This window comes from Bemisia tabaci, chromosome 9 (assembly GCF_918797505.1).
Source record: "Bemisia tabaci chromosome 9, PGI_BMITA_v3".
Taxonomy (NCBI): Eukaryota; Metazoa; Arthropoda; class Insecta; order Hemiptera; family Aleyrodidae; genus Bemisia; species Bemisia tabaci.
In genome coordinates this window covers 22,589,955-22,732,497 of record NC_092801.1, presented here as the reverse complement: position 1 = coordinate 22,732,497, position 142,543 = coordinate 22,589,955, and the positions used below count along the sequence as shown (strand labels likewise).

General features: G+C 37.9%; 8 protein-coding genes across 14 annotated transcripts; 3 read left to right on the top strand and 5 right to left on the bottom strand.

The window, feature by feature from the left end:
* Positions 1 to 2,097: 2,097 nt before the first annotated feature.
* On the bottom strand, positions 2,098 to 28,231 carry grp (serine/threonine-protein kinase grp). 3 transcript variants are annotated; one of them, XM_019047935.2, is made up of 9 exons: positions 28,213 to 28,231; positions 23,122 to 23,433; positions 22,331 to 22,395; positions 20,013 to 20,138; positions 19,132 to 19,261; positions 13,969 to 14,178; positions 7,841 to 8,097; positions 6,471 to 6,602; positions 2,098 to 5,492 (listed from the first exon to the last, which is right to left on the bottom strand). In XM_019047935.2, exons 2-9 carry the CDS (start codon positions 23,405 to 23,407, stop codon positions 5,274 to 5,276), a joined length of 1,425 nt encoding a protein of 474 aa, XP_018903480.1. In that variant the 5' UTR covers positions 23,408 to 23,433; positions 28,213 to 28,231; the 3' UTR covers positions 2,098 to 5,273. The 3 variants fall into 3 exon arrangements, with proteins under 3 accessions (XP_018903480.1, XP_018903481.1, XP_018903479.1); XM_019047936.2 differs by lacking the exon at positions 28,213 to 28,231 and adding an exon at positions 27,795 to 28,197; XM_019047934.2 differs by lacking the exon at positions 28,213 to 28,231 and adding an exon at positions 24,773 to 24,887.
* Positions 28,232 to 34,665: 6,434 nt separating this feature from the next.
* Positions 34,666 to 73,970, bottom strand: gkt (tyrosyl-DNA phosphodiesterase glaikit). The gene is made up of 12 exons (XM_072304771.1): positions 73,714 to 73,970; positions 72,309 to 72,413; positions 71,345 to 71,692; positions 69,945 to 70,047; positions 69,021 to 69,137; positions 68,332 to 68,427; positions 67,240 to 67,410; positions 66,257 to 66,573; positions 65,492 to 65,760; positions 64,800 to 64,953; positions 62,166 to 62,327; positions 34,666 to 34,819 (listed from the first exon to the last, which is right to left on the bottom strand). Exons 1-10 carry the CDS (start codon positions 73,769 to 73,771, stop codon positions 64,813 to 64,815), a joined length of 1,725 nt encoding a protein of 574 aa, XP_072160872.1. The 5' UTR covers positions 73,772 to 73,970; the 3' UTR covers positions 34,666 to 34,819; positions 62,166 to 62,327; positions 64,800 to 64,812.
* On the top strand, positions 53,892 to 64,224 carry Faa (fumarylacetoacetate hydrolase). The gene is made up of 10 exons (XM_019047922.2): positions 53,892 to 54,094; positions 57,323 to 57,428; positions 58,791 to 58,901; positions 59,420 to 59,520; positions 60,078 to 60,218; positions 60,787 to 61,040; positions 61,517 to 61,723; positions 62,205 to 62,347; positions 63,483 to 63,600; positions 64,052 to 64,224. Exons 2-10 carry the CDS (start codon positions 57,345 to 57,347, stop codon positions 64,141 to 64,143), a joined length of 1,251 nt encoding a protein of 416 aa, XP_018903467.2. The 5' UTR covers positions 53,892 to 54,094; positions 57,323 to 57,344; the 3' UTR covers positions 64,144 to 64,224.
* On the top strand, positions 72,727 to 81,332 carry LOC109034667 (cilia- and flagella-associated protein 157). 2 transcript variants are annotated; one of them, XM_072304772.1, is made up of 9 exons: positions 72,727 to 73,055; positions 75,213 to 75,381; positions 75,933 to 76,035; positions 76,647 to 76,800; positions 77,002 to 77,125; positions 77,631 to 77,774; positions 78,567 to 78,848; positions 80,254 to 80,381; positions 81,192 to 81,332. In XM_072304772.1, the coding sequence occupies exons 2-9, from the start codon at positions 75,268 to 75,270 to the stop codon at positions 81,280 to 81,282; spliced, it is 1,140 nt and encodes a 379-aa protein (XP_072160873.1). In that variant the 5' UTR covers positions 72,727 to 73,055; positions 75,213 to 75,267; the 3' UTR covers positions 81,283 to 81,332. The 2 variants fall into 2 exon arrangements, with proteins under 2 accessions (XP_072160873.1, XP_018903464.2); XM_019047919.2 differs by lacking the exon at positions 72,727 to 73,055 and adding an exon at positions 74,128 to 74,908.
* LOC109034673 (optic atrophy 3 protein homolog) lies at positions 79,479 to 85,141 on the bottom strand. Its single transcript, XM_019047930.2, has 2 exons — positions 84,992 to 85,141; positions 79,479 to 83,988 (listed from the first exon to the last, which is right to left on the bottom strand). The coding sequence occupies exons 1-2, from the start codon at positions 85,131 to 85,133 to the stop codon at positions 83,408 to 83,410; spliced, it is 723 nt and encodes a 240-aa protein (XP_018903475.1). The 5' UTR covers positions 85,134 to 85,141; the 3' UTR covers positions 79,479 to 83,407.
* A 46-nt stretch (positions 85,142 to 85,187) lies between these two features.
* Positions 85,188 to 86,239, top strand: LOC109034671 (ATP synthase mitochondrial F1 complex assembly factor 1). Its single transcript, XM_019047926.2, has one exon. The coding sequence runs from the start codon at positions 85,304 to 85,306 to the stop codon at positions 86,147 to 86,149; it is 846 nt and encodes a 281-aa protein (XP_018903471.1). The 5' UTR covers positions 85,188 to 85,303; the 3' UTR covers positions 86,150 to 86,239.
* A 1,242-nt stretch (positions 86,240 to 87,481) lies between these two features.
* Positions 87,482 to 100,819, bottom strand: lic (dual specificity mitogen-activated protein kinase kinase lic). Of its 2 annotated transcripts, none has more exons than XM_019047923.2 (8): positions 100,539 to 100,819; positions 99,101 to 99,262; positions 98,196 to 98,256; positions 97,076 to 97,241; positions 95,791 to 96,027; positions 94,530 to 94,709; positions 93,403 to 93,620; positions 87,482 to 92,443 (listed from the first exon to the last, which is right to left on the bottom strand). In XM_019047923.2, the coding sequence occupies exons 2-8, from the start codon at positions 99,105 to 99,107 to the stop codon at positions 92,311 to 92,313; spliced, it is 1,002 nt and encodes a 333-aa protein (XP_018903468.1). In that variant the 5' UTR covers positions 99,108 to 99,262; positions 100,539 to 100,819; the 3' UTR covers positions 87,482 to 92,310. The 2 variants fall into 2 exon arrangements, with proteins under 2 accessions (XP_018903468.1, XP_072160874.1); XM_072304773.1 differs by having other exon boundaries at positions 100,645 to 100,819.
* Positions 100,820 to 102,330: 1,511 nt separating this feature from the next.
* On the bottom strand, positions 102,331 to 141,964 carry LOC109034663 (over compensating males). Of its 3 annotated transcripts, none has more exons than XM_019047917.2 (8): positions 141,312 to 141,957; positions 139,802 to 139,887; positions 118,439 to 127,549; positions 117,373 to 117,674; positions 115,267 to 115,381; positions 110,737 to 110,842; positions 109,248 to 109,377; positions 102,331 to 105,174 (listed from the first exon to the last, which is right to left on the bottom strand). In XM_019047917.2, exons 3-8 carry the CDS (start codon positions 127,515 to 127,517, stop codon positions 105,097 to 105,099), a joined length of 9,810 nt encoding a protein of 3,269 aa, XP_018903462.2. In that variant the 5' UTR covers positions 127,518 to 127,549; positions 139,802 to 139,887; positions 141,312 to 141,957; the 3' UTR covers positions 102,331 to 105,096. The 3 variants fall into 3 exon arrangements, 2 of the variants coding, with proteins under 2 accessions (XP_018903462.2, XP_072160871.1); XM_072304770.1 differs by lacking the exon at positions 141,312 to 141,957 and adding an exon at positions 141,175 to 141,286; XR_002009164.2 differs by lacking the exons at positions 102,331 to 105,174; positions 109,248 to 109,377 and adding an exon at positions 112,287 to 112,601 and having other exon boundaries at positions 141,312 to 141,964.
* Positions 141,965 to 142,543: the final 579 nt, after the last annotated feature.

Here is a 142,543-nt window from a genome sequence, read left to right as displayed (position 1 = left end):
TAGAAGATGCAAATATTTGTGTACAAAAAAGTCTGAGTCTGAAAATTTCAACCTAATGAGGGGCTTGGAGGACAGGGTGCATGGGTGCAATTTTGGCTACTTCGAGAAATACGTGCTTGAAGTTTCGAAATTACTTGGATCCTTACGACGGGAAAAAAATTTGAACTGCCTATTGATGCTTATAAAAATTGGAATTTGGGAGCGAATTTATCACAGAACTTGCATCAGGACTAGTGCATTTTGCAAAAAGGAACCAGCGTGATTAGTGTTTTCAAAATCGTGCAACTTCTTCTTTCCTGTTGAAACTAAGTACTTAATATATATGTACGGTATTAAAATTGAAACTATTACTTTTCCTTCAAAAATGACAATTATTTTGGTGGGAAGAAAAATTGTTCGCTATTCTGGGAGATTTTCTTATGAAACTATGAAGTAGCAACATTTTAATGACACTGTAATCACCTTGGTTCCTTTTTGCTTAATGCGATCCAGTTTTACTTAAAATCATTAATATCTCAATTATTTCAAAAACTTCATTTTTGCGCCTTGTCCTTCAATCCCTTCATATAATCAAGGCATTACTACTTGTTCCGCAAGTTGACGGTTCGAAAACTAATTTCCAAAAAAAGCTTTTAAATAAAGATTTAATTAGGTACTCATGTTGTGGGCTAACAGTTGTCAAGTTATAGTGAAATTCTGTGCTTTCTTTTGTTGGTTTTACCAAAAATGGAATCTGCTTACTCCCGCCGAGATTACAAGGGGGTGCAGAGTTCCTCCAAATCTAGCGCGCACCAGGAAAGATTTCTATACTCTGTTCTTATAAAATTGGAAAAAATAAATCAGACCATTATAGTGAAATTATAGTGCTCTATTTTTTCGTGCTCAAAATTCTGATTTGTCAATTCGATTTGAGAAAAATTGCTGAGTATTCGCTTGTTAGTGCTAGGGTCCCTTTTTAGGGGTACGGTTATTTTCATACCATACATAAGAATTCTGACTAGAATGTGAAAGTATCCACATGATCATGGATGAAGGAGTTGAAAAAAATTGAGATTTTTGACATTTTGAGTACCTTAAACTGAAACTCATTTAAACGCCTCAGTATTTTGTGTTTTCAGTTCTCTTATATCTTGTATCATTACTTAAATCGACTTCTAAGAAAATCACAACAATCTCAGCTTTGTCATCCGCACTACTCCTCACATAAACTTTCTGCCACTTATGTAAAATAGGGTCTCGAAACTTGTTCAGAGGAATAACTAGCCTATGTGGATTGGTATTGGCAGAAAACTGCTTACGGCATATGAGCTCTGATGGAGTTTTGACTTGTGCCGAAAAGTCTGTGATGTACATAAGTACCTACTCTTGGTACAATTTCGCAAGAAATGCGATGGCATCACTACTCAGTAGGCTGCCACTTAACAAGATGACTTCAGGGGTGGAAGTGCAAATGCTACCGGTATCATCTTAGCAAGAGGAGTTTGATGGAATATTAAGGTCGACTCTTAAAGATTATTTTAACACTCTTAACCCATCAAGCCCAAGAGAACTGATGCGATTTCTTTCTTTTTATTATTGACTTTCACTTTTATTCCTTTTCAGAGAAGTGTCACAAAAGGGAAAGATGAACTTTGCTATTTTTATCCCCTTTGAAATTTAGTTAAAAAATTACTTAGAAGAGCAAGATATCACTGCCGCCAATATTGAGGATTCAATAGTTGAGTTGATCTCAGCATAAGTGTTTTATACAACTGAGACGATGTTTTTTTAAACTTAGAGGTGCAAATTTTCGAGAAAAACAGGGATTTCTATGCCATTCAACGGGCACTCAATCTTGAGAGCTTAGGAAATGTAAGTGTCTGAAAAATACCTTTCGAATCTAAGCTCAGAAGATTGAAATGCAGGCTGGCACACTTTTTTCCATTTTTCTTGAAACTCAGATTTTGGCGCTGAGGACTTACAGAAAAGCATTGGTTCAAATTCCATACTTGTAGGCTACAAAGCATAACAACATGTTTCAAGTTTCCAAGTCTTTGAGAGAAATTTCATCAAAAAATTGAGGGAGGTTGTGAAGTTAAAAAATTCAGTAGTCCAAAATTTAAAAATGCTCAACAGAAATGATTCTTTACTGAAAAAAGAAGAACCAGTAGTGCTGGCTATCCCCAGTTAATTTCATTAAAATCTTAAATTTACAGAGTATTTACAAAAATCGATCAGGTACAAGAATAAATCTTTTCTCTGTATGGAATTAATTCTCACAGAATTAAAAACCAAGAATCAAAAAAAAACATAAAAGATAAAGCTTACATACATTTCTACAAACAGAAAATTAATCAAAATGTCATTGACTGACACTTTTTGACATTCTTCTACGGAATTGTAATCCTACTAGATAAATTTAGAGTGGGAGGAGTACTACAGAAAATTGTGTAACTCTAATAAGGTCCTTAATAAAAAGAACTATGCTAATCATGGTTGGAATCGAAAAGTTGTAAAAATGTTAAAAAATGTTTTAGGAAATTCATTAAAAAAGTTATAAACATGAAAATTAGCGATTAAAAACAAATAGTATACCTATTAACGGCTCTGAGAGGCCTTAAACACTTTTACAAGAGCAAATAAAAACATGAAAACATTAAAGTTAGTGGGAAAAGATCGTAAAATTACAAGAATGAATTAAAATATTAAAAACATAAATTTTTTTAGTAACAAAATCGAGCCATAATTGATGACTTGAATACGAAGAGGGAACTTCTCAGTCTTAGCTTTTCAGATTTTTCCCTTTAGTTTCACTCTTAACTAGAAAAAAAGTTGCTTACATGAACTGAATATTCTTCACAGTTTATCAGTACATATCTTCAGGATATATCTTGAGTTTCATGATTTAGTAGTTTACTTATGATAAAAAAAAGGAGGGGGAAAAATAGGATTTTTGGTGGAGATTCTGAGATGTAACAGAAAAGTGCTCTCATTAGATGCAAGTTCAAATTTACCAAAATTAAGTTGAACTTTAAATTTACCGATTTACTGTATTTGGTTCAAAACATTTAATTTTACTCTTAAATAGCAAAACTTCTATTTCATGTGTTAAAGTTTGATTTGGAGGTTTTTCATTTGTATTGAACAGTTGTCAGTTTAGATTTAGTGTCATTGAATTTAGAGGAAAAGTGATTTTTCTAAGATTTCATCAACGGTCAGTCCAATGAGTCATACCTTTTGAAAACTACAACACAAGAAACTAACTCCGGAAGTCTTCGGACCTTGAAAATGCTTACTTATTAAATGAAAGAGCAAAACTCTACATACCAATTGGAAACCTTAGGGGTTACAGCGTAAAGGTATGGATTCATATTTTGGAACCTCAATGGCAATTAAATAAGAAAAAAATGCAGGATAATGAGCGCAGCTAAACAACATGGATGAAAGAAGAGAGGAAATGAGATTATTCACTTGGTCGATCACAGGAACATAACAAGAGAATAAGACAATGTTTTTGTAACAAAGTGGAAAACTTAAAATTAGATGAATAGAAAACAGATGGACTCAAATTTCATGAGGGTAATTTAGATGTAGAAGTTTAAAAATGGCAACTTTTTGACAGTTTATCTACCAACATCTGAGAATTCCCACTTTGTTACCAGTGACGTTGCTACATCCCCTTAGAAAAAATCCTCAAATCAAATAATTTAAACTTTTCAGCCTATCTATCATTCAATCACATATAAAAGAAATAATCGTACGTATAGATGACATTTAGTTCTTGATTAATGGTCTATTTCCTGAAAAAGCTTTTTGTATGCTGAAACTTAGGATAGAAAATAAAGAGGCTCTTCGTTCCCTATCAAAAAATACTCAAAAGAAAATGGGCAAAAGGAAAAATGGAAAAAACAGGGTTGCCAAAAAATGCAGAAAATGAAATGCCAGTCAGATTTTAGGTAATACTCCCAGACATTAGATGACGTGCATTATGATTAAAAATCACAACTTTCAAACCTGAACACACGAAATTTGTTGTTCGACACATCAAACACATTCAAGAGAGCAAATAAAGGCGATTTAACAAATTTTCCCTGACAGCTCGCAGTTTTTTACTGACTAAGTAAAATTCCCTGAAATTTCAAAGTTTTCCGGGAAGAGGTAATAATAATTCTGAGAAAAGCAAGATATTGAGCGAAAAACAAGAAACAATATTCAAACAAGTCAGTTACTAAACTTGGAAAACACTTATGCTGATTACGGAACATCAAAATATTCAACCGGGGAAAAAAATAATTTAATTTCTGGGGACTCACAGAGTATCCTTTTCGCGATAGAAGACAATTAATGTTGCTCAGATTTATACATTAAAAATAGTACGCTGGAAAAGTTGCCACATTGAAAATCGACATTAAGTTCCCTGCATTCAGCCAACAGGGTGAAATGCATCCTAACAGCAATTTGCCGAAAATTGTTGATTCTTTGAAAAGAACTAGGAACACACTTTTACCTCAATGCTGCCGGTATGCAACAAAAAAAGAGATAGTGGAGGAAAAAGCCTACCTCCTCCACATTAAGGGGGAAAAAAAGTTGAGGACCATAAATGGTTTCCCTCCCTTGACTAATTGAAGCTGAGACTTTGAAATACCTTCACCTCTTTACTATAAAACAGAAGACATAGAACTCTCTGAAAATCCCTAATGCCAGACTTCCTGGGTAGCAAACTAAATTAAAAGTATCAAAAGAAAAATTCAGCTTAATATAAATTAATGAAAACTATCACAGCACTAGGAAAAAACCTTTCACTTAGAAGAGCACTTGCCATAATCATTGAAAAAAGCAATAAACCACTGGACAGGGTAGAGCAGACCGTAAGAACCACAGCGTTTCTTACATCAGTCTTCCGCTAGAACACAATGGGCACATTGAACAATTCCAAAATCAACACATCGGTGAGAAGGTGGCATTTTGTGTGTTTATTGATTCAATTGACTTGCTCTAAACAAACCCAGAAACTATATAAGTCAAATTGGGTGCCAAACTAATGTCAATATGGACCACGATGAATAATTTTTCCTGCAAGCTAGATCACAGATTATTCTCACAAGCAGAAAAACTAAACAAGCGATACTAATTTTAACCACAGACACTGAGTTTGCTCATTGTAGCTGATTTTAGAAGTTTACAATATGGTCAATGTACTCTATGAGGCATTTGGAAAAGAAATCATATCTTTCGGTACTTCCATTTGTACCCTGTTCAGGGGTTCATTCCCACAATTTGATATCTTTGCAAGACTAAGGCACTGAGTTAGTCGCAACAGCCAAGGGCCAAGTAACAGGGCCTTTGGACACAATATCGCTGAGACTAGACCTGATGAGAATGAACCTTCTCTTGAACTCAATACCGCAGCCTTTGGACAAACGGAAGTCTAAGAGCGTCTGACCGTTCATGGATAAAACGTTTGCCTTGAATACCAGTTGCGTTTTCCTACGATCCACCGTGCTGACTGTCACCTGCAAACAATAAGGGTTACCGTCAGAGACAAAAACAACAAACATGAAAAAAGTTCAAAATTCATTGGTATTTGAGGCTTACTTCCAGAATTGAAATTCAAATTATATAAATTGTATTTGAAAGTGGTTTGATGTATCGTTTGGTTAAAAACGATAGAACAAAACCTCAAACTAAAATTGTAGGATATTTGTCAGAGAGGCTAAAAATGAGAAATTTTGTGGCAATTCCACTACTCTTGGCCAATTAGTACTCATACGAATCAATAATCAATCGTAAAAAACACATTCCGTCAGATTACTCAATTGACTTTTGAGGCTATGTTTATGTTTTAAACCAATCAATATAGATACTATCTCACCCATTCAATGTTTCGAATACTATCTATAAGAAGTATGTGAGCCAGAAAAACAGATTTTCTTTCTGATCAACTTAAAAGATAATGTAATTGTTCCTATTATATTTGCTGAGTAAAAAAAGAGTTTGTATTTTCTCAAAATATTAGATTTGAAATCATCGAAAAAAACAGAGATGGTTTAGATTAGCGTTCGGAACTTCTGATTCACTAAATCGATGGCTCAAGTGCGGAACAAGGTATCTCTATTTACAATGTTGCAGACTTCCTGACATACTTAATTTTTTCTGCAGAAGACTAGTTACCTTAATTGCTTCATTTTTCCTCTATGTAGCAGAATATTTTCTGAAAATTTTAAGCTATAAAGTAGGGTTGTTTTTCCCTGGGGAAAAAAAATGCGAGCAGACATTTTGAAACACCCCAATGAAGATACGTAGTTTCGTACTTTGGCTATCAAAAGACGTTTGTTACAGTTGTCTTCGCGATTTCAGCAACCATCACGAAAAGGTAAATGATGTCTCAGAAAAAAATAAGGTGTTTTTTGATGACTGCTTTTTTTTACTCGACTAGATGTCTTACTGGACAGCTTGATAGCCGATCAAATGGAGAAAAAAGGACCACTTACCACTCCAACAGCGTGAGACCGCCAACCATATCCTAATTTGTCCAGTACGGCTGTTAAACGAACTATGGCTTCATCTGACGTTGCCTCCACAAAGAACCGTGTCATTCTTCGCATCAATTTCTGCACATTGTTCTGGTGAAAACAAAAAATCCAATTAGCGGAAGAACAATCAATAATCATGAGTTTAGAGGGGTGGGAATGATAGGCAGGCTTTTGTTTTAATAAAAAAAGAAGAAGAAGAGGATATATGAGTGGGTGACCTGTGTCAGTGAGAAAACAATAATAACTTGATAACTCGAAAAATAGAAGGGTGCACATGATTCTTCAATCACAGAGAAACTTCATTAGAGTTCATTTACTGAAGTTCCCTAATCCTGTTACACCCATTTTAACAACAAAGCTCTCTTTGAGAACTTGCAAGTCAATACTGAAATAAGTCTGTTGCTTGTAAGAGATACAGTCGTGTAAATAGACTTGAAAGAGATAAAATGGCACAAAAATCACAAGGGTCACATTAAAAAGTCTGAAATCCACTCCTAAGTGTGCGATTACACGGAAAAAATTAAATTGCTGATTTAACAATTTTGTGGTAAAAAAAAAAAAAAAAATGGCTGCAATGTTTCAATGTAGATTTTACGATAAAAAAAAGCTACTTTAACCACCCCTTTGATTAAATTAGCTTTTCTCTATTGGAAAATGTGCATTTGAAACATTGCAGTCACTTTTTTAACAATTGAGTTGTTCAATCAGCAATCCATTTTTTTCCATGGAGAGTAGTTCGATGCATGTCTCGTCATTGGAAACGAGCTAACACCCATTTCAGGCTCCCTCCATAGTTGCCAGTTATTGCCGATTTGTTGAGGATGTTTACTTGTTCTATTTACAAGTAAAAAGTGAACTTTAATAGTAGGCTATGCTAGCGCACAGCATATTTCTATTTCATCGATCTGCAGGTAATATTGATAAACGTTATACTCAGAATTGTCAGTTTTTGTTGAACGCAAATTGCCATGAGTTGCCATTGCTTGGTTCCAGATACAGTAATACGAAACTGCCTCCAGACGCAGAAAATCTGAGAAAGCATGTTTCAAACCATGCAATTAGGGCACTCAGGACTCAGGAGTGGATTTCAGACTTTTATAATGTGACCATTGTGATTTTTGTGACATCTAATCTCTTGAAAGTCTATTAACACGGCTGTATCTCTTGCGTGCAACTGACCAATCTTCAAAATTATTACTCCGAAGCAAATTTTAAATCATGAAGGACCCTTCTTCACTAGAGTAGAAAGGTTTCTGGTGAGATCCTTCTCAAAGCCCAGGATCTTTGGGCCCCTGCAAATAAGCACACCTCACTTCAAACTCCTTTACCTGAGGCGATTGGGTGGACTGGGTAAGTTGTGACGAAACGAGAAGATCCTCGAAGGAAGTAGGTTGCGAGAAAGAGAAAAGTTGCGCATAGCAATCACTAGGGAGATCAGCATCTGAGATAGGATCAGGATTGTACAAGAACATCTCTGGTTGCGATTGACACAGGCGATCATCCTCTATACTATTGCATTGCGAGAACTGTCCTGAGCACAGCCTTTTTGATGGATAAGCCTCTTTCAGCGGTGAGCTTATTTGACCTGGAATGAAAGGAATGGATTAAATTTGATTAAAAAATTGGGACATCCATTGCTCATCACATAGTTTTCATTGGAAATCTTCTAAGTTTTATGCTAACTCATCACACTAGATGAATTCATATACAGTAAAAAAACAAAAAAAAATTGGGAATGCGTGTCTCATGCAGACAAGTAAAATATTTTAAATTATATTAAAGCATTTACGATAATTTATAGTCCTTCCCTCTTAGAATTTTAATATCAGTTTAAAAATTTATTCAAGTCAGCTTATTTGAGATCTATCTACAGAGGAAACAGTTCTTTCCTTAATATGAGTGGCAACTTAAAAAACTAGACAGAATTGAAATGTCATTATTATTCAAGATTCATGAAGCAATCTTCCAATTTCTTAAGCTTCCAGAAAATTGAAAGGATTTCTTGAATTTTTCCTCATTTCTCGTTTTTCAAGCTTCTGATAACCCTGTAAGTTCAACTGACAAACAGAACATTCCTTCTCTTTTCCAGATATCTCATTGCCATTTTGAACATTTGGGCTAATGAAAGCCGCATCTTAAACTGTCAGTGTCAGGAAGACAAAACAACTGAAGTCAGCCACAAACGAACACAATTGAAATTAAATGGAAGAACCTAAAATTTTTGGAGGTTGATAGCACTGAACTTTCGAGAAAGAGGTTATTTGATGATCAAGAATTGGTAAACCTAGAAGAAGAAAAGGAGAAGTTTTAAACCAACTACATACTGACAATTACCCAACAGTTTGAGCTTCTTGGTGAACTTAGACGAGATCGAAACTGTTCCACGCTTTGGTAATCCAGCTTTATGGAACTAACCGCCACACATACACAGCTGGGTCACCAAACCATGCTTAACAGATAATAAGAAACCCATATCTAATTGGTTCAGACCACTGCATAGGAATATTTGCATTTCAGAACTTGCATAATTAAAATTGACGTTTTCAGAAGTCCTTTAACAAATGAGGTAAGTTTCAATCATCGTGGAGTTTTTAGAAGTAATATAAATCACAAAAAATACTCTTCATGAGTACTCATTTAGAAGTAATAGATATCACAAAAAATACTCTTCATGAGAACTCACTGCCTTCAGGCACAGTTAATTATATAAATTATGTAGACTAAATTAAAACAAGCTGCACAAAATTTTCAGGAGATGCTTTCTACAAAATAAACACCTAAGATGATGACATTAAAATTAGAACCGTGAAAGAAAAAACATTTGATGATTTTAGAGGAGGAAAATGTTGGAAAGTCCGAAATTCATATCAAGTTCTTTTATCAAGGGGAGAAATATAGTAATAGAGAACAGTGATTAAAAAATATGTATACCATGTCACAATAAAAAAAAATTATTCCGGGCCCCTAAAAAATATTCAAAACTTTCATTGGACAGAATGTTCCAGAAAAATATACTTTTAAAAAAGTTGGTCATGAAATACATAATAGATTAAGTTAAAAATAATACATGACTGTCTACAGGTTAAGATACCTCTTTACACCGAGGTTAATTCTTCAAGAAAGTTATTTTTGTCAAATTATGTAAAAAAAATGAGAATTTCAGCTTGACAGAAAACTCTATTGTAACCCAATGAATAAATTACAGAAAACTCTATTGTAACCCAATGAATAAATTACAATCACTTTGATTAATTTTAATACGAACAGCCAGCTTGGAGTTGCGTAATTATCTGAAAACATGAGAGGTGCAAAACAGTTTTTTGCGACCAATGTCTTGATTTCGAGTTTACTATCGCTGACATCCTTTTTCCAGATGAATCACTTATTTTTTGAGGAAGTAGAGGAGAAAAAAATCTATCGAACATCTCTTTCATCTTGGATAAAAATAAATGAAAAGGACTGTTTGCGGTAATATACAAATATTACTTGGTGAGACAGCATGGCTTATGCAAGCTTACTGAACAATGATTCAAGTGCATTCAAGTGGTGAGAGTTGCTGATTTCCACACATTATTGTAGAGCACAGTTCAAACGCGCAGTAATAAGATTTTTCACTTAAAAAAGAATCAAATATGTACGTCTAGGTGCACTTTTGTAGAGAATTCAACACTTTAAGCGAATTCTTTGAAAAATATAATTCTGATGTCATGGTCATAAGTTCGAAATTGTCAGGGCAGAATGCAAAAATTCTTATCATTTAAGCAGATTTGGCTTTGCTCTGCATCCTAGTGGATTGTGAAACACTTTGCTATCTCAGAAGCAAGTTTATTGATTCGTTCTCACACTTCCTGTTGGGAAATTTCTTTTAAATACACAGATTTCTTGGGATTGGAGACTTGTAGAACGGAGAACAGTCTAAAAAATTTGAGTATTTTCAAGCATCTGCATGAGCCACAGTCTGGGAGAGGAGTATAAAACGATCACTATGATAGGAGAAAAAACTTAAAATGTGAACACTAAAATAGAAAACGATATAAAAGATTTGCTAAAATAAAAAATAAATTACACATTTCTTCGCTCTGACCCCTAATAAAGAGAGCACTGGGACCAGAGACACAGCAAACACACAGCAGAACTTAAAAAAGAAATGGCTTTAGCGAACAACTGATAAGCTGAAATCGATCAGCTTTGCAGGTAACTCTCATTCTGAAGAGGCAAAGCTGTACCACAGAAACTAAATAGCTTTTATCCTGACGGATTTGTAATTAAAAATTTATCTCTGCTAGCCGTGCATGAAAATTTCATCACTTGGTGCACGGGCAAACATGTTGCCAGACTGGAAAATTAACTCGAAGAATCAAATTCATCCCGTAGTTGAGAAACAGAGAAGAAGAGCTCTTTATGTTAAATCAGGGTGACATATTTTTGCTTCGTAGGACAGAATGCCGATTAAAGATCTTGCCTCAGAAGGGTATTTTATGACTACTAAAAGAGGAAGAATGATTGAGAAGCATTCAAATATTGTTAAATTTCCTTGAGTAAAATATTTATTTAGGAGAAGCTTTATGAAAAATATTCCTTGAAATTTTCAAATGAACCACAAAAAATTACTGACACAATTTCCTTGAAGGGGTTGCTCAAGAGAGAGAGAGTGGAAAAAAAGCAAAATTACAAAGCTTTACCAGAATATTTGCTTTTTATCGAAAGACATTTGGCAACATCTAAGAGTTCATGTATACATATGGCCTCTTCCTTGGGTAGAGCAGAGTGGTCCTTATTTTTGGAGGATTACACAGAGAATAAAAATCTGGCAATTTGACAACATGGGCTGCAGGTGTTTGTCACATAAAAGCAGTTTTATGGGTGTGCCAGTAAATTTGCCATTAGCATAAAACCATTCTTACTACGAATCAGCCGAGCGCGAGTACGAAAGTGATAACATCGATCCTGCAATTGGCTGATCAAGACTGTTTCTGCTTTTCTTAACGGAAGGGTCACACAGAGTACATGACATGCTTCAAAACTTGGTGAAGGGGAAAACGGGTCGCTGTTTGAAATGAGGATACCCTGCTTCTTTAAAATATGATTGAACTACCTAACCTGACCTAACTTAAGGACAAAAAACGCCCAAAAATGTCTTACCAAATCAAAATTACAATGGTTTGTATGTAGTTTATATCTCAAGGAACATTACTTTGATTGAAAAAAAAGAAAAACCATGTAACATGATGTACTTTCATGTTAGAGCTTAAAGTTATCGAAGAAAAATACAAATTTTAACCCTTAATTCACAAAAATATCAACTTTATCCAACTTACTAATGGAGATATTGAGGGGTAATTTCCAAAAAAAAATGTTAGAGCCTATCTGGCCTCCAACATATCTATTCAGAAATCGTTGCTTTTTCCAGAAGCCCCCTTTATAACTGAGGTCTACCAGGTAACAACAAGTGGCTCCTAAAACTTAGAAGTAAAGTTAGAACACTACCCTTGACTTCATCTTTCTTCCTTTCTTCCTCTTTTCCTCTCCCTCTTGTGTGTTTATGAGTTTGTTTTTCCACTCGTATAAAGTCATAACTTTCATCAAGCCAAGCAATATTCAGGAGAAAATAAAATGGAAGTCACAACTTAGATTAAATTAGGCAATACACGGGAGAAAATAAAAGATGAGGCTTTGCCAAACATAATCTGTCTCCAAAAATAGTTTCAAGCAAAATTGCAAGAGCGGATCTGAGTTGAAGATGAAATTCCGGGATGGCTCGAGACACAGCAACACGTGTTGTCAGGATATTTTGCATGCTGCCGAAGACTAAAACGAAGGTACTATGCCAGGTACTAATTGACTACTGAGCATCGAACTCCCTCAGAGTCACTCAGTACCTGACATTACTCCTCGTTATTTCAGTGACTAAGTAGATGATATGCCGCATCACACCATTTTAAGCGAATCTTCTTCTGATGTTCTGTAGGTGAGATTCTCGTTTCACACAGGAGGCCCAGAAATCAGCTGCTGGAGGTATGTAGTTTCAACAGGTTGAGACATACCCTGAATTCTCTTCCGCAGATGGAGACTGACTCACAATGCAGATATTTTGTTAATTAACTCATCGCCATGTTTCAATCATGCAGCAAAAAAATGCAAAGCCAAATTGCCTGGCTCACTCAGATGCTAACTTTGTTTCAACTCATTCTTGATGACAGTAGAAATGCGCTATTAAAAAGAATCTTTGACCACCAACTCTCTAAATTGAAGCACTTATTCGAATGGCTGCCAACTCGGAAAAAACATTTATCTAGATACAAGAAAAACTACACAAGAGGCAGAGAAGGATTTCTCCTCTATTAAAAACTCGATTTCGAAAAAATTCGACTTGGCACTGTTTCGAAATAAACGCTTTAATTGTGCTTTAACCTTACAGAGCAATCAGCGCAAAATGCTTCTAATATTGAAGGCTACTGGTCAAGTCGAGCACCTGAAAACTACTGTGGTATTAGATAACTTGATGGCTCCGAAAAATTTGGAATAATCTGAGGGCACTGCCCTAATTTTACAGGTGGATTTTGGTTTAAATAAATGGCATGGCAATGAGTTAATGGCATTACAGAGAAATAAATATTATAAAATAGTATCTATAGGGTGATAATACAAGAAAACAAAAAACTTCAGTTCTAACACATAGAACCGGACTTATTCTTTAAATAGCTAATTGTACTCTGAGCAGGGGTGCAGAAATTCTTCAACCACTCAGCAGTTAAATGAAGAACATGGAAAAGCCCTGGCAAAAGGCTGCTTGTGACAGGAAGGCCAACTCACGGCAGCATTAAAATTGCAAGTTTGCAGAATTGTAGCAATTTATGAATAAAGAGAGGGAGAAAAAAATATAAAGATAGTCATCACTCCGAAAATTAAGGGAGAAAAGGAGATTTTCTAATGAGCAGACCAAATTAAAAGATAGGAGGGCCAGGAACTTTCTGCATCCTAGTTCTGAGAACAGATATTGGAGTAAAAGATATCTAATGCAAGTCTGAAATTATAGGTATGGGTTTCTTTTGATAGATTTAAAATGAATTGAACATTATTCCCTTTCCAACACACTAGAATTCATATCTCGGCGGCAAAAACGTCAAATTTGCTGAATGGCAATCTGAATGCTAAGTATCTTTCTTCTCAGCAGCCAGAGGTATTCTTCTTTTCAGAGGTATTTGAAGTCAAAAATTTAAGACTTTCTCAACACCAAAAGAAATATTCGTTCACTTTTGCATCCGATTCTGTGGTGGTTTCAGGAGGGTTATTTGAGAAAAAGATCGTGATAACAGATGTGGTCTGTAATCCACCGTTCTTTGCTTAGATACAAAATTTTCTTCGACGTGAAACTGATCAGTTTTATTTAATATCCAAGGGACTTTTTTATGACACACCCTCCACCATTTGAGTGAAATTAAGAGTGAGAACTCACCGCTTGTCTTGATAAACCGCTTACAGTACCACCTGTGTGTTTTGATTTTTTCCACTGTGTGTCGCTGCGCTGGTAGAGGAACCAAGATTTTCCTTATTAATGAAAGAGCTAGAGTATCTACTTTTGTCCATGGTGTGAGTTGAGTGTACTGGTTGTCCTTCCACGCAAGGTACTCTTTGCACTCGACAGTCGGCTTATCCCATGGCAACTCTGAAAGATTAAAAAGGTTGTGAATGGAACCTTATCAGTTTCATAAATCAGTGATAGAGTACTAGACAAGGTCAACATTTAAGCGTCACAAAACACATTCCCATATTAGAAGTTCATGCAAAGCACAATAAGAATGTTGAAATTACTTGATTTCAACTGAGCGATAAATCCATAACTATGGTTGACCTGAAAATTGACTAGTCTGGTCAAATTTCTAGGTCATTGAAAATAAAAATGTAAGTTCAAAGATTTTATTGTTAGGCAGAAATCAGAAAATCAGTTACATAAAAATTTACTTCCTCCTATGGTATTCAGCATTTGTGAACTTACTGAGAAAAAGACAGAAAATTGAGAGAACCATATACATGAAATGGTTAATTTCAATGGGTTTCCATAATGTCTTACCTAATTTCCTGGCTGTCCTTCACCTCGGAACAAAACTTTTGTTTAGGTTTATTATCTTTAGTTATTCTAACTCATCCAAATTTTGAATAAAATTTCTGCTTCCACGGATTTAAATTATGCAAAAAGACATTCAGAGGTTGTTTGCATTCTTTCTAGTGGCACTAGCGGAAGTTACTAAGCCAACACTCCATTTGCAAAAGTTTCTAACTTTCAAGGTTTTATAGACTGCTGGAAACCCTCCTTGTAAAGCAAGACTGTTAAAAGTTAGGAACGTACTTAATTTCATTCAAGAAGCCTTCAATTTTCTTTTTTTTTCTAACAGAGAGTTTGAACTTACAAAATAGCAGGAGCACCAATTTAACTTCATGAATTAATTTGGGTAACATTTTTGAACCCATTGCACTTTTAGTACCATTTAAATGTGAAAACAAGTATTTTGATGCTCACTTCACAAACCATTCTAGGGGCCTATTCTTATAGGTAAACACGTGATTTCCAATGGCTGCCTCATTGACTTTGAACTACGATTTTTGTTACAAAACAGGTAAAAGAAAGGATGTGAGCTCCAATGTTTTTATGGACAGTGCTATAAAAATAATCCCTTCAAAATCCTCATTATTTTTCTCAGATCAAAAATCACTTCACATTTACAAACATAAATTAAAATAGCTTACTAAGAACAACAAAAAAGCTAAAAATAAGCCGAAATTGGTAGCTGACGAGTTAAACAGAACAGACACTTTTTTCAAATTTTTTTGTGTGGATTTTCCTTGCAGTAGAGTAAAACTAAAATTATTTTTGCATTCCTTGGAACAATATTGGAGGAATTTGTTTGTTTACGTTATGCTAAAAACTAACTTGAGAGGTGGAAAATTAATCTACATTAAATAGTAAACACGTGTGTACTCGATCTGTTATTAAGAATTCACTTCAAATGTATAATGAAGAAAAAACTGAGCACTAATAAGAAAACACATGGCATCTCAGAGCTACTATGACAACCATGAAAACTATTCTTGTAAAAAGAAACCAACCCACTATTTAAAGGAATAATTAACATTTACTTAGGAGTAATTTGAAAACAAACCAGTGTTAGAAACAGGCTTTGTGCGCATACAAACTGCAGAGTTCTGTTGGAAGAGTAATTGCTCTTTTCCTTAAAAATAATATATATAAAGTAATTAAAGCAGAGTAAAATAATCGAACAAAAAAATAGTTGCCTCCTTTTATCTGACAGCATGATACACCATATGAATTAATCCTTCAATTTAACGAGGTGAAAAGGTCATTGCAGGTCTTTTGAATTGACATAAGAGCACAGTTAAAATAAAACAAGACAAAAATTTCTAGCATGAGACCTCATAAGTTCTTAAAATTAGTGAGCTTCGTTTCTGGTAATAATTTGTGGTGGGTTAGCTTTTGTATTTTATTTTTTTTTTTTTTTTTTTTTTGGCGTAAAATAAGTTGGATTCTACGGGATCAATCGGCTAAAATAATGCAATACAAAATAAAAGGAAAACTTAAAAAGTGAGGTTAAGGTAGCAGCGATGTTGTCAACAAAGACAGTGGTTTCCAAAGGCTCCACCAGAGGACTTGCTAGCAGTCGAATATATATAAGAATTCAAACTTTATATATCCGACATCGGACCTAAACGCGTTATTTTTCACGGCGAATATATCCGACATTGGACAAAGGGTTAAGCAAGAATACTTCAGGTGTTCAATGACAATCAACATAAGATCCTAAGACACATTTAAGGTACTACTTTAAAAGCATAGTAAAACAGGGTATCTACAGACTCTACAGAGCACAATTACGGGACTTTAGCAGGTTTTCGCTGACCAAATTTATCAAAATCCCTTACTTTTCACATGGAGAAATTGCATGAGTAGAACTGAAAATGAACAATTCTTGTTGTTAATTTCACTTCAAATGACCGAAACAAGTGAAGCTTTAATCTTCAGATACTAGTCACTCAATTAACTAAAATCGCAATCCTCCATTGCAACTTATTCCCCAGTTATTTTTTCAGGGTATAAGGGCATTAAACCCTGAACCAGACTGAGTCTCAGTTTTATTATGTGGATAGCGCTGATGTTCTTATAGATTTCAAGTTGCAAAAGTTTTCAAATTTCCGGTCTTTTTCATAAATTTTTGTGACTTTTCCTTGATCCATATTTCCCAGTTTTCCACACCTATAAACACCCTGTAAAATACGTTCCTACTGCCATCCTTTCACAACCCGTAGATGATGCCCCCAAGAAACAATAACAGAAGAGAAAACTTTCAGACTTTCTTGACAAATCCAAAAATTCTCTAGTCATTTGGATCTTATCTGAAAATAAACTCCTTAAACAGTTTTCAGCTTGCTTCCCGCTTAAGATAATATTGAATTTTTTTAGCCAATGTGCGTTGAAAATTCAGCATAAAGCTGAAAATCTCAATACAGATTGAAAAAGCTCACTCACAAGCACAAGTTTCCCTTAAAGGGATACGCTGTTTGGCACAACATTAATAACGACCATTCAGGAAGGCAACTGTAGACGTGTTTTGGCCTTATAGGGCCAATCCTCAGTGTAGCGCAGCTTCCTGATGGCCCGGGTCTCTTAAAACCCGTGTGTCCACCGCAGTCAGTTGGTGTAAGATAATATTCTTGCTCTTCACGAGTGATTATTTCTTTCAGGGGCTAACAATCAAAAGCTGAAGGAGATGTTTGTGATAAAATAAACTTGCTCAGATTCCCAGAACTTATGACTGAAGTGCATACAAAACGACATTGAGGCCAGAAGTACAGGAAGAAGAACCAACTAGAGCTCCTCTTCTTCGGCAGAGAGAATGAAGTGCGTTTCAAGTATCAATAACTTTGGTACTGAAGCGTCAGGATATGTAAAAACACCTACAGCTAGAATACCAAAGATACCGATTAACTTGATTGGGTGCAGGCAGAGCGGTGGTGCGAGATAAACGAATGCTGTGCTCGGTGAAGCAGAAGAGGGGAGAACATTTAACAAAGAGGTCCTATACACTTTTTACACATGCTAAAATGGATCAGGGTAACTCCTGATACCTTATCTTCTAAAATCCTGGTTTTTTCATTGCCTATTCCTTTCTTTATTTTCAGCTATCCAAAATTAATCTCTCAACTTTCAAAGCAGTGAAAATCCCCTTAGGGAAAAACACACAATAAAAAGCATAAGGAAGAGAAAATGACTGGAGGTAAGCAAGTTCAAGCGATTAATATTCTTTTCTTCTGGTAATTCAATGTCTATTCTAATGGTACAGATTAATTGACTAGAAAAGTAGATTATTTGCTTTTTTATCCTACGTATCTCAACAATTGAAGTGTAGATAGGCAATGTAAGTGTCATGGTAATGTTACAATCACTGACCAGTGAACAGAAAGGAAAAAAGGAGACTTCAAATAGAATTTGCAGTATCTTTCCATTAATAAAGGGGTGTAGACTTGTTTTGAAATGCTTGTGCGACCAGTGAGTTCTGGGAGTATTCAGTCTCCTCACAACAGCGATGGACATCCCCGTTGTAAAGTCAACATGTCGACTTCACCACACATAGAAATACAAGGCACACTCTCTGTAAGCGTGAAAAGGTTTCATCGTCCTAAATGAGGATCTCATTACGGGGCGGAAGCAGCCAATGTGGCATTACGACTTAACGATCAAAAGCGCTTTCCATTGGTAAAATTCTAGATGAATTATTATTTGTTAGGCACAAAGTTCATGTTCATATTGGTATCCCCAAAGGAATTTTGCTCTCTTAAATGCGCTCCTGGTGAAACACTTTAAACAACGCTCACTGAGAAACTGCCTTGTCTTTAAACGTGACAGTAGAGAAACAAAGCATTGACAACAACACAATAATAGCAATATAAAAATAAAATAAACAAGACTTAAAAATTTTTTTTCTAGAAATGAAAATGATCTAAAATTGCCAACTAAATGAAATGCTAACAGATAAATTACCGAGTGCACAGACGCTTAAAGCTACTGAATATAAAGGGGTAGAGAAAAACTTGCAAAAAAAAAAAAAAAAAAAATATGAAAACTACACAAAGAATAACAATATTTTGGTGTGAAACAGCTAGTTTTAAACAAACGATATGCAATGAAGAAAATAACCCCAGAAAAATAAGCGAAACTGATCAGGCCGGATCCTGCATTTTAATTAGCTGACATTTAAGTTCTTAACCGCCGATCTGAGGCAACCAAAGGGAAAGACACAGCTGTACCTAACTGAGTTGGAATGCATAGGGACCAAAGGTTCATTCCAACTTTGAGGGGTTTCCAAGTTAAGCAGACTTAATATGATTCTGTTTTGCGATAGACCACTAGTATGGCGCAGATTTAAGAATTATGATAAACGTTTAAATGAAAAAACGTTATTCTACAATGCCTCGGTTTCATCTTTACTTCCATTGTACCCGCAAGCCCTCCCACAGACTGAGATGCTGGCCATGACAACTCTTCAAGACTTCTTGTGAAATATAAGCGTAACACCATTCTTAAGAACAAGAAAGCAAATGTTCTTACCTCCTGCCAACATAGCTACTAGAATTATTCCACAAGACCAAAGATCGGCAGGCTCAGCATGGTACGGCCGGACTAGAACTTCTGGCGCAACATAGGGCAAGGTGCCACACCTTTTGTCGAGTGTCCTTTCCTGAAACATCGTTGAAAATAAAATGAAAATCTTTCTTTGATGGATAAGAAGTGTTGAAAGATTAATGATACAAAATGATAGGAGAATTTGATCTGGAAAACTTGATGACAGCCAAACCGGCCATAGTCATCAAACTAAGAAATAGTGTGAGGCGCTGTAGGGGCAGTAATCGGACTCAAAGAAATAATTGGCATTAAGAACAGGGCAAAATTAGTATTCACTCAAAATTTAGTTAGGATTTGATTTTAGTTTGTCTATTGTATCGTTGATAGTACTAACTGGTGACGACCCAGAATGGGCAACTACCATTCAGGCATTTTCAGTAAAGTGACACATTTACTGCAAACGTTTTATAGCCAAAAAGTTTCCCACTGACTGGAGTGAAATGCAAAAAATGGCAAGAATTAAATTTCAAACTAAGTTTTCTGTCCATCATCGCAAGACCAATATCACCTATCAGTTGCGTGCATAATTAGTAAACTACAATTAGTTCTTTGGAGGACTCGCTCTCATAAAGCACTGTAGTCATATTGTCCTGGAAAAATGTCTGTCACCATAACCGCTCTAGCCAGGGGCCAGCAAAAAGAACACGGTCAATATCACCATGTAGCAATGAACGTTTTAAAAGACTTCCTTCACAGTTAAAAGTTGATGACATTCAATTAACCAGCTGTAACTGAATTCCAACTCTTCACAGAGAAGAAATCTAAATATGACAGCAATGAGATAAATAAGATCAACAGTCACTTACTTTTCCTTTCATTCTGAAGACAGTCGCAAGTCCGAAATCAGATATCTTTAAGTTGTCCTGAATATCTAGAAGGAGGTTTTCCGGTTTTAAGTCTCTATGAGCGATGCCTTTGCTGTGAAGATATTCCTGAAATGCAAAAAGTATTTTGTGTTCAATGAATGTAGGTAAAGTAAGATTTTTAATTTTGCACCTATTGTAGTTAGTAGTGAGATAGCATCTTGAGATGTAACATTAGATCAGTGCCTCAAGGCAAGAAATTATCACACTTTAATTGATGAAATCTTCTTGCCTAAAATAATTCTAAATACAATTAATTACAAACTTCATGGCTGATTGCATGCAGCCAGATGATGGGTTATAAATTCGAGAAGAAAACTATTCTTCAATTTTGGGAACTCTTAAAGCATTTGGTTGCCAGGCTCCAAAAATAAAAAATAGTTCACTCTTCAAATACAAAACCGATTTTCAATCTGAGAAGTCAGGTGTTCATCAAGACACTGCCGAGGAATAAACAATTTTCAACTCTCATTTTAAGAGGCTGATCCAAAAGAAGGAGAAATTAAAAGAAGTTTCGATTTCATTATCATATTTTACATGAGGAAAATATATTGAAACAACAGTTATTAGTTACTTATAGCTGCAAGGAGACATTAAGTAGTGGCAGGAAATGCCACTTACAAGGCATTAGGGCCACAGATTTGAAATGACAAAGCTGCGGCAATTGTTTATTAGTTCTCAAAAAAAATTTCAGCTTGAAGTCTCTTGAAAGTAAAAAAAAAACAAAATTCAAGAATTTACAGGCAGAGGTTACAATTTTTGTCGATAGTTCATGTGAGAACAGTAGAGAACAATTAAATGTTTCAGCTAGAACAAGAAGCTTCAAGTTTTCACAGCATTCCCTGACTTGTCAGATTGGGCAAAATTCTCTGACTTTTCCAGGTTATTAAGGACTTTTCAAGGACTCCTCTCTCTGTTTTTGCATCAGTTCTGCCGTCCTAATCTTTTGGTCAGACCAATTTTTCTTCTGAAAATAATCAAGAGACTCTCCTTTATCTGGGGAATAATAAACTGAATTCTTAAATTTATAGAACAACATTCCCTTTTTCTGTGGATGATCAAAATTTCATTTGGTGGGGTGAGGAGCCATGTCTCACTTTGGTTTCGCTTATGCAACTGAAGATAATAATACAGTAATTCAAAGTCGCAGAATTTTCCAGTCTTTAATATTTTAACATTTTTCCAACTTTTTTTATTTTATTCTTACACAATCTGCAGGGAAAGCTGTGGACAATTATCTGGTTCACATAAACCAATTCACAACTACAGTACAGTGAAACCTCGGTAAGTCGGTTCCCGGATAAGCCGGTAACCCGCTTTAGTCGGTAGAATCGCCTGGTCCCGTTTATCACCCATATAACACAATGCTAAATAAGTCTCGGTATCTCGGTTTGGTCAGATTCTGAACCCGCTTAACTCGGTGAAATTTTTCCATCTGGACCTGTTTTCTCTTCGATCGTCACCCGTGATCAAGCGTAGGTAGTGTTTCCGTGCGCGGTGCGGGTCGGGTCAAGTTACGCCACGAAGGGTGAGCGAATCTCCGAGAAAGCGCAGCGCAGTGCGAGAAACGACATCGGAAATAGAGAGATAAGGAATCAAAAACACTCGATAACGACACGAAAGATGAGAACAGTAGAGAATAGGATATCTGATACCGCGTGTTATCTTATCGCGCGTGTGAAAACACGCATGCATAATTAAGCAATTTCACGCATCGATGAGTTGACAGGTCCAGTCGGCACCGGCCCCTCTCCCCCTACCATCTTGCATTGCCCTTCCCCGCTCCCCCAGGAATCTTCCGCAGAGTTTTTCGGGGATTTTAGCGAGTATTGATACGTTGCATTTTCAGTTCAACGACCCGCCATAGCGGGTGGCCGCGGCGCATCACCGCGCGGCATGCCGCGTGGGGTGCGCGGGGGTTGATACGCAATGGGGTGCCGCGGCACCCCAACATACGATTAACCCGATGACTTTATGATGCCCTGACACTTTCAACACGCAATTTCAAGTGCATTTCATGAAATTTTACCATTTAGTACCATTTTCTTCGATCAAATGGCTCTCCAAAACACTCCTATGAGTCACTCTACACGCACGTTTGCGTTTGTCCAATTTAAGGCACGAAATTTGAAAAAGCGCGGCAGGAAAAGTGGCAGTCCGCTTAAGTCGGTAACCCGCTTAACTCGGTAAATTTCCTCGGTCCCGATGGAAACCGAGTTACCGAGGTTTCACTGTACAAGTTAGGAGGCATGATAACTTACCACTCCAGCAAGTAGCTGTTTGAAATATTTGTGAGCTTCTTTATGTGGCATCCCAATGTCCGGTTCTACAGGGACAGTCAAACAACAAAAAGATCATTTACAGTGAAGGTAACATATAGTTCTGAATGACAATTGAATTAGCATTAGAAAAGTCATTCTAAGCACACAGCAATGGCACGGCAATACTTATTTTTTCTTGAAACTTGTAAATACTACTTGATTGAGAAACAAGAATGCTTTTTTTAACACAAGAGTTATTTCCAATTTTTCAGGACAGCATTGCTACATACTAAAATTTGAACTATGTTTGTTTTATCAAGTCCATTAACATGAGAGCACCTTTTTTTCACAAAATCCCAGACATTTAAGGGGAAAAAGAGAAAATAAACGGTCGTAGAAAATTTAGAGGCAAAAAGTGGCTTCAAAAATGTGAGGGTGAAACTGAAAAATGGGGAGGTTTATGGCTCCCAGCATCCCTGCCATGAGAGCCCTCAGAGGAACACCTTCGCAGATAAAGAACGGCATCGAAAAGCGGTGTTACATACTTAATATATTGCGAGACAAAGCACCAGAGTATGACAGCTCATCACAGCGACACTTAATATTTAGAGGCTTTTTTTACTCAATCCCCGTTCTATATTCACAATAAACTTCAAATGAAAGGAATCAAGAATATTCATCTAATAATTCCAGCACAGAGAGATGGCACATAATTGGCTAGAATACTCCTTTTCAAATGCTCCATACGATTCTTGAAGACTTTTGAACAAAAAAACAGGATAACATCTTACCGATTTTATCAAAAAGTTCCCCTCCTGCAGCATATTCTAAAAAAATATATATTGTATCTTTGTCCCTTCTTTGGCCGAAGAATTTGATTATGTGGGGATGGTTCACCATAGCATGAACCACAGCTTCTTTGTGTGCTAGTTCCTGCGCCTCCTTATGCTTCTTGCAGTCGATTACTTTCATCGCCACAGCATGTCCTGTGACGCGATTTACCAACAGCTTTACCTCGCCATATGCACCTTCTCCTAAAGTTTGAGAGATGCTCCATCCTTCTACAAATGCACTCATTCTCGATTAGAGAATCCATTCACTGCCTGAAATGAAAAATTTACAAGCATTAAAATTCCCGGCTGAAAAAATTAAAACTTCTGGAATGATCAAAAGCTCCAACTTAAATGAAATATATGAGAGTGGTAATTGAGGAAGTGTTTGTAAAACAAGAAAAAATATTAACCAATGGATGAGTAATTTTTGAAAACTCACTCCTTAAAGCATCAACTACAGAAAGAAGGGAGTTAACAAAAATTTATTACAAAAAGCATATCTCTTTGAGGGAAAACTGTGCTAGAGCGAGCTTTTTCCCTCTAAATTGAGATTTTCAGCTTTATGCTGAATTTGTAACGCACGTTGGCAAAAAAAAAAAAAAAAAAAATCCAACATACAAAATTTATTAATTCATTGATGAGGTATGGCGGAAACAATGCACACACATACTAATTCTCAACCTTGGATGTTCTATTAAAGCTAGAAGCCAATCCAAGCAAGTGCAGGCATTCATCACATTACATTAAAATATGGTGATGGCTAAACCTATGCATTCTGGTTTGATAAGTTGAGGACTTCCTGACGCCCTATATATTTTGAATCTGGCTTTTTGGGATCTTGAATTGATTTTATAGATAAATATTAACGGTTACTTCTAAAAACTCAACTGAGGGCTATTTGGCAGGCAATTTGGAGTTCAATAGGGTTTAGAAGAACAAGAGCTCATACAAGGCATTGTTCCTGAGATTGTTCAACTTCTTATTGGACACTAAACAAATGGAAGCAAGCGGCAAAATGAACTTTAACAGTGCATTCTTTAATGATTGATATTTTTGGGAATAAAAGCCAAATTAACTTCTGATTTTCTCAAAAGATGGAAGAAATTTCATTATATCAGAAGATGGTAATATATTTCATTATTTTCTGCTAACCTCAATTAAACTGTCAGGGGTTTGATAGTCGATTTTAGTTAGTCAGAATTCACATTCCATCTACTAGTGACTGCTAGCAAAGCAGGTTGATTTTAATGAAATGAGTTCATCAAATTCCTTATAGCAATTCAATCTCGTGACAGTTTTAAAGAAGAGCTGACACATCAAATGCTGGCAGTGAAGTTAAACTTTGATCTAGGTACCTCGCACTTCTCGACAAATTAATAACAGCACTAGGTTCGGATTCCTGAAGACCACTGCTCAACACAGCATCTATTTTCTCTCACAAAATAAGTACCTAAAGAAAGCCTGCGCTGGCCGTTTCTTTTCTTAAGAAATTTATCAGCAGATGGATCTGATTTTGGGCTGCATTGCTGTATTGATGGGGGTGGATTATGAGAAAATCAATGAAAAATCATTCAGAAATTTAGACTTAACTGGCATGAAATTGACTTACTGATGAAGAACTTATCATCTCGGATGACGTATCAAAAGTCAAGTTTGGAGGAGACAGTTCAAACAAAAATAACGTTTCTAGATGTCAGTAAGCAGGTTCAACTGAAGCAGAACAATCTTCTCCTTGCCCAATCTCACTTCAATCATGTTATCAAGATGACTAAAAGGTGCCACCTTATCAGATCCACCTTAACTCAGCCCATTAAAATATTCTATATCTGTGCAGAATGTTGCCAAAATTCCTATTCGTGGGCTTTAACAAGGCTGAGCAGTGTTATCAGTTATTTACACAGTACAAGATTCATCTAAGAGCTTAATTCCATCTTCATGACATACCTAGGGTTTTTTTTTTCCTTTATTCAAAAAACTTTTAACAGCACTACATTCAGTGTGTCTACTAAAACAGGCAAGCCAAAAATCAGTGCTTTTACAGTACTTTTTCAGTACTTTCCTACGAAATTCAGTACTTTATCAGTACCTTTATTGGACGAAATTCGAAAAATTTCAAAAAATTCCGAATTGCGTCAAAAATGACAACAATTCCGAGCCTTCCTGCGGAATTTTCGCACTTTTGCAGTACTGCCGGTCCACTCTTAAAAAATCAGTACTATTTCCGGACTTGTGGACACCCTGACACTTCTAGGAATTCCATGCCTAGTTCTCCGCCAGGCAAGCCTTAACAGGAAAATACTTGACAGCTGAGATTTTCATAAGACTGACAGCCCCGCAATAGACTGAGTTTGTGGCTACATCATTCTTACGAATGGTTCATACCAAAACAATGGAGCAAAACCTCATATTAAAATTCTGCGTGACTTGAGCACGTTAATTAATTAAAATTGTGTCATTAGCAAATCATAAATCAATAACTAACTTATTAAACACAAGAGATTTGGTAGCAAGAAATAATTAGACGCACTTCATCACTGTGGTGCAAATACAAGATTATGAGTCTAATTGAACCATCAGAGCTGCGATGGCATAGCCACTAAATCAGTCGATAGGTACTTTGCTAAAGTCTCCGGTCTACTCTCCGAGGGATCATCCAGCAGAGAGCTCGAAGGATTACCCAATGACTGACGCCATCTATCTGCGCTATCGTCTGCCGGATTCTTCTTTGTTTATTTACGTTTTATTTCAAAGACAAACATTTGACAAAATCTTCCATATTTCTTAACTTTCAAAACAATGAGTGAACAGCAAGCCTAGAACCTGCTCATGTGGCCTGAGAAATAGGACGCAAAAAGTAGAGAAAATAAGGCTAACCTAACTTTCACATCACTCTACATTGGTCCCCAACCTCAATAGATCAGGGAGTTGGAGAGCGGTTCACAGACTGACAAAGCAGGTCTCCGGATGATTCCTCCTGAGTCTATCAACAGTTTGTTGTCTCTAGGAAATGCCAAAGAGCTTTCCAAAGACATTAGCATCGCACCTTATTTACTTCATCACCTTGAAGACTAAATAGACACAACGGGTCACTTGCGCAAGTCATAAAACCGTGTTTAAATACATGATTCTTGAAGAGTAGCCAAAAATAATACAGTCCGTCCAAACCACGACTTTCTACATTCATTATTAACCGAGATATCGCCAAATTGAAGAGTCAGGTTTTTGACATTATCCATCGGGTTTTCAACGTCATCCTCCGCGGTAGTGACACCCTTGGTTTCATCAGTCGGTGTGATGCAAATTTGTACTAGTTGTTTAAGGTTAAACTCGGATGAAAGCAAGATGGAAGAAACCAAGGGTATCACTACTGCAGTGGATGATGTCAAAAATCTGACTTGCCTTGGGGCAATATCTCGGTTATTACTTAACGTTGGACGTTGCAGTTCGGACATATCTTATTATTTTGAGCTTATATAAAAGAATAAAGCATCAAAACTTGATTCTGTGACCAGCGCAACTAACTCATTAAGAACCTCTTTAAGGTCAAATTACTATAATGGCTTTCGAACACTTAGCCGCTTCAAGACAAGAACAAAGGCCCTACCATGAATTTTAGAAAATCATGCATATTTAAGATATGGCTGGTGCTGGTCAAAGATAAAATGGCAAACAAAATAAAAATACATCAGTCTATCACTCGGACAGACAGTGTAGACTCCATAAACCAGAATAGTAATATGAAGTGCTGAACACTATTGGGCCAAAAAATCTTTCCCATAATGTTCACTATCTGATAATCTTAAAAGATAACTGGCAGTTGACCATGGCAAAGTGAAATCATGATCAAACTGCAAACAAAACTGAAATGGTAAAGGATGAATGGAATTCTACTAGATAGCTAATTTGAGGTGACAAGTACCTGGGACAAAGGCCTGAGGACAAGTTTCTTACAAGGCTTCCGTTTCTCAGAAACTTCTGACAAAGGAGAAACAATAAATGTGAAGAAAAAGGTGCATTGCGTATGCTCGGATGCACAGAACTGAGGACTGGAAAATAAGATCCAAGGCTTGACTACTGGGAAGGGAAAATTGCACGACGCAGCTGACAAACTGATTTACTGCTTGAAGGCAGATAATGCTCCATCAGGATCTACTGTCAAGATGCACATTGCGGTTCTAGGATGCTCAAATTCGTCAGAGTCACTCAACAGAGTCAGATGGAGATCTCCTCAAGGAGATTGAGGGACACAAAATTTGAAAAGGAGCAGCCCAGATCGTCTCATACTGGATGCAAATGGAGCTAATCTCGCAGAGAGGCCAGTCGCACTGAGGTAGTCGGCTGATTCGTCCGTCGGGAAGGAACAAGAGAGGAAACTTCAAAAGAGCATGCTGCAAGTTGACTGAGGATTCCATGCTAAAGGATACATACGTTCTCAGTCAACAAAGAGGGAAAGCAAAGATAAGTAAGAGAGTCAAAATGGAATTAGTAGCGGCTTCCTGACCAGTGCAAAGGGACAGGTTAGGATCGAGAGATGAAACTAAGGGTTAAGATAAACCTAAGAGGGTGAGGCCAGGCATATTTGCAAGCATTAATCGAACTAAAGCAATGAATAAAGTAGATAACGACTATACCTAAATCGAATGGCGATCAAAAGTAAAGAGAGGCGACATCACACACAAGGCCATTGAGACCCAAACAGTAAAGGCAGGTTGCTGACTCGGCTAGTGCGGCTAGTTCGAAAATAATTTGAAATGATCGAGATCCAGGAAGATATCCATCTTGGGAAGATATTGCGGGAACGTCCAAAATCAGGCCCTAGACCATCGAAATTGGAGAAGCCGGGTGGAGTGTCGAAAACCGAGGTCCTGTGTGGGTGACAGCGACTGGGAGCACGCCTTTCAAACAAATATTGGTCGATTGCGAAGGATTGAAAACTCGCGGTAATGAGCTACGGTGAATATCACTTACACTGAAAAAAGCCCGTTACAAAATTCGTCAAGTAACTGCTGAAATCACCGGAGAACTAGGAAGAATTGTCAAGAAAATTACCTAACAAAGGCGGCAATGATTGCAGATCGCCATTTTTTGGAGAAGGAGGGAATATTTCGGCGAATTTAGAGGCAAAAGAAACGAAGTGGGGGCAAGTCGTTGTGTTGATGACGTCGAGATAAAGGATTTCCTGTCGCGCCAAAAAGTAGGAACTCCCATTGGCTGAAAATTATTTGGCGCCAAAATATTTCCAACAATATTTCACAAAGCGACGTCATCTTCGTGATGACTACGCCTACCTGTTTCTATCCACCACGTGATGAATTTGCAAAGTTCCGCAGAGCATCTCGGAAAGAAATTGCTCAGCGGGCTACTCGTTATTTTTGGCGGCAATTTCGAATTAACGGGCTTTTTAGATCGTCCGTTAATTTTTAGGTATCACTTGCCTCGTCTGGAGAAAAACTTTTGACGCAAGTATAAATATATATATGATAAGGGAATAAAATAAAAAATACCTCATTCTGTATTTTGACGTAAACTCAAAAATTGAAACGACTATTAGTCGTACAGACAGTACTTAAGTTTTGATAGTTTGTGAATACTAGTCGTGATTCAGTGTTAGAGTCAACTACATGTCCATGGCCGAAGTGTGAAACCATGGATCTCCATTGCGGTGTCTCAAAAATGTCCACTACCATTTCATTTTTTTGAGAGAAAACAAGCCAATAAGTTTCTGCCTTGAAATTTAAACAAAATATTCTGCTAACAGAGAGAAAAAATCAAAATAGTTTTCAAGAAATATTGCTGACTAGTTTTCCAAAGAAAAATAAAGAATGACAGGAAGGCTGCGATGTCGCGAAATGAGATATGTGGTATTGCACTTTGACCATCAGTATATACGCTAATCAAAATCAGTTATATAGAAGAGATGAACGTTCAGCATTTTATTGTCCACATCATTTATTGTTAATTTGTCATTGAGGATAGTCTGACTCCAGATTAGTTGAAGAATGTCTCATTGAGAGTTTTCAAATTGGTACAAAAAGTTGACCATAATAAAAATCTTCAACTTTGTAGGTACCAGGTTGAAAGAAGTTCAAGGTAATTCTCATGATTCGAAAGCAATTGAGAACACATAACAGAAAAATTTGTTCTACCACTTGATCATAAGCACAGCTAAAAACTTTATCAGGGGAACGCCCCCCCCCCCCCTGCAAAATTTAAAGGACATGTTAATTTAACAGCTGATGAGTTAACATCATACTTACATCATTAAGGTCATACTTGAAAAAATATATTATGTTAACTTCTCAGCTGATGAGTTAACAGGAAATTTTGAGTATTTGGACTCCTCCAATACTACGAGACTTGTTTCTGAAAGTCAAAAGACAATAACCGAAATTTACTACCTTGGAAAATTCTTTCCAAATTATACACTTTTGTATCGTCCACAAAAATAATGTCTGGGTTCTAGATGAATGGAATGGAGGGTGCCTAACGAAGGAGATTGGAGGACCAAACAAAACCTACGTCACACTTCTAGTAACAATTACAGCTGCTCAAATCCTGAAGTTTTAAAATTTTAAAAAGTTAGGAAGAAAGAGTGAAATTTCACTATTTTCTATTTATGAAATCGATTAAAACTACACTTCTTTGCCCTCTACACTTTAGAGGTTTTCATGCAACTATTAAATCGTGACCTTTGTTGTTCTTCCCTTTTAGAAGTTGATTACACTTTGGCTTTTCAATAGAGAAGATTGTTCATGTAGGTATTTAATAATGTGGATTTATGCCACTGCTTTATCTCCTTTTTCTTCATTTTTTTCCAAAATTGGGGTAGCTCACCCAGACATAATTTTTAACAGAGATCTGGAGTAGCCTTACAGTTGCCTGCGAGAAGGGGTAGGGGGTCAAAATTCAGAAAAGAAACCTGATATAATTCATAGATGGCCTCTTGCAAGGGAGGATATTGATGCTTTTTTTACTCATGATCATTACATTTATTCCTGACTTAAGATCTTTCTGAAAGTTTCACAGAATTTAAAAGAAATTAAAAGAATTCATTGAAGAAATAAAGAAAGCTGTATTTTTCACAAAACTATAAACGAAACTTAATTAATATTTACAAGAAAAAATAGAGTTCCTCTAGGTATGTAATTAAAAATATATTTTGTAAAAAAAAATCAAGAATTTTAATTTTCAATATGGCTGTGGAATGAAAGGAATTTAAACTAAAAAATAAATAACAAAAGTGTTTTCTACATAATAATATCAAAACCATCATTAGAGCAACGAGCACTTTTAGAGTGGTGCGAGAGAAAGAGAAAATAAAACAAGAACTCTTGGCTGGAATTGGATTTTAGAGTAAAATTTTGGTTTCGGACGAGACCCAAATATTGTAATAATGTACGGTTTATACAGGTGGAGAAAAACATTAAGAAAACAAATGTAAGGCTTCAAAAACAATGAAAAACATAGAGGGGCCCTGAGTGTTAAATTACTTCACAGCTGACATCCAAGTAAAAACTTCGGACAAAACATTCATAACCACCAGCTCATGAAACTGTACATATTTCAAACTGGGGTGATAAGACAGTAATGATGCAGGTTTAGAGCAGGTTTTAAAATTATATTCAATCAGGCAAAGAATATACAAGAACGTTTTCAAATGAGATGATATTTGAAGGATGGATAGTGATTGAGCATTCTGGAAACATTAAACTGACCAAATTAAACTCAAACTCTACAAACGAAAATAAATTGTGAATAACTTGTTTGAAGGCCTTCCAAAAAGTATTACAACTATAGGTGTATCAAATACATAAATGGCATCTTTCACGCAAGTTTTAATGGCTATGGGAAGTTAAAACTGTGCTGAGTCTTCATTATCAAAAACAAATACATATGTTTTCACTTCATGAAAAATTTAATTAGAATGGGCCTCTGGACAAGATGTGGATTAAAGAATTTTGTAGCAATTATTCTTTACAAAATCTTACGCAGAAAACAAATTATACAACGGAAAGTCTAAGTATCAACTTTTAAACAAGATATGAAAGTTTGCAATTACCACTGATTTAATGGCATGAATACAAATGACGTCATTTGTATAATCTAACTTCCATTTGATCTCCATAAAAAATTCTTGTTAATATCTCGTGCAGGAGTTGACTTCAAAACTTTCTATTGTAAGAATCACTTACGATGTAAATTTTGAGGAGAAAACATGTGCCAGTTATTTCTACATGAAATTCAAACTTTGTCTAATGGCCTGTTAAGAATTGAAACCAGAATTACATTTTCCTTCAGAGCTTCAGTTCGATAAACTTCACAACAATGTTGGTAGAAGACACTAATTTTTACGACCAATATTTAACTCTAAGGGTAACATAAGTAAGAAGGGTTACTTAGGTTCACTTCACACTCCGCCAAAAACAACAAAAATTGTCATGATTAATAGAGCAAGCAAAATTCTTGCCTTATTTCCTAATATTGGGGCATGTGCGATCCAATTTTACAAACTTTTTAGGGATACTTATCATTGAATAAACAGAGCTCTTTAATTTTGCAACCAGGAATTTGGATCCATCCAAGTATATAGTCGGAGAAAGAGAATGGCAAATAGTAAAGTTTTTCCTAGGGCAGAACGAGACTTGACTTGTTGCAGTGTCATTAATTCACTTATTTAAAATAAACAAAAAGATTAGAGGGATGAAATGTGAAAAAGAAAAAAGGTAACTTACACCTCCAGAAAATAAAGCAAACTTGATTGTCTGTTTCATTCTTCTCCTAGGCCTTTGATGTTAGAAATTTTGTACTCAATTGAGAATTATGGGTTTGTAGGGTGCATTTCCAAACACCTCCATGGTGCAGATTCAACATGAAGTATTGGAAATCATCACAGAGGATAGTATGTCAGGGTGGCATTACTAACAATCATATGAAAACCAGCTCTTTCCTTTACTTTACCAAAAAAATAAGTACGGCACAGCGTGTATCCCACAAACCCACATGAGAGGTCTTCTTATTCGACTGTTTCAGAAAAAATATATGTATCGAAATATTATCGAATTCATTCACTTAGAATGGAGATTGAGAGAGGGAGGGGCTTACAATTTTCTTTTCTTCCCTGGATGGTTTAATTCCAAATGCAGTTTCCACAGAGATATGTCTCAAACGCGCATCTCTTGAAAAAATAATCCCAAATAAGCAGGTGGGTACCTGGTACCCACTGATGCAAATAGGCATTAGCACATTAAGTGAAAAAAGGTCAGATCTAATGGTGATCTAAAAATTATTTTTTACTTTTGATGAAAAGAAGCTAAATGGTTCTGCTCTAGCTACTAAAATCTTCCATGAGAAGCAAACAAATAAAAGCATATTATCGGTTGAATTTTACACAAGGAGGTTCTCAAAAATAACTTTACTGGATTAGCAGATAAAGTTGTATCACAAGGGTCATTGAATAACAGAAAAAAGTGGGTTGACAACTTGCACATTTGCATGCTCTGCACTAATGTTTGACACGTGTTCATTTTAATCAGGCTTTTTATGGGTGACTTAACAGAGATTGTTTGAGCTAGAAAATGTTCATGGATTTGAGATCAATATGTTCCAATTTATTTTGAAGCAAGCCTAACTTACGTACCGTCTTGAACTGCTTCCGAGAGGGGAAGTTTTTGTCGAGGCACATTTTCAACGATGCAGCAAAACTTTCAATGAAACTAATGCAAAAGAGATGAGGTGATTAACTTTGATTCTGACTGAAAAAAAATTCTGGTAATTGTAAAAACTTATCATCCACTTTTTTCTTAAATTCAATTGTGAGATCTTTCTCAATTTTCATGAATCATTGACGATCCTTCATCATAAAGCATGTTCTTCATTTCTAGTGTCGAAACTATCTTGAAGATCTGGTTTTTGGCTTCTATTTGAAGCCTGGGATTGAACGATTTAACAGTAGACGCAACAGTCCGGAAAAAACTATCAATAATATGCTCCGGAGGCTCGTGTGACTGTTTGTAATAAGACTGGTCTTCTTCTCCACGGTGCGTTGACAGATTAACGAGCAAGTCAGTATTGTTCTTGTTGTCGATTTTGCATCTCAGTTGGGGTGAAGTGGTAGACATATTGTGCGCGTCAATTGGAAAGTGGCCATGTGCAGCAAGGATCTGATTGTTGGAGATGCGGTGTAGGCCTTGCTGGAGGTAATTTCCAAGCACAGTGCAGTCAGTTGGAGGCTGACCATCTGCAGTGTTATCTTCATCCGAGGCAATGCGCGACCTGCCGGAAGGAGTGCCAACAGATGGTTTAGGTCTGAAAGTAGAAAGTTTACATTCCATGAGCCCGACCAATACTTGTTTCTAGGCCCTTTATAATAATGTTATGATGGTACTAACACCTGAATTTCTTTCGTGCTGCATGGACTTCAGAAAAAAAATCGTTGATTTCATGCGCAGAATTTTATAAATTCTTCAGAGAAATAGATTTAGGAGTACACTATTTGCAATAATCCACTATGGTGTTTTATTGTGTTTCGGACTAATTTTTTCAAGTTTTTGTGAAGCCCATGCTCTAAATAAATACGGACTGATAAAAAGTTGAAAAAATGTCAGAAAAAGCTGTGAAACTCATGGAGCAGGAGAAAGTCTTCGAAAATGATAATAAAAAATCCAAGAAAACTGCTGCAAGTGTTATGAAAAAGTGTTAGCTGACGATACTATTGCGTTAGTGTCTTTAGCATCAGTTAGTAGAGAAAAAATATACTCCCAATTCCCTACTAAAAATAATGCAGTTTCCTTCTATCCAGCTGTTGAAAAAAGGGCATCTTTTTATTTTAATTGAATGCTTTTCAACGTTTTTCATGTATTTCAGAGTTTGCAAACATTTTCCCTCTTTAATGCTGCATATAATCTTGGTTACACTCATAGAAAAAAAATGCGCACCTCTTGGAAATGTTTTATCAGTCAATTACTGTAATCTCTTCTACTTTAAAAGAGCTTGTGGGAAGAAGAATGAAAATTTTTACTAATAAACCTTGCTGACCGTTTTGCTAATAGGTACTTCTGCAGGGTTGCACAAAGGGAAATGAAAAATAAATATTTGAATTTTTAGTGAGATATTTCAGAAAAATTTCAAGAGGCTATGAAATATTTCATTCTTTTCACAGGCTAGATTTATGCAACCTACCCCTTTGTACTTGTGGAATATGGTAAACAAACTAACACACAATGGCCATATCTATGCTTCTGAATGATAGGTTTTGACGGATTTCTAGCTTCCTTCATTGTTCGAGTCAAAAATCTATAAACGCAACGAAATATATTTTTCAATTTCTGAAATTTCCGGACATATCTCACATGAAATTTCAAAATTTTCTTTTTCATGAAAAATTGCAACCCTGTGACTTGCATACTAGAGTTTCCTGTTTACTTCTCAAGGGTTTATTTTTTTTGGGGGGGGGGGGGGTGTATTTTTTTTTTCAAACAAATAAGGTAAGAAAATATGACTCACTTCCGTTTATAGTCGATTGTCTCCAAAAACGACACGGCATCTTGCAACGCCCATTTGGGCACTTTGACATTTCTGGCCGCTCCAGTTGCGACCCGTTTTTTGTGCCGCATGTATGTGTCCCTTATGGTTTTCCATCGTTTTTTACATTCCTCGGCTGTGAACATAAAGAAAATCTGATGAGCCTCTAACGTACATAGTTATAATGCACCAATACATGTATGACAAAAAAATTTATTTCCCGCGGAATTTTCCGTGGTAGGTTTAGAAAAGAACCGCGCAAGACGACACCGGTTTGGGTGAGAAATAGAGCGCACCCGCTGATGGATGGAGCGTCGATGACGCGACGCGACGTCTTGCCATCCTCGCGTCGGACGCTGCGTGGTCGCGTCGGCGTCGCGACGCTTCAAGCCGCATGTCGCGATGGTAGCGTCGCGTCGTGCGTCGCCGCGCTACCTCCACTCCTGATGAGGGGGCTCGCTGTGGTATCAAAACGCCACGATGAGGTCCAGGATTTCCCAATAACAAAAAGCCTATATTCACCTAAAATTCTTCGAAAAAGAGGGTGGATAGCCTGTCTAGTAGAATGGTCTTAATCTCGTTATGGCCGTGTTGTGGTTGTGGTATGCAACAGAAATGAAGGAGTTTCGACTTGCTGAAGGAGAGTGAGAAAAGAGCTGTGTTTGGCACTACAACGAGTGTCGCCCAACCCTCGTCTGACATCTGCGTTTTTACCACCTGAATCGAGAGACGATGACGATAAAAGGAAGAAGAGGAGGAGAAAGAGAAACAACAAAAAGAAAAACAGGGGAAGGAAAAGACTAAAACATAATACTTCTTTCTCTTCTTCATCCTCTTCTCCTTCCTCAAGTTATGCTTTTTGTTTCTTACTCTGTGATTTTCCTTCATCTACGCTCTCTTTATCTTCTACTTCTTCTCCTTCTTCTTCATCATATTCTCCGTCTTCTCCTTCTTCTCCAGTTTCTCCTTCATCATCTTCTCCTTCATCTTTTTGTATTTTCTTCTAAATCATTTTCATTTCCCTCAACTTATTCTTTTAGTTTCTTCGTCTGTGAGTTTCCATCATCCCCGCCCTCTTCCTCGTCTCCGTCTTCTTCATCATCTTCTCCTTTATCTTATTTCCTTTCTTCTTAAACATTTTCACCTTCCTCAACTTTTTCTCTTAGTTTCTTCGTGAGTTTCCTTCATCCACGCTCTCTTTACCGACTTCTTCGTCTTCATCCTCTTCTCCTCCATCTTTTATCTTCTCTTCTTAATCATATTCTCCATCCTCTCCTTATTCTTTTGGTTTTTTCCTATGTGATTTTCCTTCATCTGCCTCTTTTTCTCTTCGTCTTCTTCTACCTCAATCTCTTTTTCTCAATCTCACTCATTTCCTTCTTCCCCCTCTTTTTTTCCTCCTGCCTCTCTTCCTTTCGTGTGAAGCGCGAGTGACAAAGCTACACTGCGAGCAACTATTCGTGCTCCTAAGCCGATCATATTGCCTTCACGGTTATTGAAGTCGAACTCGACCGATGGAATGAGAGACACGTAGCGACGAATCAACTTATGTTCCTAGGCTCCATGATGCGTTTTTTCATTTGCTCGTCATTACTATTTGGACGTATTTCTGCCAAACGGAACTATGTGCATTATGAGCCCTGTTATGCATATATTCTTACGGGTGTCAGGGCTCATGTCTTGGTGGACATAGCTCCGTTTGGCAGAAATACGTCCATTTATGAGTAATTGAAAAATTACCTAGCTACATAGAATTTTCGTGAAGGAGTCCACGATGTAGCATTTCGTGCGAAGCACGAATAAACAGCTACTTAAGTATCAGGGCTGGATTAAGGAGGTGGCCACATGGGCCGTGGCCCATGGCGGCAAATTTAGGAGGCGGCGAATTTTGCAATTTTTTTTTAAATTTAGGTATAAAAAAAAATCGGATTTAGAAAAAAAATTACGAACAAAATCTCTCATTTCCTGAGAGTATAGTAATTTTCTAATTTTGTCCTCTTTCGGTGATGCAAGAGACAGCACCTTTAATTAATCGAGTTAATAGAGATACCATACACGCAATTTTGTCTGGAACGGCGCGACTGAGAGAGAAATAATGACGTGGACTTGAGATGAAAAGGAGAAGCCCCGGCGCAGCGGTCGGCATGTAACTTATATTAGCGCCTACATTCCTACAAGACTGCACGAATACTTCACGCATTGCATCACACACAGTGCGGTCACTGCGGTCAGCGTGAAACGGATAGCGCCTAAAAGAATGCATGAATGCTTCACGCATTGCGCCAAACACAGTGCGGTCACCGTGAAACGCATAGCGCCTACAAGACTGCGTAAATACTTCACGCATTGCGTCAAACACAGTACGTTCAGCAGCGGTCGTCGGCGTGAAACTCATAGCGCCTACAAAACTGTCGGACTACTTCACGCATTGCTCCAAACACGGTGCGGTCTGCGCGGCGCGGCGGCTGAAGTTAAAATCATTAACCACATTTATGTTTGTTCTTTCATAATTTTTTCGTTCATTTCTTATGAATGGAAGGCCTTGTCCACGCAGAGATATGTTTGCGAAACTTAACGTTCGCGCAAAGTTCGGTGAATTTTTGCTAGTAGTGTTGACAGGGCTTTCCCACAAAATGTTTCCAACGCGAGTAAACACGTCTTATGCACCCCACCCCCGCTGGCACGTTCACTTCATGGTTTTTATTGATGTTTCAAAACGAATGAGAAGGAGGCGGCAAAATACAGGCGGCCCATGGGCGGTAAGTAGGTAAATCCGGCCCTGTTAAGTATAAACATGCATTAGAGAGTCGTTCGAACGAAGGGTACATGAAGCAACCCCATGGATTGTAAATCCTGTGACATTTGTTTTGGCTCCATGTTTCTTGACTGCTCTTTCGACCGGGTTCGGTAGAGCTTTCCAAGGTGGATAAAATACCATCGTTTCAGAACGTGAGGGTGGAAGAGGAGACCTCGAGAGCCCGCATTTCTTGCCAAATAAGTAAGAGGGGCGCTGAAGTGCGCTAAAGCGTCGGTCGATATGATACAATGATACATGATAGGGGTCCAGTGGTGAGAAGTGAATGATCGATTATCGATATTTCCCCAATTGAGACTAGGTATGGTAAAGAATCGATTGTTAGGTGTGAGTTGTGCAAACGCCCTGTTTATCGATCCTTCGCCATAGACGCGATCGTTTGGATGGTCAAAAAACCAAGTTTAACCTTATAAAATGCTAGCCCCCCCCCCCCCCCCCCCCACAAAGGCCCTTTCAACTTGATATGTTGATCTCATAAAGGCTGCGGTTAAAGTCAGAGCTACAATTTTTTGAGGATACCGATGTGCATGCATTTTCATTCCCGTCTGCCTAACTCGAAGAAAAATATTTACCACGGAATTGTGGTAGGTTCCGGCTTCAATCGAAGGCTTTAAAAAAAAAAAAAAAAAAAAAAAAAAAAAAAAAAAAAAAAAAAAACAATATGAAAGACTTATTTTTACTTATGGGTCACACTACTGCAGAGTCAGGAATCTCGGACGAGTCAGATGTGCTCAAATTGCAGCCTATGTGCTGGTTTCTAAACATAGAAATAGGTAGGTGTGGGCTGCTTTAGAGACTGATTAGAATATTTTTTGTGCTTCAAGATGGTTTTTTCAAAAACTCTGTCGTGATTCTTGAAAGCACCTGAATTTACTTCGAACAGAATTGCTGATTTTTAGCGTTTGAGCTGAAGAATCATGCAAAAAAGTGCTGAATTTTCTCAAATTTATCTGAAGCCCCAGTTCGGTCAAGCAAGAGAAGCATAGACGTCGTACGTCTCGAGCCGCGCCAAAACACGTGTTTCAGCGTTTTAATCCGAAACGCGCCTCGGCCTGGACAACGAACGGCGCCGCCGGCGGCGGGGCGATCGAACCCCCCCCCCCCCCCCCCTCCGAGACGGCAACTCCGCGACTGCGACAGAAACGCGGGGGGAGGGGGGGGGTTGAGGTGACGCGGCGGCGGCGGCGCTGCGCTGGGGGCTCCGCGGGGGGCTGGACGCGGGAGGGAGGGGGCGGGGGGGTGCCGAAGCTCGTAGCATCTGGCGGATCGTCAAGCCCGTCCTGTTGTCTCGTCCGGCTCGGCTTGGCGCGGCAGCGGCGCGGCGCGGGCGGGCGGCGAGTTGCAGGCAGCGGCAGCCGACGCCGACGGCGATGTCGATTTTTTTCCCCGACGACGCGACGAGGACGACGCCCGTGATAAAAACGAAACGACTCCCATCGCATCGCATCGGTCCGCGGCCAGGCCGGGCCGCCCGCTGCTGGGCTCGGGCCGCGTTCCGGCCGCGGACGCGGTCGGGACTCGATGCGCTCCGGTCCGGTGTGATAGAAATGTTTGAAACTACCCTCACGCCTCCATTAGAGTAACTATATTGAGAGAGTATGGCCACTGGTGTTACCACCTCTGATTGGCTCAGCCATCTTAGGCTGAATGGAGCCCTTAGGACCCAAAAATGGCGGACGCCATAAATTAGTGTAATGCAAAATGACTCAAAATGTAGTTTTCTGAGCTTATCGTAACGATAAATGTACCCAAATGCACTAATGCGACTTCTTTACATATTTTTAAGGCTAATCATGTGCAATTTTTGAGAAAAATTATCTTGGATGTAGTAAGGTTGGCAGCAAGAGCGGTTGGTGATAACTTTTGGGCGCGTACTTTTGCCCCATTGTAGCTGCGTACTCTTGCCCCATTTCCATTTGTAAACATTGAACAACATGAACTAAAACTTTGGGCCCAATGTGTGAAAATAACTACGGACTATTAAAGCCAACACTATAACACTTAGATATGGTGCCTGTCCGATTTTTTTCCATCAACTATTCTACTCACAACAAACAATACAAATACTAAAAAAAAAAAATCGATCCTTTTCGCATGAAAAGTAAATTTGCCTCATAATTCCGTCAAAACACACCCGCTTCGCATTAAACTTCGTCAACAGGTGAAACTCAATTTTGCCAACAACCAACACCCGGTAGCATCATAAATTCAAACAAAGCGCGCGAAAAAAGTGCGGTGCGTACTTTTACCCCGTGCGTATACTCTTACCCCCACCTACCCTACATGAAACTTCTGCCATTTTTTTGGGTCCTAAATAGTCTCATGCCCTAAGGAGGAATAATGACCGATCGAGTCGGTCAGAAATTGGATTACATTTTGCAATAAGGAACCACTATTTTTGGCCTAGTTCAGAAACAACATACATGCCATTGATTTCTCCGTGTTGATATCTGTTTTTAAGAAAGAGCTACATACAGTGGTTTCTTATTGCAAAATGAAATCCAATGGATCCCGCAGTGTCCATGCTCTCCGTGTACCTACTCTAGGCTTCGATAGTCGATGATGAAATGTCCGAAACACATCATCTGAAAATTATTTCGCGAGTGCTTATGACACGACGCGAGGGATGGCGTGATAACAATATCGCCTTTTAATTTTTTCGGACAAGGCCTGACCTAAATACGCTGCGTCGAAACTCAGAATCTGGACCAACGCAATATAACGTGTTTCCAGCGAGTTATCTTCACGAAAACAGTTATCAATTTATTGCACATTTTCATATTAATGGTAGAAACTGAAGATTGTCTTCGTTCGATTTACGTGTATCAAACGGTTTGGCGCATATTGAAAAATCAGGGCCAGAGAAAATCAGTAGCGGTAGACAAGGTGGGCAAGAGTAAAAAGCACATCCCTGATAAAAATTGGCAGTAGAATCTGTGTTCCAAAATACCATAGACCTACAGCCGGCTGTAAGATTTCCAATAGCTTCTATAGCCCGCAACACAATTTCTTACAGCCTTTTATAGCCGATGGCGAGTAAGCAACACCCTGGCGATAAAGTGTATGCTAAACGTTACTAATTACGGATGCTAGGACTTAGTGAGTTTTTGGACTACCGCTCTCTTTTTGGGCCGTAGTATCTTGATTTATTTTGCGAGGAAAGCTCCGTACTTTTGAAGGATGCCTGCCATTCCTAATGAGTCGGAGCGCCTTCAATTTCGTATGATACTGTGCAATACCTCTGGTGTGAAATAGTTGCTTCAAGTGCCGTGGTACGCTGCGGCGCGGCGCGGCGGGCGGGCAGCCAGCGCGAAACGCGCATTGGCGCCTTCAAACCTAACAGGGATACATCACGCATTGCGCAATGCGTGAAGTATTCCTGTTAGGTTTGTAGGCGCCAGTGCGCCGCCGCTCCGCTTTGTGTTAGGCTCTAATATTTTATCTCGTGGAGTCAGCGTTTTTCAACTCATGACTTTGAAATATTTGCACACTCTGTACGGATTATTCTCATTTTAAAAAATATGTAGTAAAGGAAAATATAATGTGCGTTTTGTAAATATTAAGGTGATTCCGTACAAACATAAGGATTTACAAAGCACACGAATTTCTACACAATTTCTTATAGCCTTTTATAGCCGATGGCGAAAAAGCAACAGCCTGGCGATAAAGTGTAAAGCCCGGCGATAGGAACTATAGCCCGGCTGTATAATTTTGTATCGCTTCGTGTAGCCCGGCCGTATGATTTTTTCCACTTTCTACAGCCAGCAATATGATTTTCTATCGCCTTCTTCAGTCGGCTATAAGAACTCCTACGGTATTTTGAAACGCAGCTCGTATCGCTAATTTTTACCAGGGATTGTTAATCGCGTTCAGCAGAAATGAACCAAGTCTCATCAGGTATTGCCAAAATTAACTGCAAAGGCCATATAATGTTTTTATAAGAGAACGTTTGTGCGGATTCATTTGAAAATTTTAAGGAATTTGTTTCTTACTTACTATACAGAAAACTCACTGAAATTGGCACACAAATCCACACGACTGTTTTCATGTAAAAAATTAAATTGCCCAATTAAATGTATGCGATTTATAGATTTATTTCTGTTTAAATGTGTGTCCCTTTTTTGCGCAACGCGGTCCGATGGTCTACGTCAAAATTTTGCATTCCAGCGATAATGATTGACTATAGTGAATATTGCAAACTAACTTTTCGCTGCTTTTCGATTGCCAACTACGATATTGAAGGCTCCTGGATTCTAGTTTGCTGACAATTAATTGAACTGCATTACGTAAGTAGGAAACATAATGTCTGGCTCGGTTTAGTAACAACGTACGTGACATTAGTTTCCCGATGCGCATAAGTGTTTTTACAGATGAGCTAGAATTTGTAGTTCCTAAATGCAAGATTTAATCCACTTCTGGGGTGCACGCGGGGAACTGAACCGGGCGGGGAGCGGTGGCGAAGCGTGAGATCGATTATCGATATTTCCCCATTTAAACCTATGGTAAAGAATCGATTATTAAGGCGTTCGTTGCAAACACCCTGTTCATCGATCCTTTTCCATAGGTTTAAATGGCAGATCAATCGATAAATCGCAAAGCACGCCACGCCACTGACACGGAGTAAGCACGAGCATGACGCTTTGTCACGTGGAAAATCGACGGAAACTCAGCGAATCAAAAAACTTCGTTTCAGCAAACCGAAACATTTCCACAATTTTCTTGCGGCTGCACACCTCGCCCAAGGTCAAAGTAGCGCGCACTTCAATTTTTTGCCACCTGTCCCTGTCATTCATTCAACTTTGCCGGAGTTCGCGGAACAAGAATATTATTAGACGAACATGGAGTTCTTCCAGTGGGTGAAGTCTCTAAAATGAGTGCCGGGTGGGGGGGGGGGGTGTCATTTTCTCCCTCCCTTTCAGAATTTGTTGACGCGGTGCTTGGGTTGGGTATTTTGACACCTGGATAAAAAATATCAACGATATCGTACAAGCAGAGGCACCGATGACAGAAACTGATGAAATCAACATCAATTATTATCAGAAAGATGACGTAATCATTTGACCGTAAACAAACTTAACGTACATTGATATACCTAATCGAAGAAAAAATCAGATCGAAACTCGAGTGAACAGCAGCCGAAAGTCAATCGTGGGTCTAGAAATGTCCAAGTTCAGTTTGTGTCGCATGCGCCTACAAACCTACGGGGATGCTTCAAGCATTGCGACGGATACTGAACGAATTTCATTATAACGCCTGGACGCAACTATTCGGGCTCCATGGCTGTCTGTGTTGCATACGCACAGACGTGAAGGCGTTTTGATTTTAGACACACCAACTCCGCTCAGAGGAGTGAATCAGTGAGAGGAGTTATACCTACAAAATGTGGAAACATTAAAAGCTCTTATCGACGTTAATACTAAACATAGAGGTTTTAGAAATGGTTTCATTGATTTTCTCGTAAAATTTCTTACAAGAAACATCCCTTACAATAAATAATACAAAACAATTAACAAGCAAACTTGCAGTTGCAGTTAGCAAGTTCACGTGTAACTTCTGTGAAAGGCTCGTTTCATTGTACGGTGGGCTTTACCGCTAGGATCTAAAATGACAGAGTGCCTTCAATTCTATAGTTATACTTCCATGACATCTCTGAGGCATGAATAGTTGCTCTACTAATCATGCTCAGCACATCGCAATACGGAAAACACTCACACCCTGCGCTTGTATGCTACTATTCGTGCCTGGGAGATTTCTTAGTAGTATAAACGAAGAATTGAAAGCGCTCTGCTATTTCGGATCCTCGCGGTAAAGCCTGCCGTTATGCGCGTTGGCGTCGCGCCGCAGGTGAATCAACGAGTGCCTGGACAGTTGGAACGCCTTCTATTCCGTACGTATGCAACAGGGTCAACCATGGAGCCCGAATAGTTGCATCCAGGAGTTGAAATGAGATTTGTATTGTGTTCGTCGGATTCGACGGTGAATAAGGGTTGCTTCTATTACATACCGTAACTTAATTTTAGCGTTACCTATCGTGCCGACGACGTACGTTATCGCTGATTTTTGTTGCAAAATTGTAAATTTTTAAATAATGCTTTATTATTTCTAAACGGATAACAACATTACCGTCTTAACGTGGGCAGCGGCCCGTAGGTACGTTTAGTGGTCTAAGAACGTTGAATGTGGCATATTTCTTTCTTAGAATGTGTGGATAAAAAGTAAAATGGTAAAAAATATGAGAATAATAAGTATAAAAACACTAGATAAAGGGGTAAAACTGTTCACGAAAACGAATGAGTATAAGATCTCTGCTGGGGATAGAGTGTCGTGCAGAATTGAAACCAACCCGCTGACTACGTAGTGTCAATGTGTAATCTGCAGGTGAATCACAATTAATACTTCAATTATTTAAAACTAAAAGGTCATCAAAAAAAAGGGGGGAGGGGCAGCCAGTTATTAAATAAAGTAACCGAAACTGTTCATGAAATAAGTAATGTAAATAAAACAATCGCTCCGTATTCATGAACAGAATTGAGTTTACATTTATTTGTAGATGTGCGGTTCACGGAAATCAAAGGTAATCAAAATGCGCTGTGCAAAGTCTGAAAAATGACGTAACGTTTGGAGGGTCCGAAAATGTTCCCACGTAAAAGGTCTATACCCACTTACACGTGACACAAGGGGCACGTTTTGTAAACGAGCACAGCATTTAGGAATCTGTGCTGAGAAAGAAAAAAAAATCCGGGGTGTCAAAATATTTTCGCTCTCTTTTTAACTCTTGAGGACATTGTATAAAACGACAAAAATATAAAATCACCGAGAAACAAAAACCTACAACGACAAAACGTCAAAAAGCACTCAGTGGCTAAATGAAAGAAACTAAGACTATCAGAAACGCAGATGATGCGAAAACACATTTGAAATCAACTCTTCATTCGTTAGGTTAGGTTAGGCAGGGCTACATAAAAAAAAGAAGAAAAAAACACTTTAAAAGTGAGGGAAATCAGCGGCTGTAATCCAGAGACCGACTATCAATTTTTTGTTTTTTGAGTTTTCACATTATGAAGAAAAGAAAACAGATCACCAAAAACCAATCAGTTGCCGAATAAAACAAACGAGAGTACAGGACAATTATTGCAAAAATATATTTGGAAAAAAGTGACAAAAAAAATTTTAAAAAATAATATTTTTTTTTTTTCTAAATCGTAAGAAGCCTCGGCTGAAAACTAAAGAGCTCTATCATTCTGCCCGGTATCACTAGGCACGCGTGGAGGGGGGAAAATCAAAACAAAAACAGAAGGCTATCAAAAAGTTCTCGGTAAAGAAACAAACTAGAATAATAGTACACCTTACTTAATAATTATATTTTCAAAAAGACAACTCAATTGTCGTATAAAAGTCGCGGCTGATGTCAAAGCATCTCGAACAAGCACAATACACGCTTAGTTCCTGAAAAAGCAGATTTTGAAGAAGACAACTCATAACACGGATAAAAGTCCCGGCTGAAATCTAGGGATTCATGTTACTCTGTCCGGTACCAGGGCAAGCAATGGGGGGGGGGGGGGGGGGGGAGAGAGCAAAACCATGTACAGGATATTAAAAAGTATTCAGTTAATGGAAAAATGCCAACTAGAATAAAAAACATTTAATAAGTCGTTTAAAAAGTTCCGGCTGAAATCTAAAGACCCGCAACCACTGCGTCGAGTACCTCCTGACCACCGCAGATAACAGCAAGATAAGAAAGCAAAATCAGTTATGAAAAAAATAATAATAAAAACAAAAACCCTCTACAATAATTACACACGCTTACTAAAATAATAAATTTCTGAAAAAACATCCGAGAAAATATATCAGAGTTCCGGCTGAAACCTGAAGACCCGCTACCATTGTCTCGGGTACCTACTGACCGGACAAGCGCGGCGGTTGGGGACGCGGGAAGCTGAAAGTTCATCGCATCGGCAGGAGCAGCTCGGCGTCGCGACGCGACGGCGGCGAGACGTCGGACGCGCCGCGGGTCGTTCGCTGGCTCGACGCGCCGCTCCGCGCTTTCGCGGATCCGAAAAACCCGCGAAGCGCGAAAGCTTCCTCGCGGCGCCGAGCGATAACCCGAAACCCGCCACTTGCACTTGCAGTCTGCACCGACACCGACTAGATGTCTTCTCGGTCCCCCACATAAGCGATTTCTTCAAAATAATCCGCGATAACAGCTTCGGGAGAGAGGGGGATGGATGCAGAAGTCTCAGCTTTTAAGTTGGGATTTAGGTGCTTGATTTTTTATTGATAAGTTCGTAGAGTACTAGCATTCGTGGACTCGTAACAGTCGTGTTTTCCTTTTCTGACGCACTTTCGTCTGAAAAAAGAGGGTTTTTCATCCGAGATCATATAGGGACTAGCATTTTTTCATCCTTTGTCTAATTCTTCTAAATTGAGTCAACGCGAACTCCCAAATTTAAAAATAGTACGATATTAAAGCGAAGAGAGAGGAAATCCATGGTTTATAACACCACCTCCCCCACAAACTTTCGGATAGTTGAAGGCTCTGAAGAATCTTGACGATTCGCGGTTTTTTCGAGCATGATTTGAATTTGTGTGCGATGAAAGTTACGGAGAGTCATTTTGATGCCGCAGGGCTTTTCGAGTCGAGAGTATGGGCTTACGCTTTTCTTCGTTCGCAGGAGCGAACGAAAACGCGGTCAACCAAAACCGAAAACTTGAACGCGGAGCGATAAACTTAATTTGCGATTGCGATCAGTAGCGAAGTCGATAGTGAGCGCATCTGAGACGATGAATGAATAAAACCCACGAATGCAGCTCAAAAGGAGGGTAGACCGCGAATCGCGAATACAGCTCAAAAGAGGGAAGAGGGGGTGGCTTTTGAAGTCTTAACTTTCGCGCTAAAAGTTGAGCTTGCCCTCTGAGGATTGGGTTCGCGGAAAGTTGGTAACCCTGGTGACGGAGAACCTAGTAGTGAATGGCGGGAACCTAGTGCCGAGTTCGAATTGCCCCGCTGATACTGTTGACTCAATCTCAGATGGGGAGGGGGGGTTGGGTAGTGTTTCCGCGCGTGTTCCGCGTCTGTCGTTTCGTCAGTATGACTTACCACTTCGGTAGAGGGTCTTGCCGATCTCCTCCCAGGTCTTGTCCCTGATGGTGCGGTTCTTGTACTCGGCGAGCTTGGAGTCGTAGAGCGCCGGGTTGGTGGAGATGAGCTGACAGAGCCAGGCGTCCTCCTGGTCGGTGAAGCTCTTGTTGGACATCGCTCTCGGGGTTGAGGCCGGGGGCGCGCCCAGGTCCGCGGAGAGGGCGGCGAGGAAGGGGTAAAACGCGGGGTGGAGAATTTTCAGGTTTGTCCGGGCTCTGCGGGTTCGAGATGGGAACGCGACGCACGCCTTGACTGACGAGTGCAGCGGCCGAGACTGGCGCGGCCGCGGCGCGAGGCGCGTCGGCCCACCGCGCAGCCCGGGAGGGAGGGGGCAGCTGCGGTGTTTCGGGCCGCGGTTCCAGGAAACGGGGTTCGTGCCGCGATGGCGGCCGCCGGACGGCTCCGCGCTCCACCGCCGCCGAGTCGCAGTCGCCTTTGTGTTCCAACTCGGCTCGCGGCCGCGTCTGTGCTGCGCCGTGCTATGCTCCGCCGGGCGGTGACGCAGCAGAGCCGGTGCCGTGCGAGCGAGCTTCGCCCGGCCGCGCAGCCACGGGACGCCCGGCGCCCGCGTCCCACCGCGCCACCGCGCTCCTCGTGCAAGGAGCCACGGAGCTCCGCCAAGCGCCGCACATCCGGCCCAGAAGTCCAGAACACCGACCACCGTTCCGCCTCGAAGCTCCACGTTTACACGCTATCCTACCCCGGCAGTTCCAACAGACGCTTGGAACTTCCTTTCTTGGACCTTGGAACCTTGGGCAGGGGCGTACTGGCCCACCGGGACATGTCCCGGTACGCCCTCCCGCCCAGGCGCCCTGACGCCCTACTGCTTTCCAAAAAAAAAAATAATAATAATAATCATGCAACAATGAAGATGTGAGAGGGCGCCTTCTTGTTAAAAGAGAGCATGCTTTCTTATTTAGAGACAGGGCGCCCCTTTCCGGACTAGTGCGTAAGGGAACAAGGCAGTTTGGTGCGCCGAAGGTGGTGCTGAGATCTTGTGGTACAATTTTCCTCATTAAAAACCACGTAAAGTGACTCGAATATGCGAAAACATTTTTCATTTATTTTTTCTTCAGAATGGCTTAAAACTGCGTCTAAAAAGGTTTGTTTTTCAAAATTTTCCGGGTGAGGACCCCCGGACTCCCCACCAGACCCCCCCTTCCCATGTGGCGGCGCCCTCAAAGTGTCTGTCCCGCGCCCCTTAAAGGTTCCCAGTACGCCCCTGACGTTGGGTGTGTGAGTGTCAGGGAGTCAGGGGTGCCCATGGGCAGAACATGTACTGAAAAAAAATTTACGGGCTACTGACACTGGACGTACTGTCCGTTCCGGGCTCAGAGGCCGAAAGTTCCGGGTGCTGGAGCCGTAGTTGGGTGCTACGCCCGGAACTTTTGGCCTCTGAACTAGGATCGCGGACGGTTTGTCTATAAAGCCCGAATATGCATTGAAAAGAAAAGTTACGGGCGGTGTAGATATGCCGGCCGTTCCGGGCTCAGGGGCCGAAAGTTCCGGGTGCTGGAGCCGTAGCTTCGATTGCTCCGGATGCTACGCCCTGAACGTTCGGCCTCTGAATCTGGAACGCGGACGGTATGTCCGCGTCCAAATTTTGAGCCGTTTTTACAAAAAAAAAATTGAGGCAACCAAAGAGCCAGTCAGAAAGAGGGCCTGTTAGTTCCTCTTTTTCGAAACGCAGGGATTTCGTTCAAATCCACCCCAAAACAAACCCTTATGATGCGACCATCCTCAAATGAAAATTTCAGCTTTTATTCAAAGCTCATGATCATATTGGCAGTACAGTTGTACATTGCAAAGTTTGCATTTTTCCTATTGGAACTGCTAATAGTTTTAGGTTCTTCGATTAAGAAAATGATACAATCAATGTTTTTTTCTGGGCTCCAATTTTATTATTAGATGTCACCCGGGCATTAAGGCTGTTGTTGACGCTGCTACGATCTAGCGATCAGTCGTGATACAGGGTTGCAAATTCAAGTGTTCCAGATCACTTAATTCAGACTTTTTTTCTGTTATTTTGAATTGGTTGGTGTTGAGACCGGGGGGTTTAATTGGGGGTGCATCCTTAAGGGGCGCTGAGAGAATTCGAAACCATGAAAGTCCGATTCCTGAGGTTCATTTCCGATTCAACTCTTCCGTTCCACGCATTATCAGACCAAAAATTACCGAGAAAAAATGTGGCATGGATACACCTTGTATTAACTTTGCAGCGCTGAATCAAAGCTGATCGCTGTACATCGTAAAGCCAGCAAGTCATCAACAGCCTTACTCCCCGAGTAACATCAAATGCTGAAATTGTGTCCCGCAAAATAAAAAAAGATCAGTTGGAGTTGTTTTTTAATTGAAAAACTTCGAAATATTAGCATCTTTTGATGGAAACGCATTATAATTTTATTTTTTAAACGACACTCAGGTAGAATAAGACAGGGCGAGCCTTTTTATGCCAATATATCAAGTTAACATAGGCATTGCAGTCAATGTTGTTGATCATAACGCCTTGGTACAAATATTCGTACTCGATGAACGTGCGTGTTGCATATGAGAAACTGGAAGGCGCTTCGGTCACTCTTGTCCGCAATCCGCAAGTGCACGCAGCAAAGAATGGCGTGTTACGAATACGTGGCAAGATGAAATTCTCCTAAAAGAACTAAGGTAAAAGGACAGGAAAGGATATTTTCACACCATTTTCACGTATCAAGATATCATATCCCACCGCTAAACACAGTCGTGACAGCGTGTCCCTGCGAGCACTGCTTCATGGTCATGGGCTAGAACGATCGAAGCGCCTTCAATTTTTAGTAAGCAACACGGATGTCCATAGAGCACGTATAGTTGTATCAAGGCGTTATTACAGGTATCGTTGTCCTTTGGTCGGATATCATTACTGAAACATGAAAAAAAAATTGTATTCTTGTGTTAACTTTGAACTTGGATCCCGGGGGACAACCCTAAAAAATAGAAGGTCCGGGGTCCCCGCGAAAACCGCTCTTTACCCTCTTTCTTTCTTTTCTTTTCTATGGATCTGCTCCTGCGGCCTGATTATTGAAAAATGATAGACAAAGCGATGGACGTAGAAGACAAAAGGAAAACGGAGCTATCTTAATGGTTAAAACGGTTGGTGTTTACAGACTAAGGGCGAGAATGATGGACAGACTATAAAAGGGATTTTGTAAGTTGCTTTTAGTTCGTCTATTGTAGGGATGCAGAAAGTTCTGAGCCTCTCCATTCCAAAACCTCATTACCCACAGAACTTTCGAAAAGATAACTTTTTGATGGCTCCTTGGGGTAAAAATGTCAGGGTAGCCCCAGAATTTGGACAGTTGAATTTCCTGACATTTCCCTGATTTCCCTGACATATTTTGATTAGATTCCCTGACAATTAAACAAATGCCAGACTGTTAGAAAGACATAGTTAAAAATAGTTTTTAGGCAACATTTTTTGTTCGAAATGTCAAAACCATTCGAGAACGCAAATAATCATGACTTAAAGATTTTTCCCTGACATTTTCGTCATTTTTCCTGACGTTTTCAAATTCCCTGACGTTTTCCGGTCTTCCCGGTAGTCCCTGACAGTGGCAACCCTAATAAATTGCTATATTTTTCGAATTACACAAGATTTTTACTGCAGCTTTGTAACAAAATGCGATTTTGCCGGGTTTCCCACTTGAAAACACAATTTCGGGGCTTTCCGATCGTCCCGGACCAGAGTTGCTAAAAGAAATCTATTGAATGAAATTTCACAAGAAATTTCATGAAATTTCTTTTTTCGCAATGAAATTTCTTTTTTCCGCATGAAATTTCTGAAATTTCATGAAATTTCTTTTCCCCCCATGAAATTTCTTTTTTCCCCATAAAATTTCTTGAAATTTCCTCATGAAATTTCTTGAAATTCCCTCATGAAATTTCTTGAAATTCCCTCATGAAATTTCTTGAAATTTCCTCATGAAATTTCTTCTTATAATCTTTCACGAAATTTCTTAACTCTGTCCCGGACCGACTGCGACCCGCCCGGTTACCTGATCCAGAAGATTTTGCACCCCTAATCTATTACCTACTTCCCTTCTTTTTTCGTCCATTGTAACCACCCTCTCCGACCAAGAGGCTCGCTCCATTTCCCTTCGTCTTCTTTCTCTATTACCGAGGATGTCTCGTAAAATCCCACCAAAGCTCACCGAGCGGCGACAGGCCGCCATGGCGAGCCGAATAACGACCTTGGGCTTTACCGCCGCGCCTCCGCGCCGCTGCCGCGCCGCCCGCCGCGCCAGTCGACATAACTCCCCCCTCGCCCCCCGCCGGCCCCCTCACCGCCCGCGGAGCTTGTCGCTGCCTCGCTGCCCCTCACGCGCCTCTCCGGGTGATACGCGGTGCCCGGTGCGCGCCCCGACGCCAACTCCCGCCGCCCGCGCCACCGATCCATTGCCCATTCAAACCCATGAAAAATAATCGATTCGATATCGATGCGATTCGTTATCGAAGCGATTCTTTACCTTGGCTCCTAATGGAAAAATATCGATGGTCGATTATTCTGATCGAAGCCGGCTTGTCCGCACCCTCGCCCGCCCGCCGCCCGTCACCGTGGAAAAAACTCGGCGTTGAGGTACCAATCCATTGATTCCCATTTAGGCAAATTGAAAAGGATCGGTTCCCCGAGATTCTTAAACGTGTCTTCAATGAAAATTCGATTTCGATTATTCTGATCGGCACGGTAGGCAGGCAACTCGCCCGCCGCGCCGTCACGTGAAAAAAAACTCGGCGTTGATGGTACCAATCCATTGATTCTCCCATTTAAACTCTCCTGTAGGATCGGTTCACCTGAAACGATTCTTAAGCATGGCTTCTAATGTAAAAATATCGATGGTCGATTATTCTGATCGAAGCCGGCTTGTCCGCACCCTCGCCCACCCGCACCGTCCGTCACCGTGGAAAAAAACTCGGGGTTGAGACCCCGCCACGCGCGCCGAGGGAAAGCTACCCTCTGAGCGTCGCGAAAAATTTGAAATGGGGTTTTTTTCGCGGGCCTCGGAGCGACGACATGCTTTGACCTTGAAATTAGCCCAGTCGAATTAGGTTGCCAAGTGTATGGCGCGTGAATAATAATATGGAGATCAGACAGGGGCTGCGAAACTAGGATCAGACAGGGGCTGTAAAACCACGTATCTCCATTCTGCCGTGCTGAGGAAGAACGCCGTTTAAACCTTCAGGCGTTGCCAAATTTCCGAGGATAAAACACGAATTTCCTGGGTGACTTATGAATATTTTTCTTCTAATTTTTCAGATAATTTTGTTCGCAATCTCACCTTAACTTCATGAAATTTCAGGGAAAAATATTCATAATTCTCCTCATAAATAAACATTTTATCGAAGGAAATTTGGCAACTCTCGAATGTTCATAAGGCGTTCTTCCTTAGCACGGCAGCATTGCGGTGTTTCAAATTTCCGCCCATATTTTGTTTTTTTCGAGGAGAAACACGCGAGCTTTGAATTTTGAAGTTTATAAAGAATATTCCGCTGACTGAGAGGAAACATCAAGGAAGTTTCAAGAAATTATGTTGACTAGCTTTTTTATAAAAAAAAGAAAAAGAAAAAAAAAAAAAAAACCAAGTATGACAGGAAGCCTGCAACGTTGCAAACGGCAAAAGTCTTGAAAATGGCCAGAAAGGGTAGGTAACAGTCGAAAGATCAGCTGATATGTTTTTAGTGATTAGAAGATGTGTTGGAAATTCCCTGACTTTCACGGTTTTTCAGAGCACCGGCAACCCTGTAGTACTCACTTACAATTTGAATTTGGACACTTTTGAAGCGTCATCAACGTATATACCATTTGTGAGATTACGATGAGAAAATATGCGAAAGTGAAACTCGGAGGTTCCATCGCTATGTACACCGAAGTCCATGCGGTAACTCGATAACGGCATATTTCGCCTTCATTTGAAGCGGCATACCACACGCGCGCCGCAGAGTCGAAATAGTGGTATCATTGCGCCTTGGAATGATGGTATCACCGTAGGGATGCTACCGGCCCATACGAGGAAGACCCTCTACGAACAGAGGTGCTACTTCAGATTTTTAAGATAAGGGGTAGGATGAGGGCAAAAATTGAGGATTTGTTCACCAGCTTTCGTCTTTTCTAGTATCTTCGCCCGCCACATCAGGATTTTCTTGTCATTTTGGTCCCTTGTTGTTTCTTTCTATGTCAAGTTGGAAGCACAAATTCGTCAAATGGCTAGTCCAAACAATTTACACCTCCCTTGAAAAGTACCCTTCGCATTTTTATTTGAAGCACTTTGGATCTGGTGCGATTAACAAGCTGTTCGATTCTTTAAAAAGGGAAAAATAGTCCAAAATTTCCTCCGGGCATTTACATATCCAAGCGGAGGCTGATGTGCATTTTGCAGGCGCATATGTTAGAAAAAACTCATTTAAAAATTGATTACAGACAAAACCCCGGCTTACAGTGGTTCACTCTCAAGACTTTCAAGAGGACTCAATAACGCTCTCTTGCCACAATGTTGGCTGACCTAAGACGGTACAAAAAAAGAAACACCGCTGAGTCACATGGGTCCTTCCTGCTTACAATGCATCGAATTAACCAATGATCATGATACTTAAAGAACCACTCATGGCCGCGCGATTGCCATGTATTGCAGTAAAAATTAAACGCGCTCTCTGTGTTGAAGGATAACGTTGTATACACGTTCGGTCGTTGCCGAAGTTTCTCTCGATAAAATATTGATAAATGGAAAAAATTAGAAATAGGTATTTTGACTTGAAATTTTCAAATGCTTCAGACTACATTGCTGGGAATAATAGGTACTCTCAAAGAAGAAAAACAGAAAAATTCCCTAAAAAAATCGGATTTTACCAAAAGAAATTCGGCAAATTCTGAAGGCTCATTCAGCGAGAGGTTGCAATTTTACATGAATAATAAAATCTTGACATTTCATGAAATTGATGGATACATGAAAGACATTGGAAAATACTTTGCCAAATTAAATGCAAAAAATTCTGATTTTTTTCTTTCCGGTCTTTTCAAGTGTGTTTTGCATGCCCAGCTCCTGAAAATATGGTACATATTATTCACAGCTTTAACAAAATTGCACGAAGTATTTCACAGAAATTTCCAATATTTCATACTTTTCATTTCATTTGCGCAACCCTGAAGAACAGCGTTCTTCCATTAGCACGACACCTCTCTTGGGAATATTGGATATTTTCGAGCCCACTCGGCAACACTGTAACACATCCGCTCACTAGACTGAGAGCCCCTGGAACTGGTCTGATGACATCGCGAGATAATTCAAGTTTTCGTCAGTTGTTTACAGTATATTTTCCATTCGTTCGAACCGCTAGTTCTCCCGAAGAAGTCGCCCAATTCAACGCGTTCAAAATAGTTCCATCAGTCGATCTCCGACGAAACTCGACCGAAGAATAATAGTTGTGATAAGCCGGTAAGTAGACGCTTAATCACGTACATTAGAAATTGCGCTGTAGGCTGTGCGAAATGCAACACGTGGCTACTCCCCCCGGGATGAACCATCCTCGCATACGCACCAGCCGTGGCCCTCGCCACTCGGTCTCGAGGGTTTCTCAAAATGGCGGACGAGAAGACCGGCTTTTTTCGCTACTGCAACTTTTCAAGACGCTCGTTGCAACTGCGATGCGATTGGAAAAGCTTCGTTCATGGGGATAAGAAGTTCGGAACTTACATAACAGAAGTGTGACGCTCTTTCCACCGCTAAATTGTTATCACCCACAAAGAAATTCTTCTTCTGAATTGATCATCGACTAAAATGTACCAACTATGTAGCTGTGTCACGATGAACGGTCGATTCTTAATATCTCTAATTCGATTATGTTACATTATGCCTTTTCCCGCTTATTAACCAGGATAATATCCAGCATGCTGAAGCGTGCCTCGGTATAGACATTAATTGGGAGCATGTTTAAAAATGGACAAATAGCATCACCGTGGTCAACTGAAAAACAAGTAAAATTGTGCAAAACTTAATGCTCCGACTGCAGATTTACCGCAAAATATGTCTAAACACGTCCTCTCCTACAATACAGCGAATGAGCCCTTCAGAATCAAGTAAATAAATGAATAAGTTAAAATAGAGCTTTTAGAATTAAACGCATTCAAATCTCTATTCCGGCGCTTGCAGATTCCGATAATTTTACAAAATCATAAAAAAAGTCAAAAAGTTTAACGCTTTAAATGCATGAGATGTAAATAATTGTGGCGTCGGGATAATACGGACGAAAACTGACTCGGACGAAGTGAGCGCGCGGCGCGCGGTGGCATAAATTGGTAAAAATGAATTGGCGCGCCTTCAATACCACGCGACGCAAAATATCCTGCATGGAACGTCACAGCGCTTTCGATGACTGACGGGGCGTTTATCAGAGATGAACTGAAGTCACGCTCTGGCTTGCAGTTAACTAACAGACTACGTCTTGATATTTCACACAGTGCCAACTTCAAATTAACGTTTCAGAGGAGAAAAAGTGATTAATATGAGAGTATGAGCCTTATGAAACACTTTTTTATGCCAAATTATGCTGTTTCAAAGAATTGGTACATTAAGTTTTGGTCAAAAACTCAATTGCAAAATGATGATCGAGGGTCAGTTTTAAGGGAGTGTCTGCAATGTTAACTTTTCAATGAAATTTTCGGCAAAAGCTCGTGACTTTCCGAGATTTATTTAAAGGAGTTGAAGGAGTCTTAAGCGAATGCTCGCGTTTTGAAGCGGTTTTAGACTGAATGCATGCATTTTTTCACGCTTTGAAATTAGTACACAGGAGGGTCTCCCGTGTATTTGAAGGCGTCTAATAATGACGATATTTCTTTCTTCGACATTTTGTGCGTGAGCTTCCCCCAATATCCACGCTTCGATTATCCACGGTTGACTAAGTGGCTTTCGCCAATAAACGCTGCTACTTTATGACGCGAAATTTTATGAAACATTACATTCGGATATGACGTTGCCGAAATAACTTCCTTGACGTAAAATCCCTCCATTTTACACCAATTATTTTCCTGTCTGTTATTATACGAGTGTTTAAAAAGATTCTTTGAAAATAAAGCCTTTTTGATCCCCTTTCCTAGCTGAACTACTCAGCTTTGGATTTTCCGCGAATGTCGAATATCCGCGAGTTTCGAATAACCGCGAGTCGAATTTCGAATATCCGCGATAGTTCCGGTCCCGATCACCGTGGGTAATCAAGACTCTACTATGCATTAAAAATACTGCGAATTCACCCAAATAGCAATTTTCAATGGAAAAAAGCGACATTTAGAAATTATGTTGCGATTTTTTTTTACAATTTTTTGGCGATAAAATCGCTAAGATCGATCTTGTCAACATTTCATCCCTAAAAATCACGTTCGATAAAATCGGAATTGTAGCTCACTTTATCACGAGTTCATCCTCGATAGTATAGCGAAAAATCGTCGTCGGTAAAATCACGATTTTATCGCTTTATGCGATAAATCGCAATTTATTGCAATTTTTTATCCGAGAATATTGCAACAAATCGACGGCGATAAAATCGCGAGACATTCTCCGTTAAAATCGCACTACTTGGGCAGCTCATGAACCAATACCGTCACCATCCGGCCAGAATATCACTGGCGCCATGCGACGTTTCAAAATTTCCGCCGCCATTTTATTTTTTTAGAGAGAAATTGTTCAACGAAGCAGTCCGAAAATTTCACTGATTTTCGTTTGAGCTGCCGATAAAATTCAACGAAATTTCCAAACAGATTCAACCAACAATTTCTCTGTAAAAAAATAAAATGACGGCGGAAATTTTTGAACGTCGCGTGGCGCTTGTGATACTTTGGCTGGAAGGTGACGGTATTTCACAAAGCGATACATTTTCGTGCATTTCAAGTGCGGAAATCTTCGTTTTCCACGAGATTAACTGTCGCTTTTACTGCTCTTTCACTTCGGTGTCCTCAACAGGCATCGATGTGGTACTTGCGGCGGGCACCACTTTGTAAGAATCACCTTGGCTCGTGAAGACACCGTTTTTTTCCAACTCATGGGTGGTTGGCGACAGCAAACAAACAACCACCATAACCGACACAGTTGCCAAGTTGCACCTCACTTAAAACCCCATAAAAACTTCCCTACCAAGTGTTGTTTTCTCCTCAGGTTGACAACAAGTCGCGAGGTGAGGATCCATTCGATAAGTTGGAATTAATGACGCCCCGGGGATACAGCACTGAGCGGTCACCGGCGAGAATTTTCCTTCGTTTCTGATTTGAACCTGTTCTGGCTCTCGGCCAAATACTGCCACGCCGGGGAAGAACGCTGTATCGACGTCCAAACGTTGCCAAATTTACCGAAAGGAAATACTTATTTTTGAGAAAAATCACGAATATACACCCTTAAAATTTTTCGGAGCCATAGGGGTAGGTAAATCACGAAAAAATTCAGTGAAAAATTCCACGAAAATGAGTCGCAAGTTTTCCAGAAAATTCGTATTTTATTGGACCAAATTTGGCAACATGGAAGTGTACATACGCTTTTTTCCCTCAGAATACTTTACATGGTAGCGGCTTGAGGCTGGCCAAGAAGAAGGGATACCAGTAAACACATAATCCTGTGAAGAAACCGAGTTTGTTGGCAGTTTTTGGTCCGACCACGGTACATTTTGGTTTGTTTTCGCAGGTATTTCGGAGCCGCGTGAAAAATGAAGTGCGCGGTAGACTACCCGCCCGACACGGAGTTCCCGATCGAGAACCTGCCGTACGGAGTTTTCTCCACCGTCGACAATGTAAGTGAAATCGTGAGAAAATTGGGTAAATTTTGTGGTTTCGATCTAAGTTATCTTAGCAGAAAAGCAGAGGAGATACTTAAGATGAGAGAGTGAAGAAAGAAGGAGCAGCCTCAGCTGCGAGGTAACTGGGACAAGAGGGGAGAGCAGGGGCGAAGTTTTTCAAAAAAGGTAGTCATTTAGAGAGGGCAGAGGGAGGCAATGCTCCCATTCTATATCCATCAAAAGTTCCGGGATTCGGAATTTTTTTGGTTGCAATATCTCAAACTCCATGACCGTCAAAAGTTCCGGGATTCCTTTTAGATTTTTTCAAAAATTCCGAGAAAGTTCCGGAAAATGCAAAAGATCCGGAACATTTTGAAAATTTTAAAAGTTCCGGGAATAATTCGGTAAAATCTCAAAAGTTTCGGCATTCGAACTTAGTTCCGGGAAATGAGAGCATTGGAGGGAGGATACATTAGGAGTTTGCCATTCGAGGGGGCAATTGGACGTATTTCTATCAAACGGAACCATGTGCATCAAGACATGAGCCCTAAGACCCATAAGAATACATGCATAACACGGCTCAAGTCATAATGCACATAGTTCCGTCCTCCGGAGAGAAATACGTCCAATTATGATTGACTTCGACCAATTATAGAGCATTTTTTTAGACTTCTTGCATTTTTGTCCTTTCAGCAAATTCTGCCTTCTTCGATTAACCCCCCCCCCCCCCCCCTCTCCTGACATTCAGTTAAGAGCATGTTCCTGTTTTCAAGAAGGCTTACAGGGTGGCTCTGTGATGAAATGTTGGTTTTTAGGTAGGAAGGGAAAAATCTTTCCTCAGAAAATGAAGAAGTAATTTGTGAGGGTACAAAAGGAGGATGAATAACGCCCCATATCACGGCCAACACTTTTTACACACCGGAATATAGATGAAATCTCTTAGATCTTTGGATGTGATACTGCTATGCAGCTAAAAATCATACGTGGAGACAATAGTTGAGAAAAAGGGGTTTATAAATTTTAAAGCTTCTCTTAAAAATGAAGAAAATTTGTTTTGCATCCATTTATTGCAATTAAAGTGTACATCTCCACCGTGGAGTTTGGAAATGAAAAGATTAAAATGATTTTGCAATCTGATATGGCCTTAAAAGATAAAGATCCATCAGTGCTGCTCATTCTTCTGCAATATCATAAGTTCTCACCCTCACTTTCGTTCTAATACATAAAGGAATTTCATTTTTCTTCTTTATATAGGCTTAGAAACCTCATGAGAATTGTGCAGACCCAGCTCTATTTCGTACTCTGGATACCAAGAGTTATGTGTTAGAATATTGCTAATTTCAAAGAAATTCTAACTTTACATATCTATTTTTCTAGCCAACAAAACGCATTGGAGTTGCCATTGGTGATCAGATTTTGGACTTGCATTCCACAAAGAATATATTTAGAGGACCAATTCTTTCATCAAATCAGGATGTTTTTCTAGAAGTAAGTACTTGGTTTTTTCTCATTATAGAAAGACTCGCATTTTTATTGATTAGATATGGAAAAAAAGCTACTGCGGATTTAATCTATTTTCTTTGTCCATTCACCAAAAAACCTTCATTTTTGTTTTTTGAAACTCTAGAACCTTGACATGAAGTTCACTCTCTGGCAAACACTGCAATTCTTATCATTCTCTAAATGCTCAAAACTGGTTTGGATTCTTATTTTAGAAATTCAATATTTTCATGAAATTTTAAGAAGAAAAGAAAAGGAAAGAAAACTAGGATGCATGACTTCTGAATGCAATTTTGGGTAACATTTGGTGATGATATTTGCAGGCGCACAGTCGTATGATCAGATCATTATCCCGAGTGCACTAAAATCAATAAACTGATCTATCAATGATAGAGTTCATTCAAAATCAGGCTGATAAATAAATTTTTGCCAATTCAAAGGCTACAAAAATTTTAATTGATCACCAGTTGTTAACCAGTCGGATTTGTGTATTTTTCTTTTTCTAGCAAACCTTGAACAAATTTATGGAATTAGGAAGACCAGCATGGCGCGAAGCTCGTGCATCGTTACAAGAATATTTATGTGATAAAGATAGAGTGAAAGACGGGTAATCAAAAATTATATACCATTACTGATGCTCAATTGCAAACTTCAACTAAAAATAATGTTGCATTTTTTTTGGATTTTCTGAATTAATGCTTTTTATACAACTCCTTTAAGAAGAAACCTTAATATATGTACGACTAATTGCCGTCTTTAATGTAAACTTTCCTGCATTTTTAGATAAAACTCATTTCTGCGACTTCAAAGCTCTTTAATCTAGAATACCTCCTAGATACACATTAGACCTTCCAGAAATTTAATTCCCTACCCTGCATGTACAGCGAAGAGCAGCAGTAAAAAATAATCTGAATTTGACTCTAGAATAGTCTGCTGAGAGTGCAGTGACACTTTGAAGAGCAAACTGAAAAAAAGCTTAAATTGTGCTTTTGGATATGTATTCTTTCAGTTCAAAGGTGTCCAATTAACTCTCACCGTAACTGACTCTATTATGCAATGAAGAGCAGTTTCAATGTTCAAGTCTATTGTCTCCTATGTAGCCCAATAAACAGGAATACACCTAATGTTTCCACAACTCTTAATGGTTGAAACTTTGATTTTCAGAGTATTTGTAGAACAATGGCAAGCAGAAATGCATTTACCAGCCAAAATCGGAGACTACACAGACTTTTATTCCTCAATCCACCATGCAACTAACGTAGGAATAATGTTTCGAGGAGAGAAGGATGCTCTGATGCCTAATTGGTGAGTAGTTTTTACCGAGCAAAAACCATGCTTGAACATATATCGGAATCTTTTCTATTATGGTCAATAAGTAAATTTATGATTGAAAGTATCAATACAAAATACCTAAAAATCTTTGACTAATGAAAAGACTTTGAGGGAAGTGAGGGATGAATTGTTGACAAAGAAAAATGAAAGCCATAGTGGAATCAACAGGGTGTCTACCAAAACAGGCCGGCCAAAAATCAGTTCTTTTATAGTACCTTTCCAGTACATTCCCAAGAAATTCAGTGCCTCCTCGATAGAAAAGTTCAGTACTTTTTCAGTACCCTCAATTGACGAAATTGGAAAAATTTCAAAAATTTGAATTTCTTGCTCAAATTGCGACATAAAATGAAAAAAATTCCGGACCGCCTTCAGAAATTCCGCACTTTTTCGGTACTTCCGGACCGACCTTAAAAAATCCGTACTATTTCTGGACTTGTAGACACCTTGATCAAGTCTGGTTTTGGTCTGCTTTCCTTCCAATCCCTACAGTATCATTGCATTTTTGTTTATTTGCCAACTCTGACTCATTTCTCTTTTGCAGGAAATACATTCCAGTGGGTTACCATGGAAGAGCATCATCTGTAGTAGTATCTGGAACGCCGATTCGTAGACCAAATGGACAAACCTGTCCTGTAGAGGGCGCTGCGCCAGTTTTTGGTCCCTGCAGACTACTTGACTTTGAATTGGAAATGGCCATTTTTGTAGGGGGTAAACCCAATAAATTAGGAGAACCTATTCACATTGACGATGCAGAGGAGCATATTTTTGGAATGGTATTGATGAATGACTGGAGTGGTAGGTTACTTTTCTATTTTTTCAGTCAGGATATGTTTGATTTAACATGAAGCAAGTATGTAGGTAAAAACAAAAAACTGAAAAATATCGGAGTGAAATTATTTGATTACTTTTTGAAAGGCGACCCTTGCGCTGCTGAATTCATACAAAACTAGAGACATGGTATTTCAGTGAGGCTTGGAAATGTTCATACCTAAATATTTGCCAAAGATTTGCGTCAGTGACAAGTACAGCTTATTACTTTTCTCTGCAAATGGAAAAATTTTCCGACCTTCTGCAAAATTCCCTAAGATTTCCCTGACTTTTCAGGTCTTTTAAAATTCCCTGAATTTTTCAGGTTTGCCAGGACGTTCAACCCTCAAATTTTTCTTTCTTTTTTTTTTTAAAGTGCTTCACGGACAAATTTCTTGAAATTAGTTGATAAAATAATTGCGAAAGAACCAAACTTCACTGATAATTTTCTTCTTTTTTTGCAGCGCGTGATATACAAAAATGGGAGTATGTCCCACTTGGACCTTTCTTAGCAAAAAATTTAGGCACTACCATCTCGCCTTGGATTGTGACGATGGAAGCACTCGCTCCTTTTATTGTAGAAAACACAAAACAAGATCCTGCGCCATTCCCTTACCTAACGCAAAAGAATAATTATAACTTTGATATTAATTTGCAGGTTGACATCAAATGTAAGTACCCACGATTGCCAACATGCTTTCCTAAAGCGCCGATTTTTTTAGAATTTTACACCTGAGCCAGAATGAATGAAAAATATGTAAAATGAAAAAAAATTCAAACGTTCATTTATTAAAATTATGATCACGACCAACGATCAGAGAGGTTATTATTACAAAAAACAAATATATTTGAAACTGATGAATTTGAAATATGACGGCAAGGACTAAAAGCCTGCCTTGAGACGCAGAATGAAACTTGAAAACATCGATTTAAAAAAAAATAAAATAACCTAGTAAAAAATAGATAGCCATGATTGCAACGAAACATTAATAGGTTGCTTTTTGACGAAAACTTACGAGCTATACTGCGGTTTTTTGGTTTGAAAACAACTGAGAATGAGAAAAACTTGTTTTAAACGGATTTCTTACTAAATGTAAAATTATTTCTACGCACCTCATCACAGATGATCGATTTCTATTTGGTTTTCGACAGGCCAAAATTCCACAACAACAGTATGCAAGACAAACTATAAATACATGTATTGGACTCCGAAGCAACATCTGGCACATCACTCTGTAACCGGTTGTAATATGAATGCAGGAGACTTACTGGCATCTGGAACAATTAGTGGACCGGTAATGATCAGTTTCTTATTTCTTTTTCATTATTAAATTGCTTCTTTACTATTTTGAAAAATGTAAAAAAAGGAGGAGTTAGATTTAGCCAACTGTTCAAATATGACATTTAATGGAACCGACGACTGTGCCTCAGTGAGATGAAAAACAATGCTAAAATGCTAAAGACAAGGCTAAACAAAGATAAGAACTACTAAATACTTCCGGTTGATTACGTAGTCATTGTCAATCAAACCAACTAAACTTAGTTGCTTGATGAATTTTGGACATTATTTGCATCAATCCTCTTTTCAACCCACCTCAAGAAGTGGATCGAGAATTTTGGATGAGCTCAAGTCAATGCTACCAGCATGACAACCGATTGAATCGACATATGCGAAAACGTCCGTTGTCCAATACAGGGTTTCATAATTGCCGAGGGTTTCTTTTGTCCCACAACACTGATGAATAGGATCGATCTCTTTTGTAAACGTTTAATTACACTTAGGGGATTATTTATAAAATTGTTCTACATTCCTAACGTCTTAAACCATCTTGTGTTGTTAAGTTACAATGAAGTTGTCCACTCAAATTCTGAAACACTGTCTTGGACATCGAATGTTTTCGCGTACGTGGATTCAATTGTTGTGGGCACACCATCGCCAGCAGCCTGATTGTTAAAATTTTTTATTTGTCTCTTGGACACGATAAGACTATGGTGTGATGGAGCTATGTGATTGGTTGGACTCATTGGTCACGGAAGCGGATCTCTCTTTCTTGTGCCTTTCTTAGGCTGGATAATCAACTGATTGTCAGTCACCGAAGGGGTGCCGCCTTTAGTTTGTTGATTTATCGGCCCCAGAAAGGCACGAGAAAGCGGGATCCGCAGCCGCGATGGACCAATCATACAGCTCCATTACATCTTAGTCTTGTCCAATAGACAAATACAAAGTTTCAATGATCAGGCTGCTGAAGGGAAATTCGTTTTCTTGTAACGGAGGTTGGCAATAAGTCAAAAACTTAACCAAATTCACAACCGGAAATTTGTGTGCTATGTACATAGAAGCAGTTTTACATTAATATCTTTTACTCTAACATGAGTATGTAAATAAAATAATTATTACAAAATACTTCAACAACTCCTCCTTTTTTCCAGACACCAGATTCTTATGGCTCAATGTTGGAACTATGCTGGAGGGGCACAAAGCCTATCCCACTAAACAACGGAGAGACTCGTAAATTTTTGCAAGACGGTGATGAGGTCATCTTAAAAGGTAAGAGGAAAACATTAATGAGCACCTTAGAGCATATCTTCCAAAAATTAATCTTACCTCTAGTGTAAGAAGGGAAAAAATAATGCAGAAGCACAGATGTTTGTGGTCATACAGCGCTACCTTTTAATGTCGAGCTAGGAGCTGTGTATAAAATACGTAATGTTCTTGAGGAGAGGGAAGGGTCTACAAGAGCATTTGGCCATTCTGTTTTTATATGTAAAAGGATAGGGACCTATGTCACAAAAGCGTTATAAGAGGGGTCATAAAATCCGGAATTTAGGGTAACAGTGCTTAAGAGCGGTATGTACCCTACTCTTTTGAGCAGGGGAGTTGAGAAAGATTCCTGATTCTACAAGTGATTCAAACAGCTCTTCTTCCAAAGTTTACTTGTTTTAAACGCAGAGAAATTGAAATTAAATAAAAGCTTAATATGTTTTTTGATGTTTGACAGGATATTGTCAAGGAGCTAACCATCGTGTAGGTTTCGGTGCTTGCACCGGAAAAGTACTTCCAGCACATCCAGTGGAATCAAGATGGAAGTAAACCAAAAATTCCTACATACATAATATGAAAGACTGGCATTTTAAGTTTAATAAATATTTTCTATTATTTTTCAAAAAATTATTTCTGCTTTTCATTAAGTATGCCTCTCATCAATTAAACCATGTAGTTTTGAATATTTTGAGAAAAATAAATACCAATTTTCTGAGCAATTTTCTAAGAATGGGGTTGTTGCATCGCCTTGAAGATCAGCGTTTTTACAATACCTTCCAGCATGGTTGGGTCTTCTGGAAGCGCAAAACAGCCTAAGGCAGCTTTCCCAAGATAAGAACCTTCGAGTCAATACAAAGGACAATGGATGACTGAATGGATGAGGAAGGATGAGGGATGAAGGATAAAGGATGAAGGATAAAGGATGAAGGATAAAGGATGAAGGATAAATACCTCTCATCCTTAAAGAAAGACAGGATCTTCAAGGAAAATCTGATAAACTTGAACAACTTACGATGCAAAACCTAACCTTGATGTATGCCAAACAAGTGGTTCTAGTGACATCACAACTAGAGTGTAATATTTTACTATACGATTCTCCTAAATTTTATGGTTGATGTACTTAGTCCACTCATATTAGCTACCTTCATATATACTGCATAAACTCTACATGGTGACAGGTAGACAATATAAAATTCAAAACTCACATGTCTGTAAAAATTAGCGCTCACTATATATTCCATAATCCCAGACAGAATCATTGTTGGAGTACTTTTTGAGAGGTAAATCGTAAGGTAATGGCAAGATAAGGTTTTCTTCATTTATACCGGATCCTTCGAGTGGGAAAACGTCTGAGTCAATCTGAAAGAATTAAAAAGAGAAAAAGGGCAAAATCAATGAGAGACAAATTTGACTTTTGTTGCAAGCTATAAAATAGGAGTAGATAGGTTTATTTTGGAGTGTGTCAAAAGTGCGTCAAACTAAGCAAGATTGTTTGCAAAAACTATTTTTGGTCGAATTTTGTCGGGAAAAACAATTGCGCTAAGGCATAGGTACTTAGGATGAGTTGCAACTGCACTTAAGTCTATTTTAGGACTTCTAATCAGCCAGCAGTGCAGTTTCAGTTCATCGACAGATGTTGCATTTCCACACTAAAGTGCCGATAAAATTCTGCGTCAGCTTGAGGCTTCTCAAGTTAGGAGAAGTCATTCGGTGAGACTAATAGAAATTTTTCTCCTTCAGATAATTGTCAAGAGCAGGGATAATAGGGCTTATACACAATTTTTTCCAAATTATTGATTGGAAAGAACATGAAAAATGAGAAGTCTTGCATTTTTCTGTTTTCTACTTGATTAAAATATGATTTTCAACGACTTGCAAAAAAGATCCAGAAACTTACCAAGTATTGAGGAAGAAACAGAACTCCAGCTTCGTAAGAGCGAATCATGAGGGCACCATCTTTTTTTGTAACTGACCCAAACGCAGCTTTGGACAAGTTTGCACTTGTCATCAAAAACCAAGAGGCGAATTTATGATTTGGAGAAACACAGCAATAGGTTTTGATATGAGGCATTGCTTTCGATCGAAACTTTGAGTCACTTTTCCACTGATACAGCCTTTTGTCCAGCCAGGACTGGTTTTTATGAACCTTATTAGTATATGGCAGACCTAAAAGAAAGAAAGAAAAAAAAAACCTTGACCCTTGGTATCTAATTACATGTAATTGTCTTAAAGATACAGAATAATTATTTTTCAACAAAAAGATTTGAAACAGGTATTCTCAAAACTGAAATGCAGTTTGTTTGTATATGAATGGCTGGCTACTGCTCATTTATCACAAAAACTGAGGACTCTTCATGGTTCATTCTTCAGCTACTGTATTAAAAAGAGACAAAAATAGGTGAAAAAACGTAAAAAACGTGGTTTGACTCACTCTGAGAGGGATGCTCATGAAGATAAAAGATGTACTAACATAGTAAAAATGGATTGACAAAGAATTATTAAAATGTAACGCAATGCTTACTCCTTAAAAACTATTTTTGAACGGTGATCCCATCCTTGAAAAATTTACAGTCATTAAGGAAATAAATGCACCATTGATGAAATCTTTCAATCATAAGGGTGAACTAAACAAAATTCAAAATGTGATGAAACTGGTACGAACCTCTGCCGCCAAGGAGGCCATCATGACTGTTTTCAACATTTTTAAAACTGGGATACATCACATGGAGCTTTGGGTAGTAGAGACTAGGAACTTTGCGGCTGAAACTGGAAAGTAATTCGGTGCACAACCAGTCATTACACTCCTTCCCTAGAGATCCGATGGACGAGCACTGGGCGATAACAGACCACTCCTGATGCGTTTTCTCAGAGAAAGGCACTGGTGGGTTCTCTCGTAGAATTTTGCCAATTTGAAGGTGACCCCATGTTTCGAGAGCAGGGCCGATGTGACTGCCAGGAACACTGGATGTAAAAAATACTCTGCAAGCCCCCCAAAAAAGAAACTGGTGAATATTGTGTCCGCAACATGACATTCAATCCATCTCAGATATGAGACTCACAATTCTACTATGAGAAAAATTTGATTGAATTAAAGGTATAAATACAATTTTCACCTCTGTCACCAATTACTGTATTTGCCATTCCTTTGCCTCAAATAATTTTCAGAAAAAGCAATATTTTGAAATTTGATGATGATTACTCACTTAAAAATCTTGAATGTTCACCTACAGTTTTCTACTTTGCCCCTGAAATTTTAGGGACTACCTTAGCCCGGAAAGTCAAATTATTAGGAGCCATCTACAATTTTTAATGAGCCAACTTAACTTTTTGCACGCTATACTATTTTATTCTGTGTCTCTGTCCTGTTCTAAGGCTGCGAAAATGGTGCGTTGAGAGCGCTACCGCTGCTTCGAGATTGCAAGTTTTTAAGGCCCCACAATGTCCAGCCCCCCCTTCCTCATTTTCAGGCATGATTCTTAGGCGCATTTGGCACACAGTGCCTGCAGAAGGCAGAGTACTGTTTACCTGATATTTTATATTACTTAGGGCTTAATTAAAACTTCTTGGAACTCTTTTGACTCTTTTGATCAAACCTACGTAATAATAATTAACCCCGATACCATTATTGAACTTCATTTTACTAACCTGTACTTGGAAAAATTTGCCTTCCTCACTCTATCAATCCACGCTTCCAATTTTGATGATTTGTAGAATGATAAATACTGAAGAAGATTTTTCTTGAATTTTGTGACTGAATCTCCAGCTGTAGTATCTGAGCCAGGAGGTAACTTTTTGCATTTAGGGCCAATCCACACCCTGAGGGAATATGCACAAACAAGATTAATACACAATCCGAGAATTTCCTATCATTCCTATAATTTTATTATTGTAAAATATGAATAAATTGTACTGTAAGAAGCATTTTACTTCCAACAGTTGAGTATTTTAGCTTTCACTACCTACACTGGTCCAGTGGTAATAATTTTTTTCAAGACCATATTCTAAATATACGGAGTAAAACAAGCTTCTCGCCATTTTTCAGTTTTTTTAAAACTAAATGGCGAAAAAACACTGTTTTGAAAATGGCAAAAAAAGACTCATTGGAAACAACATTTTTGGTATGCTTAGCCACGCGGGAGAAATGACATTTGCTGATTGGTTGAGCTCAACTTCAATCTTAAACACAATGTTTAAAAATCTCTGATTACATTTTATTTCCTTCAAGGATTCCTCGTCAAAATGTTTCCTAGCAATTTTGAGTCATTTTTTTAGACTGAGTGAGGAGGGTTTCCATAAAATTTTCAATACTAACTGTTGACTGTTGGATAGTTCTCCTTTAAAAAAATAAAACATACGCGGAGACTAGAAATATCACAATCTGAAATACACATTTTTTTTAATTTAGATATTGACATAGTGTGAACCACAGATGAATTTAATGGTCTTGTTGTGGGCGTGTGCTCTAGGGCCTTACCGGTATGAAGAAACAAGACTTTGGATAGAGTCTATCTATCTGTGAGGGTAAGAATTACAGCTTTGGGATATTTACGACAACAAGCATGCATGTAGCTGCGTTGAAGTCCTTGCAAATTATCATCCTATTTTCTAGCCTGGTCTATGGGGTGTGCATGGCTAATCTTGACATGCATTGAAAGGGCTCATCTAGGTTCCCTAAAATCATCAAGCCTCTAGATTAATTTGCAATTTTTGATGCAAACAAAAAAATTTTAAACTTACCCTTGACATCTATTTTCCCAATCAGTTTCTTCTAGATTAGCTGTCAACACATTGACTCGGATACTTCCGTCAGTGTAAGCTATTATCATCATTTTTCTAAAAAAAAAATAGAATCTAGAGAAAAGGCAATACGGCACATCTATCAAAATGCAGCTCTTGTTTTTCTGTAATTTTACAAACTATAGGAGTACGCAAACTATTTTAAAAAAATTTGCTACATTGATGCGTCATTGGAGAATTCACACTTTTACAGCTTTCATAATTTACTGCTTTAGGAAAAAATAGACTCAGGCTTTGAAGATTTCATCAAATTTACAAAACCCTATACTGTAATAATGTTTCATTTTTACGTTTGGTGCCAGATCAGATATTTCAGTGACTAAATGCTCATTTGAGAAAAGAGAACTGACTTTTTCATTTTAAAAGCTCGCTCTTACTTCAAATTTTCAAAAAATGACCTCTTTCAACTTTTTTGCTCTTCGCTTACAAACAGCCAGAAATTCTCAAAAATCACACAATTTTTACACCTGCAAAAGACTGGCAAAGACTTTTTTCATGGCATTCCTACATTCAAAACCAGATTTTGCAGCATTCTTTTCTTGCTTGAATCCCATCGGTTGTGCTGTTGAGAAGTTTCCTGCGCCCCTAAAAAGTCAGCTCCTGAGAGGTATCTTCAGATCAAAACTTACGTATGATGATGACCGAATGGTATCGGAGATTTCACATAAACAGCTGTCACATGTGGAAGTTTGCTCCCTTTTTTGATATCAGGATCATCGCCATGAAGAATTGTGATTGGTGTCCCCCTGTCAAAATAAAACCAACTATAATAAGTAATGACTTCACTGGATTCAAATTATAATATGGAGTAGAAATCAGCCTAGAATAAAGAAATGCTCGTGGTGGAAAGCTCAGTAAATAGTCCAAACGTGGGGGGACCAAAGCTTCTTTTAAATTGAAGAATTTTTCAATTCTTAAAGAGAGGCTCTAAAGAAGATTCAAAAGGAAGAAATTCCTTAAATTAGGTCTACAGAATGTTTTGGGACTGTAGTATGATATTTGGACCGAAATTGACAGAAACAAATCAAGTCTTATTTGAACAGAAATGAGCTGGGAGTGGTTTTGAATTGAATCAGAGATAAATTTTCTCCTGTCATAAATTTAAAGTCAAAAAAAAAAAATTGAAATCTTGAAAGTAGTCATTAATCTCTGTCCTAAACATTGAGTCTTGTGGACGGATAAAATTTCAAACCTCTTTTTCTCTGTTCAAACTTGATGCATTTCTACTAAACTCGGTCCATTTCAGAGTTCTATTCTTGGGGTTAAAATGAGATGATACTCATTAACTTGATGCATTTCTACTAAACTCGGTCCATTTCAGAGTTCTATTCTTGGGGTTAAAATGAGATGATACTCATTAAAGAAGTGAATTTTCATTATTCATTAAAATTTTTAGTGATGTATTTTGGTTTTATCAAAATTTGACGTCAAAGGTAACTGAAAAAAAGAAGAATAAAAGTGAGAAATAAAGAAGTACTAAAGATGAGGAGATAAACAAACAGATCAATTAAAAGTGAATGAAAAAATAAAATTCTGATTAGATTGATTCATACCTATTTCCAGTGATGTGATACTGTGCCAACAACCATGGTAATTCAACAATGAAATTTATCTGCAAAGTTTCTTTTATGGTTCCGAGACTGCTATCAAGCAACTCTATAAAATTACAAATGCATTAAAAAAATTTGTGAAATATAAACGATAGTCCACTAGGGTCCAAGACTGCTATCAAGCAATTCTATAAAATTACAAATGCATTTAAAAATTTGTGAAATATAAACGATAGTCCACTTGGGTCCACGCCAAATGAGTTTACACACTTCTGGACTGTGACAGAAGATTATCTGATGTCACTTTCACATCAAAAGTAAATGGACGAATCAAAATGGCACATCTTCTGTTGCAGTCTAAAACTTAGTAAACCCTTTTGGCATGGACCCTAACTTTCTATTTTACTGGGTAGAAAGATGTTTTTTTCATTTTAAGTACCGACATCTGTCACAAGGACTTTTTAAACCTTTTTTATCCGTGTGAACAATCTTGCATTTGATTAGTGCTCATTCATGATTTGTTAGGAATTTAGAGGAATAGGGAAGAGGAAAAATCTTTTGGAGGTACTTTTAGTTCCTTTCAGAGACGAAATTGGATACTCTTTGCTCTCTGTTAGATATCTTTTCTACTTTAAACGATCCTGCAAACTAGATATGGGAATAGGTGGCAACAGCAAATTCCAATTTTTTTATTGTACTAAACCCGCCTATTGATGTGGATCAAAAGTTGTGATTACCTACACCAAGTTGTGATTACCTACACCAAGTTTCTGCAAGCCACTATTTTTTCACAGTTCATGATTGAAGTTTTAGAAATTTGCACCCTAAATGAAACTGGCATGGCAACAGTCAGTTGATGAGATCCCTTCTCTGACATGATATCGAAGAGAGCAATAAGTACATTTCTGTATGAGCCATGATTAACGCATGCTTTTATGTGTCTCGAGGTTCATTTCAGCATGCACTTACAGCTCTCTTTGCTATCACGGCAGTCTTCCTCTGAGCCTCAGCACTAGAGGATAGGCCCACTCTAATTGACAGAAAAACATAACATTAAAGTACATGGTGATGAAAAGTCGCTGTCAAGTGGCCGTCTTATTTCAGATACAGCAGGGGCATAGAGAAAAAAAAGGAGGTGTTTGCATTTCGGGCATCTTGGAATTTTTTGATGACTAAATGACGTAGGTGGGTACAGCTGGGTACAGCGACGTCCCCTTCACGCTGTACCCACCTACGTCATCAAGTCATCAAAAAATTCCAAGATGCCCGAAATGCAAACACCTCCTTTTTTTTCTCTATGCAGAAGGGGTACCTTTTCGTGTCACATTGGAATGAGGTATTTCCTTTACTCTTGCTTTTATTCATTAAAGTAAAAAGTACCGCAAAAGAGAACCTTCACAAACCTTGGAAAGATATGCTTAAGGGTTCAGAATGAGTTTTAGGTGAGTCTTTAATCGCTGAAAAGAAGAGTCTGTACGGTTTTGAGTCTGCCAATTTCTTCTTCACTTTTCCTCGGTTAAGTTTCCATGTAGGATGAACAAATTCTTCTAAATTCACTGAGTTAGAACTTGAAGAATTTGAAGCTCCACTGGACTCTGGCTCATTTTTTTTTGGTTTGGGTTTCGGTTTGGGCTTGGCTTGTTTCAAAGACTTCACAATTTCAATCTGTGCTCGAAGATCGCTCAATCGGATTTTTGATGGATGGTTGTCAGGTAGTTTAGAATCACCGAATCGTTCAATGAGATCATTTACTGCAAACAAAATATGATACACAATTAATACTATAAAAATTAGCTTACTGAACAAAGTTTTTAGATATTTTAAATGCTATTTCTGAATAAAAAAATAAAAGAATTTCATGAAGTGGCAAAATAAATTGAAGAGAGGAACTCACGACAACATATCCAACACTAAACAGGCATTTGAAATAAAGAATTACTTTGAAAAGAGGAGTTGGAAAGGAGCACTCTAAAATCGAATTCTCATCCTCCAGTTTGGAGGCTGGGTCCTCAAGTTAACCTCTTGATTTGCCCGTAAAAAGAATTCAATGTTAAGACACTAATGGTGCACTGGCAATTGCTGTGTTAGGGCATCAAAACAATAACACAGTGAGATGGCGGCAACTACGCAGCCCTTGTAGCTCTTTGAAGTACTAGCCAGCTTTTTAGATTTAGACTACAACAAGCAAGCAGGGTATTGTTTAAGGGTTGAAACACAGGAATATTGACACATTCAGAGGACCCCAATTTGCTGAAGCCAATTTACACTTAAACAATTGGCTGAGTCATTTACCTGACACCACCTCTCAGCCACCACTTAACGTTTTGTAAACTAAGACAGGTAAAGAGTTATACTTCTTGCACTTACAATGAGGATGAGAGTACTCTTGGAAATGTTGAGGATTCTTGCGGAAACATTTTTCACCATACTGGCAATCATTCAATTTAGGTCTCTTTCCTAGTTGTGCTAGGTCTGAAATCAAACAAATGATGCATGAGACACATTTTATGGCAAAATCAGCTTTAAATTTGACACGACATGAACTTAAGATCAGTATTTACGATCCCATCCTCGGAGTTAGAAAATTCTCATGCCACCTGCTATCTTAAAAAATGTTTAAAAAAATTGGAAAATGTCCTTTTTACAAAACGAGAACATCGAACGATTTCTTAAAGCATGTCTGCTTTTCCAACACATCAAAAAATATATAAAAATTATAGCATAATCCGTATAAACTAAAAGGACCAAAAATTACTGAGAAAAAAAGGATTAATAAAAGGAAGAAATTCTCTATCAGCTGCCACAGATAAGTGGCTAAGTTACTGAAACTTTCATTTTCCATTCAACCAAAATAAGACAATGCACCACATAAAAAGACTAACAAATTGAAATTCTGATTAGAGGCCATAATCCTAGTAGCAACCAAAAAATCTTTGAGATTTCCTACAAAAGCGGTTGGCTGAACTGCTACACAGCAGGTCAGTTGTAAGACTTGAATCAGATAAGTTAGCAGCTGTTCACGATTTGTTTGCAAGCTACAGCAATTGAGGATTCACACAAGAGCGTCATCGCCATACGCAGACATTTAAATCATACAGCATAGGACAGTCAAAGGTAAACATCTGCTAGCTCATCAGATGAGATCGCTTAGCTTTAATCAATCCTATTAGATGATATGCCAATTGCCAATTTCCAAAATGGGACACCTTCATGGAGTGCAAACTACATAGAGACTTTAGAAAGCGGACAGCAATCTATGTTCACAACAAGACAAGATTGTGGTAGAAATTAGATGGCCGATAATTGGCACAGCATCACGTGCAAGAAATTCAAGGTAAAAACGTTCACTGGGCGCAGAGGTGCAAGTAGTTGAATGTCACACCAATTGATCGTGAGCTGATCTACATTCCTACAGCACAGCACATCATTCCTTAAAGTTCATGCAGAATTATCTTCACGCAGAGAAGAAAAGTCACGGCAGTTTGTAAGAATTGCCATTGAGTACTTAGATTTCTGCTTAAAAATTAAGTATGACAGGAAGTCTGCTACGTTGCAAACTGAGTTATGTGATTGCCGACTCACACCGTCGATGAGCTTGAGTGTAATGATTCTCAATTCTTCTCATTCCTTCTATGATCGTCTTGGCTCTTGGCTTCATTTCGGCGCTTCAAATACTCAGTTCCTTCCATCTTGTTCTCTTGACTTTAAATAATCATTAGCAGAGAAAGAAGTTGAATTATCATAGATGCAAACTGGAGTTATTAAAACTTACCAGAATTACTAGAGGTTGGACTGTCATTGTGATTTCTCTTGTTGTTTGGAGAATCCATGTTGAATGAAAGTGCTTCTGTGGCTTGCAACTGCTAGTTGGAAGATCATTTATGAAAACCTTGGGGCTAAAAGACTTCGTACCTCAGGGGAACAGCTTACAGACGATATCAACGATCATAATTTACAAGAATTTAAATCATTCATTGACCGAGTAGCCGATGCCGAAATTTGAACTGAAAGATTGCAAAATTCATTGGATTTGGATTTTTGAAATGATAATGAGAATTGAGGTTAGAAACGTGCGCGCCATGCCAAACATGAAAAATAGCGCTCCCGGCGGCTACTTTTAGAAACTTTCGGCGGTTTATTTAAATTTGCGCTCTTTTTCCTGACGGCCGTAAAATATCATAGAGTACAAATATTGCACTTGCGACCTTCTTACGGAACTTTATTCTTGGGATTTTGTGATCACCAATTAAGTCAAATGAGCCATATGACTGAATTAATCTGAATCAATGAAAAGAAGCGTCGGATAATGATGTCCATGCAGATTTGTAACATATTATTGTAATTTATTCAAATTATATAGTTCTGAGGGTTTCATGGATAGAACTTTTGGGATGGTTCAAAGAATATATGTTTGGTAATGATACTCGATGTGCAGTTTTGCAAAAATTTGAATGAAGCCTTTAGTTGAATCCTAAAATTCATTTTCTACAGCAATAGCAAGCACTAGATGATGATTCTCGTATGATTGTGATTGATCAACATCAAATGTTGTCATGGGAACTTTATCAACATGCAGCAGTCAAATTAAAAAGTCTCCAGACAAGGAGGTCAAATGAGTGCTGTTTTCTGCAAAATGAGAGGATTTTATAGAAGTAACTCTAGCTCACATTTTTTAATTCTGAGTAGATGACTTAGGTGTTGTTACTACTAATGAATTTTTTTAAGTATGAATTAAATGATAATGAAGGCTGGTGGTTAAAACTATGTGTTAAGAATAAATTGACAAAGAGTATGGAGGTCTTCCTTCGAAAGGTATTTTGAAATTGGTGCGATTAAAGAATGCCGAAGAAAAAAGGGAAAAAAGGAAAAAAGAAAAAACAAGAAAAGGAGGACAAAGATGACATCGCGGAAGTTGATAAGGAATTTTATGAAATTCAGATTTCAGACCTTACAAAGAAGCTCACAAGGTAAGTGAAGTGAAAAACAAGAGGGAAATTTACTTGGGATTATCATACTTTACCCAAAATTTCAAACCATAAGAGTATTGTGTGATGTATACCTAACACATAACGCCAGAGGAGCAAGGCTCTTTTGGGGGCTGGACCGCAAAGCGCTCAGGGGGCGTAGCCCCTGGTATGTATGAAAGATGAATGTCCTGATAGAAAAATAAAAATGATGAATGATTGCGCAGCCATCATTATGATGGAAACCTCTGATAAATCAGTTAACTAAGATATTATCTAATTAGATATTTTCTTGATCTTTTTTCAGATTACGCTCACATGCTGGTGAACTGGAAAAAGAAAATGAAAATGTTAGGGCGGAGATGCATGGGCTGGATGAAGACAGAGCTGATGTTATAGCCTTCTTGAAACGGACCTTGCAAAAGAAAGTAGATGAGAATGCTGAACTGATGAATAGAATTCTAGCACTTGAGCAGGTAAGTTTTTCCGATGAAAAGGCGGGTAAAAAGTACATTTTGCATGGTTTCCTCCATCGCAAAAAGTGCCTAGATATTTTTGTTTGAAGCTTCAGACATTTTTCCAAAGAGCCTTCTTTTTGAAGAAAATCTTAAAATAATTTTGTTGTAGGTAACTTTGTTTTATTTTGAACAGTTCATGTGCTTATTAGAGGAAAGACTATACCTACAGGTAACTATAATTTTTACATGCATACCAATTGCTTTAGATCTGAGAGTTTTAGTGCTTAAAATGATCAACTTCCTTTAAAAAATCATTAACTCTATATGATTAAAGAGGCGATTTCCAAAATTTTTATGTTAAATTAACGGATGTGATATGCTATATTCATCTGCAGTGCAAACCCATCCCAACAAATATCTTTTTGTATCTCAGTTCAGGAGATATTTTTCTCCGAAGTAGATATTTTGAATTTTTATTCATGAATTTATTTCAATATTACTCATTTGGTTTTTTTTTTTTTTTTTTTTTTTTTTTTTTTTTTTTTTTTTTTTGAAAAAAACTGTTGTAGGCCAGAGAGGCGGAGCAAAGTGAGTTTCAACAAACTATCACACAGAAAGATAAAGAATTCAAAGAAATGTTTGAGCAGCTGAATGCAGAGATCAAACTTTTAAGTAAGATTCAAAAACTATCTAACATCCATATTTTAGGGTGAAAATCCTTGTGTTTTTTTTAAATAAAGCTTTGCTCAAAACTATAAAATTTCTACTCTCAAAAATCAAGTAAAAAGTTGGATTGTATTTTTCTTTTTTGACAAAAGTTGAACTTACTACCTATAAATATTAATTCTACTATTTTATTTAAAAATTGATGCCTGGCTGACTCAGCTGCTAAGGGTATTGAAGGGTGTATAGTAATATCGATGGTTATGAACTCAGAAACCAGCATCTCAATAGCAGTGTTTCTAAATTGCCCCTCCTTTTTTCTACTTTTTTAGAGGAAAACAAAACCAAATTGATCGCTTGAAATTTGTATGAAATAGGTACCTACTCTTTAGACAAGGAAGAAAGATTTTGCAATATTTTTAAAAAAAAATTGTTGATTTAGTTTTCCAGTTAATAAGTAAAAAAAGGCATCAATGGAAGTCTGCAAAAACGCAACGTCATGTAAAGCTCAGCCTTCAGAATCCAACGTTTTTTCAGGTCACATCAGAAGAAAGAGCTTCTGAAAAATACTTAGCACAGATTTAGTTGATAAATAATCTTATTATACTTTTTCCTTTCAGACGGGAAACTGAGTTCATTGGAGGAGTTCAGAATTCAAAAAGAAGATCTGATGAATAAATTTTCTTGTCAAGAAAAAATGTTTGAAGATCAAGAGATCAGACACAAGAAGGAACTTTATGACATAGAGAGAAAATTTATTGTGAGCAAGGATCAGTAAGTGATAGTTTCCAGAGTTATTAATTAATCGTCCTTTCAGGCAAAAATTTAAAAACTGGTTAGATTAATTGTTCCTACTTAAGGAGGCAAATCTTAAGAATTTAAGAGCGGTGTTACCTTTACGTATCACAAATGTGTGAGAATAGAAGTTAGAATCTTGTTTTTGATAATGAAAATGACTTTTATACATTTTTTCAGACTGAAAAAAGACGTCGAGGTGAAACTGCTGCAATTATCTTTGGACTTCCAAAATGCAACCCAAATGAGAGTTGCCGCAACAACCCAAAGAGTGATCAGAGAAAATATTTCGATGAATAACGAGGTAAGGATCGAAATCAGATCAATTTAAGTAATTTTTAGACAAATATTTTCTCCTTTGCTTGAAGTCCCTCGAACTAAGATGAAAACAAATTTGGAGGTATAAACCTTTTTGAAGGGAAGGCTGAGAAATAATTTCTGTTAAGTACAACTTTTACTATGATAAAGTTTTCCCCATAAGTATAAATTCGATCACTTTTTAACTAATAAAAATTTTAAAAAAATTGTTAGAATTGGTTGAAATAGAGCTAGGGAGTGGAGGTATCAAGAGTCGAGTTGTCATTTATTTTTATTTTGTATTATTAATTGTAATTATATAATATCATATGTATGAGACTATGCACTATGACCTCTCCTCATAAATAAGGAAGTTATCTTAGGATACGAAGTAATTCTTAAAAAAAATTAGATTTTTGAGATATTAGGTTTCAAGTGATTATGAAATCCAAAATTTAAAGAGGCTTTCTTCAAGAAATATGTTTAATTCTGCAAATTATTTTTTTTTTCAGCTGGCTATTCTGATAGAGGCATGGAATGAGTGTATGAAAAAATTAGAGCATCTAAAACGCCAAGAAAAAGAGTTAAAATTAAGCTTGGAGATCGTGACAGACGAATCACTAAAACTCACAAAATGTAATAAAATAAAGAATAAGGTGAGCACAAAAGGGTATAGCATTAATTTCAATAGTCATTTCTCCCTTGCAGCACATCTTTCTTTATCAGAATTCCACTTTCCGTAATTCTGAGCATTAAGAAAATAAGTTAGATCGAGAAAAACCCTAGGATTTGTGAGAGTAAAATCAACAGATATGAAAATACTGGAATGAGTATTATAACCTCGAGTATGATAAAAAACTCAACAAGATATCAAAAGCTGCTGGCAGCCCTGATATTTTAAAATTAGAGAAAACCTCAGTTTAGTTTTTGAGGATGTTCTATTTTTTAATTTTAAAAGCTCTTGTACGTTTTTGTTCCTACTATCCTGTAGCACAGGTTGCAATAAATTGCAATTACCTAAACAGTAAAATATGTTTTATTGTATAGAAGTGTTTCACGAGTTGCCTATTTGCTAATTGGAGGTGCTCCTCTCACTGAGATTTGCTGCAATAAAATTTAAATAATTTGCAATTTTATTTCTTGCATTGCAAATTGCTTCCTTTCCTCATTCAAGTTGGCACTTTCTGACCGAATGATGTAATTTTATGGTGAAAAACCCACGATTTCATTGCATAAGATAAATTGCAAAATTAATTCAATGTTTTTTTTTTTTTTTTTTTTGCACTGTGCTACTTGATTCTGGAGAGGTTGAATGAAGTTTATCATTTTTTACCTACACCCCGATTATAATCATTGAAACTGATCATTGAACTGAAAATAGAGAACTTAAGCTTATACTTAAAATTGAGTGGCCTTGCATAATAAAATATTCTAACAAAAAATTTTAGGTGATAGATGATTTGACTGAAAAGCATCAACTTCTGAGTGAACAAAACAAGGAATATCAACGTTTGGTGAAAACAACCGAGTCACTGAAGCATGAAAAAGAATCAGTTGAGAACGAGAAGAGATTTGTAGAGAAGGAAAAATACAACATTGAGGAACAATTGAAGATGTTAAAAATGGAAAATAATCAACAAAAAAGCGAATTCTTGAGGATTATATCCAGGAACTACCTCCTTGAAGATACAATTTCACAGGCGGTCCGTGCAGTTAAAGAAGCATTTATGGTAGGTTAAGCCACTAAAGATATTAAAAATTAAGGTAATTTTTCCTGGGACCCAGTGGAAAATAAACTGGTGTTCTACATGTCTCAACAAGCAGGTCAAAAATTTATGCAAGCTCAAAGTTCAAGGCTAAAGATAACACCTACACATGAATCTATAGAATCATTTTTTAGAAAAAAAATCGCAACATTCAGAGAAATAATAACAGGATTTGACAATGAAGGAAGCACAGTCTTTAATTACAGAATGATGAAATGTAATAATTTTGTCTGTAGACAAATCCTGTTTAACCCTCTTAAATTTTTGCAGTTTTTTTTTTCTTTTTTTTTTTTTTTTTTTTCTATGAATGATTCTTTAGGTAAACGCACTGCACAGGGTCTTTTTTTATTTGACTAGAAGTCAAAGTTTACCAGAAATTTTCACTTGACTGATTCGATACACTAGATGTCAATAGAGCTACAACTAGACATCATGACAAATTACTTTAACTTTGTTTTTTGGCTGCTTTGATTTTCTAATAGAAGTCTTGGCCTCTGATGTCTCTCTAGGCACCAACATTTTGTGAAGTTTTCCCAAAAACCACGTTTTCAAATTATAGGCCAGACGAAATGACAGATCCAAAATAATTCCACATTTGCACAGAGAGGCATTTTATTTACACAATTACTTTCAGTTCCAATTTCATTCTTATCAATCATAACAAAGAAAAATATTTTACAAATGGAGGATTACAAGTTAGGTAACTGTTAAAAAATCTCATCATAAGACTACCCTCCTAGTTCTTGGAGAAAAACAATTTTTAAGAGACTTTTTTCAGAAAAAAATTTAGAGCCGCCGAAAAACACTGAAGAGACTAAATAAAAAATAGATGTCAGTGCTCCAAATCTTTTCAGTTTCTCCATCCTCTCTTATGACCAAAAAAGTATAAGTACTAAAACTTAACGCGTTCTTTAAAAAAAAAATAAAAAAAAACAATAACAAAATACAAATGAAAAAGCTCATAAATAATCATGAGGAACAAGGGCTTCCAATTAAAAAATTGATTTAGACTTAGTTGAGGGGAAATGAAGAATTATTTTCATAGGAAACTAAGAATCAAATCTCCTTGAACTGTTCTTTTGTAAAATCTTCCAGACTCCTGAAGTTTTTCACTTGAAGGCCATTTTCATAGATAAATAGTTCAATTGAGTACTCAAAATGGCAGAAAGGTTATGGTAATTTTCCACTCGTTTGAGCAAGCTTACATTCAAAACAAGAGAAAAGAATTTTGTAATGAAGAATGAAGGTACTGCACTAATGGCACACCGTGGGAGTTCCGCGTCTCAAATGCAGTGCCTTCAATTACAGGCAATAAGAAATAATAAGCAATGAACTTAATCAAAAAACTTCATTTCAAATTCTTCTGCAGATTCAACAAGAACCCTCAAAGGATCAGGCTCTGAATGTGCACAAGAGAGGCACATTATTACGAACTTTGCTCGACATATTTGAAGTAGTTGAGGTCCCGCAAGACAGAGCTCTCAGTACTTATCGAACGTGAGTAAACAATTTAAACCATGCCAAAAATGCAGCCCATTTGACTACAAAAAAACAACGATTTCTATTTTTGTAGGTGTGAATGAGAAAAGGAGGAGCACTTTCCTTTTTCATCATGAAAGATAAAATTAAGCCGCAAAAAAGTATTCAAAAAAGTGAAATCATCAAATCTGACTACATTGAGATCGAAAAAAAAACTTAAACAAAGTTAGAATATAAATAATTTTCAAAAGGAAATTATCTTGACTTCTGACTGGTGATTTGGCCTTCATCTCTATTATTTTCTCTTAAATTCACCATATTAATTCGGGCAGCTTATCCATTAATAACGATCAGTAAGTACTAAATCGACGGTGAAACTACCAAACCACGTATCTCGGTTTGCGACGTCGCAGACTTCCTGTCATACTTTATTTTTTAAATGAAAAACTACTTAACATCCAGTCTTGAAAATTTCTGTGATTTTTCCTCTTCGTGCGGAGAAAATTCTGTGAAAATTTCAAGGAATGATATTGATTTGGTCTACTTCAAAAAAATAAAATGCGAGCGTAGATTTTTAAACACTGCAAACGAGATACGTGGTTTGGTAGTTTCACCGTCGAAATGCAGTTAACATGAAAACACATGTTGTGACTGCGAAAACCTTAAAAGTTCTGAATGAATGCCTGACCGATTCTCAAGATGACTAGATATTCCGTTTTGTTCTGCTTTGAATGCGGCTTTGACGTACATGTGTCGAAAAGGTCACATAATTTAAGATTTTGACTTGTGAAGAGCGTGCTATACATTTTCACTGCATAACTGTTTCAGCAAAGAGCAGCCACCCTTGCAACCAATCAAGAGCGAAGTACCACCTTATTCTCTCGGTGATCTCGGACTTATTCCAAAATCGATACCATAACTTGAAGTGATGATTGAAATACTTGAAAATACGGGCAAGATGAACATCAGGATGGAAGAGCAAAATTTATTGTCTACTAGACTTCGTTTGTGAATATAAGTATTAAATATAAATGTTAAAAAAAAGTTCTGACACTAGTTAATTTTTTTACCGACTTAACTTTTACTTCTTCAAGTTTCAACGTAAGAGGAGGAAAGTTTGTAACGTTAATGGCACACAGTAAAAATGATGATAGACTTGCGATTTTTGAACTAAAATTGCTATTTTAACTTAAAATCATGTCATACAGGTTTAGCGTAGGAAGTGAAAGTTGTTAAGTAAAAAGGGGCAAGAAGTTTTGACCATGGCAAACTTAGCTGCAAGGTTTTCTAGTTCACCTCCACTGTCTGATTGAACCCAAAATAAACCATTAATCTTACAACAAGATGTAAAAGATGTATGTCTCATTTGATCTTTGATAGTTCAAAGAATGAAACTACTTTGGAACAAAAAAAAACGGTCAGAAAAAATAAGGGAAAAGGTAAGTACTTCTTTTTGGAAGACACTAAAATACAGACAAATTTTGACTTCAATTGACTGTAAAAATCAGATCTTGGGCAGAGATAACAGTGCTACTCTCATCCTAAGCGATTCTTAAAAACGAAATTTAGACTGCTTTTCAACAGTATTGACGGAAAAATTTACAAACAATCATACGTTCACATGACGCTCTTTCCTTCACACAACTTTCTGCTTCTGAACTAGCGATGTATAATTGCATCTGACACCTTTTGTATCAGTATTACCGGACTGACACTTTGGCAACAGTAAGCACTAAGGGCAAGAGGCTAGAGACAGGAAAAAGAGTGAGAATTGTATGAGCATGGAGTGTTTAAATTTTCAGTGACTTGGTGCTCATGATGAGTATCAAATAATGAGTGCATCATCTACAATAAGACAGAATCAGTTGGTTTCTTCAAGGTAGAATGATATTAAAAAAAGTTGGGTTTCCCCACAGAAATTTTGTTAGTCCTTTCTGATCCAGAATTTTCTGAAGTATCAATTTAGACCAAAAATTTTTTGGAGCATTTACTCAACTTTGGAGAAACACTTATTTGATGAAATAAAATAGTTATTTCGGCAGAGGATTGCCTTTCAATTCGTAAGCTAAAACTGCTCACTTTGAAATGATATATTAATTTTCATCAAATGAAATTAATGGTTTAAACATTTTTGTTCTCATTTCATGCTTGAGTTCAATACTGATCAAAACAGTGAATTTCAAAGCTTTAAAATTCAATGAATCAATTTCTCATCTGATACTCATCAAAATTCAAGCAATATTCTATGAAGCTAGGGTGATCTTCACAAGGTATTAAAGATTCTTAACAGGGATGTTTTTCGCATTTTAAGGGTGAAATTGCAAAAACGCAAACCTAGTTTGCGGTGTTTTAAAATACCCACTCCAAAATTTGATCAAAGGAGGACCCAACACTATTGCTTGAGATAATTTTCATGGTATATTTTTCAAACAGAAAAATCAGGAAAATTTTAAAGAAATGATGTTGTGTATTTTACCATATGAAAAATAAATTGAGAAAGGACATCCACACCATCACAAACTGAGATAAGTGTTTTTCCAGTTCCACCGTCGTTTTGTTACTTACTATTTCACAGTGCACAAGATTGCTGATTCAAGAGTATGCTTAAGCTTTTCCCTGTGAAACAAAGTACATATTTATGTACGAAATCTAGTCTTAAAATACTCTGTCATAACTTTCTGAACGCGGATTATAATCAAAAAGGAAAAAGTGTACCGTACCATATTTAAAAACTAAAAAAAATTTACCACAGTTCAAGGGTCTAATTGCCCAGAATATATTCATTGTGTTGCAAAAGTAGTCTCTTTGATCTCTACGACTAGTCTTAGAAAAAAAGTCTCGAATAAAATTATCTGCCCAAGGTAACAGACTTATTCAGAAATGAGGCACTCTGAGCACAATGAATATTGCATGCTACTCGTCAGAAAAAGGCAACAGCTCACATTTATCCTGTCGCAACTCTGTTTTGAGTATAACATTGACAACCAACATACAGAAAAACTGATTATTAGTCATCATTTAACAGTCAAGTACTTACTTCATTATTATGACCGCTGCGGGTAAATTGGATATCGGTAATCATTGACAGGTCCTACTGCGCTAAGAGCTAATACATCTGTATTAATATAGTTTAAAGCTTTAGATATGATACCTAGATTTGAATGACTATTATTACTGACAGGGTTGACAACAGGTTCTGGTATTTGCGGAGTAATAGGCTGATTATCCTTTGTCGGATGAACATGTGTTGGGAATGCTGGTGGCGGTGGAGGAGGAGGTGGAGGGGGCTTTTTGACTTTCTTCACTTTGACTTCCAGATCGTACAGTGATCGCGTAAGTTCGTAGATTTGAGCACGTTGCTCCTGTGTTTGGAAGTAGAGTTCGTCAAGTCGAGAGCACATGTTATCGATCTCCTCTTGCCTTTTGGTCTCCTTGGCAGCCTCCTTGCGCACTTGTCTACTGTATTCCGCAACCAGAATACCAGCAGCCATTGTGAAGATAATGGTTTCACCCAATAAGTTGGCGCCTAATTCTATTGCCATTTGTTCGTTGAGGGGTGGTACTGAGACAGGTTTACCGAGATTAAGAACCCACATCTTCATCTTCACCTCACACCAATTGTAAACTGGAAAAGATAGAAAACAAGTTAATTTGAGACAGTTTCAGATTACAATTGCCTTTATAGGTGGTATACATGATACAAGAAGCTTACTTCTATGAGACGAGGCATTATTGTGGTGGTACGTATCTATGCTCGGCAGCAGGCTGCAGATTGCATTTCAATACCTCATTTTTATACTCTCATAAGTGTTCACTATAGTACGTCAATGTAACAAAGCAAATATAATGTATTTCGCTGTGGTGAGCATGGTGGGGCTTGTGCTATACGAGAGGAATTACCTTCTCTTCATGAACTTTAGACGAGACTTCATCCTCCGATGTTGGGGTTTGCAAAATAAGCAATGGCTAAATTATCATAATTTTCCTCAGTTAATGTGCCTGAAGTTCTGGAGCAATTTCGCCTAAAGTTCTGCAAACAGTGCTCATGTAGACAGGGTCTTCCTTGGATTTTAGTATGGCAGGCAAAGAGGAATCGGCTACGAAAGTCATGATGTTAACAGCAATTTAGAAACCCCCTTTTATTACCTAAAGAGGGACTGATTGATCGCAAGATCAGATTTATCTTCAGCAGTAAATTGTAGATTAGCAAAATCTCGAAAAGAGATGCGTGTGGACTTATCGGCACTAAGTATTCTAAAACCTGTAAAATGTTTGAATTTTGTCCATGGCATGCGAACTTAGATTTCCTGACAAATTTGATGAGCCGAGTGACCTATATGCTGCAAAACTAAACTACCCCTGCTGGGGAATCCTTCATTTGCGCCAAAAGGCAATGAATAATAGCCTGTCAAGCGGCAAACTTTGGTACATCATGAGGAGCCTTTGTGCAGTGCGCTTAGCGACTAACTAACTGTCTGGATACTTCGGAGCAAATATCTAACTCAAAATCTTACAGTATAATTAACAAAAGTGTATTAAGACACATTTCAAGTTCAAATTAGAAAAATAATTGGCCTCAACCTTGGGCCCAGACCAGCGAATGTCAAGCTAAGGGTTTGGGTACTCACACTGTGCTGGAGGCATGCAAACGTATTTCCTGAAGATGGGATGATGTTTTGCTCTTTCTTTAGCATAATTAGCGATTGGTTTACTAAGCTGTTTTAATAATAAAGCACCTAATTTTGCTATTGGAAATGCTGCGATCACCATTTTGACAGGTTAGGTTAGACCTACCACAACAAACAGCAGCTGATCGCATGAAAAACAAAAACTATTTTAGGTTAGTACATTGTTTACACTCTGAAAAAAGACTTTCGGGCAGCATGATTTTTTGAGTACTAGAAGTGTTTCTCTGCTTTTAGTGGAATTTTGGTGCGGTCATGTCCATATTCACAAGTTTCTATAAAAACTGTGCTAGAAGATCTGTGTTTAGTCAACTTTTTCCGTCTATAATGTCCAAACCCGCGAGAGACCTAAGTTCACAAGTGAAAGAAATTGAACAAGAACTGAAGAAGAACCCGTACTTTGATAAGTATGCGCACAAAATTTCTGCCATTCAACAGACTAATCCTGAAGAACTTGTATCCAGGTTTGAGGCAGGCAAACCCAGCTCAAAACCTAAGGAAGATAAGTCAAAAGAACTAAAAGTTGGAAAGGCGAAAGCCCCGCTGAAAAGTGAAGCACTCTCTCAGACGAGTAATCGGCAGCTCAGCAAAATCATGAAGACTGAGCTCCTTGTGGACAAAAGTGCTGACGAAGTGAAGAAAATTTGGGAGGAATATTTCAAAGGCAAAGACGCTCTTGCCGCCGCTGTACCTGCGCACCTTTACTCCATTATTGAGGAAAGAAGCGCCAAACATCCAGTCTTCTTATTTCCACTTCCACGCGATCAAGGTTACGAATTCTTCCTCCTTCAGTTTGACTCGGGGCAGATTCACTTTACACCCCTGATCAGTTACCAAACACATGGAGCTGATGCCCCGGAATGCCTCTTAATGACCTACTACACTGAACTGAAGGCAGACAAGGGTATTGTCTTGCTGCATGGGGAGTATGACACCAACTTCCTAAACGCAATTGAAGCTCAGTGTCTTGCTAATCAAGTACAATTATACTATGGTGAAAACGATACCCATCGCACCAAATTACTAGAAAAATTCACGATGAAGCCTGATAGTTTTGATCACATGGATCTTGTTAAAGAAGTTGAGAGACTGTCATTTTAATTGTTGTTCAGCCATTTTTAATCAATATTCAAAGGGCTCTGTAAATATGTATGTAGATTTGTTTCATCAATAAATTATTCTTTACTCCAAGCTTTTACTTATTACTGGGCGATGAAGTATGATTGCCTCTTTCAAGTATTCCAGGGGTACGAAATTTTCCTAATCATGTGGTCATGACCAAATTTTGGAATTGCCCTAAAAATTGTCGAGGCTGAGAATTTTTTTTTTTTTTTTATTTTGATTTTTCAGATTTTAGATTTTCAACTCTTGAGAAATAATGCGACTATGGTACTTATTCTGATATTAACTAAAAATTCAAGAAAATTTTGATCAGCGCATTGTGTTGACCTTTTTGCGAAAATCCAGCGCATTACAGAAAATTGTGGAGGCCTAGGACAATTTGTACCCCTGAAGTATTCAGTTATGGAATGTACCTGTGGACGCCAAGACAAGTTAATTTTAAAGAGAGGCAACATGTTATTTTTGAAAATCTAAAAAAGGGATGAAGCCATTTTTTTTACTCTTAAATTTCCTAGGGATCTAAAAAACAAGCTATAATGTTTCCTGAAACGAATATTCTGATAAATTACTTTAAATTGAATGAAATGCCCTAAAATTTTGAGTCCTGAATATTCAAAATTTCAGCATTAACATTTTAAGGTCATTAAGGATTGTACGTACTCACATATTTTTCCTTACAAAATTAATTAATCGAGGAGATTCTGTCACAGGGAGATCAATAATTGTCAAAGCTTAGGAGTAATACAGGGTGATCCAAAAGTCCCACAGCACTTCTATTGCCCTCATGGTTCTTGTCCCTTTCCAGGGTGATCCCCTTAAAATTAGGGGGTCCCTAAGTCGTATCCTTTGACCTATGAGCACTTGAAAATTCCAAGCCTCTATCCTCAATTTGCTCAAAGGTTACATGTCAACAGTGTACCTAAGTTCGCAATCACATATCTCGTTTGCAGTGTCTGAATGTCTCTGCCTCTAGGGATGTTATTTCTTTAAAGAACACATTGACATGATTCCTTGTTTTTGCAAAATTTTCTTCGCACAGAGAAGAAAAATCATGGCAATTTTAAAGAATGGCCATTGAGTAGTTTTCTGTTAAAAAAATAAGGTATCAAAGGAAGTCTGCGACGTCGCAGACCGAGTTATGTGACTGCCGACTTACACCGTCAAGATGTGATGTCTGATGCTAGTGGTGCAGGACATTTGAATAACCCTGTATAATCCATTACTACGTACAAGTTCCAGTTGCTTGTAAATGTGGTGGGTGGAGAGACCACACCCCTGGAGCGAATAAGGGTCAGAATGAGAACCAGAATATGGGGATGAGACGGATTTCTATATTTATTTCACAAGTTTTGATTTTTTTTCCTTTTTCTCTTCTATATGAGTATCTACACAAAGGAAAACAGAAAAGGTTTATCTATGATCCAGAACTTTCTTTGACACAAGTAAAAAAATAAAACACTGCGGCAACCATTGCCTTCAGTCCCCTGAGAGCAATGGCAAATATAGACACAAAAACAATTAACCGAGGCACTGTTCACTTTCGCAACATGAGATAATCTTCCTGGTTTTTGTTAATGTTGATTGTAATCTGAAAATTATAAAAATCGAATTACAATAAATACTTATGTTCAAATTAACCGAACAATTTACTTAACCATCCTCACTACACCTAGTTTCTTCAAAACCAAATGCATCATTCTTTTTTATAAAACTAACAAGCATTTAAAAAAATAGATAAACCAATAAAATATCATCACTTCAACAAAAATTGCACTGTTATCAACTATCCTTTCTCATGACCAGCATATCTTGATTCAGGACTGGGCACTAATTCAATGATTCTTAGAGAGAATTATTAAGTAATTACTTGTCTCAAATGTTCATATTTTACATTAAAAACAAAAATTTAATTAGCTTGAAAGGAGGTACAAGTAACATTTTGACTGGTTGATAATTATAACTAATAGAACCACCACTTCTACAATGATATCATTGGCTAAAATGAAATAAAACATGACGTCTACCGTTTAATTTTAAATATTAAGTGAATGGGAACCGTCCAAATTAAGTTAAACGTCCTTGATTTTGTTTTGAGTAGGGTTTTTCTAACTAAGTTGATTGGCTGAATACGGAATATTTTAACTTAAAAAAACATGAATGTGAAAATTTGTAGTTACAATTTAAAAACTCAACCTCGCTAGGTTTTCTTCTTTTTTTTTAAAACAAAAGCGAGAAAATACATAATTCAACCGAAAAGCAACTACAGCAATGAGAAGATAACCAACAAGGCTTCTAATGTCATTTTCAGCAAATAATTTTGGTATGCTTTATTCATAGGAGGGGGGGGGGGGGGGTACGGAACAGAACAGATTTGCAAAACTTCGTGGCAGTGAGTGTGCTTTTACTCATTTTTTTCTTCCTGAGGGCTACAATTGAGTCAAGAGTGTGATGCAACAGGCTTGAAATGATGGACCAACAGAAAATGTGCGAATTTAAGTAAGCATTCTGGTAGGTGTTAACTCTTCAAAATTTTAATTTTCGTTCTCACTGATTCAATTATGTACAACAATAATGTTCTACAATAATCGTGTTCTACATGAAATTTTGATGAGAAAACATAGATCAAAATCCTTAATTTTGCATCTTGTCTAGAGTTCCATTGTGGGACAATTTTTTTTATAACTGAACTTTTACACCACAAACAGGTGATTTTCATTAACTTTCTTGAGATGTTAGTACTTGTGACCTCCCTGCGTCTCTTTATTACAACATGCTCATCCGATTAATACCAATAAGGAATAAAAAACCTATTTTATTAATGTGCAAAAAATTATCTTGGGAGAGTAATTGAATTTTACTGTGTAATGCAATCATAATGCCATCAAGACTGTCACTTAATGCGTTGTGCATAATCATACTGGACCCCTCCCCCCTTTTATGAGGAAATAATTCAATTAATTACAATGGCATGAATGGTTTATGCAAGGACAATAAGCATAATTTACATTTTTTCTAAATATTCCTTCTTGCATAATTTGGCACTTGAATGTTGAAGCTGTAGGACTAGATAAATAACAAATTCGAGGGAATTTTTGAATTCCGGGTAGATCAAAATACAAAGGACTTTACGATTTCCTTAAAATGTGCAATCTTGCTAAGCACCCTTTAGGAAGAGAACAAATTTTTGACTCCAGCCTAGTATTTTAAAGGCTTCTGCGCTAGTTCATACAAAGATCAAAACGAGAACGCTTCATTTCCTTCTTCGCAGAAACTCTCATTAAAAAATGGAACACTAAAGAAAGATGACAATCTAACGCCACAAAATGTGTACTTTCATCGATACTTAAGATAGAACGCGAAGAACCCATTAAAGATTTCAACTTTAAAGGAGAAATTGAAATTTACCATTTTTGTAAATTTAAGCATTCTGCTCACTAAAAAAATATGGTCGAAATCGCTATTTGAATCTCACACGTCACATTGCAGCAAAATTATCGAAAATAGACATGTCAAGCTGTTATCACATTAGAAATCCGACTGTACAATTAATGACATTCACGAACTAAGTGGACAGTCGACAGTAGTGTTTTGCTGTCTGGAGTCTCTGCACATGCGCACACCATTCGACTGTATGTTCGGGACTGCTGATGTGATAGCAGCTTTTGCCGTTCTCAGAACTAGAGTGTCTACAAACTTGGTAGGACCAAATTCTCTGACTTTTCTGGGAATGATCAAAATTTCCAGACTTTTCACATTAACAATCTGCACAAGTTGAGCTAAAAATGAACAATATTTTTGACATTATTTTCACTGCAGATGACAGAGACTCGCGAACCTATTTTCCTTCAAGCTTACTTAAATCATTCAGGTAACTAAAAGTGCAATCCTTTGTTGAAACTAAATCCTCTCAGTTTGATTTTGTGGACAGCGCTGATTTTTACATACAAAAGATCTGGTTTAAAAAGCCTGAAACCCATTGAAGGCACTCTGAGAATATTTCCGGTCTTTTCCTGATTACCCTGACCTGATGGAATTCCCTGTTTTCCAAATCTGTGGACACCCTGAAAAGAGTACAATCACCTCCTTACTTACGATTTAAAATAGATAGTATTTCAACTTCACAGAAAAAATGCCACAGGCAGCAAGAGTTGTTTTCAAACAGCTGCATCATGAATAAAAACAAGAGCTTCTGAGATTAATGAACTGAGAAAATATTTTTCCTCAAAATTTAGTTAGAAATTTTCACAATTCCAGTAATTTTTTTCTCTGCATCACACAATTAACATCCTATTATCTTAAAAATGTTTAACATTACTGACAACTTGGGACATTCGTGAATTTCAAATCGCTCATCTATACTACGGACAAAATGTAAAACTAAAAGATAACAATTAACTTACGAGGTAAAATACAATGATGCTGAGTTAAAAAGTACAAATAACACTAATAAAATTCAAGAGCATTTGTTCATCAACTTTAAGCTTGCTAACAATCCACAGTTCAAATCCGTTTAAAAAAGTAGAGTAGGAATGCTATGACAAATGTTGGAAATTTTGGTTGAATTACGAGAAATTTTGACCTGACTAAAATAAGTTTGATGATTTTTTCTTCCTTGGAGTTTGGTTTTCTTCCTTTTTTCATGGGTTTCATAGATATAATGGAATAGGGCAGTTATAGTCTTTTTTCACTGCAAACTGGCAATAAGATTAATGAGAAAAAAACCTTGGACAAAAAGTTTTTCTTTAAAATTACAATGATTTGCTACCTAATCAATTGTGCACAGGCAGTTTAAATTTTTCAATTAATAACAACAAATTTGATGCAAAAAGCTTCCAATACACTCAAGTTCTCTCAAGTTTTTAGCACACTATTGATGAACTGAGAAACTTTACAACAAACATGATAAAAACTAGAAAAACATACCACTAGGCTGAGTAAGAAATCCCATCTTGCTGCTATAAAATTTGTATAAAGAAATCCACCATCTTATCTTACTCGATAATATGGAATTACAAGAGTAACGCATAACGCTTGAGGCGCAAAGCCCTTAGGGGGATTGAACCACAAAGTGTTTTGAGGCGAGCCCCCTCGTAGAGCCTTAATACTTGCCCTGTCTAGTGGCCCATCATTACTCCCACTTTTTTTGTGGGGGGAAATACTTTCTTTTTGACCAAAGAATTGGTATTATTTCAGTTCAGTTTGGTGCAGAAAATCAACTTCCTAAAAAATATGCCTCAAACCGCCGGCTAAAGAGCATAAAGTTTTAAAGTGATAACACTTTCAAAGCAACAGCCACATCAAGTGGCAAAATAAGTCTCATGTAGAAAAAAACAGTTTTTATTTTCTAGAAACAAAAGCTGAATTTAAACTGCTTTAATGATGTAACCTGATTGATGAAATCCGGCAACGTTTGGTAAAGGTACGCAGTATGCTTTGAATTGGAGGCAGTATACCATTTTCCTTTTAAAAAGAACTGCAAAGCTAATAAAATGCACGGTTTTTCAAAATATAATACACCACAAACCTTAAGTGTAATCTTACATTCTTCGCTGCATCCCTACATGCACTTCTCTTTATGCAGTGTTTCCTTTCATGCCACGAAAATTTCATAGAATTCATCAAAAGGAAGCTCGAGACAAATTTATGATAATGTACTTGCATGACATTAAATATTTTTAGGACCCAGTAAATATGTTAAAATCAAACATTCATACTTAAAAGTGTAAGAAATTCTAAGCTTCAGAGGTTTCAAACAGTAATAAACTATGGCTTTTTCAGAAAATCAAGGAAAATATTTGATCGATAAGTTTTTTCGTCAAAAATTTGAAGAAAATTGTGTTATACAAATGAATAAATTAAGTAATTAAAAACTGTGACAAAAAAGTCACACTGCATGAGGCACCGTTTTACGTTTGTACTTCACACGTTAACACCGGAATCATGCAAACTTAAATACAAAAGATATAAAAAAAATATCTACAATTTTGACAGAAAACACAATCCGTCAATCTAAATGGTTCAACTATCGAAGGAACACAACTAAGAATCAGATCTAATGTTTGATGAAGTTTTGGGCTAAAGTCTTTGAGCTTAGGAACACAGGTCTATGAAACGCCAAAGAATTCAATGTATTTGAGAGTTCAGTCTTCGATGTCGAGGATGGATGAGACAAAGTCTGCAATATAGCTTTGATCGCAATCCCGATGCGTCTGTAAGAACGGGTGAGCTAAGAGTGTTGTGTAGTTGGGCCTGAGAGCAAAGTCTTTTTGTAAACTGAAAAATAGAGGAAAAAAAAATTATTCCGTGGAATTTATGAAAAATTATTTTAGTGATGGAGCAAAGAAGTCTGCCAAGAGAAAAATTGATTAGAATATTTTTACCGAGTTTCTAAAACGAAAAATACAGCTGTGCTCTGCAGATGAGTAGTGATGAGTCCTAAAAAGACCCAAACCGATTTGTATCTCTCGCGTCCATATTCTCATGCATCTGCCTGAACTGAACATTCTGCTCCCCAGTATTGCATTCATAAACTCATTAGGGTTCATTTTGTGACTCTAATAGGTATGTTCTTTGTAGACAACGGTCCTTTTGTTGCTGAATGTTTGATGATCGTTCTTGAACTCACATTGGCTCGTTGGTGATTATTACCCGGTGACTGTCATGGCGGCTAAACAGCTCAGCGGGAATCCACCGTAGCACCCTTAGGGCCTGCGGAGCTGGATTGTTGAGTATACGTAACCTAAAACTGGGTGTGCTGCCGCCATGAGTCACGTGACAAGCAGTTGGAGCAGTTAACCAAATGGAAACCTCGTCAGTTTTTTCTCTGTTGTCCATAACGAACGTACCTCTTGTTAATATTTTATTTTTTTACTTTGATTTCCCCCAAAATATGGACCTAGCACTATTCTATCATCCTATTACTTATGGTATTCTGACAACATTCTTAGTGTTTTTTTTTTTTGTTGAGTTTCTGTTAAAAAAACATAATTTGAAATTGTTTTCACGCAATATCTCTTGATGGAACCTTATCTCTTCAAACCCGTTCTAGATAGCAAATAAAGGTGACTTAACAATTTTTTCTTGGCGCTTTTGTCTTCTTTCCTGACTTTTAAAATTCCCTGACATTCCCAGTATTCTCTTACTATTGCAACTCTGTATGTGGAGTCTCTACTAATCACCGATTTAATGGGCTCAAACTGATCATAAACTTCCACTAACGGACATAGTCTTACCACTTAAGGATGACATCTTCAAATTGCGTTGAGAATTTTCCAGGCGGGAGTGCTGGAGGGTCATCTTTGACTACTTGTTTCAACTGCTCAAATGGAGTGCCCCAACTGTCGTACGGAAATCTGCCCGTGGCTAATTCTATTAGAGAAATCCCTAAACTCCAAACATCACTTCGAATGTCGTAGTTGGCAGGGTTTCCGGTGGGATCAATACGTTCTGGCTGAAAAACGAATGAGCAAATGAGTGAACGAACCAAATAATTACGACACTCCTACAATTTAATTGCTGATCGATAATCCAGGATATCAAATTTATATGATTATTTTAAAGAATCCGAGAATTTTTCGCAGAATGAACTATAGAGCAGTTAAAATGTTTTTATTAGTGTAGGCATCACGATGGCGATTTTGTGCTCATTTAGGAGGGTTTCTTGCTGTTACAAAACCTATTTCATTTTATTTTCAAAGTAAATTTTGCACTGGAGCATTCTTAAACTCTCTTCAAATTATGTAGAAACACTTTTGAAGTCAGAACAAGTTTAATACGTAAAAAGTAATAATGTATAGGACTCACTTGCACTATTTACTTCATTGAAATTGAACGTATTTCGGGGGCTCTGCCTTCATCCTCAGCAGTAACTCGCAGCTGACCCAATAACCCATCGCGGATTATCCCTGAGGATGAGGGTAGCGCCCTTGAAACTTGTTCAATTTTAATAAAATAAATAAAGCAAAAGAGTCTTATACATTATTATTCTCTTCAAATTACATACTTTAAACTTTTTAAGCCCTGTCCTTGAGAAAATTTTAGGTAAATTGCACAAAAATTACTTTACAAATTAGCTTTTAGCTCATCTTTAGTTTGTAAAACTCAATAGAAACTTTGCGTAAGATGAACGAAAAGGTCATCTTATAGAAAACAAAATAGAATGTCGGAGAACATAGGAGGTGAGAAGCCAGGGCACTTAGTTAATGAGTAAGACTGACTTAAATGAGATTCGAGACAATTTTTCCCAAAGCTTCTCTCTCATCTCTTGTATCTGCAATATCCCTTGTAGTGCAATACCATATGATTTGCAAATATTTGTGAGTACGGATGGTGAGAAAGGAAAACAAAATTGTTCACTTACAGCCATATAGGGTTTGCAGCCAGCATCAATAGTTTTGGCAACCGAATCAACAAGGTAACCTGAGATCCCAAAATCACACATTTTGACAGCTCCGTTGCGACTGATTAAAATATTGGACGGCTTTACATCTCGATGAATGACACGCAGCTTAGCATATAAGTAATCTAATGCACTCACAACCTGAAAAACAGTACAAAATTATTGATAAACAAGCCCTTGAAATAGAGAGGGAAAAGTAGTCAAAAAGAATTCCAATCTAATCAGTATCTCCTGACTGTCAGGTGAGATGAGTAGGCGAACGATACATCTGTTTAAGAGTTCCCCCCCCCCCTTTTTTTTTTAAATTTATAAGCAAACTAATAGTAAAGTGATACTTTTTAAAAATGAACTTTTCGGTCCAGGTGGCTTCTAAAATTTAAGGTGGAGGGCAGAACACTGGTGGTAGGCACTGAAAAAACAGTCACCACAGTTGGTTGTGCTGTAAAGCTACTTGAAAAAAATTCGCTGAAAGTATCTCTTATCATAATTGCCAAAAACCAAAAATATCCAGGCGGGAAGCCAGGGAATCAATTTTACACAAAGCATCGTTTAGCAGCTTATATTTATTACTGATCTGTCAGTTTTGACATTGTAGAAATCCTCAATTGAGTTTATTTGTATTATGTAAATAAAACAAGAGATGGATTGCATTTTACAAAAAGGAACCACAAGAATTTCAATAATACAACCTGATCAAACCTTGTACTTCTGTACAATTTTAAGATAAAAACTAACTAGTTTATTTTACAATTGCAATTTATATGTTTTGTTAAACTCTTATCCTAGACCATTGTTGCTAAGATTGTGCAACTTTTTAACCTTGCAACTATAGACTGATCATTTAATTAAATTTCATCCTTATTCCCAATAAACTATAAATTCAAGACAAAAATTACCTTTGAAAATTTAACTTCTTGCATAATGTCAGTGATTTTATTACAAAGATTGTAAGTTGCACAATCTTAGCAGCATTGGAATGCTCTTGGTTTCTCTTTGCAAAATGCAATACAAATATTATACCATGTCATTGTATACTGAGGCAAACTTTTGATAAGTCGAAGCGAATTCGTATATTGTCTGAAGTAGCTTCACTTCTTGCACTATAAAACTGATTGAAATGAGCTAAAACATAATTGTTGAACTGATTGCCTCCCTTTTGTCAACAATCACCTGCATGGAAAAACATATTTTGAAACTTTAGAAGAAGATCGAGTGAACTTACAGCTACTGTGATGGCTCCAAGAATGTTCTCTGGAATCGACCTATTATTTTTATAGACTTTTGGGTAGAACTTATCTAAACTGGTGTCCATCACTTCCATACAAATCCAGACATCCCCTTCCCTGAATAAAGCACCATAGAATTGGACAGTGTAAGGACAGTCAGATGATCTCATCGATACATCCAGGTCTGTCAGAAGCCGCTTCTGTTCCAAAGTGTTTACTGTGACGGCAATTCTCTGGAAAAAAATTAGTCAGCATATTAAGAGTCATTGTATTTTGACCGCTCTGCCTAGAACGGTTGGCAAATTTCTGTTACAGTCAATCGCTATTTTAATATTGCCAAATAGAGGAAAATGGAAAATTGGCACTCAGCAACCTTGTAACGGAAACCGGGCAGAAACCAGGCACAAACTAGAGGAATGTACCATGAAATTGTTGCATGCATGCGCCAAAAGTAGAAAATTGAATTTACTTGAGCAATTGGAAATCGACGAGTTGAAGGAGGACAAAGACTTGTTAAACAGTCAGCTGGAAAACTAGGTGGCCCAACTGATTCTCCCCTCTGGCCTGCTTTAATCTGGTTGTGGGCACAGGCACATATCTATGATCTCACAGTAACAAAAGTGGCATACGAAATAAGTTGGTGATTTCGTTCTTCCTTTTTTTACAATTGGCTTATAAATTTAAAATTCGTTAAAAGCACCTTAAGATGAGCCGCTAATGGCTTAAAATAGCTATTATATTGAGAAATTTTTATCCAATATGGGACTTAAAAAAAAGTGAGTTAATCAGAAAATTCAAGATTAGCTGAATACATTAATTGATACTGGTACAAATTTTTTTTAGGACGGCTCATTTGAGAGGCATTGTGGCATATCTTAAAGCCAGACAAAATCTAATTCGTTGGTCCACTATGATAATGGTGAAAAAAGGAAAAATGATGGCCTGTAGGTACCATTTGTTTCTACTACCTACTCTAAATTCATGTTTGCTACGAAAAAAAGGCACATCATTTTTTGATTATTTATCATCATTTGTTTTTGGCAATTTCTTTTCCGGCTTTGCACCTGGCAAACTTTTACTACTTGCATACGTAAATAGAAAGGATTGACTGTATGCTCACTGAATTTTTCTGCGAGACATTAAGCTTCATTTAAAATGTTTTAAAATTTAAAATCTTAAAAGTTAACTGTGCATAATTTTCAGGTCACAAGATGAAATAACTACAAGATACCACTATTCATGTCATAGATTTCGCATTGTTTGGCTGACTAGGCAACTTACTTTCACAGCCATTATAGTCCCAGTTGAAACATGACGCATTTTTTCAACAACACCGTATGCCCCACGTCCTAGGTCACATATTTTTTCCAGATCATCAGCTTCAACAACAAATGTCTGATCACCGATGGTGATCGTTGTTCTCCTGTCTAGGTTTGGAGGAAGATTCCTGCGAAAGAAACAAAAGGGTTTTAAAAAACTTTTGATAGAGCAAGAAAATTAGGTTTTCAAAATACTTTGCCGCAAAAATGAGCATCCTGATCATTGGCAGATCCAATAAATTGGAAACATTGTTCTTCTCAATTTAATACTAAGTATGGAAATGTATCGATTCCTGGAGGGGCCAAATGCTCGGACGAAAATTGATTATTTAACATAGGTTTAAATGGAGGGAATCTGGCGTTGCCAAATTGCTGGATCCGCCTCTGATCCCGATTAATTAGATCCTCATTCAGTTCTGCAAAATCGGTTACTCCTAAGATGGAATGGATCTTTATTTTAATACTGTATTGGAAATATGTTTTTTTTTCCCCTTTCAACTTTCTTTGTCTTCTTACACTTGCTACTTCGGAAAGGGGCGAACCAAGGAAAGTGGCCATACTGGATGAAGGAGATTGTTTTCTGAGAGATTACTTAGCAAGTAAGATTATCCCAGCAAAAATGAAGTAAATGCTCCTACACTTTTTGAAAGGTTGTCCTCCTTCAAACTGAAGAAAGTTATGAAAATCATTCTCAAAAGATGTTTCATAGACAGTTGAGTTCTGTTTACCTTGCATTAATACTTTATGGATCCAGGAAAAATTAAAAACAAACAGGATGGAAATAGGGGTAGGCTACAGATTTGACCACAGAGTCGTTTTTCACCCAAATTAAATTTTTGTCATTAATAAGCATTTCAAATTCTTTCCCAGTCCTGGAAAATTAAACACTACAGACTAATTAACATTTACAGAATTTTTGAAAAATTGCAAACATTGGGTGATGGCGAATGTCACTAGGTGCATACGTTTTTAAAGCTGCCCTTTCATTGTTGCGTTTCCTCCTTTTATTGCCATTACCTCGATTTACTGGGCTCATACTGTATTAATTATTTTTAAAAATAATTAATCTTTTTGGAACTTACATAACAGGAGCTTCATCTGGTACCATTACTTTTAAATTGGGTCTTCTCATCCTTCTTGGGCCTATAAAATAAAACACATGCATTAATGACTGAAATAACTTGCAGTCTTCATTGCGGATGAGTTGTAAATGGATTGCAAAAAGGAACCAAGAGCGTTCAAATGTTCCTCACATTGTGCAACGTTCTTTACATTGCAAATATAACTGATCATCTAAACAAGTCTTATATTTACTCCCAATTAGATATAAATTCAAGACGAAAATTACCTTTGAAACTTTAATTTTTTACATGATTGCAATACTTTTATTTCAAAGAATGTAACTTGCATAATCCTAGCAGCACTGGAATGCTCTTGGTTCCTTCTTGCAAAATGCAATCCAAATCATTCTGACAGAAAAAATCTGGAATGAATTTACCATAAGAATGGATCACTAAACAGGAAATGAAAGTACATGTTTCCTCATTGCAGTTTATCTAGTGCTAGGTGGACACCAAAAATTTTTCTAATTTGATTTAAGAGTAAAAAATAACAAATTTCATCTACATTAATTAATAACTGGGAGGAAATATGAAAAAATCAAGCATAGCCTCATAGAAGCCATTAAAGTTATAAAGGGTTTGCCGGGCTTTGAACCAGAGATCTCCCAGTCCAAGCACATACCTTTAGCTTCTACACTGTTTCAGTGCTATACAATACGGTACGAGGATGTTAATTTGACATTTTAGCAAGCAAAACTTTTCAAATATTTTGGATTTTTTGGGGGCTCTTCCGAAGCCCATTTGGAAAAACAACAAAATACCTAGGGTCAGATAGTTCAGGGGGTAGAAACTTCAGGGTGCACTCCTATCAAAATCTAGGCAAGACACCTGGTGACCTCCCCTTGTAAGTATACTGCATAGTTTACCTGACATGATGCGACTTCAATTGATAGAACAGAAAAACAACGAAGGATTGAAATACACTGCTGATTCTTGGATGCTTAGCTTTCTAGCACCTCACATTAATCTTTGCATTGCCTTTGAATTTCAGCGAAGTTCCTCCTTCAGAGAAAACCACTCAACCATGCCTGTTGGAATGCAAAAAAAAAAATTGAAAATAAAGTAAGTCTGAGGAGAAAAGTAAATATAATAAACTGTACAGTAGTGTGTCAAGACAATGGACGTTACAGTCCGCCTTGCATACTTGGAATATTTACAAATTTGTGGGAATATGGAGGCTACATTGAAACCACCTACATCTAGGTGTGAAAGGTTGAAAATTATCATTACCTTCCTCTTTCGCGTAATGGAAATCTGCATGGTAATATTTTAAAACATTACGAACGATTAAACTGTTTTTCTAGTAACTGTTACAGTCCATGCGCTCCTTGGAGAGATGTTTGTGTTAAGCTTGCGCACTAGTAAGAACGCATCATTAACCTGACTTTATCATCCAGTTCCCAATTAATTTTTCTTTTCTTTATTTCCTAGTTCTATGTTATTAACAGGCAAATAAACTTCGGAGAATAATTGGCCTTCCTTTACAGGTGCCTCATGGCAAATGGATCTAAAGATATTACTTCATAGTACAAAATCAGATAATAAAATCACCAACAAGTTCCATTTGATAAAGTTAAGGTGCACTTGCAAAAAAATGATGAGAGTTGAATATATCACACTATACGGAAAGGATCTGACCGACACTTGATTCATCTTGAGAAAAAGTAAGTGAATCCTCCCTTTTCCTCGATGGCAGACTCTATCGAACTCCATAAGGTTCAATCTGTTTTTAAATAAATAAAACTGGGCTTTGTTTAGGGTTTCAGCCAGCCATCTTGAGACTTGAGAAAATTTTGATTTTGCTATATTCGACACAGCTCGCTTTTCAATTCATGGGAAAGGCGAGTTCGATTTTGTCTGCCCAGCTCACAGACTAAGTCATGCAAGCGCCCACTTCCAAACCTACTGAGTAGAGACGAAGTGAAAGAATTTCAAATTATCAATTTATCCGCCAAGATATTAACTAATGATATGAGTTCGATAAGATAGGTGATGCAATGTGCGCAAAGCATTATCACTCACAAGGCGATCGACACTTTATGTAGCAGGCTTAAGTGCATTAAGAGGAAATTGGCCAAGTGAGTAGGGAGAACCTGTTTGAAACAGGTGATTAATAAGTGGATATGAGCTGAGTAAGAGAAGAATGTTCATAAATATATGCTGGTTTCTGGCTAATTACCATGCAAGGGGTTCATCCTACACCAGAGTTTAGAGTTAACAAAATAGTAAATCGCTGAGGTCTAAACATTCGATGTGCGTACCAATATCTGCTGATAGAAAACAGAATCACAGATTTCAACACACCTGTAATTTGATATAAGGGGAAAAATCTGATTTCATGGCCACATTCTAATTTTATCCAAGAAGAGCACAGTTTTTAGAAAGATGCTTGAGAGAAATCATCACTTACACAGTTATTCACATGATCGAGCACAACAAACATGGACTTTCACGGCGGCTGAGCTTCCAGTACGAATAAGCAAATTATTTTTCCTTATCAAATAACGACACAAAGAGTAAATCTGCAAAATATAAAGGCGAGCGACCCAATGTCGGAAACTGAAAGTTCATTGAGAAGTTAGGTTAGGTTTGGTGGTGGAAGTTTACCTTCAAACAGTGTTGTCGAATATTGCATTAAATTATCACTCCCCGAGTATGTACCTGGGAAATTCTTGGAAAATTCTAAATCTCGAACAATAACCCAAGAGCAATAATTTGGTAACCTGCTCGTTGAAGTGATGAAGTGTCTTCCAGCTGGGTTTTCGATATTACCAGAGCGTAGGTAATACTGGAGGAAAAGAGTGGGCCCACTGGTTCAAAACAGGTTTTATGAATGAAAATCCATGGACAGCAGCGTTGTCAAATCGACTGGTTCCCAAAAGAGCTTGCGCAAGCTCACCCAGGATTCTGCGGTACCTCGCAGGCCCCCAGTTATAAAATATTTCCCAAAGTATGCGTCAATGTGTCAATGTAAGGCTTCCTCTCTGTAAGTACATTGATGGCTCCCCTAATGATTTAAACAATCGCTTGAGGTATTGCTGCATTATTAGATGCAAAAATTAGCGTGAGATATACGAGAGCGAAATATTTGAGAGATTTTCAGACGATTTGAAAAATGCTTCATTTGAAAGACTTTCAAAACATTTAAAAAAGTTCTAAACTATTTTCTAAATATTTAAAAAAAAATTGAAAATATTTACTTATTAAGAGTTCAAAAAAAAATTCTCGACACTCAAAGATTTTCAAAAATTTTTCAAGATTTAAGATTTTCAAAAAATGTAGAGGGTTTCAAGAAGGCATTTGAAGGAAATAACAACAAGTCGAAGTTTATTATAGTTTTCTTAATACTCGTATTTAGAATATTGGAAAATGTTATACCTAAAAAATTTGCGTTAGTTTAAAAAGTTAGAGTTGAACTCACAAGAATTTACGATGAAAGTAAGGTGCTTATTTATCACTATTACCTACGCATTAACATAAGGTCCTCAATATTTTGCAAAAAAACCATGGGGTGTGATGAACATCTTATGGTGCATGTAGCTTAATTTACTTAGCATTTTAGGGGGTAAGAAGTTGTTTAGCAGACCGATTCGTTGATTTGATTAACAGGTGCCTACTTGAGTGGAGAACAATAATTCTTCTACAAATTCTCTTACTTACTGTCACATTCTTCATTTCAATTCTGGCTCATTTGTTCACTATCAGAATACAATTTTTATGAGAGGGTAGTTATAGGTAGTAGAACCATAAATAGGAGTTGGAGTGAGGAACATCATATCAAATATTATCAAAATTTAACAAGCGTCGAACTAGACTATGTATGTGGCCCTTATGAAATGTCGCGATCAAGATACATTTTTTTTTCACAATACAACTTCGATTTAATTGTCAAATACAAGCTCAACTCCAATCGCTAGAAACCTACTGCTGTCGAAATCTCGTGAGTGGAATGCATTGATCTGAATATTATATGAAAAGGGATTAATATTTTCGGATTACCTATCTGTAAAAGCATCTTAAGCTTCTCTTATGCATATCTGCTCAGGAGAAACTCATAGCACACAGTTTTCAGTATAACAAACAACACAAACTCAAATAGTTTGAAGAAAATTTTAATTCTGTTTTAATTGCTTATATACACTTTACAATAACCAATATGGTTAAAAATCATATGAGGAATTAAAAAAATATAACAGGGCAGAGTCAACAAATCTTCCTTAACAAGGTACAAGACATTTCAAAATTTAAGAACTAAACTTACAGCTTAATTTTCGGAAAACACAGAGCTTAAAAATAAAACAAAGAATGAAAGGTTTAATATTCCCTTGGAAAAAAGTACTGTAGCCTCTACAGATTGTTCCAAAATAGAACAGGAAAAAAGTTTAGCCGAATAGATTTTCCTTTCGAACAAAAAAACCTATGGATATATAAAAGAAAATACGTGAAAGAGAGGACAGTAAAAATTCAATAAAGAAAATTACTGAAAGTTGGAGAGCTATCACGAATTTTAAAAAAAAGTCATTGATTAAATTACAAAAAAATCTTACACGAAATACTTAATTTATGGTACATAAAGTAATAACAAAAAATAAACACAGAAAAGAACAACAAAGTATCCTGAAAAAGAATACATTTTTAACTTAGAGAATAACAAACAAATAGAAGGACAGTAAAATGGTACTGCGTGAGAGAGTACCAAATCCCTTGATAGCGCCGTTAATTCATATTGAAAATATAATGCCCAAAAGAGTGAGCAGTAAGAGTTGAAAATTAAATCAAATCATGAAAAAAAGGGGCCCTGTAGAGGTGTCGCCAGGTAAGTCGACCATTATTTACTTTCCGTTGGCAAGCACAGACGATGAATTCAGGCTTCTGCACAAAGCGGCGTTTGCTATTATCCACCTTGAAAACATCCGTCTCATGATCATATTGTAAAAAAACTACTCATCAGTTATTATTTTGCGACTTTTATATGGTTGTGACTTCCATGTGGCTGAAAGTTAAAGTGTTACAAAGTTTGAAAGTATTAAAGAAACTTGTCTAAGCTTGTGTTCTTGCTTCTGCGAGAGTCTGTTGTTTTCATGTGGATAGTATAGACGCAAAAACGCTTGCAAACCGAGAGTAAAGAATGGTCAACTTATCTGACGACACCTATAAGACCTTCGAAGTTATTGTCTCGCCGACTTTGATAAAACACACTAAAAGCTAAATTGTAGAAACTTTTATCTGATTGGACATTTCCAAGTTTTTAAAAAAGTACAATAATCACTGAAGAATTATATTGGAACATCTGCATCTAGTGAAAAAGGATCTAAAAATTTGCATAGACAGATTTTCAGCACAATTACATTCTAATTTAAGTCTCTTGGCAAATAGTTTGTATGGAATACGCTTGAAACTAAGGTTACACTGGTCAATCACAGGAAGAAATATGAGCAACTATAACATAGTAGGAGGAAATAAAGGAGTTGGCATAGCTACTTGCAAATTTCTTGTAGGGAAAATAAAAAAAAATGTGACACCAAATGACGAATGATGCAAGAGAGGGAAAAAGTCAAGTTAAAATGATAAATGTTAAAACAGATAAATAATTGAAAATCTACTGATTTAAAAATCTCCTCCTAACAGGGTCACAAATGAATCAAAACAATACTTCGATTGAGAATTTATTTTCTTTATTCTGAAGTCTTTGACATCTTTCTGGGCCATCGAGAGGAGAAAAAGGACCGCAGAATTCAATACACAGGTCGACTAATCTTGGAAATTATTGGTCAAGTTTTGCGTTTTGACCATATTTTTCTCTTTTGAAGAATTATCAGAAGTCTAAAAAAATGATAATAATCGAGTTACGGGTTAGAGATCCTCTCATTAGTACAGTATTATCAACATTTACTTAACAGCACCGAGAAAGTCACAGGTGGACGTAAAAACTGGACAACTGAGGAAAATTCACCGGCTATAAGAAGGCTGCAGCATATTACTAATCAACATACTAAACAAAACAATAGACTACGATTGGTTTTGACTTCTTCGTTAGGATAAACTGACATCAATAATTTAAACTGCCTAACAATTGGATCAGACTCAATTGCCTCAAGTCTAAAAATTGGAGCAGTGGTATAAAGCCCTCCTTTCAGGTTTCAGATGAGACCAAGAGGTGAGACATTCCTTCAGAGACAAGATTAAATTAAATTACACTAGAAAACTAAAAACCAAAAGAGACGATTATCGTAAAAGAGATCGATAGAGAGAAATTCATTTTTAAGTTCACCATCTTGATCAAACTTTCATGCCAAATATGCGCATAACTCTTTTGGGGCTGATTCACCAGAAAGAAAAGATATCAGTACAGAGAGGTACAATCTACATCTAAGGTATACTCCCCAAGTAGTGATGACTGACAGCTTGACTAGTTAGCCTACAATATTACTACTCCTTAAAATATGAGGAATCCTCCGGCAAACTTCAGGTTTTTGAACTTTCGATCAAGTGAACCCAAGCTGTTGGTTCAAATTGTGAACATTGATTAATATCAAGGCATTGCATAGCACCGTAAGCCGAGACACAAGTCCAAATGGGGTTCGAGCACCGCCCAAACAATTTAAAACAAACAATCAGGAAGTCAATTTCACTTTGCTTAAGAAGTGATTTGACTGATTTAGATATTAGCAAGGATTAGTGAAAATTAAATTAAGGACAAACGAAAATAGAGCAATCTTGATTCCCAAGAACAAGAGGATACAAAAATAAAAGGAAATAAACTATGATATTACAGAACTATAACTTAGTTTACCAAACAATAGTGAAAGGAGTTGAGAATACTGAGATCTGATCCAGGTAAATGAACACAGTTGAATGCTGCTTATAATCCACTTAAATTCTTGCTTAAAATGCTGCTTATAATGTTGAAACCTCCTGAAGTTTCAACATTACTTGACTCCTGAAAAATTGGAATTAAATACTTAATTATTAGAGGAAATAAACACGTGAGCAGGAATTACTACTTTCTTCATAATATGGCATATGAAAACTGTGTAACTCAAACCATGTGCTTCGGTTGCATTGCAAATGGAAAAATCAAGTCTTGAAAACTTCTATTTCTCTTCTCTGTTTGCAAAAATTCTGTAAAAATTTCAAAAGGATGATGTTGCTTTGTTATCCTTTAAAAAGTAACATTAGAGCTGAGGCTTTAAAAACATACAAACGACATAAGTGATTTAGGAGTTGCACCATCAATATGGACTTAGAGCAGTGTTTTAACTTGCACAAATAGCGCCTGAGAAATCTCACAGCTTAACTTTCTGTTGAGACCTTTCTCCTTTTCGGGTAGGTACCTCAACTTCATGTCAGTGCAACCCTTTGCACAAAAGGTTAACGTGGTGAGAAATTTGGCAACCAGAGTATGCTTGTTGAGCCATCCTGTTTTTAGGGAAAATTGTATAAAAGTAGCTAAGAAGTACTTGATTCAAAATTGTTACCCTATCACTCTCGTCAACTCTGTTTTTAAAGAGGTCATTAATTGTTGTTACAACGGATTCCCACCCCCAAAACCAAGAGATGATTCAGAATTTGTTGTTTTACCGTACATACCATAGGTCTCAGAAAAATTGAAAGCCTCTCTCAGACCTCATAAAATTTCAGTGGTCAATTAGAACAAAAATAACTTGAAAAAATTTAATTCATCTCTTAAGGCAAGAACGTCAAAAGATAAGATATCTAATGTAGTTTATCAGGTGCAATGCAGGGATTGCCCTGGTGTGTATATAGGTCAGACTTCCCAATATCTCCATAAGAGAATGGACGGCCATGAATTTAATAAAAGTGAGGTAACTGCTCTTAAGCAGCACATTAAGAATGAACGGCATGAATTTGATTTTGATTCTGTAAAAATTTTATGCCAAGAAAACAACACCCAGGTCCGGTCTAAATTAGAGGGACTTCACATCTTAAAGGAGAGCAATGCGATTAATTACCGAACTGAATTCAATCAATTTGAGGACTATTGCGTAAAGGAGGAGACGGTGTAGCACCTTATTATCTCGTCATATTTGCCGCTACCGCGGACCGTTTTCCTCGTTGTCTGTTTTTGTAATGTTAGTGTCATCTCATGCCCTGATGAAGGAGGCAATGAGCCTCCAAAACGTTGGCGAAATAAATACCTAAATTTATATGTGTAACGGTTGTACATCTCATTTAAATCCATCCAAGTATAATATAATATATGTATATGCATCAGCCTATTCCGGATCCGGCCTGTTGCAAAATTTTAGTGGAGCAAAAATAAGAGTTGTTCCTTATGAATAATGTCTCAAAAAACACGATGAATGCAGCGGCAAACTCTGAAATGCACTCCTAACTTCAAAATCTGCGTAAGAAATTTGCGTTTTTACTAAGATTCCCACTTCAAAAAGGATACTGCAGCAGAGGTGAATATTTCCTAAGATGAGTCATTCCATTCAATCCCCACATGGCCGATGCTTCCGCGCACAAGTTGAGGAGAGCACGAGGTCAAGCAAGGCGAATAAATCTATCAACGCGAAAAAAATGTGAATGTAAACCCGATTGTTATCAGGTGGTTAGAATCATCATCCCGTCACATGTGTTTTGGCAGATTGACGTCGGCTATGTTGTTATGTTGAATATTGCGTAGTATCCTTGTGAGCAGGGGTTAGATGGAATGACTCCTCTAACGAAATGTTCACCTGTGCCGTAGTATCGTTTAGGAAGCGGGAAGCTCGAAAAAACGCAAATTTCTTATGCAAATTGTGAAATAAGGAGTGCATTTAAGACTTTGCCGATGCACTCATCAAGATTTTTCAGACACTTTCTATGAGGAACAACTCCTATTTCTGCTCTGGCAAAAGTTTGCAACAAGCCATTTTTTCAGAGAATGGATTTTCTGAAACTACATACACTGGTTAGTATGTGCACAGAATTGTAGCACCGAACCATAATTTTTGAGCAATTTTACATGCAAACCTGTATCATGATCTACAGGCACTTTAAATTAAACTGAAATGTTCAATTGCTTTTTTACTCAGAGCGCCATTTAGTACGGTGGGTACGATCAAAATCGACGATTTTTTGATTGGAAATTGCCACTTCGGGAGGTCATACTAGATGAAAAAATAAAAGTTTTTGTCCGTAGAACCACTTTCAAATCCGTGCAGGATCCAAGATGGCGGCCGTTAAAGATGGCGGCCAAGCGCTTTTTTGAACAGCTATATCTCTGTTGCTAATTGTCCGATTTTGATTTTCTTTTTTTTAAGTGAGAGCTAAAAGGGCCTAGAATATGAATAAATTATAACAGATTCAACTCGGCCAACAATTTGTCCAAAATTTTACAAAAAAATTTTTCCTTGAAAATTCCTAAAATTTCAAAGCAAAATAACTTTTAACTGAGCAGGAAAATTGATATTTTCTCGTCAGTAAAAGAGATGGGTCTTACTCTCGCGTTTAATTTGATACCAAAAGCATTTTTGTGCTACGAGTGGTTATCCCGCGAGAGCCGTTTAAGTGTCGCGCGATCGGCCGCGGCGCGCGATTTCCACCCCGCGTTCATGTCCACGGGCGCGCTTCACACGTGTAAAACGCGCTGTATCTCTCCAACCATTCGTTTGATTTTCAAACTTTTGGTCTCGTTTGAAAGCTACTATAAATACCTTTTCAAATAATGTGCATTTTTACATTTTCCTTTAAATAATTTGCCATATTATGAAAAAAATACGTAAATTTTTTAATTTCGATTATCTTAACCAGAGTATTTTTTTATTATAGGTATTCATTTCGTCTCAAGAGGGTATGAAAGGATTTTCCAAAATTAACAATTTTCATGAAAATTGTGCGATGAATGATCAAAAATCAGCGCATATTCCAATTGTGTAGCGCATGAACGCGGGCCGACGCGAGGTTGCACGGCGCATAAGTGGCGAACCTCTACCCGAGCGCGCGACCAAAATCGTCCTCACGCGTTTGCTATTCGTCACAAAAAAAAGGTTTTGGTATCGTTTTGAAGGTCAGAAAATCCTCCACCCACCTCAAGAAAATAAAGGGCTCTAATTGCGCCCAGAAACAAAAAATCAACGGCTGTTAAGATGATCGAAATTAAAAAATTTGCGTATTTTTTCATAATATGGCAAATTATTTAAAGGGAAATGTAAAGATGCACATTATTTGAAAAGGTATTTATAGTAGCTTTCAAACGAGACCAAAAGTTTGAAAATCAAACGAATGGTTGGAGAGATACAGCGCGTTTTACACGTGTGAAGCGCGCCCGTGGACATGAACGCGGGGTGGAAATCGCGCGCCGCGGCCGATCGCGCGACACTTAAACGGCTCTCGCGGGATAACCACTCGTAGCACAAAAATGCTTTTGGTATCAAATTAAACGCGAGAGTAAGACCCATCTCTTTTACTGACGAGAAAATATCAATTTTCCTGCTCAGTTAAAAGTTATTTTGCTTTGAAATTTTAGGAATTTTCAAGGAAAAATTTTTTTGTAAAATTTTGGACAAATTGTTGGCCGAGTTGAATCTGTTATAATTTATTCATATTCTAGGCCCTTTTAGCTCTCACTTAAAAAAAAGAAAATCAAAATCGGACAATTAGCAACAGAGATATAGCTGTTCAAAAAAGCGCTTGGCCGCCATCTTTAACGGCCGCCATCTTGGATCCTGCACGGATTTGAAAGTGGTTCTACGGACAAAAACTTTTATTTTTTCATCTAGTATGACCTCCCGAAGTGGCAATTTCCAATCAAAAAATCGTCGATTTTGATCGTACCCACCGTACTAATTTTCCAGATTTGACTGTTTACTCACCTAACTCCGCTATCCGTTTCAACAGGAGGAATCTCAGTTATTTTGGTTTTACCTGGCCAAAACTGGTTTGCAGCGACCAGTTTTAACTAGAATTTAGAATTGATTGATTTCAGATTCTGACTGTAACTTTCACTTTTTGAACTGACAAGTACAAATACATTGATGCGACTAGTTGGGTGAGTGCCATACTTACGCTCTTGTCTTCAGATTTAAGAGGGAAAGATCCTAGAGTAACCCACTCATCATCAGAGTCTGGTTCAAGGGGAGCATATAAATCAATGGCATGTATCAGTAATTTTTCATGCCTTTTGGCGTGCCGTGCTCTGAAAAGATATAAAGGTCAAAGTTTAATATATATCTCAACCAAGCTCCAAGATGGTGCTGAAAAATACCAGTAGGGTGAAAATTTACTTTTGTAGATTCTAACAATATATCTACAAACTTGATCTAGAGTGCATTCTTGCTCAGAATATTTGCGATTCTCGACTCTTGTTACACCCCAAAAGATCCTATGTTCATCTTTATCATGCAAGCATTGATAGCCTTCTAGTTCTTCATGCTTTCCTGAAATTCTTTTGGGATCAGAATTGTGACACCCCATCATGCACACTGATGTTTCATCACTTCACTGTGGAGAAAATTTAACTCTGGAAGGTTCTCTGATCGGTGGCATTTTTTTCTTCCTTTCAGATGTTACCACAATGTCAATCTCACTGTTTTTCAACTCCATTACTACTTCTGTTAATTTCTTAGAAATGTCTTGCACACTCTGAGTTCCAAATAAAAGGGTCCGTTTTGGGAACTTCCGTCGATTTTTCCATTGAATTTCATTGATAGTACTTTTAAGTTTTTAAACACATTAAATTTTTTGAGTATCAGAGAGTCACCCCCAACTTGGAGGACCAGCGTTTCATTTTGAAGTGCTTTCTTCTGCACAGGTTGCCTATCTCTTTGGCGTGCAGGTGACATGTTACCTACCCATTAGAACTGATCTGTATTCTCTTATCCGCCACCCATCGGACATGCCTAGCATCGAGATTATAATTGTCATATTTTTATACTGCAGAGACTGTCACAGTAACAGGGTGTCTGCTAAAACAGGCTGGCCAAAAATTAGTACTTTTACATTGATTTTACAGTACTTTCCCCAGAAATTCAGTACCTCCTCAATAGAAAAATTCAGTACTTTCTCAGTATCTCCACTTGACGAAATTCGAAAAATTTGAATTTCTCGCTCAGAAATGAAAAAAATTCCGGATCTCCTTGCTGAATTTCTGCTCTTCATCAGTACTTCCGGACCGCACTTAAAAAATTAGTACTATTTCCGGACTTTCCAGAAATTCCGGACTTGTAGACACCCTGCAGTAACGTTCAGTGTGCAATTTAACTCAAGAGGATTATCTTCTTTTCTCTGGACGAGAATTTTATAAAATCGTCCAAAATCCTCGAGGTTTTTTTCTCTTTTTATAAATCTTAGGTTGAGACCACCATCGTTTTGTAGGCCTATGATGAAAATGAGAACATTTATTTTGGTGCATGCCGCCCAGAGTGAAATTATGTTCACATTCTTAATCTTCCACTTTGACCCCCCAAAAATAATTATTGAAAACGCAAGAAACCAATAGGATGATGACATAAAACCGTAATGCAAAGAAAAAAATGTTGTGACAGGAATTACTTACTCAAATTTTTTCAACATAGATTGTCTTTGTTCTTCTAAAGTTTGAAATACAGGGGTTCCAGTAATATCAATGGGCTTTTTTTTGACTTTACCTTTCACAATTTTACCTGTAAACAAAGCAACATTGATAATAACTGAATCTTGTGAGGATTAAGTTTGTTCATTTTTACTCCCTTTTAAAATGATTCTAAAAATACATCGAATACGGCAATGAGAAATATCCAGTAGTGAGGAACTTAGTATTTTGCAGAAAGCACTTAAAAATGATAAGTTGTGAGGATATTTTTCACCTTATTTTGTTGTGATACATTATTTTACTTTGTCTTCAAGCTTGGTTCTTATCAACACGAAGAGCAAAAATAATTTAAAAATCATGAACAAGGAGCAAAAAGCCTTTGCCATTCTATTTGAAAAACCCTCTTTTCCTCAATAATTCCGAAAAGCTGACCCTGTAGTGTAAGTCCATTAATTTTAGAAGAAGCACAGGATTTTAAACACAATTTTCTGGAAAACGCCCCATCTGTCAGCTAAAGTACGCCATCCGGCTTTCCATTTTTAGAACCCCATTATGAGGTCTTTCTCTATTGTTGGACGCGTCTGATTGTGACTTGCTGATCACAAGGTTAAGAAGTTTCTACAACCCTGATGATAACTTATATACACTAAAACTAGTGGTGAAGTTGGGTGTATTTGCTTCTCATTTGAACTTTTCCTATGTGTCACACTATCACTGGGTTCATGAGCAGATAAAAGATAGGTAACTTTCTTCTAACTTTGGGATGGCAGTAGATCCAAATACCTGACAGGTGGATATCAAGCAAATATAATGATGAATTCTTTTCCTTAGAGGTTTTAATCTCATGACTTCAACGGGTATCTTGAAGAAATGTTACGTGGCTATAGTAAAAAAAAGCCCCTCAAACCATCTTGCGACTTTACAATTTGTTTCGAAAAGTGTCCAACTTAGGAAAAAAAAAAAAATCCAGAAAAAGGAAAAACGAAAGCTGAAAATTATTGATGAATGGATGATGTTTTTTGCATATATTATGCAGTTATCAAAAAAACACTTTGAGGCCAAAAAAATGGAACATTTTCGTCTTTTGACTTTACAACATTATGAATGTATTTAAACCTTAAAGTTGGGTACTTTTCAAAACAATAAATTATTCTTGCCTATATTTTCAATGTAAAATGAAAAAGAAAATTTTGAAAAAGAGAGAACAAAGGAAGAAATAAAACATGCGAATGATCCTGAAATCAACTTGTTTGAAAAGAAACGAAATTTTCACCTCTTCAAGTTGGGAAGTTTTTGGAGCAAGACATCCAAACATGAAACCTTACATAGCGACTCACATGGTAACACCGCATAGCAAATTTTGTCCCATCATTATTTCACCAAAAAGTGCTTTGGTCAAATTTTAAAACAGTTGCTGAAGAGACGTTTCTGATCGTATGAAAATATTGTTGATTTCACTTTGGCAAGCATAACTTTGAAAAAGTTGCTGATGACATAAAACTACTACCAAAAGACTGCTAACATGCATGTCATACCTATCCTTCCAACTGATGCTACGAACCATACGACAGTTGGCAACATTCTTGTTACTGAAAAATATGTACAATTCTGCGACTAATCAAAATTGGCAGCTACCAGCCAGCGATTGGCTGGTGCTTTTGTGCATTTCCCACTTGATGACCCACATTTGGAGGCATCACGAAGAAAAGGCGCAGGACTGGTATTATTTTCGACTTCCCTCGGCCTTGGCTTTCTCGCGGCTTTTCCTTGTCTACTGCCTCGACTTGCAACTGCTTTCTTAAGCCGTTTGAAAGCCGATTTCCCCTGTTGAGCCCTTCGGGGTTTGGGTGCTGCCAACACAGAGAATGGGAGCTTGCGTTACTCGAAGACAGACAATAGATAATTGATAATGGAGCAGTTGCACGTGTGAGGAATTTGCAATTTAATTACTGATTCCTATGTAGAAGTCCGCGAAATATACGATGATGCCACTGGAATACTCAGAAATCAACTCTCAAGCTCAAAAAAAGCTCTCAAAGTTGAGGCCGTAATGGAGGAGATATCCCACGCTATGTTGGAAGTCTACCTCTATATTAAGACGTACTCTCTATGCAAAATTAGGGAGCAAATACATTAACAGGGTTGCTGTGTTTTCAGTTTTGAAGTCCCCAAACAGAGTGATAGTCTTGCTAGTGTATTTTCTTCTTATCTTTGCATAGAGAGTGCGACTTAATATAGAGGTGGACTTCCATCATAGCTTGGGATATCCCCTCCATAACGACCTGAACTTTAAGAGCTGTTTTTAAGCTTGGGAGTTGATGTCAGAGAAAATCAGAGGCATTATCATGTTTCTTGGAAAATTCTACATAGGCATCAGTACTCAAATCGCAAATTCCTAACACATGCGACAGCTCCATTCCAACAGGATTCGGATCTTACTGGGACTAAGGTTGGTATTACATTTGAAGAAGACTGGCTCAGCCATAATGGCAAGGTGAAGGGGTTGAGGTCATGAACAGGATAGCACAGTAGATTATGAATACAACATGTTGGATAGACAAATCACTACACAATAGGTACGAAGTCAGAGAGTCTGAACAAATTTTTTGTGGCACGATGACTGGCAGACAAAAGAATGACTGACAAGATTCTCACATTGGGTAAAAGGCAAAATATTATGAAACAAATTCTTCTTTGCAGGACGAGAGATTTTTCATTTTCAGAGAGTACACTACAGCTATCATTCACTTGCAGTGTAAGATGGATCTCTGAAAAATGATTGGAGCAACTCGACTCACACATCCAAACTGCAGCGGTATTTTTTCACTTCTTCTCGAACTTATAAAAAAAAGTATCTATCCCTCTTGAATCAGAAAGCTTTCTTTTAGTGTATACAATTTCATGATTCGTTTTTAAAATAATGCAATCAACAGAGCAAATTAAAATTGATGGAGATGAACGAAAGAAACGACCAGATAGAATTGGCTACAGCATGAGATCCTAGTTCGGTCTTCAATCGAAGCAGTTCATGTTAATGACAAGCGCAAGGGAGAATAGAAAAAGAAAAATGATGCATTGATGGGCTAAATGATAGCAAGGTTACAACGAGAAATATTGTATCTTTAGAAATTTGATAAGAAGAGCTTGTTACTGAACAGAGATCAATTAATCCGAAAGAGATCGACAAGATGGGTTGAGAGGTGAGGAAATGTAGGTCGCTGTGTAGAAGGCAGTGGTATAGCCAGAAATGTTTCATAGGGGAGCCTCTGAACTCCCTCAATGGCTACATCACTGGTAGAGGGCAGCATAGCTGAACGATACGTCTCAGTAATTATGCCCGCGGAAGCAAAGATGAGAGTAAGTAGAAATTTAAGAGGTTTAGTGGAAACTATAGTCAACTCTCCTTATAACGTTCTGCCAAATAGCATTTTTACAGATACGGCCTTTGATTTTTTGAGCTCTTATCAACCTCCATAGATAGACGACAGACAAATGTTCACAATGTAAAATTTTTCATTATGCTCTTTTCCAAGTACAATAATCAGTTTGGCCTCTTCCAAAGACAGAAAAGAGGCATCATGTAGGTGACATGCTGATTCTGCTAATTTGCGGTCTTAAGGATCAGAGGCTGGGCAGAGGATTGCCAAATTTTAAATCTTAACACATAATTGAGAGAGCTTAGGAAGATTTTTATTAACCACGCCCTTAGTGCCCTTCTTTGCCATAAAATTGTTTCAAATATACTGCGTATTTAATAATACTTTTTTCAAAACTTTAATTCCGATCAGATTCCGAAGAATGTTTTTAAACGTAATATTTGATTAATTCAGGGTTGCCGTAAGTTATTCATCTTCAAAGTCCCTGACTTTTCCTGACTGAAAAATTTTCTGACTGTTGCTAATTAGTGTAAAAAATTGCCTTGTTTAGAGATCAAAGTATGAAAAAAGGCATTCAGTAGCTGGTAAAACAATGACAAGCCGTAAAAATAACCAGAAAGGATAACCATTTGGAAGAGCAGTGATACGTTTTAGTAATTGGTAGATGTGTCAGAAATTCCCGATTTTTCCCACGAATTCCTTGACTTTTCCTGGTCGCTGAAAATTCCCTGACTTTACTTGATTTTCCCAGTTTTCCTGACTGCCAGCAACCCTGTTAATTTCGAAGAAATATACTAGGAAATTGTTTTGAGTTAGAGTTTTTCTAAATTAGATACAAACTTGGTTCTGAATCCCCCCCAGAAACGTTCCAATGAGAGTTCACTGTATTTTCAGATCACTTGAATTTGGGTGCATGATAAAAGAGTTCAGTTTCAAGCATGCCGAGTTGGAAGGTAGCAGGTTGACAGGTTTTTAGTTACACATGAAATGTAAATAGAGGAATAGGGATGTTATATTGAGTTAATAAAAATTTAATATATTAAACAAATAACCAGCCTCAGCAGCATCAGATGTTTATGAAATTAGGCATAACTAATTAGTTGAACAGAACTGCAGGTAAAAACAAAAAATCACTTACCGGCGCCTAAGTCTTTCAGTTTTTCAGAGAGGAATCGGTTTTTCGACTTCAATATGTTGTGCTCTATCTGTAACATTTCACTTTCCACTTTCATTCTTTTGACTGCTAGTTTTGCCTGAAAGAAAATCGGTTACATCAATTCAATGATAAAAATTGAGCCTGCCATTCACTTTTCATTTCTGTTATACTTAGACAACTTTAAACAGTATTGGTCTTGATCGGTTAATTTTCAAAATGCTTTATCTCCTTTTATTTTTTACTAGCGAAATGCCCGTGACTGGAGTCACGTGTCTAGAGGCCGCTAAAATATCTACAACCCCGAAAAAATGGCGGTAGGGGAGCAAGACATGCCATACAAAAAAAAATGATAAAATCGATAGAAAAATGAGTTGTGGGGAGAGGGTGATGGAGCTAGAAAAATTAGCTGCGGGTGGGGGAGGGGGGGGAGGTAGAATTAATACTGGCAAAAAAATTAGAACTAACCTAGCAATGATTTATTAAAAAAAGAAAGGAAAAAATGAAAAAAAAGAAAAAAATAAGTTGAAATAAAACATCAGCTGATAGCAAACAAAGGTTACCAAGGAAACCAAGGAATGGAACTTTCATAAAAACAGTTTAGTGGAAAACAGCGTAAGTAGGGCACTTACGTTAATTACCGTTTATAAGTAAACAGTAAATGCGATTTAACCGAAAATTTATACAGTTCTTCATAAGACCAAAATGGACAAAATTGCAAAATTTGAAGAAGCTAACGTAAATCTAACAATAGTTATCGTGAACGAAAGAATTGCTGACATAGGTCAGGTAACTATTATAGGTGGGACATTTTAAAAAAAAGGAATACACACGGAATTCCGAGAAATTCGGCGCCAGTTAAATTTCAATAGTACATGATATGATGTTTCTTGCAGCCTCCGGAGCTTTTAAAATTGAACTTACTGTGCACTTATCTTCGGAAAAGCAGGGCTATAAAGTGATTTTTTGGGCCTTTTTAACATCTGATTTGTGATCAAGGTGAGCAAGGAGAGGATTAACGCTACAGTTAGATTTTAGAAGCTAATCGCGCTCAGCAGGCTGTTGGGTCTATCATTTTAAATAATACCAAAATTTAGCTCGCGTCAAAATACTTGGTAATGAGTGCATTTCTTTCACCAGTACAATTCCTTGAAGCTTTCTGTTCTCCTGTTAAAAAGTAAATCAGGAGAGGAAATTGGGCAACAGGTGATACAGTAAGGCTGCTTCTGGTTAAAAACGTTAACTTTTTATTAGGCATACAGAACTGCTTTCTTATGGACTTAAATCATTCTTTATATAATTGAAAAATTCCACTTGAGAATATTCAATTTTGCTGATTTCGAATAGGTAGCCATCAAACTTTTTTAGTATATTTAATTGATTTTACATTTTCCTCCATTTTTTTATTGTGACCTTCTAACATGAGAATTATACACATTATGACTAAGTTTTTTACACATTATGACTGAGTTTTTACTTCAATATTAGTTTTATACAGCTACCCAAGTAGTATTTTTCAACGGAAAAATCACTATATATTGCGATGATAAAATCGCCAGGCTCATCAAAATCTGAGCGATTATCCTTGATCTTATCGCGATAAAACCGCACTTTTATCGCCCGAAAATTCATTGAATAAAAATTACGATAAATGGCGATTTAATCTCGACTTAACTGTCGAACATTGATCACTATTTTATCCAACCAAAAATTGTGATGTGTAGCGATTTAATCAGCATATATCGCAATTTTTAATGCAATAATACCTCGACATACTGTCACCGGTATAATCGCGATAACCAACCGATAAAATGGCTATTTATGGCGATCACTGCTACTTGGGTACGGGAAAAGCTAAAGTGCTTAAAACTCAGAGATTTCATGCAGTGTTTCAAAAGAGGGAAAGGAAGCTTAATTGACTCATGTTAAAAACACGAGCATTCTAGTCAGACTTTCTTCGAAGTTATTAAAAAAGGGCATAAAAGGTTCAAGCCAGCATTCTAAGTACCTGTAGAGAATCCTTTTCCCCTTCTCAAGCTCAAAAAGGAAAGAAGAAAAAAAAACAAAAAGGTGAAAAATTGAGTTAATTACCACATTCAAGATTGCAAGGGTAGCAATGGAACGACCTTGTGGACGATCTTGTGGAAGCACATTCTCAGTTGCAACAGTTAAGAGTTTCTTTCCCAGTTGGCGTAGTTCCGTCCTCCGCTCGACTTCCCTGGCATTGTGTAGTTTAATTTTGTCCTCTTTGCTTAAGGCCTCTGGAATTTTTTTGTCTTCTTCTGACAATTGTTGAGCGTTGCTCTCATCATCCTCCTCCTTTTTCCTCCTTTTATTTCTTAAACTGAATCTAAGGCCTGATTCTAAAACTCCGCTGCCGGTTGAGAGAGGGGCTGAAAAATGAAAGGTAGGAGTACAGGCAATGATATAAATTAAAACCATTTTGAGAGTCTATAATTCTCTCTCTAGGGGCACACTATTATTCTAAAATTTTTCCAAAATTTCTAAATGATGAAATATTGAAGAGTTACATCATAGGTACAGTGAGTAAGGCAAGGAGAATCTTTGAGAGTCGGGAAAGATGCCATTTCTCACAAAATTTGCTGTTGAAAAGTGGACGTAATTGAACTAAAAAGAACTATGCGCATAGGGTTTGCATGCAACACAGTTCCTTCTTGCATAAGTACGTCAAACGGTCTGAATTCAGATCATCGATTAACATTCAAAAATCACCAGACTCGATTGAAATTTGTCAAACATACTAAGCACATGGTCACTTTTAACAAAAGAATGAAAAACTTGTGGTTGAAGGTGTATGCAGGATTAAGAAAATTGTAAAATCGTAAATGTAACCACCATAACAGATACCTGTAACCACGGTAAGAAATAGAAATTTATTTTAGAAAATTTTAAATCGAACATTCTACATATACCTATAATTGGAAAACTCATAGAGGTGAGTTTTTCTCTATAGTTTTTGAGGAAAATTGAGTGCTACTTCGCCATTCTTTACCAAAAATAATTCCTGCTTTTGCTTTGGCGGAAGTTTGTGACAGACCCATTGTCCATGCATTGACAAAAGAATTGAATCATCTTACTGTTTTTTTTTCGTTTTTTTTTTTTTTTTTTTTTGCTTAAGGATACAAAATGTACATACCCTTTAATTCCTTATTTTTATCTTCATCATTTTCAGAGTGCTTGTTAATCTCCTCCATCTGGTTAGGAATATCAACATCATCTGTCTCTACCATTTCTTCAGATTGGTTTGGTGCAGAGTCCTCATCCAGCGTTTCACAGCATTTCCTTTTCCGGCTTCTCTTTCTTTGTTTTCTATCTAAGAAAGTATCCATCTGCAACTGCTGTACTTTTTTAAGCGCTTGGTTGAGAACTGTTGCTCGTTTATGTGCTGCTTTGTTAAGAAAGGTGGCTGGGTTCTCAAGATCAACTTGCTTTGGCTTTTTCTTATACGTCTTCTTGTTTAAAGGGCCTCTTTTCTTTTGCACTTTAACCATGGACTCACGCAGAACTGAGTCCAGATATTGTGAATGTTCCTTATCATTGTTTTCATTGGTAGAGAGATTTGAATTACTTGTCAAATCACCAACAGGTCTTTCCTTCATGGTAGATGCGCTGATGCCATTCTGCACGATTTCATTTTGTTTCTTCTCCAAACATAGGACGTACGAATTAGCGCTACTTATAGGGACTTCATCTCCACCTACGATGATAAACTTTTGAAAACTTCCGACATTTGACTTGAATGGTGAGGTGCTGAAACTTGCTTCTCGGGTTTCCTGATCAGCGACTGGATGCCCACTTGTAGGTTTCTTCAGAACTATGTTTTTACTATTCTCTGGATGGTTTAATACATTAGCCGATTTCATGCCAGTGAGTTGGAGTGGTGGAGGGCCAATCAGATTTGTTGTGGCTTTGGTGTTTTTATTAATCACAATTTTAAACTCAGTCTTTTTTGCATTTGTCACAGAGTTTCTAAACCCACCTTCCAGGGGATCTTCATTGCTTTTGATACCTAAACTTTTAGGCAATATTTTCCGAACTGTATCCTCACTCCTGTAGGAAAATGAGACTTTTGGTTTGCTATCAGATTCGCTATCGATTGATAACGGCGATTTTAGAATTTTTGGGACAAACTTGTAGCCAATTTCCGAGTTTTCTTTCCTTATCACAGCTTTTTTAATGACAGCGGTTCGGAGAAGATTATCATTGGGATGTGAGGTATCGCGCTTGATGTTCTGATAAAATCTTGGATTGAAAAGTCTGACAAGCTCTGGTCTATTGGAGAAAGCGTTGACAGACGGCTTGTAAATATCGGCTGAACTTGAATCACGGCTTCCTCCCGCCTTAAGACGAATTACTCTTGCATCACCTTTCGTAATCTTCAGAGATGGTGTCGTGGAGCTCTTTCGTATGATCAGGCGACGAGTTTGACTCTCCTCATTCAACACATTTTCGAGGAAGCCAACCACATTGCTAACTTTTTCCGGCGCTAAGAAGTTAGTTGCTGTTGTTTTCTTGTCCTTTGAAATGGTAGAGTGGATACTGATTTTGTCGTTAATCCCTTGATTTGTTTCCAAGGTTTGTTCCGAATTCGTAGTTGATTCGTTGTTTGCGGCGTGTTCCAATTTTAGCAATGCCTTTTCCTGCATCAGTTTCTGGTTCAGGATTTCGGCCAGATCTTCAACGGTTTCTGAGTCAACGACGTCTACGGACAATGCATTTGAGGAGTCCTCAATCACTGAATCGGAAGCTGAAAGTGCTCTTGTGGTTCCATCTTGCTCGATGATAATGCCATCAACACGCTTCAAAAGATCTGTCTGGTCGAGACTAACGGCCAGAGCTGATTGATTTAATTCCTGGGCAGAGTCTACTTTTTCAGAGGAGATGGCGCTTTGGTTGCTACTTATAGGTTTATCATGAGAAATACTTGTGAGTTTGCTTTGACCGTCCAAATTAAGAGAACTTTCACTCCAAAGCACCATATCGCTCGCTTTGATTTCTGAGCTTTTTTCCATTTCTCCGCTGTCTGCAAACTGTCTAATTTCCCTAATTTTACAAATTCTTCCTTCTCTGTCGAGTTGTGAGACTGTGAGAGTATGCTCATTTTCGTTTGAAGTGTTATTGCTCAGAGAGTTACACTCTCCGGTTCGGTCATCTAGAACGTTAAAATCTGTGCTCACAGGGATTTCTTCTGCAGCTTTGATTTCTGAGGGATTCTCTGGTCCATCAGTTTCTAAGGTTTTGACTGATTTTTCAGTCTGTGGAGTCGCTTCAATGTCCACGCTTTTAAAACTTTCGTCTCTATCGCTGATTCCTGAGATCCTGTCTTCCCTCTGTAATTTCGGGCTCTTTCCTCTTTCATCTTCAGCCAAAGTTTTTTTACCATCCTTGAATTTTGAATTCTTTTCGCTCCCTTTGATCCCTGGATTAGGTCGGGATGCTTCTACAATATCATCATCTGAAAATTCGTCAATAACATCACCTTCATTATCATCAATTACACTGGCAGTCGATGGTTCAGAGTCGCTTTCTGGATTCTCCTTATCATCATTACTAACTTTTATTTTAGGCCCTTGTTCTGTCAAATAAACGTACTTTGAAATCTGCTGCACATCGAAAGGATTCCAATCTTGCGGAAGCTCCTTCTTCTCAATCAGCCGCCAATGAGGTTTAAAGTCGACCGGGAAGAAGATAACATATTTGCCCAAAGTATTATTCAGCCAGTTGGAGGCTTGCGCAACGTTCTCGAAATTTAGCTCCATGTAAGATAGATTCACAATCAACTGACTCGTTGTCATCGAGGCAAAAACATCAACATATCCCACTTCTCTGAGCGATGAGATTAAGTACTTGGATTTAAACCCTGGCGGAGCAACATCAGAGGGGTCTGGTTCAACTGTCGGCAAAACTTCAACTATCTTCAGTGATTCTTTTGAGGAAGAACCCTGTGAATGACCTCTTATGCGAATAACACCTTCACGTGTTTTCAAATGGGAGGTTCTATCATTTTCTGACTCACCTCTTAAAATTTTCTTGCAATCCTCAGATTTCCCGACAACTGACACAAAGCTGAATTGAGGATGTCTGATGGGTTGTACCTCATTCTCTTCTACATTTGCTCTCTGAAAATGTTCATCTAAGTTTTCTGCTTCATTTCTGCCTTGATTAAAGTAGCAATGATCCACTTCGATCCTCAAAAGATGCCGGGCAATTTCTTCCCTTGACATTTCTGATACATTTTTAACCTGTCTATGGGACTTCTTGCGATTGGATGATGGGCGGCTCCTGCATTGATTTGTGGCGGCTGGATTACCCTTAATAGGATCAGCAACTTCAGATGATAAAGGAAGAGATTTTGATTCTCTTGATGTGACTATTGAAGTGGAGTTGGTCTTTTCATTCGACAACCTTGCTGCCAATCCCTCAGGTTGATTTTGGATAGCTTTATCATTAAGAATAGACGGATATTTAGGGTCTTGAGAATCTACAGAGCAGGCTGGTTCCCAGAAATAGTAGTAGATGAACGGGCTTTTTGATTTTGATAACATGTCTACGGCTGTTGATCTGACTTTATTGTGCACTAGGAGAAAATCGTGAACAGTTTGTTTGCGGGGTTTTTTGTATCGAACAAAAATCTCTTTCAAAGTGACCATTTTCAGAGAGTTGGATTCAACTCTCTGGAAAGGCACTAAGTTGAGCGAATCATCCCGCATGAAAGGGCCAAATAACACAATTGATGATAGCCCAGGTACTGCGAGCACTGAAAAAATTTCACCTTGTAGCGGAAGACGGACGACCTCGGTAAAATTCAAGTGAGCTTTGAAACTTAATCCGTCGAATAGATGTCTCCTAAAACATTTTACGACGGGATTCTGTCCGCTAAGTTTTATACATAGTTTTACCATGTCAAAGTTCTGACGCAAATCTAATACGAGCCACTGATGTCTGGTTTTAAACGCTGGAAGCACATCTCTGAGAGCTAGAGACCAAGAGGGATTATGAGATTCATTGAGAATTTTTTCTGGTAGTGAAGTTTCAAGATTATTTAAGTGAGTACTATCTGAGTATTCTGAATTTTGGTGAGATACCGGCAACATTTCACGAACGTTGGGTTCTTCATTTTCAATTCCTTCTTTGTCTTCCTGTTTGCCTAATTTTTCGAACTCTTCTAAAGCAATTGAACAAACATTGCTAATAATTGATCCCTCATTTTCAGTTTGCTCAATAAATGGAACAAAGACTGGAGTCTCAAGGGTCTGAGGCTCACTCTTGGATGTATCAGCATTCACTTTGTCTGGAAGCAGCGATGTATCATGTGTCGCGCTTGAGATGGTTGAGGGAAATCCAACATGTGAGACAGGCGCACTTCTGGTGAAGATTTGAAGAGAGGCTTGCAGAGCTACTCGTATGGTTGGAGCAGACCCTAAAGCTAATTGGTAGGTGATGTAATTTCTCAGTTTTCCATATTGTACATCTCTTAACTTCAACTTACCAATATGCGGAGAGATCCATTCTGCTGTGAGAAAGTAGGGGGAAGACAAACGATGGAGTTCTTGATTCAATAGGTAAAACGCATAACTGCTATGCTTATTCCGTTTTGAATATTTAAAAAGATTCAAGCTTGTTCTACTAGTGCCACAGGTACCATCCATACAAAGAGGAGAGGGCGTTGTAATTTTAAAAGAATCACGACATTGCCATAATGCAGCAGGCACATAAACATTTCTTGGGATTTGTTTATCCCAGACATTTACTCTGAATTTTTTTCGCACTTGTGGCAGGCAGATGCAATTCCTTGCTGCATGTTGTAAACAATAATAGTTTCTTGGCTTTTCGACCAGATTTTTTAAGTGAATTCTGACAGTTTTAGGGCATAGAGCATTGCAGTCTAATAAATCAGTTTTTAAAATTTCAACACATGACTCCTGTGATAAATGAGGAGACTTGTCTAATTTTGTAGATTCAAGTAATTGTAAAGGTTTCTCGAGTTTGATACATCTATTGCCAGAGACAGACTCATCAGCTTTAATTGGGCTTTCTAGTTGAGCAGGTTCATTTAATTCGGAATATCTACACTCGGAAGAACTTAAGAAATTCGCCATGACAATATCATGCTTTGCTGCTTTTATGGCATCGATTCCGACATAGTGATCCTTGAACCTTTCTGGAATTTTGCGGTCACGCCGTTTGTTATTCAGAAATATTTTTGATCCCTGGTCCTTTTGGTCACTTACATAAATTGTTTCACGATACTCTTTCACAGCTAAGCGTTTTCTCGATTCTACTTGCAATTTTTTCATAATTGGATTTAAGATTGATGGAGCTCCAGTTAGGTTTTTCGGGATACTGAGGCTATTGCAGTTACAACCAAAAATACAGCTCTCTCGGGAACAGCGTTGAACAGTGCTTGCAGATTTGCAGCTGAGTGTTGTGCAAACACAGCCAAACTTACAATTCTCTTTGGGGCAAGGGTCAGGCATATTAGAGGGAGCATCTGTTGGTTTCTCTCGAATTGTAATTAAATTAACGTTCAATCGTGCTAACTCTCTTGCACATCGATCTTTCTTAGCGGATGGCCACTTACTTATACTAGCCGCTTCGATCAAAGCAGGGAGATTATTCGTTTCGGGAATGCTTTCATCAGGTGGAGGGCAATAGTCTTCATCGTAGTCGAATTTCATTTTATCAAAATCCTCTTTTCTACAAACATAGTCAATGATACTATTCAAAATGGGTTTAACTTTTTTCTGAAATTTATAATAATTATGATACCTTTGCTGTTGCCGAATCCGGCATAGCTTCCTCCTAATTTTCTTATTTTTGATAAATTTTGATTTTTCAGGAAGTTCTTGGGCAACTGCACCAGAGGTTTCTGTTAAACTTTCATTTTTACCGACATTGTTACTAATACTTCCCCACATAGAGTTACCTTCTTGACTGACTTCCTCGCATTCTGCTTTCGATTTAAGAGCCAGAGCTTTTTGTTTGGCAGCTAGATATCGTTGCTGACCGGCACGTCTTCTTCTTTGTACCTTGCTATGTATTATAGGACGACGGGGTCTTTTCACAGCATCACACTTTGTAATTCCATAGTCTAATTTGTTAATAGTTTCTGTATTGATGAGTTTCGGGGCCACATCTTTCTCCTTGCCAATTAACGAGGCACTCTTTGATTCATTATCTGAAATAATGTCATTACAATGTAAATTATTATTATTACTGCTGTGGGCAAATTCTTTGCAGCTGTGCCAAACAATTTTGTCGTCTGCAGGTTTAACACTGATTGACTGCTCTGACACTTTTGCAGGTAATGGATAAGGTTTTGGTGGGATCGACAGATCTTTTGCTATTTCCGGAGGAGATAAGTTTCTGCTGTTCAAGGATGTTTCAATCTTAGAAGTGGAGAGACCCAATGTTGTTGTAATCCTTCCATCAGCGGAATTTACAGATTTTTGACTGCCCAAATTCTTAAACTGGTCTGTTTTCAAAACTTCTTGAGAACAATCTTCACTTTCTGACTTGTCCTGGTTTATATATTTGTGCATATGATGTTTTGACTCAATGACGAAACTTTTGATTGTCGGAGATAACTGATTAAGAGATTCATCAGATTCGCTTACATTTGGTACTACTGATTTCTTGCGTTTTTCCCACATAGCCTTAAACCTTAAAGATCGCTTTTCTTTGCGAAGCGTTTTATGATGTTTTGTGAATCTGGCACCTCGAAATTTGGCTCTTACATCTGAAGGTTGTTTGATACTTTCTGAATTATCATTTATTTGCGCATTACTTTCTAAAAGAGAATCTTTTTTGTGACAATCTTGTTCTTTTGTTGCAGACTCTTCCTTCACGATAACAGTTTTGCTCTGATCACTGCCCCCGGTGCAATGGTAATTGATTAAATTTTCATTGTCTGATATAAGCTCTTGCTTAATTTCCAAATTTATTCTACAATTAATTATATCGTTGGTGGCAACTTTATCTGCAGAAATGGGACTTATATTTATAGGGCCTTGTAAAGGTACTTGAGGAGGCTGTTCTTGCATCACTGTTTTCCCTGATCCCCTCGCTCGAAGTTGACGTTCTGTTTCTTGAGGTACAGCTGGTTTCAGACAAATTGTATCTGATATCAAATTCATGGACTCATTAAAGTTTGATTGTGGCTCTTCTTTAACAACAATCCTGTTTAAACGCCAAACATTTTTATTTTCATGATTTCCGTCGTAACTGATATCAATTTTGTTTGAAACTTGTGCCATTGCTTTCTTGCGCTTTTCCCAAATGGCCTTGGCTATCAAGGACCTGCTTCGCTTACCAACAATATTAACAATGTTTGAGTTTGCAGCATCTTTATTTTGGCTATTTTCTTCATTAATAGTGTCAATTTTGTTGGAGACTTGTGTCGTTGCTTTCTTGCGCTTCTCCCATATGGCTTTGGCTATAGAAGATCTGCTCGCTTTATCAATAATATCAACATTGTTTGAGTTCTCATAACCTTCATTTTGACTACATCCTTCCTCATTGCAGTTAATTTTTTTGGAGATTTGTCCCATCGCTTTCTTACGTTTTTTCCATATGGCTTTGGCCATTGTTGATCTCCTCATTTTCCCATATACTTTTCGGTGATTCAGGCTGTCTTCTGCTGTTACAGATTGATCATGATACCTCTCGCTAGACGCTGATTTACTACTTTCTGAAAAAGGAATTGAATCAGAGTCAATATTTGAAGTCTGAAAATTTTCTGAGCCGCTACCGACAGAACATTCTGAGTCAGAGGTCAGATGTAACCTTAAATCTAAACTACTATCATCACATGAATAATATATGTCAGTGTCATCTTTTTCTTCTTTCATCACTTCATTGCTGGATGATTCCGTATTGTTGTCTAAACTAGCAATACGAGATTGATTCCTATGGTAGGGTATATTTCTGTTCATACAGTTTGAAAAGCTGACACCTACCTCCTTACAATGCGGTAGCATAAATTTTTCATCGGTCAACCTAGAACTTATTTGTGCGTTCGTTTTTCTCCACAAACTTTTTTTTAGATGTATTAAAGCCATGTCCTCTAACTGTTTGTGTACAATAGGAACAAGAAGACAGGAAACAGTTGGACCGCGATTTGGCATTTGAACAGCTGAAGCAGCAAAATTAGCCCAACTCCTGTCAATATTGCCATCGGTTACTTGCATTTTAAGGTTTTGGTATGCTAAAGGGTGAGTAGGTCTTCCAAGGCCGAGGTATAAAATGCAACCAATATCTGACTTAATGTTTTCTCCAGTATTAAAATTTGTTTGGGAACTTTGCTTTTGAGAGCGTATTGAGAGGGCATCAGGATTTTCTTTAAGACAGGAACAATTTGTTTTAGGCAACGGTGACTTTTTAGAGCTACGAATTTTCTTTAAAGTAGGCTGCAATTCATTCCTGAGATGTTGAGCAGAATCCTCAGTAGACAATGTTTTGTGGATGGATCTTTGGCGGCGGATATTTTTGGATTTATGATGAATACTTGGAACGCCATGCCTTAATACATTATTTAATCTGCTCTGCCTTCTATTTACTGAAACTTTTTCACCTTCTTCATTATCCTCAACTTTAATATCCTCAACCTTGATGAGGGTTGCTTTTGAGGCTGAATTGAATGGGCTATTTCGACATTTGGTAGTTGATTTACGAGCACAGCACCTACTGGCGCTAACAGAATCAAAATATTTTTTATTATCCCTTTCTTTTAAAGATGCCTTTTTTCTAACTGAAATACTATTTTTTTCTGTTTCAAAACTTTCTCTTTCGAAATTTTCCCCAGAGGCAGTTATTTCTTCTTTGCTTGATGGTATTTCTGGTCCAGCACCCAAACCTGATGATTCATTTTTGGGAAACTTAGTTTGCTTTAACTTAGTTGCACCACCACTCTTTACGTCCCTACATGGTTGCTTGAAATTGTTTCTGTTCTCGTTAAGACCAAAGGATATAATGCAGTCTGAGAAATCAAGGGTGTGCAAGGCTGAACTGATTGATTTATCAGAAGATGTTTGGAAACCTTTAAGGCGATTTGTCGATGACATAACTTTACGCATAATAGTTCCTTTTCTTTTTCTTCGGCTGACTTCATTCTTCCTCACTTGAACTGGTGCCTCCTGCTTAAATTTGTCGCCGATGCTTGGATTTTTTGATTTTGTTTGAGGAATCGTGTGTTTCTTCTTCTTCGCAGGAGGCATGTTCTACACAGCTATTCATTCAGGATCCATTCCTGTGAAAGCAATAGACAAAAAATAGACTTCAAGACAATGGAACCAGGCAAAAACACAAAAACATGCCTCACAAAGATTGCAACAAGTTGTGCTACCCAAGAACGCTAAAAAAAAATGAGCCCTCAGAGTGAGAAAGGTAGGCAATTTGCAATACAATATAACTGCGACTTATTTTAACTTTATTGCGATGCACTTAAATAAGAGGAGATCCTTCCAGTGAATTGACAATATACCCAACACTCCAATAAAATAGCAATAATTTGACTGTATAGTAGTGCAATTTGGAACTACACTACCTGATTCAGTTTAAAAACGACGTATGCACCATTAGTTACCCTGTGGGCATGAGTGTTTATACGGATGGGCTAGAGATTGTAGTTCCAAATTGCAAGCTGTAGTCCAATTTTACCATGTGATAGCAATTTATTGCGACCTGTGCTACTTGGGTAGGGACTGTATGAGAAAACTTAATTTCTTGTCGGACATTAAAGTAATTAACAGTGGTATGATTCTGACAAAAATTAGGGGGAAGAAGGGATGACTTATTTCTTTCCCTATCTTCCGTGTAAGGATAGTTAAATACTGGCATGCTGAGGAAGAACGTCGCGTGAACATTCGAGAGTTGCCATTTCCTCCCATAAAACATGTAGGTATTTTTGAGGAAAGTCATGAATATTTTTCTTTGAAATATTCGAATATTTTAGATTGAATTGTGCGCAAAATTGTCGGAGTTTGAAACCAAATATTCATAATTTCCCTAGTAAATTTGTTTTTTATTGAGGATAATATTGCATCGTCTGAAGGCTCATACCGGGCTCTTTCTTAGCACGGCAGTAACAAAACTTGTATTGATTTTGACGATAAGTTGAAGAAGTTTCTCTGCATGATTAAAACTGCTGCCGTCAACCAACATTGCAATCAAGACCCATTTAATCCTCACGCATACCTACATCAAGGAGAACTCACTCCATAGAGGCATATAAACTGTGTAACTACAAAAACACATAGGTATTTCAATTGTGATGCTTCAAAATGTCTGCTCCAACAAAGTTTTGAGATACTACCTACTTATTCCGAGACTTTTCATTTCAAATTTTCTGAAAATATTTTTAAAATGACAACCAAAATTTACAAAAGTTCACACAAGAACAATGATCACTAAACCGTCAAAAGAGAAAAATGGATCTGACAGGTCTAAAAGCTACATGATCTTAAGCCAGCCAGAGGATAGGATTTGCTATTGCAATACTGCCAGGCTAAGGAAAAACGCCGTATGAGCCTTCCGGCGTTGCCAAATCTCCTCCGATAAAAATCGAATCTACTGAGAAAATCGTGAACATTTGTTTCCAAAATTTTTACACAGTGTTTTACGCAATTTAATCTAAAAAGTCTGACAGTTTCAAGAAAAAATGAGCATAAATTTCCTCAAAAATAAACATTTTGTCGAAGGAAATTTGGCAACTGTCGAATGTTCATGCGGCGTTCTTCCTTTGCACGGCAGAGTAGACCAATAGACAAACACGAGTATTCTCGTCAAACTTTCATGTAGAACACGATTCACGCAACGCAAATTACTGAAATTGACTCCTAACCAAGATATTAACGATATTTTTTGGTACAGCTGAAGAAAAATTTGATATTCCCGCTCACATCAAAAACCTGAGTCTACGAGAATCAAATCGCGCACTCTATAGATTTTGGCAGGCTCCTCAATGAGCAGGGTTCCTTACCCACCCTGTATTGTTCAAAAGATAAACGACGGGTTATAGTTGAGCCAAAGCGCAGATACTGAGGTTGTTAAATTTTTATACTGCAAAGAACGGGAATGTTTAGTTTGCGATTTTACTCAAGCGGATTATGGTTTTTTTTTTTTTTTTTTTTTTTTTTTTTTTTTTTTTTTTTTTAAAAAAAGGCGAGAAGTTTAAATTTGTACATCGCAAAACGTTGCTACTTTTAATAATTTTCGTTGTAAATATGGTGTTGTGAAATTTTGACCAGAAGACATAAAAGTGCCTAATCTGACGATTAAATTTGCACCTTGTCAATTGGCTCATTCTTAACTCAAAGTTTATGGCAGTGACGTGGCGTCAATTGCGATTTATCGATTGTTATGCCATTTAAACCTATGGAAATGGATCGATAAACAGGGTGTTCGCAACGAACACCTTGATAATCGCTTCTTTACCACAGGGCCGGATTTACCTACTTGCCGCCCATGGGCCGCCTGTATTTTGCCGCCCCCTTCTCATTCGTTTTGAAACATCGATAAAAACCATCAAGTGAACGTGCCGGAGGGAGAGGGGTGCATAAGATGCGTTTACCTATACTCGTGTTGGATACATTTTTAGCGAGAGCCCTGTCAACACTACTAGCAAAATTTCACAGAACTTCGCGCGAAAGTTAAGTTCCGTACACCTATCTCTGCGTGGACAAGGTCCTCCAATTATGAGAAATGAGCCAAAAAGTTATGCATGAACAAACATAGATGTGTTTTAATAATTTTAACTTCCGCCGCTGCGCCGCGCTGATCGCACTGTGTTCGACGCAATGCGTGAAGTATTCCTGCAGTCTTTGTAGGCTATGCGTTTCATGCCAACCGCTCTTGACCGCACTGTGTTTGGCGCAATGAGTGAAGTATTCATGTAGTCTTGTAGGCGCTAATATGTGCTGAATGCCGACCGCCGCGCCGAGGTTTCAAGTCCTCGTCAGCATTCCTCTCTGCGCTGAGCTCCAGGCCAAATTACGTGATTAGTTCCTCTCTTAACTCGACTAATTAAAGATGCTGTCTCTTGTATCCCCGAAAAACGACAAAATTAGACATTACTATACAGGGTGATCCAAAAGTCCCTTCCACCCCCTCTAACTTTTTACCTAATTGAGGTAAATATTTGAAAGTTGGGGGATGTTCCTGGGTCAAAGGGAACTACTTTTTGGCTCCCCTAAAATTTCCAAGGGGGCCTCCCTTGGGGGGCAACGGACCCCAACTTTTAATTTTCAAATAGGAAGACCCCCTTTGTGATAGCTCGTTCGAAAGACCATAAAAAAAGAAAACTTTTCGCGCAAACCCGAAGTCAATATCTCAAACCGTTTCAAAATGGCGGCCGGTTAAAGTTCAAAATGGCCGAAAATTCACACCGGTTATTTGTCGATGGATTTGCGCGAAAATCGGTATGTAGGGGTATTTTGACACGAGAAAAACGAATTTGACGTTAGATTTTCAAAAAATCGAAATTTCCAAAATGGCCGCCGGTTAAGGTTTAAGATGGCCGAAAATAGTCACCTCGGTTTTTTGCTGATGGATTTGCCTAAAACTTGGAATTTGAGAGTATTTTGGCATTAGATAAACACATTTAAACTTAGATTTCTAAAAAAATCAATTTTTGGTCATTTTGAACTTTAACCGGTGGCCATTTTGGAAATTTCGGTTTTTTGAAAATCTAACGTCAAATTCGTTTTTCTCGTGTCAAAATACCCGTACACACCGATTTTCGCACAATTCCATCGACAAATAACCGGTGTGAATTTTCGGCCATTTTGAACTTTAACCGGCCGCCATTTTGAAACGGTTTGAGATATTGACTTCGGGTTTGCGCGAAAAGTTTTCTTTTTTTATGGTCTTTCGAACGAGCTATCACAAAGGGGGTCTTCCTATTTGAAAATTAAAAGTTGGGGTCCGTTGCCCCCCAAGGGGGCCCCCTTGGAAATTTTAGGGGAGCCAAAAAGTAGCTCCCTTTGACCCAGGAACATCCCCCAACTTTCAAATATTTACCTCAATTAGGTAAAAAGTTAGAGGGGGTGGAAGGGACTTTTGGATCACCCTGTACTCTCAGGAGAGCGAGATTTTGTCCCCTTACCTCATTGATAATTTTTTTTTTCTGAATCCGATTTTTTTATACCTACATTTAAAAAAATTGAAAAATTTTCCACCATGGGCCGCGGCCCATGTGGCCACCTCCTTAATCAGGCCCTGCAGTTTACCATAGGTTTTAATGGAATAACAATCGATACACCGCAATTCACGCCACGCCACTGGTTTATGGTTCGATCTCTTTTAGCGCCCGGTGTCCGTTTGCATGCAAACTGGAGCACTAAAAGAGCAAAAACCAAGTATCTCCATTTTCTCGGTGCTTCATAATTGAGATGTTGCATGTGTGAGGAATTTGCGGTTTGACTGTTGATTTTAATGTAAATGTTCGTGAGAAACACGATGGTGCTACTGGTTTTTTCTGAAATCAACTCCCAAGCTCAAAAAAAGCTCTCAAGTTAAGGCCAAAATGGAGGGGATACCCCACCCTACCCTGAGAGTCCACCTCTACATCAAAACAAACTCTCCATGCAAAGATAGGGAGCAAATACATTAGCAGGGTTGCCGCGTTTTCAGTTTTGGAGACCCCAAATAAAGTGGCAGCCCTGTCAATGTATTTGCTCCCTATCTGTGCACGGAGAGTTTGTCTTGATGTAGATGTGGACTCTCCGGGTAGGGTGGGATATCCCTTCCATTTTGGCCTCAACTTGAGAGCTTTTTTTGAGCTTGGGAGTTGATTTCAGAGAAAACCAGTGGCACCATCGTGTTTCTCACGAACTTTTACATTAGAATCAACAGTCAAACCGCAAATTCCTCACACATGCAACATCTCCATTTCTGCCACCGTTTTACTTTTCCGAAGCGAAGCAAGCCAGCTTTATATCTTGAAGTGTGTACAGAATATTCTGCTGATAGAGAAGGCAAATCAAGGAAGTTTTTAAGAAATTACATTGAATAGTTTTCCGAAGGGAAAATAAATTATGACAGAAAGTCTGCAACGTCGCAAACGGAGATACATGGTTCCGCACTTCGGCCATCGATATGTTCCCAAGAAATAGCAGTATGAACGTTTGCAGTTTCTCGCTCTCGCGTATCTCGCTCAGTGGCGTGGCGTGCTTTGCGATATATCGATTGATCTGCCATTTAAACCTATGGAAAAGGATCGATAAACAGGGTGTTCGCAATGAACAGCTTAATAATCGATTTTTTAGCATACCTTAAAATGGGGAAATATCGATAATCGATAGTTCACGCCTCGCCACTGGAAATCTGCTTTCCTGACTAGGTGTCTCTCGTTCTGTCGAGTTCGCCTTCAAAACCTGTGACGGCAATAAGGGCGACTTAGGAGCACGAATAGTTGCGCACAATAGTTTTGTAACTTTCGCGCAGTCCGAGCAAGAAGCAAACGTTACCTACAATCCTTCTTCCGTGTCTCTCATTCTGTCAAGTTCGCCTTCAAAAACCGTGACGGCAATAAAGGCGACTTGGGAGCAAGAATAGTTGCGCACAATAGTTTTGTAACTTTCGCGCAGTCCGAGCAAGAAGAAACGTTTGCTACGATCCTCCTTACGGGCCTCTCATTCTGTGGAGTTCGCTTTCAAAAACTGTGACGGCAATAAGGGCGACTTGGGAGCACGAAAAGTTGCGCGCAGAAGTTTGGTAACTTTCACGCAGTTGAACAAGAAGCAAACGCTACCTACTCTCGTTCTTGGTGTCATTCTTTCGAGTCGCCTTCAAAATCTGTGACGGCAATAAGAGCGGCTTTGGAGCATGAATGGCTGCGCGCAATAGTTTCAAAATTTTCGCGCAGATCGAGCAAGACGGAAACGTTACCTACTCTCGTTCTTGGTGTCTCTCATTCTGTCAAGTTCGCCTTCAAAATCTTTGGAGGCAATAAGGACAGCGTGGGGCACGAACAGTCACGAGCAGAAGTTTAGTAACGTCCAATCAGTCCGCGAGAAACAAACTAAAACATCCTGCCTTTATCGCCCATCAAATAGATAGAAAAAAAACCCTGACCAACAGAAAATACCATCATAACTTCCTGCCGCGTGGAAAAACGAGAGGAGGGTGAAGTATGCACGAGACAGACGGTCACGGAACCAGAAAAAGGTGGGAAAGAGGTGTGCTCGTTAGTCGAGGGTCGTAGGAATGAATGGGAATTATAAAGCGCCAGTGACGTCATCGGCGATGACGGAGCCGACGAGCGTCGATCCGGCAATGCATTAACTGGATTGCATTTTGCAATAAGGAACCACTATCTTTAGCTCTCCCATAAAAGCACATACATGCATAGGGAAACCAATGGCATGTATGTTGTTTCTAAAATGGGCCAGAAATAGTGGTTCCTTATTGCAAAATGCAATCCAACTCATGAGCCCTTTCCAGGCCCGCCACATCCCATCTCGGGCTCTGGTACCAGTTTTAAGGCCTGGGCCCCAAGCACGGGGGGGGGGGGGGGGGGTGGTGTGTGTTCCGAGGGACATCCCCCGAGAAATTTTTGAATTTTTAGATCAATTCGGACACATTTCGAAGCTTCCATGACGAATTTTTCCATCAATTTCTGCGGAATAATTACGCTTTTTTTTCTACTTTTAGCACAAAATACTTGCGAATTGTTGCATTCAAACCACCTGGAAAACTTTTATTTTTTTGGGGGGGGCATATGATACTATTTTCAATTCTAAGGGGGCCAGGCCCCCCTGGACTTCCCCTTCGTTTGTCTACGGCAAGGGAGTTGAGCCAAGAGCCATTGAGGTCGAGGATGCCCAGACTGGAAACTCTTAGCATCTGACGACGGAAGAAAATGAAGCGCAGTTACTAAAAATATCCTTCTGTACTGAACAACTTGAAAATAGATAGAAATTTTCCAAGAAGTATACTTCTTGGAACATTTAAGAAGAATTCTACAGTGCCCCAGCGTGTTTTTGAAAATTGATTCACCTTTGGCGAAATTTTTAGGGTAAATTTTTCACATTTTCTTACGAAACAAGGGTTGCATGTGAATTAGTAGTGGTTTTTCACAACGCTCTTGTCATGCTAACGGCTCACGAGTGCCGCATGCTGGCAGTCTGATGGTTGAAATTTTTTGTTTGTCGGGACGACATAGATGACATAGGTTAAAAGGCGGAGCGTGATTGGTCGGCTATGTCTTATCGCTGCTTTGTCGTGCCTTTGTCAAGTGGAATGGACGACATACTGTCGGAAACTTAAGAGCTTGTCGTGAGTTCAACCCGACATAGGCACGACAAAGCAGCGACAAGACATAGCCGCCCAATCACGCTCCGCCATTTAACCCATGTCATCTCTGTCCACCCGACAAACAAAAAAATTTCAACAATCAGGCTGCTTGGCACTTTGTTTCGTTTGGTAGATTGTAAAATCCCGCTTTTCCATTCCCCAGAGGAAAATCACGCCCACTTTTACATCGTTTCTTATCCACCTTTTTAGAGTACACCCCATCTTTCCCACCCATCTGAAGTTCCGTTTAGCAGAAATACGTCCATTTTTTCGATTACAGCCACTAACTGATGGAAAATTTGCCAGCGTCGATGCCCGTTAATATGCCCACTAAAAAAGATTTCTCAGAGAAAAATAATGTTGGCTTGAAACACCTCCAGTTCTGTTTGATACGACACGCTTCGCCGAACGCAAGTAGGTCAGTTCCTCAGTCGAACCCAACCAGGGTGTCTACTAATTATACAGGCTGGCCAAAAATCAGTACTTTTACAGTACATTCCCACGAAATTCAGTACCTCCATTAGAAAAAATTCAAAAAATTTCAAAAATTTGAATTTCTCGCTCAAGTTGCGTCAAAAATGAAAAAAAGTCCGGATCTTTTTGCGGAATTTCCGCATTATTTAGTGCTTCTTGACCGCCCTTAATAAATCAGAACTATTTCCGGAAAGTTCGGACTTGTAGACACCCTGCCAACCAATTTTAAGACCACCGCATCGTGCTGAATAAGTTCATTCGACTATTCTCTCGCAATGCTGCAAGCATTCGGACTTTTTTCCACCAATTGAGGATCTGTTTCGAGTTGGGTATTAAATTAATTTAAATCTCAGTTCAATAAGCAAACTCTTTTTACTTTTGGCGCGATCATCATGACCCCTTTCCGTTACATAAATACTCTGGAAGGGGGTTAGAACGGACCGACCGAGTATACCAGAAAATAATCAAGTCATATCAAGATCGAATAGAGATAAAAGAGGTTGGAAGTTTTATTCTGCCATAAAACGCAATGTTTGAGATACAGATTAACGCCAGGGTGTCTAGTTTTCTTGGTAAAGCTCATTCCCTGATTTTTCCCTGATTTTCAGGAGCTCATTCCCTCATGAGAAACCGAAGTTTTCTCCCACTTTCCCGGGATATTCTTGGGGAAAAGAATATAATTTTCCAGAGTTTCAGATATGAACATCGATTCCAATTCATCTTTCAGCCATTTCTTTGGCGCACATTCAAAATTTCATTCAAATTGTTTCATTCAATGTCAATTGTTCCTGGGTGTTCCGAAATGATCCCTGGGTGGTTGGAGAGGAGATTCCCGGTTTCTGGAACAGATTCCCTGATTTTCCCGGTAAATTTTCATTCCCTGATGAATCCCGGTTTTTAAAAAAACTAGACACCATGATTAACGCGGACTTCATAAAATTCAAAATATTTCCCTTTACTTTTAAAAGACTACAAGAGGGGGCGTGCTCATTATTACTCCCAACTCAATCTCCTCCAAAATTTTAATTAATCCATACTGTCCAGTTCAGAGCCATTGAGCCTCTCCTTTCGGACTATTTCGGAGTTGGGCTCTCTGGTTCCATATCGTCGCTCCTGTGACGTAAGGGCGTACCCCTATTTCCGCATGAGCCTCAGAAAGCATTTGTATGTGAATGGAGATGTTGCATGTGTGCGGGATTTGCGATTTGACCATTAATTCTTATGTAAAAGTTCGCGAGAAACACGATGGTGCTACTGGTTTTCTCTGAAATCATCTCCCAAGCTCAAAAAAGCTCTCAAAGTGAGGCCAAAATGGAGGGGATATCCCACCCTACCCTGAGAGTCCACCTCTACATCAAAACAAACTCTCCATGCAAAGATAGGGAGCAAATACATAAGCAGGGTTGCCGTGTTTTCAGTTTTGGAGACCCCAAATAAAGTGGCAACCCTGCTAATGTATTTGCTCCCTATCTTTGCATGGAGAGTTTGTTTTGATGTAGAGGTGGACTCTCAGGGTAGGGTGGGATATCCCCTCCATTTTGGCCTCACTTTGAGAGCTTTTTTGAGCTTGGGAGATGATTTCAGAGAAAACCAGTGGCACCATCGTGTTTTTCGCGAACTTTTACATAAGAATCAATGGTCAAATCGCAAATCCCTCACACATGCAACACCTCCATTAGGGATTACGTGGAAATCGAGATACGCCCTTACGCCAGAGGGGCGACGATATGACGACCCGGAAGAATGGAATTACGGTAAACTTAGATAAGAATTCATTTTAGATAACATTCATTATCTTGGTTTGATAAGAGATCGTAAAAATCATAAAATAAAACATGGGTTGGCCTGCTCGGCCCCTTTTTTGTCAGCTTAAAACAAGAGTCAAGTCAAGCACAGTTTATTTATTTTTCGTCAATTTTCAAATTTCTCTTTTTTATTTGAAAAGTATCTAGGAAACATTCAAGCAGATGGTGCGCCCCCCCCCCCCTCCCTCTAGGCAAAATAAAAGAATAGCGGAATTGAATCAGTGAGAGCGGAAAGACGCTAACTCGGAAAAATTAAATTGTTCAGGAGACAAAAGCAACTGTGTAAGTACTTGGTGAAGAGGTTAGCACGAACAAAAGCTTTTTCGTGCCAAAGAACGAGCACTCGTTGACACTTTAAAGGTCCAAATGTGAATAGACATGCAGTCTTAAATGACCGAAAGTTGACTATTTTAAAGTCGCCGATACTCAAACCTCCTTGCCTTCGAGCAACAACAACGTATGGATGCTATTAATGACAAATTTTGTTATCTCAAGCGGAAAAAATTCCAGCTTTTTCGATGGCTAGGCCTGAATGCAACTATTCGTGTTCTCGAGATGTCCGTGTTGCATACACAAAAAGTTGCAGGCGCACACCATTTGGTAACGCTGCCGTGATACAGCAGTTCGAACTCCGAGAATTTCATGGTAAATACGGTTGTAAAAGCAACGTAGAAAACCCGCGAGAAGTCGAGAGGTAACAACCGTAGTCATACATTGTGCGTAAGCAAGCCAGAGCGCCTAAATTTTTTTGGGTATGCAACACGGACATCCCAAGAACTTGAATAGTTGCATCCAGACCTAGCCATTGAAAAAGCTGGAATGCCTTAAGGTGATTCGATGGACGCCATATTTTGTGTCAGAACGGCATGCGATATATCGCATCAATTGGTTCCATATTTTCAGCTACTCGTCATTTTTCTCCTATTTTGAGATCGCACTTCTGTTGTCAGGAGTCTAAAGCATCACTTACCAATTTTAACAAAGAAATTCAACGTAATAAAGGCGTGGTTTTTTCAGAGAGAAAACATCGCATTCGATACTGATATCGAAACTGCACTCGAATGCGATATTTTCTCTCTGAAAAAACCACGCCTTTATTACGTTGAATTTCTTTGTTAAAATTGGTAAGTGAGTGCTTTAGACTCCTGACAACAAAATTGCGATCTCAAAATAGGAGAAAAATGACGAGTAGCTGAAAATATGGAACCAATTGATGCGATATATCGCATGCCGTTCTGACACAAAATATGGCGTCCATCGAATCACCTTAAATTTTTTCCGCTTGTGATATGAAAATGCGTCACGCATTTCGTTCATACGTCGTCATTGCACGGAAATGGGGTGGTTTGACGTATCAAATTGAAAGAAGAAATCATAAAATTGGTCATAAATACACAACATACTTAAAGTTCCGACGGTAAATGACGAAAAGAACACGATGCGCACATTGAAAACGCGAAAAAGTAACGCAGAAACCGAGGGACACGCAGCACGCAGTTCAAGAAGTGCAACCTTCCCGCAAATTTAAAACGCCCCGGTTTCGCGCTGAACCGAATAATGTTATCCAGTAGGTACCAATCAGAAGCAAGCACGGGTTTTTTACGATTTCCGTCAAATGTCTTTCTACTCATCATATGTGAAAACAATGGGAATGTCAATACTATATCCTTACAGTAAAGGAATGTAATTTCACTTATGATATTTGTGGTAAAGAAGCAACAATTCCACATTTAAATACTTTTTATTCCGACAAAAATTGGTGGAAAAAGAGAGAAAATATAGATTTGACTGCTGTACCACATAATGTCCACAATTTTCCCGCCATTTCGGTGCATTTGAAATTCCCTCGAATCTTTGAAGTTTTTTAAAAACGGAATTATCCAAGTACACTTTATGAGCGTACTTGGAACAAAATTTAATGGGAAGGCGAACTTTTCCGTTGTAAGTGGGCCATTAGCCTTTAAAGGCACCCCCCCCCCCTTCCAATTCCATAAGCCTACACCCATATCTGAATTTTGCTGCAGCTCAATCCCCCATTCCTAGGAACACACGAAACCATATGTACGCTCACAAAACACATGTAGATATGACATATATATGAGATAATGAAAATTTATATGAGCGACAGATTAATCTAAAATTGTTGCTTATGTTGCCGAGTACTTTTGAAGCATGTACTATGTACTTATGTCAGTGATGATTTATAAAATGAGTATGCCTGTATGTACATTAAAGGCACACACACCCTTGATATCGCTTTTGGACACAGCCAGGACTATTAAACCCTATGGCCTATTGTTTACTATTATCCAAATTCTCAGCGATAATACCCTATACTTTCACTGATTTTTTCCTTCTCCTTTTCCACAGAAATCTGCTACGAGGGATTTTCTTTTTCTCTCACCACCAAGAGCAATGATGGTTTCAGCAGGAGAAAATACAAAGCAGACACATTAAAAAAATACAAATGCATTAAAATATATAGCAATCATTGCATTGCATTTAGCAGAGGGGAACTAATACGATTACAGTGTTGTAAAACTGGTGCATCTTCAACTAGATATTTGTGGGAAAAAATTCCAGAATAGCAAATAAATGGTTTTCTTACCAAAACATTTTAATTTTAAAAGACAACAATTGAATACACTTAATTTACTACACATACATACGGTAATTTTTTAAGCAAGGAAAAAGTACATTATTTTGAAAATGTTGAAACCCCGTGGATTTCCTTCTGCTAAATGCATCCAATTGAAACTGCACTTATAGAATAAATGTTTTGGAACATGAATCCTTGACTATTGAGCAATCTCACGATGATGTATGTATCTCTGCAAACCTATCAAATATTCTTTTCTTTTTGATGATTCATCCAGGTAATTGATTAATCACATTAACCATGCAGATAAACTGAGCAAAAAACTTACCAATACTCCTTCATATACTTTCACTATTCATCTCCTTGCAGACGAACAAGAATGAATTCCTCCAAGTCATGTATGTTCTCTTCTTCCTGTCACACAGATTGGAGCAGAATTAATTTTTTAGTGGAAAATTTTGGCAAGGAAGGCTTGTAATAGGGTTCATAAGAAAAAAATTGTAATTCCTAAAGAGTATACACTGATACAAGTCCTGCGGGCTGATTATTACAATTGATTGACAAAGCAATAGACAAAGAAGAAAAGGAGAAAATAGAACAGGCGTATTGGTGGAAACAGGTGGTAGCAATTAGTACATAGTAGGTAAGAAGTAGGCTAACTAACGAAAATTCAGGAGAGACCCTGTTCTTAGGGCATCATTTTCTTCCTTAGTCTATGACAACCTGCCCGCTTCAACAATTAGGATCGATCCATTTTCTCTTAATCTCCCTTGTCTATCGCTCTGTTCCATATTTCTCATTAGAGTACCTTCATGGACAGAGTAAGGCAATTCGTATCTTTAAACTACAGGAAAACTGTGCTGATTTTTGATTGGTCAACAAGTTTTTAGGCTTCAACATGCCTTGACAGCCGTAAAGAAACAAACAAGATGGCGACTCACCGTAACATTGATCAGAAGCTGAAATTTGAAAAAATTTCAATTATACAGAAGCAACAATATAAACTACCTAGCATAGCTACGAATAACACATGAAAACACTGTTGAATCTCCTTTCATCTTTATTAAAGATGGATGTAAGGTGTGCATAACCTCAAACTTGCTTGCTGATGAAGGCCATCTTGTTTGTTCCTTTACAACCGTAAGAACATCAGGTCAGCTTTTTGTCTCGCGACCAATGAAACACCGGCACAGAAAAGGCCAGGCTCTGTCTATAAAGACACTCTATTTCCCATAACCCATAAGCCCCACTACAAAGGAAGAAAGCAGGTAAGTAATAGAGTGGTTGCTTTGCTGGAGGATAAGTGGAAACAAGTACACTCTCGAAAATATTGCCATCTCAATGTACAGAGTACAATTGAGTATTTTACTTAGGAAAGAATGGAGCGTGACGTAAACGTAACTTCCTGTAAGGTGCAGGTGTAACGCAATTTGGTTACCGAACTGATAGGGAGATTTGGAAACTGGAATCATTATGATTAGACTTCATACGGTATCAAAAAAATAAATTGACTGGAATAGGTGAGAAAGACGATTACAAGTGTGTACAGAACCCAAGTAGGCACTGATAAGAGAACATGCAAGATCACATGACAAGGGCTCATGTGATCAGGGGAAATACCATGAACAAACAAGAATTATTGCTTCTCCAGGTCGTGTCTCAGTGCTTGGGGGTGGAAAATGATGTAGTCGATCGACTTACTTCGTAATATTCGTAGAATAGTTCAATTACTTTAATATTCTTAAAGGGGTTGATCGAACATAACCCCGAAACACACAGGTTGATACTCGGTACCTATGAGAGGGTGTAAGAACAAAATTAATTATTGAAAATCATACCTTGGTACAGTGGAATAACTTCCGATCACTCGCGATCAATTGAAATGTGAAACAACGAGAAAGAATAATTCAAATTCTAGAAAATGCGTGGAAAAGTCGTACGATCAATGCAACTGGATCACAGACGGCCATTTTGAGAAATGCCAGCTTGGTGATGTAAACAAGCAGCAACCGCGTCATCAGTAACAAGCGAGGCGCGAGAGCAGATCCCGTCTGAGCATTACAGTATGACGTCACCTAGAGCACCCAGGAGCAACTCGGTGTGCTGTGTAGGGAAACATGTGAGCATGAGCACGTTGAAACAACCTCGCATCGCATCCCGATCTTCGACGAAATTCTGCTTATTATAACTTTGTTTTAAATTTGAACATACCTTCTTTCCGTATATTTGTGATGGAGTCAGTCAAAAGGGCCGTCAAGTTGGAACAATAAATGTGGTACCTGTATAACAGGCTAGAGGGGTTTATCACATAGGGTGATCCAAAGGTCCCTTTCACCCCCTCCGACTTTTTACCTAATCGAGGTAAAGATTTTAAACTTGGGGGATGTTCTCAGGTAAAAGGGAGCTTTTTAGGGGATCCCCTTGAGGGGGTACGGACCCCAACTTCTTTTCCAAATAGGAAGACATCCTTCGTGATACTTATTACATAAAAAAAGAAAACTTTTCGCGCAAACCCGAAGTCAATATCTCAAACTGTTTCAAAATGGCCAAAAATTGGCATCTCTGTTTTTTGTCGATGGATTTGCGGGAAAATCGTTATCCAGGGGTATTTTGGCATGAGATTAACAGATTTGAAATCAGATTTCTAAAAAAAAAAAAAATAAAAAAAAAAAAAAAAAAAAAAAAAAAAAAAAAAAAAAAAAAAATTATACACCATTTTGAAATTAAACCGGCGGCCGTTATGAAAATTGGTTTTCTTAAAACCCTGGTAAAAATTGGCAGTAGAATCTGTGTTCCAAAATACCATAGTCCTATACAGCCGGCTGTAAGATTTCCAATAGCTTCTATAGCCGGCAACACAATTTCTTATAGCCTTTTATAGCCGATGGCGATTAGGCAACAGCCTGGCGATAAAGTGTATGCTAAACGTTACTAATTACGGATGCTAGGACTTAGTGAGTTATTGGACTACCGCTCTCTTTTTGGGCCGCAGTATCTTGATTTAATTTGCGAGGAAAGCTTCGTACTTTTCAAGGATGCCTGCCATACCTAATGTGTTGGAGCGCCTTCA

What these genes read in the sequence shown, in the direction of transcription:
- grp (XM_019047935.2), bottom strand. Translation starts at nt 23,407, where the DNA reads ATGAGTGCATTTGTAGAAGGATGGAGCATCTCTCAAACTTTAGGAGAA. An exon ending in AGTAGCTATGTTGGCAGGAG is followed by an intron (nt 14,179 to 19,131) that starts GTAAGAACATTT and finishes TTAATCTTTCAG; the next exon opens with AGTTGCCATGGGATAAGCCG. An exon ending in GCGGTTTATCAAGACAAGCG is followed by an intron (nt 8,098 to 13,968) that starts GTGAGTTCTCAC and finishes CTTTCATTCCAG; the next exon opens with GTCAAATAAGCTCACCGCTG.
- Faa (XM_019047922.2), top strand. Translation starts at nt 57,345, where the DNA reads ATGAAGTGCGCGGTAGACTACCCGCCCGACACGGAGTTCCCGATCGAG. An exon ending in AAAGATAGAGTGAAAGACGG is followed by an intron (nt 59,521 to 60,077) that starts GTAATCAAAAAT and finishes TTTGATTTTCAG; the next exon opens with AGTATTTGTAGAACAATGGC. An exon ending in ATTGATGAATGACTGGAGTG is followed by an intron (nt 61,041 to 61,516) that starts GTAGGTTACTTT and finishes CTTTTTTTGCAG; the next exon opens with CGCGTGATATACAAAAATGG.
- gkt (XM_072304771.1), bottom strand. Translation starts at nt 73,771, where the DNA reads ATGGATTCTCCAAACAACAAGAGAAATCACAATGACAGTCCAACCTCT. An exon ending in TCCAACCTCTAGTAATTCTG is followed by an intron (nt 72,414 to 73,713) that starts GTAAGTTTTAAT and finishes GTTTGATTTCAG; the next exon opens with ACCTAGCACAACTAGGAAAG. An exon ending in TGGCCTCCTTGGCGGCAGAG is followed by an intron (nt 65,761 to 66,256) that starts GTTCGTACCAGT and finishes TCTTTCTTTTAG; the next exon opens with GTCTGCCATATACTAATAAG.
- LOC109034667 (XM_019047919.2), top strand. Translation starts at nt 74,781, where the DNA reads ATGCCGAAGAAAAAAGGGAAAAAAGGAAAAAAGAAAAAACAAGAAAAG. An exon ending in TGCAGAGATCAAACTTTTAA is followed by an intron (nt 76,036 to 76,646) that starts GTAAGATTCAAA and finishes TTTTCCTTTCAG; the next exon opens with ACGGGAAACTGAGTTCATTG. An exon ending in TTTATTGTGAGCAAGGATCA is followed by an intron (nt 76,801 to 77,001) that starts GTAAGTGATAGT and finishes ACATTTTTTCAG; the next exon opens with ACTGAAAAAAGACGTCGAGG.
- LOC109034673 (XM_019047930.2), bottom strand. Translation starts at nt 85,133, where the DNA reads ATGGTGATCGCAGCATTTCCAATAGCAAAATTAGGTGCTTTATTATTA. An exon ending in TTGCATGCCTCCAGCACAGT is followed by an intron (nt 83,989 to 84,991) that starts GTGAGTACCCAA and finishes TATCTTTTCCAG; the next exon opens with TTTACAATTGGTGTGAGGTG.
- LOC109034671 (XM_019047926.2), top strand. Translation starts at nt 85,304, where the DNA reads ATGTCCATATTCACAAGTTTCTATAAAAACTGTGCTAGAAGATCTGTG.
- lic (XM_019047923.2), bottom strand. An exon ending in GGACTATAATGGCTGTGAAA is followed by an intron (nt 96,028 to 97,075) that starts GTAAGTTGCCTA and finishes ATTTTTTTCCAG; the next exon opens with AGAATTGCCGTCACAGTAAA. An exon ending in GCTGCAAACCCTATATGGCT is followed by an intron (nt 93,621 to 94,529) that starts GTAAGTGAACAA and finishes TTCGTTTTTCAG; the next exon opens with CCAGAACGTATTGATCCCAC.
- LOC109034663 (XM_019047917.2), bottom strand. Translation starts at nt 127,517, where the DNA reads ATGCCTCCTGCGAAGAAGAAGAAACACACGATTCCTCAAACAAAATCA. An exon ending in CCCTTGCAATCTTGAATGTG is followed by an intron (nt 115,382 to 117,372) that starts GTAATTAACTCA and finishes ATTTTCTTTCAG; the next exon opens with GCAAAACTAGCAGTCAAAAG. An exon ending in TTAAATCTGAAGACAAGAGC is followed by an intron (nt 105,175 to 109,247) that starts GTAAGTATGGCA and finishes CCAATTTTTCAG; the next exon opens with GAGTCAAGTAATGTTGAAAC.